This window comes from Lissotriton vulgaris, chromosome 12 (assembly GCF_964263255.1).
Source record: "Lissotriton vulgaris chromosome 12, aLisVul1.2, whole genome shotgun sequence".
In the NCBI taxonomy this organism is placed as follows: Eukaryota; Metazoa; Chordata; class Amphibia; order Caudata; family Salamandridae; genus Lissotriton; species Lissotriton vulgaris.
In genome coordinates this window covers 379,058,957-379,203,135 of record NC_141700.1, presented here as the reverse complement: position 1 = coordinate 379,203,135, position 144,179 = coordinate 379,058,957, and positions in this window count along the sequence as shown.

Genomic DNA, 144,179 nt, shown 5'->3' with positions numbered 1-144,179 from the left:
AGAATTGCTCCTATCAATCCTTGGTACTTGCGAAACCCCAAGACACGCTCTGAGCTGATCAAGGCCATTGATTGCTATTTTGATGAAAATGTGGGGTCTGTTTCCCTATGGGAGGCTTTCAAAACTGTCATTCGGGGTTATTCATTGTCGTTGATTGCAGCTACTAAGAAGGCTAAGCATGAAGAATTATTGCGTCTCGAGGATGAAATAACTGTACTTGAAAGTGAATTGGGTGGAAATGATACTCCTGTGATTTTACACTCCCTAGCTTTGAAACAGGCTGACTACAGAGCCCTGGTGACAGACGCGGCCAAAGTTATGAATCGAGACCAGCTGGGTAGACTCTATGATGTGGGTGATAAGGCGAGTAAGCTTATTGTGTGGTTGGACAAGTCTGAGAGAGCAAATCGAGTTGTTCCGGTGATTGAAAAGTTGAATGGGGATTGTGTGTCTGACCCGATTGGGATTGTTGATTGTTTTGTGGACCACTTTCAGACGGTCTACGCCTCTGTGAGTGATAGAGATGAGTGCGATTCTCGTTTGCTCCTGCGTGATATCACGCTACCCAGCCTCTCTGATGCGGACAGGGCCTTGATGGATGTGCCCATAACAGTGGATGAGGTCGCTGAAGGCATTCGTGCTCTCCGATCCGGTAAGGCCATGGGGCCCAATGGATTGCCTATTGAGCTCTACAAGTTGCGGCCTGACAAAATGGCGCCATATTTGAGAAATATGTTTCTCGAGGCTTTCGAAACTGGCCTCCTTCCTCTTGGTCAGCGCCTGGCCACTATCGTTGTCATCCACAAGGAAGGTAAACCACGTGATCAATGTGCTTCCTACAGACCCATTTCACTGCTTAATGCTGAACCCAAGATACTGGCCAAATTACTGGCTACTCGTCTGATTAAGGTGATCGGCGACTTGATCCATCCGGATCAATCCGGTTTCATCCCGCATCGAAACACCGCCCTTAACCTTAGGAGACTTCATGGAGTTCTCGCGAGAGCTGGAAATCCGACTGAATCGGCCATTTTGGCCTCCCTTGATGCCACCATGGCTTTTGATACCATCGAATGGCCTTATCTCTGGGCAGCTCTCTCCAAGTTTGGTTTCGGCTCGAATTTTATTGCCTGGGTTAAGCTCCTTTACGAACGACCACTAGCCCAGGTGGTGGTGAATGGCAGGGTGTCTGGTTCTTTTGCACTTGGGCGTGGCACCCGACAGGGTTGTCAGCTGTCTCCGTTGCTTTTTGCCCTCGCTCTGGAGCTTTTAGCCGAGTGGCTTCGCTGGGAGCCCTCGATCAGGGGCATCCAGTGGGCCCCAGACTTTGAAGACCGAGTCTCGCTATATGCAGACGACATTCTTCTTTATCTCACCTCACCCCGGAAGTCTCTTAATGTGCTTTTCGATGTGCTCACCTCCTTCGGGAAGAACTCGGGACTTCTTATTAACTGGACCAAATCCTGTGTTTATGTTCTGGCTGGGGATCTCCCTCCGTTGCCCGCAGATTCCCGATTCAGGTGGCCGAGACTGGTTTTAAGTACCTGGGGATTCATGTCTCCTTGGATTCCACCGTCCGTTACGACCGTAATCTTCATGCTCCTCTCCAGCGGCTTAAACTTGATGTCTCACGGTGGCGTCGCTTGCCCCTCTCCCCATTGGGGCGTGCGACTCCCTTTAAGATGATGTCGCTCCCTATGTTACTGTATACCCTTCAAACTTTTTTTGATCCCATACCTTCCGGGTATTTTCGTGAGGTGGAGAGCCTTCAGAGACAATTGATTTGGGACGGGCGTGCTTGTATCTCCTTACCCAAACTCACCTTGCCATGGTACGACGGTGGCATCGCCCTCCCTGACATCAGACGCTACTACTGGGCCTCGCAGCTGTGTGCGGTTAATCACGTAACCTACGCCCCTGGTCCTGCTCCCGCCTTTGCGATTGATAAACATCTCCTGCCAGGTGGGAGTTTTAACAGGGCACTTTATTCTAAGGAGCCATTTAGCGCCCTGACTGGTCCTACGAAAAGTGCTGTGCGAGTGTGACGAGACGCGAATGCTGCTATGGGATGGAGCGATAGGTTAACCCGAGTGACACCGTTGTATGATTCTGATAGACTGAGCAATTTGTGGAGAACGAAAGGATTTGATAAATGGGACATGATTGGTATTAGCAAGTCGGAGGATCTCTGGTCCAAAGGTAGTGTTAAGACTTTTGAGGCGCTCAAAATAGAATATGAGCTTGACGACAAGGAACACTTCAGGTACCTTCAAGTGCGGCATGCCTTGACCTCCGTCTTCCCCCCGGGGACGGTGATTCCCCAGTCTTCGCCGCTGGAGGATCGCATTCTTGATGGCCACGTGCCTGACAGTACTATATCCCAGATTTACAAAAAACTCATCAATAACAGGGCTGATCTTCTTGCGTGACGTAGGGTTTCGTGGACCTCTGACGGCTTGGAACTCGATGACGAGGATTGGCAAACGGCCGTCTCCTCCCCTAAGGAGGTGGCCATACCTGCCCGCCTCCGCTTTGTACAGTTGAAGATCCTTCATCGAGTATATATGACTGGTACGCGTCTGGTGCGCATGGGTTACTCCCTTGATGGGTTATGCAAGCGCGGCTGCGGTATGAGTAGTACCTTCCTGCATATTATTTGGGAGTGTCCTGAGGTGTCTGCCTTCTGGTCTAGAGTGCATGCGATTATGGAAAGGGTCACTGGGGTCTCTCTACTGCCTGAGGCCCGACGATGCCTTCTTAATGTTTGGGAGCCGATGGACTATAATACGGCCCCGACTTTTTGGGCAACTCTTGGTAACATGGTTGCCAAGAGGGATATTGCACAACTCTGGCGTTCCCATAGACCACCCACGATAACGGCTTGGAAGGAGAACATGGACTGGTGTATGTTCAGGGAAAAGACGGTCTATGTGGCTCGGGGACGACCTAAGAAATGGGGCAGAATTTGGTCCCAATGGAATGCTTACCGTGGGAATATTTGCACCCCCCCACAGGACTACACCATTGATATTTCACTGTCCCCTTAGTTGACGTTCCGGACGTTTATCTGTAATAATATGTATTTATTGAACTGCTCGCCACCCTTCAACCCGAGCCATGCGGTTCATTATTGTATGATAATTGGATTCTTTGCCCTCTCCTTTTGAGTCCCTGCAATTGATTTTTGCCATGTGTTTGTGTGGTTTTTATGTTGTGCGTTTAATTCACCAAAAGTTTAAAAATGAAACGTACTATGCTTATCTTTGATTCTACGTTATGCACATGGAAACACTGCGGGTCGTTTAACCCGCATGCAAGATGAGAGCTCCAATGTAAAATGTTATATTGCTGAATGTCATAGCGGCCGGCCCGATGGGTTGTAGGCAGATAGCTGTGTATTGTGCATAAAAGAAATAAAGGTTTTTCAAAAAAAAAAAATTGCTTGGAGAACCAATGGGAGTCTGGGACCTAACGGCTCCCCAATCCGTCCAAGGTCTTATCACAGGTCAGCCGGATTTTGCCTTTGCTCCCACTACTTTCTTCTCCGCAGCAACAAATCCTGTTCAGCGGGTTCTCTTTGGTAGGGTATCCGTCCTCTTTAAGCTGTCATTGGTTACGCCCTGCAGCTTTGCCCTGCTGGAGATTTTTGACCTCCGAAAAAGAGACAGTCAGAAAGTGGAACTCTTTACTGGAACTACATCCAACGGCTCCCCGATGATGATGAATCCTCCTCAGGCACAGATAGCTGCCTTGCCCCACTGAACTTTACTTTCTCAGGAACTTTTTCTTAAAAATGTGTTCTAAGTCTGAAGGTCAACCAAGACTGGTCTCAATTTTCCTTGTACATCCAAAGTGCGCTCCATCACGGTGGACCATAAGTTTCGACTTTTTCCCGGGCTTGTGCGGCCAGATGTACACGGTTGGCTATTTGCTCTTTAGGCACCATTTTTCAATGAAAACTTTAAAAACTCAGAACTCCAGTTCTACTAATTGAAGTTTTGTTATTCTGGTGTCAAATTATTTATTAGATGTTCATGATGTTTCTAAAATGGTGTGGGATTTTTCTTGTTTTGTGTTTTCACTTGATTGCAGTTTGAAGGCTGCTTACATGTTGCAAATTTGTCCATATATTTAAGGTAATTTGAAAGTTTTTAGGAAGCATAAACTATCAACGCAAGACTGATACCGTTTGGGATCACTGTTCATTCGCAGATAACATACACACATACCATCCTCATACAAACCCCAAAATCCTGATTGAGTGAGATGTCTCAAACCTTCAGTTAATAATTCATATTACAATTTTAATAAAAAACCTTTCAGTCAATTTTCAGTGAAGGCTTATTAAAACAGACCTTAATAATTCAATAGCGTAAAACTAACTTCAAATATGTTAAAAATACATTTGAATACTTCAATAGAACAGAAAGAAAAACAGAGAGAAAACACCATAACAAGGCAGAAACATGTGTAATTAGTTTAGGCCAGTTTGTCTGAATCAGTAAAAAAACATAACACTCAATTTTGTCTTTCTTTGTTTCTTCTGACCCTCAAAACTTGACTCACTAGATTTGTTGACGCGTTTCAGTAGATCCACTAAATATCTACCACTTCTTCAGAACATACAAATAATTTTCTCTCATACACACAATAATAATAATTTGGATGTATGTCGTTACAACGCATACTTTTACAACGCCTACCTTTACAACACATTTTTTACACCGCAACATCCATTACAACGCATTCCATTACAACGCATGCCATTACAACGAATTCTTTGAAACTACCTTTACAACACATTCCACTACAATGCATACTACATTTACAACGCATACCATTACAACGCATACCATTACATTGCATGTATGGTAAGTATTGGATAGTGTAGGGGTAAAAATTACTATTCTAACTCCAAGGGGTGCAACAGTAGGGTAAGTGTTGGATAGTGTAGGGGTAAAAATTACTATTCTAACACCAGGGGGTGCAACAGTACGGTAAGTGTTGGATAGTGTAGGTATGCGTTGTAATGGTATACGTTGTAATGACTGCATTGTAAAGATAGGCGTTGTAGTGGTATGCATTGTAGTGACATGCATTGTAATGGTTGCGTTGTAATGGCATGCGTTGTAATGGATTTTGCGTTGTAAAAGGTTTGTTGTAAAGGTAGTGCGTTGTAAAAGTTGCGTTGTAAGTGTTGTTTCCCTAATAATTTGTTTGCAAGCCTGCATGAAACGTATAAATATTTAAGCAGGATCCCTTACCTAAAATAACATTGAAACAACTAGTGTACAAATTAGAACCCACTACCCATATTTGCGTTATAGCCACTAATATACAAAACATCGGAGTTTGATTCCCATACATGATATCTTTTTATCTTAAAAGAAAGAAAAGAAAACATCTCACTCCAATCAAGGATGAGGGGTCTCCTTCTATACAAATTTCTCATTCAAAGTCATCCATACATCTCATTCGGTAAAGGTCACTATTTCTTCCATTGGGGATACTGCTAAATTGGAATCTAGTATTGGAGGTCACTTTAGAGCCACCAAGGAAAAATAGCTTTTCTAAGTACCCCATCTTTAAACAGAATGCAGATGCACCATCATTCAATGATGGTCCATATCTATTCATTAGTGAAGCCACTAAATTAGAATCCCAATATTGAGAGTCATTCAATATTTAGACTTTCCAGGGAAATTGAATCCTCTATACACCCAGGCTTTAAAGTGAGTACAAATACACCGTCATTTATGGTGTATCATAGGTTATAAAAACCGACCCATACATCTACAATAGGTAAATATGTAGAAGAAAGCAGATGCACCATCATCCAGCAATGGTCCAAATCTGTTCATTAATGATACCATTAAATTGGAATCCTAATTTCGGGGTCATTCAATATTTAGACTCCCCAGGGAAATTGGATCTTCTATACCCCCGGACTTTAAAGTGAGAACAAATGAACCGTCATTTATGGTGTATCATAGGTTTTAAAAACGGATCCAGTGCACTTTTAAGCTGTAATTTGTGATTGCAAAGGAGCAGCTGCTTTATGTTTTATGACTTCGGATTGTTAATGACAAATCTTCTTTACTGGAAAAGTTGGATTTGACATTTTTAGTAAAGGAGTGGCACTTTTAGAAAGTGGGCATCCATCTACTGTTAGCTCTTTGTGTGCTGTCTTGAATGCACATTTGGGGTAAAGTAACAAGTTTCAAGTTTATTTATTTATGATATTGGAATTCCAAAGAAATCCACATAAAAATGAAATTTACAATTGCAAAGCATTAAAATATGATATACAAATACCCTAAGTGTTATAAAACATCAAATAAAACCAAATCTAGTAATCATAACCTTCATATAAATGTTTTAATACATATCTAGAAAACACTTAAAAAAGTTAAAAATCCTTTGACAAAACATTTCATTTGGCGGTTCATAAATGGAATCTGTTAGTGCAGAGGCTGAAAGAATAGATGATTGTAAACAGATTGGCCTCATCCATTTACGCCGATACAGTAATAGTGCGGGCAGATAAACAGCACATGATTAACATCTTGGATAGAATTATTGCACAGATAACAAACTGGGGAAGAACCATACCATTTAGATAGTATGTTGTTTAAAGGGAGTATACCCTGTCTGAATAATAACCAAAAGCGGCGCACTCCATGTGGCAGGTTCCAAGATATATAAGCCTGTACTTTATTTATCACACAGGAGTCAATGCCCGGGTGGGCGCCTCTCTTTAGAATATAGGCTTCCCTATCCCTGGTAAAACCTAATTTCCAGCTGGCCTGCTTCAAAGTAGCCTTTAATTGATATGGTGATATTGTGAAAAGTATGTATTCATCCAGTTGTAGCAAGTCAACTGCAGTTCTAAAATGTTTAACAATTAATGACTGCTCATTTAGGCGTCCTAATAATTCTTTCCGCATAAAAAAACCTTAGTGTACCAGGATCACCCTTTACCAGGCTTGTAACCCATCACACTATCCCTGCGAGACCCAGCTACTTCTTATGCCAAATTCCAACCTTAGTGCAGCCACTTGGCAAGCAGAGTTGGCTGCGGCTAGGCTCCTTAAAATGTTGCCTTCTGTTGTATTTAAAAAGCCTCCTTTTACTATGTCAAGTAGTTCAATATTCTACAACAGGAAAGCAGGAATTGTAGCACGAAATACCTCTAATAAAAGTGCAAAATATCTTCTTCCAGTTGATCTGTTAGAGGAACCCCAACCTTTTCCCCTGTGTAGTTGCTTTCTAAATATTATTTTCTATATGGACTTTGAGACAAAGCATGGGGGAGGGCGTTTAATATAGAGAGAATAGTAGAGGAGCCAATAAACATACTTGTTTTAGGCCATTTACAGTAGGGATAGTTTGGGAGAGATCTCTTTCCCCTCCCATTAAGACTCTACACCAAGTGTCTGTATGGAGAGCACAAACTAACTCCAAGACGATGGCTGGCATACCCAGGTCCGACAGTTTTCTCCACAGCAAGAGATGATCTACTTTATCAAATGCTGTGGAGTAGTCTATAAATGCTGTGTACACTCTCCCTCCTCTAACTTTAACATATTGTTCACTTATTACCTGTAGTGCCGTTAGGTTATCAATAGTTCCATGCTTTGTCCTAAACCCGGTTTGTTCAAAAGGTAAGATTTTATCCGATTCCACCCAGTCATTAATTTGGATCAAGAGGCATTTAGCAGAAACTTTACCCACTGCATCTAAAAGTGCAATTTGACGGTAGTTATGTGGGGCATCTCGTCTCCCTTCTTGAACATGGGGACTAATATATTCCCCCTCCAAGAAGGGTGGACCATTTTATTTGCATAGCAATAATTGAACACTGGATAAAGAATTTTACTCCACATTGTACTATTTTGTTTTAAAACTGTAATTGGTAACTCTTCTGGGCCCATCGCCCCAGAGGATTGCATCCCCTTGAGCGCCATTTCAATATCTTTTTCAGATGGCGAACCATTTGATGAGGGCTCTTCCTTTAGTGCGATACAGTCGCTTGCGGTTGTATTACTTGCATATAAGTCTTGAATAAAGCTAACCCATTTATGCTCCTCAATGGCAACTGGGTGTGGTTGTGATCTAGCTCCACATCCATCCCTGATAAGAGACCAATACGTTTTTACTTGGCCTTTAAACACTGCTTCTCTCAGTTTAATCCAGATGTTATCTTCCCTCTCTTTTCCTAGCTTAACCTTTACCCTAGTCCTCCTCCTCTTTAATAGTAATAGTCGATGATATCTATCAGAGGAGTAGTTCAAGTACTGTTCTCTAATTAATTTGTTTATTTCAAGAATAAACGGCTGGAGGGGTCTGGGGACTACTTTAGTACTTTTTCTTTGATTCGACTTCTTTGCAATATCTATCGCCTTAATCATAAATGCATTAAAACTGTCAATTTCTGTTCCATTCCAATTAGACAAGTTCTCTACAGTGACTTCTAAGACACGATCCAGGCCCAAGATGGCTTTCGTATCCCAATGACATCTCCCTGATTTCTTATCAAAATTAACAGATTCACCGTTTAATGCCCATGGATCTTTCAAGAGTAAATTTAGATTTACGGTAAGAGTTAGTACTTTGTGGTCACTGAAGAAAGAATTGGAGACCTTAAGATCTTTCAATAAGAAGATTTTGGTACTTCCCACTAGAAGGTAAGGTAACAGAAGTGTTGTGTCATTCCAGGCACTGATTAACCCCCTACAGATAGGCTGGCAGACATGACTGGGCTGAAATGGGATCTGTGCACTTCAGAGGCTTTGCTTTGAAGTCACCTCCGCTTCAAAGGCACTTGTAGGTGTAAGTACTGGATCTCTGACTCCCTAAAAAAGACACTTTCTGGATCTTGAACTGAACCTCTGTCAGAAGGTCTGCTGTGCTGCTTAAAGGACTCAACTGGGCTGCTTTTCTAGAAGGACTGCTTCGATGCTTGTTGCCCTACTGCTCCCTGAATCTGCTGTAAGGAGAGCTGGACACTGCCTTCCCTCTAAGTGATCTCCACAGGCATGTTAGTTTGAACCCTGTTCCCAAAGTCTCAGAGCCATCAAAGGCTTCCCTATTGCCATTGGTCTCTGGTATCTGGGAGTCCGGCAGTTGTCATTTTAACCCGCACTCTGCTTAGGGAAAGAGAAGCTCTTCTTGCTTCACCCAGGAGCAGCATGTGACTAATTCTCAGGGTGTTGGGTGAAATCCTGAGTACTATTGGTTTCCTCATGTGGCAGAGCTCAGTGAGCTCCCTGCGATGCTGATAGACGCAGCCGCACAGAAGGAAGTCACCGTCCAGCGGGGCTTCAGGTTGCCTTGCCAACGCGAAGGTCTCCGATAATGTCAGCTGTTCACCGCAATGCCAGATGGTGGGCCTTACTACTGTGTCTGTGTGCCAAGTGGGACCACTGAACCTGCCCGACTCCTCCAGGAGAGCCTGGCGTGGACCTTCAACTCACTGTCTCCCAACACCTCCACTATTCTGCCCAGTGAATGGTACTGTGAAATGTGAAATGTAATGTAATGTAATGTGAAATGTAATGTGAAATGTGAAATGTGAAATGTATAGGCATTTATATAGCGCACTACTTACCCGGAGGGTCCCAAGGCGCTTCGACCGCTGCGAAACCCTTCCTGGCTTCCCTGAGAGATGGTCCCTTAATGGGTATCTCCAGGGTGAGACCAGGCATCCCCGGCGGTCTGGTGGGGCCGTTAGTGAAGATGAGGCAAGCTAATGCCCAGAGTTGCCGAGTGTGATCGCTGATCAGAGTGGGCACCGAGGCGAGAGAATTATCGAGTCCGCTGACCCTGGTCCAGAAACCTGCCGCGCCGGGATTCGAACCCTGGTCCCGGGCCGTCCTCTGCTCTCGGGTCTGCCGCCTCTAACCAGTGAGCCACACTACTTCACTGTGTGATTTGCACACCAGACCAGTGAGGTGCTTAAAGACAACCTGCACGCTCATGGGTTGCTAAACATCCTGCACACCCTGGTCCTGAAGGACTCATGCAGATCCTTTCGACGAGTGCCCGTTAGGCACGAGATTTTGTGGGCGCTCTTTCCACAGCCCAGCTAGCCAGCTGGACCAGCTGCAGCCTCAGGTCCATCTCAGCCTGTCTGACTCTTTTGATTAGACTGCCAATTCTGTGCCAAGCTACCAGAGGGTAACCACAGGTTATCTAAGTTTTGTATCTAGCTTACCCTAACTAGAGTTGGGTGTATGCCGACCAGAAAACACATACCCAACAATATTGACATGTTACACCTAACATTGCAAAACATTTGAAACAACAGCATTATTGAAAATAATATTATGTATAGGATTTGGGTAAAACTTACAGAATTTGACTCAGCAAAATACAGCAGAGTTACAAAAAAACGGCGAGATTGGGTAGAGTTCCACCTAGTGGCAGAAATAGGCACATTGCACTGCTCGCGCTGTGATGTAGCGCTGGGAGCACATTCCATGCTGAAAAATCAGTTCGAACTGCACCATGCAGCATGCCAGAGGGCACAGCTGCTCGAGTTGACTTTGCTGCCACTCTGCAGCCTTCTGACCACGAATAAGCATTAGAAAAATCTCACTGAATGTCTAGCAACTGAAAAACATGCTAGGGGAGGCCAAATCGTGCTTTTGCTTGCCAACAAAAAAAGAGATCACACATCTTCCATCATTAAAAAATTCTCTTTATTCATGTATCAAAATAACTAATAAAATCATCTCAGTGCACCAGTCAGTGCTCTCCTTTCCTGTACAGAACTTCATCACGGCTGAAAAATAGTATACATACAATTACTCACTTAAAGTTGAATACACAATTTAAAAACCAAACAAAGTTTCATCTTATTACTATAATCCTCAAATACTCATTACTATTCTGGAAAATCTCTCCTGAAACATCTAATTCTTACAAGTTAAGTCTTACTTCATTTGCTCAAAATGTTATATACTGACTGAGAAAATGTATTCAAACCAAGATATAAATAAATGTGCAGAACATGCTATTGCCTAAAATTGATTGATATTTCAAACAAATATCGATGCATGATGATGCAATCAATTTTATCATATCATCATACATATATATAGGGTATTATTAATCATTATCTTCATTGTATTTGATAATCCTAATCATCATAAAAAGACGAAGTTTCAAATGACTTCAAATTTAGGAATCTACTCCTGACCTGTATTAGCAAAATGCTACTGCCAATTGCCATCAATAGCGTAATTGTTGAAGAAGAAAAGGGATGGGGAAACATTCATCACACACCTTTAAAAATTACCACACTCTCACAATTGCAATTAAAAATGTAATTCCTGTCAACCTGACCGGCTTACTTGCAAGAGCTTATATTTGTGACACATATGTTGCATCTTGGTATCCTACAGACCAATGGTCATGCAGAGTAAAAAGTTCACAGTCAGTCGAAAGACCTTCTGTACATGAACCTATTTTCAGAAGATCCACTTTCAGATCCTTTCTGAGCTCTTTTATCATTGTTAACTGAATTGAGTAAGTAACCGCCTTCACTCTCACCTGCTGGTCCTGCACTATATGCTCCTGCTTTTCCAAGGACGGGGCACCGGAGGACACCGACGAGAAACTAGAAAATAAGCATGGGCGAATTTTGCAAATCTGGCGTTCGCGAATTTAGCAAATTTGCGAACTCGCAATCCGCAAAATCCACGAATTCCCGCGAATTAGCGGATTTTTTTTTTGTGTTCGCAAGTGTTTCTGCCAGTTCGCGAGGATTTGGTACTAGTTCGCAATTGCGAACTTACTTGTCGGCTCGCAACGGTCGTGACTATGTTGTTTCTACGTCTGGTTCATCATCACAGCCTCCCAGCACCCTCTGTTTTACCACTGCCACCCTCTCTTTGACCCATGCCACCCTCTGTTACATCAATGCCACCCTCTGGTTCATCATCACTGTAGAAGATGGGGGGTAAAAGCAAGCACACCTGCCCTGCTGCAACTGACATGAATTAATTTGGGGTTATTTTATTAACAACACCTGCCCTGCCCCAACTGACAATAATGAAATAGGGGCTAATTAATGTGTCACTGAATTTGAAGTTCCAGCCTGGCACCTGCTTGTCTGCTCCCTTAGCTGTAAATCAGGACCTTTGTGGCATACAGTTAAGGTCAGAGCAGGGTCACACAATAGTTGCAAGCAGGCAACCAAATTCTGGAGGGCCCCCTCAGGAAGCACAACAGGGAATCGTTACAAATCATGAGATTGACCTTTTGCACCTGCTCATTTGTTTTGCTTTTGCAAAAATCATTTTTCGGTAATTTCCCGCTATTTGCGAGGCTCGGCGTCGTGCGAAACCGACCGCAAAAGCCGCCAATTCGTGCGAATGAGCTTTATATTTTTTTCCGGCGTGTTATTTCGTGAGTTTTTTTGCAGTATTCGCGAGCCGCTTGCAGCGCAACACGCAAATTTACCCCAAGGTCGAGTACGGGCACGGCCATTTTGTTTGCGTGATGTATTTCCGTTTCCGCCCGCTATGTATAATCTCGTGAAGTAGGCGCATTGCGAGTACAAGTTTGCACAAGATTGCGAGGAAAATCGCGTGCGAACTTACTTTTGCGCTCGTGAACGGGCGGCCATCTTGTTTTTCATTCATTTTTCTGTGTCTGGGCATGGTGTTTATTCTCTTGCTATCTTTGCCATCCTTTGCTTGTTTTCAGGTTTTTTTCGAACGATTTTGCTTCTTATCTATCCCTCTCTTTTGCTAGCTGTATATTTTTGTCTTTTCTGCTATTTTTGTTTACTTTTAAACTACTTTTTTAAACTCTTTTCTTTTCTTCTTCCCTATCCTATTCTTTCTTAATTTTCTACTTTCTACCTTACCTGCCCAGACCATGGTGAAGCCAGGCGCCGTGAAGCTGCCCAGGCACTTGAGGGCCGCAGCGGCGGCGGGGAGGAGGAGTCCTGGACCCCGTGCCAGGACAGCATGCGGGCGATTGAGGGGGGAGCAGGTGACGCGACGAGAGATCTTCAGCCCGGAGGAAGTGGGCGCGCTGGTCTACTTCGTCCAGCGCCGCCTGCCCAGGACCATCGCAGGAGGCGGCAGGATCGCGGCCGGCTACAACATCCGGGAGCGCCGGAAGCGGTGGCAGAAGGTGTGCTGGGCCATGTCCCAACTCTCCGGGGTCCAGCGCATCTACAGCCAGGCCACCCACCGCTGGACGGACCTCCTGGACCGGGAGCGCGACCTGCTGGACCAGCTCGGCTTGGAGATCCCCGGGCTTGGTGAGTAGTAGTAGCTATTTCATCACTCACTACTATGTTTTTTCCTGCTCTGTGTTGTTGTATTGCAAATATTTGTTTTTTACATGGAGCAAGCCAATAATGCTGCTGACGATTACATTGTAGTTAAATTATATTTCAAAATCTTCTGTGCATTTCAGGTGCACTGCTCTCCTTCTCAGTGGCGTTGCTACTATGCTTATTTGTTTTCTATTTTGTGGTCTCATTGGCCTGAGTAACTATTATGTATGAGTGTACTTTACAGAACTGCGTAATGCTAGACACTAGGGGGCAGATTACATTTACAAGCCCCTTGCGCCACGTTTACGTTGCCTTGCGTGACGCAACAGCGGCGTAAACGTGGTGCATCCCTGCGAGTCATTTACAACGTGACCCATCTAGGGAGATGCGTCACGTTATAAAGCCATGGGCCTGCGCCACAATGGGTGCGTTCCTAGTACGCAGGGTGGGCGGTCCGGCGGCTGTGCACCTCGCAAAAGTGCCTGCGTGAAATCTACAAGATTTAACGCAGGCACTTCTGCGACGCTGCTACGTCAATTTAATTCCTTATGCCTGCTTGAAGCAGGCGTAAGGACTGACACAGCATGTTAAGTATTGGGTGGCCCTGAGCATTACTGGAGTTGCATTGCGTTGGCGACGTGACTCCAGCGATGCGCGCTCTTACGTGACGAGATGCGTCACGCAAGTGCCTACCCTTGCGCCAGGGCGCGCCGCATTGTAAATGAGGCGCATCTGCCGTGTCGCAAGGGTAGTTTTGCGTGACGCATTTGATCTGGCGCATCTCTGGAGATGCGCCAGAACGTGTAAGTAAGTATGCCCCTAAGGGGCAGAATTGCAATTACCGTCGCATCCCTGCAAAGTAGCAGGGATGCGCCAGTAATTGTGCGGCCCGCTACCACCACCAAACATGGTGCGCTGTATTTGCAATGCGGCGCACCATGGGCCCAAAACGTCACCAAGGCTTTACTGCTGGAGTTGCGTCGCAACGATGGCGCAGCTCCAGCAATGCTCTGGGGTACCCTATCTCCCCAATGCTGGGTCAAGCCGTACGTCTGCTTCAAGCAGGTGCAGGGTTTGTGTGACGCATCATTGTCCTAAAGGTGACTGATTGAAATTTTGTAGATTTCCCTCAGCCACTTTTAGGATGTGTTCCAGCGCAGGAATGCCCTCCCTTGCGCCGGAACGCCCCCTGATGGCGCAGGGCTTTATAACGGGATGCATCTCCCAAATGCGTCACGTTGTTATAATATTATACGCCGCACCATGGCGCCTCTTTTGTTTAGCTGCTGCGCCACAAAAGTCACGCAAGAACGGAGCAAAAGAGCCGCAAGGGGCTTAAATCTGCCCCTTCCTTTGTACCCCTGACAATAAGAAAAATAGTGGCAGTGGATTGATAGTTTGACTATTTAAATGACTGGTTATGTAGCAGGCAACTGTTAGTGTTGTCACTGATCTGACTGAAATCACAATGGAGTTTGTCTGTCACTTTGCGTCTTCCCTGCGGACTGCTGCCTGCCAGTCCTAGGTGAACCTTTCAGTACTTTGTTTAGTGAGTTACGTGACTTTCGAAGTCGCAGGTCCGCAAATCAATGAAAACTAACCCTAATCAATATAATTTCGCGGAAATATTTTGTTATTGTTGTTTTGAAATGTTTGATTTGGTTGACATTGACAAGCAACAATCATCCATGTTTTCTGTTCTTTCTTTCATGTTGTCCGTCAGCTCCCCCCAGGGGCGAGGGGACACAGGAGCAGCAGGCGGCAGATGCTGTTGAACAGGGCCAGGATCGGGCAGGCGAGGGCTCCTTTGCTGGCCCCAGTAAGTTTTCATTTTAGACTAGTACCTATTTTTCCTAGCGTTCCTCATTTGATTTTTTCAAAATCGTCTTTGATCTTCTTGTAGACTGTATCTAAATTCTTATCCTGCCTCTACTATGACTCCCTGTGGTATTACTAGATTATTCTTATTAGTCTGTCTGTGTAGCTAACTAAGATTGCACGGTTGGCGAAACTCCCATTCTAGTCAGCAATAGCTCTATCAACTTAGTGCAGTCCTCTGGGATTGTCCATAATGTCTTTTGAAGTGTTCTATCTGCTTTGAAAATTCCCAACTATAAAATGTGAATGACCACCAAGAAAGAATAAGATACTACCTTTTGGTTTGGATAGGAGGACAATCCATACCACTACTGTTGCAGGGACAATTCTTCTGCAGAAACAGAACTATGGACAATAAATAGTGCATTGCTTATCAATTATAATAGGCGCTGTTAGAGTTTCCACATACCTCTGTGATAACAGACTTTGAACCCCCAATGTCCTTACTGACTGACTACATAGTGTGGCACAGTCATTTACCTCCCGAATTCATCGATGATTGATCCCCTATGATGATTATCCAACGTAGCTCAAGAGTACGGACTCGGAGTCAGAGTCAAGAAGTGTCAGAGGCACGGACTCATGCTTGCAAAAATTGCAAAACCTTTCGCTCAGTCACTCTAGTCTGGACCAAAAAACACAGAGTCTATTTAAGTTTAAAAGCTTTATTAAAAGTAAACACATTTATTAAAATGAAGTCATAATAAAAAAACTAAACGTTTAACTGAGAATGGAAAAGTGGTTAGTGCTGACGATTAATTGAAGACATTTCTTGTGGTCGAGCCGAGCTCTCACCTGGTTTCAACTTGATCTTGTTGTTAGAAGTCCATCTTCTGTCTGTGTGGAGAAAAATGGTGCGTGTTAAAAAGCCAGCCTTCATCAGTTGTGCCAAAAAGTGCAGCAAGACAACACCCTTCCCTGGAAAAAGGGACATTTTTTTTAACTTTAGAGTAGACAGTCACAAATTACATTGTTTTCACATGTCTTCATTCCTAGACCAAATACTAGTGAGTGGTTTATTCTAACAATCTTAAATGTACTTTGTAGGTGGAACATCTGGTGGCGGGGCCAGCGCGGAGGTGGTGGTGCTCGACACGGAGGCGGAGGGCAATTCTTCAGGGTAGGAGGCGGCGGCTCCAGTGCCGGCTGTGAGAGTTGAGACGGTGGTGGTGGCGGGCAGAGGTAAGCTCTTATATATTCCTTACTTATTGAGCTTGAAGACGTGGCTGGGAAGGAAAGAATATGAGATGCATGGCTGGGGGAATGATGAAGCAATGATTGGTGGAAGGACAACAGCCTGGGTGGGTGACACAGAAACTGTATGTGTCCATAATATACCTGGATCATGCTACTATCTGACTCTTAGATAGCATATGTGTATCTAGAGCAGGGGTACTCATAGTACGGCCCGCGGGCCGTTGGCGGCCCGGCAAGCCTTCCTTGGCGGTGCGCAGACCTTGCAGACAATCACTGCTCCCCCGGCCTCGACGGAGCAGAGGCTTTGTTGTATTTCACCTGTTAGCGCCCCTGCATCTCCACTCTGACAATCACTGCTCCCCCGGCCCCCACAGAGCAGAGTGGAGATGCAGGGCCACAAAGAGGTAAAATAGAACAAAGCCTCTGCTCTGTGGGGCCGGGCAAGCAGTGTTTGTCAGGGTGGAGATGCAGGGGCGCTACAACAAACAAAGCCTCAATAATATGTTAATGGTCTTTTAAAGACCTGTTAAGTACTTTGGTGTGGCTGTCTGTGTGTGCGCGTTGAGGAAGCTGTCTCAGCCCGGGCTGAAGGCTGACACTGACAGACACACACACAGTGAGATGACAGAGGGGGAGGGAGAGGGAGGGCAGGAGGGAGAGAGAGATGGAGAGGGAGGGCAGGAGGGAGAGCAGGAGGGAGAGAGATGTATGTAAATGCTGGGTCTGGTGGCTCAGTGGATGAAGGCATCTGCTGCAGGGACCTGTGTGCAACCTCATGGTCACAAGTTTTCGTTTTGCTTTAGCCCCGCCCCCTCTGACTCCGCCCCCACCAGTGCGGCCCTCGGCCACAAACTACACTGTAAATTTAGCCCCTGAGAGAAAGTTTGTGAGTACCCATGATCTAGAGAGAGTAGACGGTCAGTGGATGAACTAAGTGTAACTTTGAAGAGCATGTAACACTGCACCCACACGTCCGTTCCAGTGTAGGAAAGGCAAGGAAAAGAAGTTGTAATTTTGTCCAAATACTACCATCAATAGTAGCAGTAGTTTGTATTGCAAGCACAGCATAGATCCGGTTATTACGGTGGCCACTCCCTACCTCTCTTAATAAGTTTAGTAGTACTCAGTCATTCATGTGTGGATGTATCACTGGTCACTCAATAAAAAGCAAAGCACCTAAAGTCATCCCATATGTAAGCAAAAACATCCCATGTGAAGTGATAGATAATCAGATTATTTATCTTCTTCATTTTCCATTTCTAGTACTCATTTGCACTGTAGGGTGAAAGTTAAATTAATTAAGCAGTAGCCCTTGTAACAGAGTATTCTCAGAGCCACCCGTAATAGAAAAGTAAGAGCTTCACCACCTGCATGTACTGGACCGGTACAGTAACGCAAGTCTAGGTCACTCATCATGCGTGCGTCTCTTTTTCTCGGGTGCAAGTTCACTGCGCTGGCATTATGCCGGCTTGCAGAAGATAACGTACCAATTTTCCTAAACAAGAGATAAGAAGAAGAATAAGACTGGCGTACTTTCATAGTCGACTCCAATGGAAGTCCATAGTGCTCGTAGAATTTGTTCCTTAAACTCCCACTAATGTTAGAGCAAGGATGAAGAAGTGGGAGGTTAGATAGATACTGGCCTCAATAGTTATGTAATGCGCTTGCAAGTTGCTAGTTGTACTGCAATACAAATTTCTGCTGAATGATTGAGTTAATCTTAAAGAGCATTGGTTACAGACTATGTCTTTCTTTCTTCATATAGATGTTCCTTCCAAACCAACAAGGAGGAAGGAGCTGGCTAGAGCGGCCCGGCAACGGAGGATCGATGCCACTGTTGCAGAATATCGGCGGCTGGTGGCCCTGGAGGACGACGAAAGTGCGCAGTCGACCACGACAACAACGTCGGATGCATCGGCCTCCGTGCCCCCACGGGCTGCCACCCAGCACAGTGCTCCAGCCAGACTGAGCCAGGCTGCCAAAGCCAAACGCCGACGCCGAGCAGCAAGGACAACAGCTGCCTCTCACAGCCATTGCAACTGCAAGGCACGCCTGCGCCACAGTACCCTGAGGGTGTCCAGCCTTCAGCAGGAGCTCCACCACTTTAGCAACGTGTTGGAGGGGCTCCGCTTAGAGCACGCCTTGCTCCGCGAGGAGTATGATGCCCTGGCCCAAAAAGTAAACAGCATCCACCCATAGTGTCCCTTGCCCCTTTTTTAGAGACTTTTGGGGGGTGGGAATCGGGAGTTGGGTTTGGGACATTTAAAGGACAACCGTTGGGGTTAGGGAGGGTCTTGCGGGAGATTATTTTGTTAGGGCTATAAAAATATAATTTTTGAAACTTTATTTGACCATACCTGTTTTTACTGCTTGCCTGGTGGGTGGGGGTTTAACAGTAACTTTGTTTTCCTGAAAGTTTAGTTCCATTTTCTTCCTTTAAGTGTAAATGCCCAAACAAGAGTCCTAGGACTTTACTAGTACTACCGTCAGTCTCTTGTCTCTCCTAATACTCCATTATACTCCCTCCCACCAAACGCTTATCTTACATGTAATTTGTGTTTCAAAGTAGGGCTAGGCACAGGGCTGGCTCCACGGGAAATGGCGATTAAGGTTGGCAATCCTGGGCGGATGAAATTTCCTCATAGCGGTGGTACTAGTGGTGTGACACAGTGGCAGTTGCATGCCTATGAAAAAAAAGAAAATGAAATCTGGTTTGACCTCCTGAGCAATACAACGGTACAATAGAGAATATAGCAGGTGACAGTAGACTAAAACAGTGCTACATTGTAGCCTAACAAATGGTAAAGTATAACTACTAATTCGGTTGAAGTTCTTTGACATTAGCCATGGGTCTTTGTCAAGCAGAGTAAGAATATATCCTTGGATTTCTTCACCAGCCTGTCGCTATCACCTTATCCTCCCCAGCAAGTGTGTGGATTTATTGCTGTAATTTAGTCACACATCAATCAAAACCACACAGCCCGGGGGAAGAGGGTTAGGGTTTGAAAAATGGATGGGTACGGGGGTTTTTGGGAAAGGTTTTGGGAGACAAGAAAAAATAGCACAGCATGGACAAACAATTGTGAACATAAACAAATCTTTGGGTACAAACCTATCCATCAATCTTTGAAAGTGCATGCACTACTGCATGCATGTCAGTGAAAAGTAAGTAGTACTTTCGACAACTGTGGAAGAAAGAATGCGAAAGTACAGGGCGTGTGTGGAAATATTGATAACTATATTCAACATAAGGTCTCTGTTGCCAGGTACCTGAGAGCCTTGCTGGTCACTATAAATCCATTCACAACACTCAATGGGGTTGGTCTGGAAGGTATAGTAGATAGAAAATGTTAATGTTAATGTTAATATTAATTTATTAAGCGCTCGTACGCCCTAGGGCTTCATGGCGCTATAGGAAGGAACACAGCGCATCGGTTAAAAATAGAGATGAAGCAGCTCAGCAGTAAGCCTGGGAGAATAGCCAGGTTTTGAGGGAGTGTCTGAAACTCAGAATGTTATCGCTCAGTTTCAGTTGAAGAGGAAGGGAGTTCCAGAAGGTGGCTGCAAGATGGTCAAAGCAGCAACCTCCAAGACGCTTCCTCTTATAAGAGGGGACGATCAGAAGGAATTTGTGAGTGGACCGGAGATTGCGGGAAGGGTCATATCTGATGAATAGGTCACTGATAAACTGAGGGCCAGAGTCATGTAGGGACTTAAATAAAATGCACCCCGTTTTAAAAGCTACTCGCTGCTCGACAGGCAGCCAGTGTAGCTGTTTCAACCCTGATCTGACAGACTGCCTTTTAGAGAGGTTCAGAATAAGTCTGGCAGCCTGGTTTTGAACCAGCTGGAGGCGTTTTAACTCTCCAATTTGGGGCCCGAGGTAAAGGCTGTTGGAGAAGTCTAGTCTAGACAGGACCAGGGCAATGACGATCTGAGTAAGGGCAGCCGGAGAAAAAAAGCAGGCAATTTTCTTGATTTTCTTCAGTTGAAAGAAGCTGGATGACACCACTGCGCCTACCTGTCTTTTCAGGGACAGATCCTCGCTGATAAGAACTCCCAAACTCTTAACTGAAGATGCCTTAGAGGGAGGGGCCCCCATGCTAGATGGCCAGAAGCTAGGGTTCCAACTAAGTGCACTCTGCCCAGGCAAGACCAATTCAGTCTTGCCTGGGTGGAGTTTCAAATGATTGCAGCTCATCCAACTCTGGATATGAGACATGGTATTTTGAAATTCCTCCACTGAGTCCTTGGTGTTTAAAGGGAAGATGAGCTGCAAATCGAAAAAAAAGAAAAGGAGAAATTGCTCTTTTTCTAGGTGTCCCCTCACTCACCAGGGTTGCCCCTTGGTGACATGCTTCATCATTGGGGCCATCCCAGTCCTCTACGGGCTGGGGTGTGCTGCGACTTGCGAATTACGTAGGAGCACTTACAAATGACTATGTGTGGTGCAGATGTGATAGTGGAGTGGACTAAGTGATGTGTTAAGGGATCAATTTAGAAGCAGAGAGAGATCCAAGAAATGCAGTCACAGTCATAGAAAAAAACAATGGATACTGTATCTGTATGTTGTTGTAGTTGTCCTGTTGAAATTGGTAAGTAAGTTACATGCAGAAAAAAATTCCTCTTATTAGCGGCACTCCTCCATTGCAGCTGACGCTTCGTCCATCAATGTTGGTGACCAGAAGACACCCTGTAAAAAAAGCACAGCATGGACAAACAATTGAACATAAACAAATCTTTGGGTACAAACCTATCCATCAATCTTTGAAAGTGCATGCACTACTGCATGCATGTCAGTGAAAAGTAAGTAGTACTTTCGACAACTGTGGAAGAAAGAATGTGACAGTACAGGGCGTGTGTGGAATTATTGATAACTATATTCAACATAAGGCCTCTGTTGCCAGATACCTGAGAGCCTTGCTGGTCACTATAAATCCATTCACAACACTCAATGGGGTTGGTCTGGAAGGTATAGTAGATAGAAAAGGAGAAATTGCTCTTTTTCTAGGTGTCCCCTCACTCACCAGGGTTGCCCCTTGGTGACATGCTTCATCATTGGGCCATCCCAGTCCTCTACGGGCTGGGGCGTGCTGCGACTTGCGAATTACGTAGGAGCACTTACAAATGACTATGTGTGGTGCAGATGTGATAGTGGAGTGGACTAAGTGATGTGTTAAGGGATCAATTTAGAAGCAGAGAGAGATCCAAGAAATGCAGTCACAGTCATAGAAAAAAACAATGGATACTGTATCTGTATGTTGTTGTAGTTGTCCTGTTGAATTTGGTAAGTAAGTTGCATGCAGAAAGAAATTCCTCTTATTAGCGGCACTCCTCCATTCCATCTGACGCTTCGTCCATCAATGTTGGTGACCAGAAGACACCCTGTCCACTGCCTGCCTGGCGGATGCTGAATTGCGGCTCGCTAATGTGAAGCCTGACTCCATCCTTTTTTCCCCATTGCACAGACTGAAACCCGGCCTGTAATTATTCAACGAAAAACAGGAAGTGATATAATATTACAACACCACTGATAAATAAATATAAGGTATGTAGGCTGTGGAGTGCAAAAAGTCACACTTTGATTTTCCTAGTAGACAGTACAATATTTTTGAAAGTGCGTACTCTGTCTGAGTCACCTTTTGAAGGATAAATAAGTATGGGCAAATTAATGTAGCGGATCTTTCCCCTCAAGCTAGGTGTACTGTAAACTGTGTTTTAGAACAAAATTAGATCTTCCCAGCAGTGCTCCCACCCAGACCCTTACTAAAGCCAGTCGCAAAAATGTAGAAGACCCCCAATCAAATCTCAAAAAACGAGGCCTAGCAGAAAACTGGTGACAAAACGTACTTTGAAAGTAAAAGTAGGCCCAAATACCCCCTTACCCACCGTGGATTGTATTCAAACCACTTGCAAGCAACCAAGCAAAAGTATCCATAGCCAGCATCGCTCCAAGACTCGAAACCCCCCCCACCCAAACACATGCAATAGAAATACTGCTAACCCTAACAAACCCTGAGTTAAGAATAGTGGCAAAGGCTTTCTTTAACTATGCCAAATCCTCCCTTTCCCACCATGGATTTTCTTCAAATGACTTGCAACCAAAATTACACATTCTCACGAGTGCTCTAAGACCCCAGAACTCAGTTGCAAAAATCTAGAACACCCCGAAACACATGCAATCCTGCTGCTAGGGCTAACCCTAACGAACCCTAAGTTTCAAAAAGTGCCAAAAGGCTTTTCCGCGTGGATTTTGTCCCAACCACTTCTACCCGGTATTAGACCTTTCCAGGAATGCCCCAAGACCCGCCAACCCACCCGCCAAAAAGCATAACACCCCCAAACAGGCCAAAAGCAAAATCTCATACTTACAATATTTCTCGGCCATCGGTCCAAACGCACTGTGTAGCTAGGCCATAACTCCGGTTTACCACCACGGATTTCCTGAAAAGCAAATGCAATCAAGATTAGAGTGTCCCAGCAGTGCTCCCAGACCCCGAAACCCACCCACAAACACCAGGAAGCCCCCCAAACAGGCCCCCGAAAACGCTACATTGAGCAAAATGTCAGAAATAGCAACAAAGAAATCTGCGTGGATTTTGTCCCAACCACTTCTATCCGGTATTAGAACTTCCCAGGAATGCCCCAAGACCCGCCAACCCACCCGCCAAAAAGCATAACACCCCCAAACAGGCCAAAAGCAAAATCTCATACTTACAATATTTCTCGGCCTTCGGTCCAAGGGCGCTGTGTAGCTAGGCCATAAGTCCGGTTTACCACCACGGATTTCCTGAAAAGCAAATGCAATCAAGATTAGAGTGTCCCAGCAGTGCTCCCAGACCCCGAAACTCACCCACAAACAGCCGGAACCCCCCCAAAGAGCACCTCAAAGGCAAGCACGTCAGCAAAAACACCAAAAAATTTCCGCCTCGGATTTGGTCCAAACCACTTTTATCCGGTATTAGAGCTTCCCAGCAATGGCCCCAGAGCCATCAACCCAGGAGAAAACGAGTAGAAGACCCCCAAACAGCCAAAGAGCAAAAGTACAAAAATGGGGACTTAGTCATTTTTTTGCCAATTTCCCAAATCACTCCGCGCGCGCTCTGCAACTAGGCCCTAACTCCCCTCTGCCACCATTGATTTGCTTCAAACCTCTTGTAAAGTAAAGTATCCATAGCCAGCAGTGCTCCCAGACCCCGAAACCCACCCACAAACACTAGGAAGCCCCCCAAACAGGCCCCCGAAAATGCTACATTGAGCAAAATGTCAGAAATAGGAACAAAAAAAATCAGCGTGGATTTTGTCCCAACCACTTCTATCCGGTATTAGACCTTCCCAGGAATGCCCCAAGACCCGCCAACCCACCCGCCAAAAAGCATAACACCCCCAAACAGGCCAAAAGCAAAATCTCATACTTACAATATTTCTCGGCCTTCGGTCCAAACGCGCTGTGCAGCTAGGCCATAAGTCCGGTTTACCACCACGGATTTCATGAAAAGCAAATGCAATCAAGATTAGAGTGTCCCAGCAGTGCTCCCAGACCCCGAAACCCACCCACAAACACCAGGAAGCCCCCCAAACAGGCCCCCGAAAACGCTACATTGAGCAAAATGTCAGAAATAGCACAAAAGAAATCTGCGTGGATTTTGTCCCAACCACTTCTATCCGGTATTAGACCTTCCCAGGAATGCCCCAAGACCCGCCAACCCACCCGCCAAAAAGCATAACACCCCCAAACAGGCCAAAAGCAAAATCTCATACTTACAATATTTCTCGGCCTTCGGTCCAAACGCGCTGTGTAGCTAGGCCATAAGTCCGGTTTACCACCACGAATTTCCTGAAAAGCAAATGCAATCAAGATTAGAGTGTCCCAGCAGTGCTCCCAGACCCCGAAACTCACCCACAAACAGCCAGAACCCCCCCCAAAGAGCACCTCAAACGCAAGCAAGTCAGCAAAAACACCAAAAAATGTTCGCCTCGGATTTGGTCCAAACCACTTTTATCCGGTATTAGAGCTTCCCAGCAATGGCCCCAGAGCCGTCAACCCAGGAGAAAACGAGTAGAAGACCCCCAAACAGCCAAAGAGCAAAAGTACAAAAATGGGGACTTAGTCATTTTTTTGCCAATTTCCCAAATCACTCCACGCGCGCTCTGCAGCTAGGCCCTAACTCCCCTCTGCCACCATGGATTTGCTTCAAACCTCTTGCAAAGTAAAGTATCCATAGCCAGCAGTGCTCCCAGACCCCAAAATCCACCAACAAACACCAGGAAGCCCCCCAAACAAGCCCCCAAAACGCTACATTGAGCAAAATGTCAGAAATAGCAACAAAAAAAATCAGCGTGGATTTTGTCCCAACCACTTCTATCCGGTATTAGACCTTCCCAGGAATGCCCCAAGACCCGCCAACCCACCCGCCAAAAAGCATAACACCCCCAAACAGGCCAAAAGCAAAATCTCCTACTTACAATATTTCTCGGCCTTCGGTCCAAACGCGCTGTGTAGCTAGGCCATAAGTCCGGTTTACCACCACGGATTTCATGAAAAGCAAATGCAATGAAGATTAGAGTGTCCCAGCAGTGCTCCCAGACCCCGAAACCCACCCACAAACACCAGGAAGCCCCCCAAACAGGCCCCCGAAAACGCTACATTGAGCAAAATGTCAGAAATAGCAACAAAGAAATCTGCGTGGATTTTGTCCCAACCACTTCTATCCGGTATTAGAACTTCCCAGGAATGCCCCAAGACCCGCCAACCCACCCGTCAAAAAGCATAACACCCCCAAACAGGCCAAAAGCAAAATCTCATACTTACAATATTTCTCGGCCTTCGGTCCAAGGGCGCTGTGTAGCTAGGCCATAAGTCCGGTTTACCACCACGGATTTCCTGAAAAGCAAATGCAATCAAGATTAGAGTGTCCCAGCAGTGCTCCCAGACCCCGAAACTCACCCACAAACAGCCGGAACCCCCCCAAAGAGCACCTCAAAGGCAAGCAAGTCAGCAAAAACACCCAAAAATTTCCGCCTCGGATTTGGTCCAAACCACTTTAATCCGGTATTAGAGCTTCCCAGCAATGGCCCCAGAGCCGTCAACACACCCGCAAAGAGGTAGAACAACACCCCCACAAGTGCTAAGTCTTTCTTCATTGGGCGTAAACCAGCCCTCTGCTTTGATGGAAATAGGAGTCTGGAGGAGGAGGATAGAGGAGCATGTTCTTCTGAACTTGTGAACCTGAGGAATGCAGATTGCGGCACCTTCAAATCAATAAGCAAACAAGTGAAGACAGTTCTGCTGATGGGCTTGTTTTTGTGATTAGGTGATTAAAGTTTGAATTATATTAACTGTGCACAACAAAGAAAGACAGACACACAGGAATAAAAGTGAATAAGGACGAAAAAGAAAGTTATTGATTCATTGTCTCATTTTCAGGGCTCGGTGTCACGGTCCACGAATAAGAATAAGGCTTCGTCATCATACTCTGCGAATTCAGGCAGGGTGAGCTCAGTGTCACCTGACAGAGAAGAAATTCCCTCATCTATGTTGCTCTCCACCTCGTCTTCATCCGGCGTGCTTTCTCGTACTCTGTAATCTGATGGTATGAGGTGCTGATTCATCTTGATCATTGTTAACCTCTCCACATTTTTGGGCGAGAGGCGGCTCCGTTTGGAAGTTACAATGCCACCAGCAGCACTGAAAACACGTTCAGAAGACACGCTTGCGAGTGGGCAAGACAAGTAGTTTAAAGCCAGGTTGGAGAGCTGTGGCCACAATTCTTTTTTCCCATGCCAATACGCCAATGGGTCAGCATTAACATAGACCTCTGTTGAGTCATTCAGATAGTCCTTCACCATCGACTCAAGGTGCTCCTCCAAGGTTCCTCCACTTTGCTTAGCTGTTGCTGTGACCTTTTGAGAACCAAACCCAAGCCGAGCTAGCCAATCCTCTTCAGCCTCCAATGTTACTGTTGTGTCTGGTGGTGCAGATGATCCGGTTGCCGGTCTCTTTAACGGCTGAGAGGTTACTTGTGCCGCAGCCACAGGTGCAGAAGTGGATTGTTGTGACTGGGGATGGCCTGCTGATGCTGATGTACTGCCTTTTCCTTCAATGTTCTGCCGTTCTCTTTCAAACCTCTTGGCTGAGGAGGCTAGCCACTGTTTGTACTTTGTAACATCTTCATCAGCAAGAGGAAAGAATGCTTGGCCTGCCAGCGCCTTTTTGTAGTGTGGATCCAGAATAGTAGCACAAATGTAATGCTGGTTTGAGTGGATCATTTTAAGACGTTCATCACCTTGTAGGCGCTCTAATAATTTCTCCGCCAGAACAAAAGGGTCTTGTTTTTTTTCATCTTTTTCAAACACAGAACACACCTCCTTCAGTTGGTGCTCCAGCATGTACAACAATGGGATAGCTTTTCCCAAATTACAGTCCTCCTTGCTGACTGCACGCGTGAAGAACTCAAAAAGGACGAAGCATGCGTGTCAGGCTTTTAACTATGTCCCATTGCGCCGCACCCATCCTCAGGTCCTCCTTCTGAGCTGTACCCTGTGTTAAGAAATAGTGATCGAGTACCGTATACTGCTCATACAGACGCTCAAGCATGTAGAAGGTTGAGTTCCAACGTGTTGCCACCTCCTGGATGAGTGCTTTCACTGGCATTTGACGTTCATATAGCAGGCTCCTCAGATGCTTCCAGGCCTTAAAAGAATGGCTGAAATGTTTACACATTTTTCGGCAGGTGTCCACTACCCTGTACGCTGCACTGTCTTTATCACTCAAGAATTTTTTGACAACCAGGTTTATACAGTGCGCCAAACACGGCACTCTGAAATACTCACCCAGCTCCATGGCCTTAACTACATTGGCGCCATTATCCGTGGAAACATAACTAACCTGGCGTTTTTTTGGGGACAGCCAGTCAAGGACCTTTGTGTTAAACACATCCAAAATGTTTTCTGCTGTGTGACGTTTCTCTAAACCAAACATGGCTAGTGTTGCATGTTTCCGAGCAGCTTTAAAAACTTGGTCCGGGCCAACACCTGCGTTTAGCTTTGCTTTAACCCCTGAAAAAGAGACCCAGTGTGCAGTGATGCACATGTAATCAGCGCCTGCGCCACTGGTCCACATGTCTGTTGTCAGATGTATAGTGTGAACAGCACTCTTCTGCAAAGCTGCCCCAATCACCTCCAGAACATCTTCATGTAGTGCTGGACCCGCAACTCGGGCAAAATAGAACCGGCTAGGAACCTTCCATTTAGGGCAGAGCGCTGCCACTAATTCTAGAAAACCAACCCCTTCTACAAAAGAAAAAGGGAGAAGGTCCAGAGCTAGCATTTTAGCCAGCTTAGTGTTATACAGACGCGTCAGTGGGTGGTTGCGTTCATATTGCGCTTCTGTAAACAACATCTTTTTAATGTTGCCCTGGACCAAGGATTTACGGGATGATGATGATATCTTCGACCCAGTTACGCTCGCTGATGAACTTTTTCGCATTGGTGTATCACTCTCTCCCACACTCTTAGTGTGGCTCACATGGGGTGTGCTGCTGACAGGGGTACTGGGTGTAAGTGAAGTGTTTGACACGTCTTCTTCCTCCTCGTCATCATCAGATGAAACAGCATTACGTGCAATTCGGGCTTCCTTGATCGCCTGTAGGTGCGCAAACCATTTGACAGCGTGCTTTCTTTCAAGATGACCTCTCTGGCCTCCGGTACCATAGTTGGAACCAAACTTACCATGACTAACTCGAAGCTTACAAATGCTACAAATGGCTACGTTTTCCTTTTTTGGGCAAACACTAAAGAAGTCCCAAACTGCAGACTTGAAATGTCTTTGGGGGCCGGAGGAGGCGGCGATACTGGTGGTGGTGGTGGTCCTGCTGCTAATGCCAGATGAGATGAAGTGGAGGATGTTGTGGATTGCCGAACTTCAGTACGTTTTGCACTTTCACCACCACTAATTGAGGTCGAGGTGGATGGAGGTCCCTTCTGGCGACTTAGAAATATGGAAGCGGTAGGTGTTGGTGTATTAGTTAACTCCAATGATTGTGGTGTTTCTTCCATTGCCTCCTCGTCGACATCATCATCACGCTCAGCAGCTTCTCGGGATAGGGTCAAAATGTCTCTTTGCTGCATGCCCGCTGGGGCTGCAGTGACCTTTATGATGACTGGCTCGTCGTCGTGAGAGGCTTCATCAGCAGCAGTATCCGTCACTTCTTGTTGAGCCTAATCACACTTCATAGCTATGAGTTTTTCGACGACCTTCCTTTTACGCTTAGGTATCTTTTTCAGATCACGGTGTGCCTCACTCTCAGACTGCCGTGATGATGGTTCCCAATCTTCATCCAGATCATCAGAAGGAGGTGGGCTTGAAGAAGATGTAGACACCCCCCTTGATCTTTTCCTTGCTAGGGATGTGGAAGACAATGAATGATCATCAGGAGGAGTGGCTTCCTCAAATGATACCTCGGTTTGATTGTCAATTTCCTGATGTGCCCCTACTTCGGGAGGAACAACTATTGTGGGCACTTGTGACCCTCCATGCACCTCTGCTTGCGCATCTCATTGCGCTGCCTCTCCTTCCACATGTACTTGGGCTTGTACTTGCACATGTTGTTGTTGTTGCGGCTGTGGTTGTTCAACACTTGTCAGATGAGTTACAACAACCTGTGTTGATTCAGGGACATTGCTGCTACTTTCTTGCAATGAGCCAACATCACTGGTCGATGGTGATTGAAGAAGTACACTGACTGCCTCTGAAGCACTCAAGGGCTTTGACTTAAGTTGGCGTGGTGGTGGAGGCACTGAGCCCAATGGAGCGGGGGTGCTGCTCCCAGCTTGGTTCCCAGCAGATCCCGCTGCTGCTGCAGGCGTACTTTTTTTTTACTCCCAAAAAACGCGGCGGCCGGCACACCAGCCTCCTTGGTAACTTGCTTCTTCTGCTCCTTACCAGCAACTTTCTTGCTAGAGGAGCTAAGGAGACCTTTTTTTGGGGCCATCTTCTTCAGAGCAGGTCAGACAGCAGGCCGCAGTTGCACGAATTGCAGAGTTGTCTGAGGCCAGACGTGACGTCTCGTGACGTTATGCTGCACACACACACCGCTGCATGCCTTCTTCCTGGCACTGGTGGTTCTCTTGAGTCTTGTGCACCTAAAAGCAATGGAAGACAGAGGAACATCAGTTCAGTTATACACCCCAAAAAAATCGAAAAAAACAGAAAAATCAGTACAATCCCATGCCCTCCATGATGCTTAAATTCAAGACACCCCACAGAAAGACTAGGCACATGCAACACTCACTAGTCACTACCCCTGGTGAAAAGGCCACAACAACAGGACAAAAAAACGAAAATCACAGAAAAATCAGCACAATCTCAAGCCATCCAGCCCCTCCATGATGTTTAAATTCAAGACAACCCATAGAAAGACTAGGCCCATGCACCACTCACTACCCCTGGGCATAATGGATGAAAGCTAGGCAAAATGGGTGCAGGCCTGAGAACACTGCCTGCATTCAAAATGGCCCCCTCCCTCACAGCACATGGCCAGGGCCTGTAGCAGCACTCAAAATGGCCCCCAACCACATGGCCTGTCCACAACAGGCCAAAAAAACGAAAATCACAGAAAAATCAGCACAATCCCAAGCCATCCAGCCCCTCCATGATGTTTAAATTCAAGACAACCCACAGAAAGACTAGGCACATGCACCACTCACTACCCCCTGGTGAAAAAGCCACAACAGGCCAAAAAAACGAAAATCACAGAAAAATCAGCACAATCCCAAGCCATCCAGCCCCTCCATGATGTTTAAATTCAAGACAACCCACAGAAAGACTAGGCACATGCACCACTCACTACCCCTGGGCATAATGGATGAAAGCTAGGCAAAATGGGTGCAGGCCTGAGAACACTGCCTGCATTCAAAATAGCCCCCTCCCTCACAGCACATGGCCAGGGCCTGTAGCAGCTCTCAAAATGGCCCCCAACCACATGGCCTGTCCACAACAGGCCAAAAAAACGAAAATCACAGAACATTCAGCACAATCCCAAGCCATCCAGCCCCTCCATGATGTTTAAATTCAAGACAACCCACAGAAAGACTAGGCACATGCACCAATCACTACCCCTTGGTGAAAAGGCCACAACAGGCCAAAAAAAACGAAAATCACAGAAAAATCAGCACAATCCCAAGCCATCCAGCCCCTCCATGATGTTTAAATTCAAGACAACCCACAGAAAGACTAGGCACATGCACCACTCACTACCCCTGGGCATAATGGATGAAAGCTAGGCAAAATGGGTGCAGGCCTGAGAACACTGCCTGCATTCAAAATGGCCCCCTCCCTCACAGCACATGGCCAGGGCCTGTAGCAGCACTCAAAATGGCCCCCAACCACATGGCCTGTCCACAACAGGCCAAAAAAACGAAAATCACAGAAAAATCAGCACAATCCCAAGCCATCCAGCCCCTCCATGATGTTTAAATTCAAGACAACCCACAGAAAGACTAGGCACATGCACCACTCACTACCCCTGGGCATAATGGATGAAAGCTAGGCAAAATGGGTGCAGCCCTGAGAACACTGCCTTCATTCAAAATGGCCCCCTCCCTCACAGCACATGGCCAGGGCCTGTAGCAACACTTAAAATGGCCCCCAACCACATGGTCTGTCCACAACAGGCCAAAAAAACGAAAATCACAGAAAAATCAGCACAATCCCAAGCCATCCAGCCCCTCCATGATGTTTAAATTCAAGACAACCCACAGAAAGACTAGGCCCATGCACCACTCACTACCCCGGGTGAAAAGGCCACAACAGGCCAAAAAAACGAAAATCACAGAAAAATCAGCACAATCCCAAGCCATCCAGCCCCTCCATGATTTTTAAATTCAAAACACCCCACAGAAAGACTCAGTGCACCCACCACTGAGTACCCCTGGGCAAAAGGCCCCAAAACAGCCCAAAAATCGAAAATTCCAAAATTGTAGTTGCAGCAACTGTAATGCCCCAAACAAACTTACTTGTGAAATTTCTAATCCAAAAGTGATCCAAAGAAAGTCAAAAAGGCCTCAAATCCAAATATCCAGCAGCATCCACAAAAAGTAATCCTTCCAGCTCTAGATCCAAATGAAAAGTGACCAGGAGATGGACAAAGCACTGGGAGGAGCCTGCTGGACAGGAACAGGAAGTTGAAGACTGTGGGGCACCATCTCCCCCTCCCCTCCCCAAAATGGACTCCTCGCAAAAAAAGTGCAGTCAAATGTCAACCTGAGGAGTTATTCAGATAAAAATCATCATTTCCAGAAGGTTTATGCTGCTTGCTGGTGGATTTCTTGTGCAGAATTGCAAATTTTGTATTTTCGCGAGTGCGAGATTGTTGCTGCTCGCCGCATCTCCAAGCTCGCAATTGCGAAGTACCGCGATACGTGATCATGGCGTACTCGCGTTGACAAACTCTCGCTGTACAAGTTTGCAAGCCGCGATTACATAATCGCGCTTGCAAAATTCCAGCGGGATCCCGCAGCAAGATCCAAAATGGCGCAGCACTAGCAAAATATCAAGAAAAATAACTCGGCAAACGATGAATGACGGGAAGTAAACGCCGCGCGCCGCAAAATTGTATCACCAAGAAAAAAAAAATCCGCTGCGTGCGAATTTGCGGATTTTGCGGGAAATTCGCAAATATTGCGGATTGCGAATTTACCGAAAATCCGCGAGCGGAACGGATTTTACGCCCATGCTTACTAGAAAAGCTGCTGGGGGACTATAACCCCCAGCATCCTTAACGCTCCCAAACATGCTTAAATTGAAGACGCCGGCCTACGGCCCATAGTAACCACCTTCACTCTCACCCACTGGGCCCGCACTATACACTCCTACTTTTCCAAGGAAGGGGCAGCAGAGGACACCGAGGAGAACCCGAAAACGCTGGTGAGGGGGACTAAAACCCCCAGCATCATTAGAGCTCCCAAACACCCTCAAATAGAAGACGCCGGGCCGCAGCTCAGTGTAACTGACTTCACTCTCACCTGCTGGTCCCGCACTATACGCTCCTGCTTTTCCATGGAGGGGGCACCGAAGGACACCGAGGAGAACCCGAAAACCCTGCTGGTGGGACTACAACCATCAGCATCCTTAGCGCTCCCAAACGCGCTCAAATTGAAGATGATGGCCCGCGGTGCGGGACGTGCCCGGGCTAGGCCGGGGCCAAGGAGGGCCTGTCCACGCCCGTCAGAGCCCGGAAGAGGCTGGGCTGGGCAACCCCCTAAGCTTTTGCCTCTGAGATCTTCTGAGATCTGCTGCAGCCTCCACTATAGGATACTGTGCCCTTACTTTCTTTTGAGCTCCCCCGCATTTTTCCCGCTGTCAGCTGGGGAAACAAAATGGCCAAACGGAAGGGTTTCAGTGATGAATCTGGAGAGAAACTGCAGGGACATTGGATGCATTTTTTACTAGGGTGGAGTCTGTTCTCACCAGTGAGATTCAGTTAGCGGAACGGCAGCTCTCGCTGGGATCCTTATTTCTCAAAAGCGCTCCTCCTTAGGCAGCATTGTTGGGATGGGCGAAAGTTTAAACACCTCTCAAACATTGCCCACTGTTTCCCCATCTCCTGCACCTGCAGTCCCACTCTCCCCTTTAGTGGAAGTAATAACGGTCCTAATATCTTTACTAGGGGACAGGCTGCTAAATCCCATTCCGTTCACAACAGCGAGCCACCGGTTAAAAAAAGGAAACTGGAGGATCTCAAAAACAAAAATCTCTGAAACCTGCTCAGTCAGGCAAAACCAGAGGGATTGGATTCCCTGGCCCTGCTCAAACCCCAAAGAAGAGCACTACACCAACTACAATACAGTCCCCAGAGACCCTAGATGATGTCAATTGGAAAAGACTAGAGACTTTGGTTGCCACGCGCCTGGCACTTCTTTTACTTAAATTAACACAAATTGAGGATAGACTGAAAACTAGTGAGGATGCGGGGGAGGGACGGGGTCCCGCAACAATGACAGCCCCTGAGATGCGAGAGACAGAGAATTACCCAAGTATTTAAAGAACTAATCCAGGTTTTTCGGATCTTACACCCTCACAAATCCGCAACACATCTCGTAACGTTCATGTTATCCCTCATGGGTTAGCCAAGTCTTCACAGCCACTGCTTAGTAACGTCACGAATAGGCCAATGACCAACTCACTGGCAAATTTAAAAGGGGATAGAGGGAATAACAATCCCACATGACAGTATGAATCCAACAAGGAGACTAATGAGGGTCCCCTGGGTACCAAACACCAGATGCGCCACCTCCCTCCAGCGTCCTCCCCCCTTGTATTAGTTTTGGGGAATGTCCTGACTCTAATGGAGGGCCAGCAAGAGTCTACAGGTCAAATAATGGACAAATCACTACAGTGGCTGTCTCGCCATATTAAGGACAGAGGGGGCCTCCAGTGGGCAGCCAAATGATCATGGCGAGAAGAGTAGGTTGGCTGGGTCCATTTAGGAAAATGCTGGAGGGTGACTGTGTAGTGAACAATTTTAATAACCACCTTGCACTGAGATACATTTTGACCAACTACATAGACACCCACCGAGGGACACTCAGATCAAGGGTCAATCTTTGGCCTATTTTTATAACCCTCCCCAATCCGGCCTTCAAGATCCCAGAATGAATTCATTCGGTGGTCTAGTGAGGTCCATAACTGAGCGGAATACAGTTGCAGTTGGGACAGGAGTCTGTACTGCAAATAGGTATGCCCCACTTTCTGATTTATATCGTTGTGATCGACTATCCCGTCTTTATCCAAGGAGTCTGTCTCTGAGCACTTTCCGCCCACCCACCATTCCCATTCCCCTAAAACAGAATAAGCCCAAGGAAAGGCAAAGTAGCCTATTTAAAATAAGCTCTTGGAATGTGGCAGGAATTAGGAAGACATTGGATAATGCACACTGGCAAAACCTTTGGCAGACATGCGATATTACCTGCTTTCAGGAAATGTGAGCCTTGGAACCTGTTTTATTAATGGCTATTTTTCTTTTCAGACAACGGCCTCGCCAGGGATGCCGAAGGGGGGTCTTCAAACTTCAATACCAAATACATTCGCACCAAATATAAGGAAGTTCGATGATAGGAGCCCTTTCTTTCACCTCCTTGTTTTTGAATTTCCCAAAACAGACACTTGGATTCAGAAATCTTTTATAACAACCATTTCGGTCCAAAAATGCACATGGTCGTAGATGAGGTTAACATCTCATTTGAGGAGGCATTAAAAAGTAATAAGAGAAACGCAGTATAGACTATAATCTGGATGGGAGATTTTAATATACACCCATGTAGCCATAATCAAGACAAACCATGTGGGTTGGTTGATTTGATGGGCAAACCTCACCTCCTATTTGTCCTATAGTATATATGATAATAGCCTTAGCAGGACCTTGTTTACTAGAAACTTGGCCATTGTTAATATTTGGAATAACTCAGAGGATTCTCCCATGAAAACTTTTTCTTGCGAGGCACATGAGTCCACAATCGATTTTATATTAGTTTCTACTGCCTTGGAGGGTAGTTTCAGTAACACAGACGCTCAATTTAATAGATTTAGTGATCATGCTATTTTAACTGGTGTAATAACTTTGAATTCTAGAGAGAAGGCTACACATTTGATAATCGATAGCCCCATATTCGCCAGAAAATATGGCTATCAATTAAAAGGGGCTCAAATTGATAGGTTCAAATGTATTCCTGCTTTAATAAAAACATCCCAAACTAGTATTGGCAGGTGTTTGGGCCTAGTCTTAGCACCAAAAACCCTGGCCTTATCCTTTATGGACGTTCTAGAGCATATAAAAGCAGCACTTACCTGCAAAGGAAATGAAAAGAGCACCAAACAAAAAGGATGGTTTGACTCTCCCTGTGCTAAAACCAGGAAAGCCCTTACTACAGCTCTTAGAACTCGGCCACGAGATCAGACGCAGATTGCCCTACTGCGCACTTGGTTTAAACTGGCCAGGAGAAAAAGGGAGAGGAAACTGAGGAAGGAGACCTGACCTGGGAAAGGCTTGCTCAAGAAACTACGTCGTGCAACAGCAGAGAGTGTTGGGGCTTCATCAACTCACCCTATTTTAAGACCCAAAGGATCTTAAAATGTTGGATACCAATTTTGGTGAGGGGAGTGGGTGGAGCATTTCGTTAACATCTTCTTTCCCACCTTTACTCCTGCTGTTTTCCAGCTGTTCTTCCATCTCGAAGGAGGGCATATTTGTCATTCTCGCTCACTGAGGTTAGGAAGGCCCTATCTGCATGCCTTCCAGGAAGAGCCCCAGGCCCGGATGGGTTCCCAATAGACTTCTTCCAGGGCAATTACTACCTTTAGGCTCTTTCATTGACCAATGTTTTTAATAACATAGCAATGGCAAGCCCTCCCCCTCATAGATAATTGTTCCTATCCATAACAAAAGGGGGACAAGAGTAGCCCAAAACATTACAGGCCAACCACCCTTTTAGACACCACAGCGAAACTCATGGGTCATCTGCTTTTATCTAGACTGGAGGCTTGGGTTTCAACACGGCAGAGGAACTGTAGATCAGTGCCTGAACCTCTCACTGAGTATCGATAAATATACCAGGGCTAAGGGTGGGAAAATATATCCTGCCTTTATGGACTTTTCAGCAGTGTTTAACTGCATCTCCCACCCAAAGCTCTGGCATATTATGGAAGAGATGGGGATCAACCCTCCAATAATTAATTTTATCCGGCAACTACATATGGATGCTTCAGCATAGGTCAGATATGGAAAAACCAGGGACTGTACCCTCCCTTTTAGGATCCTAAGGGGGGTAAGTCAGGGCTGTGTCCTCCTGACATTCTGATTTTCCATCTATACAAAAGGCGTGGGGAAGACTCAATTGGGCGTTACTCCCAATATCCCCGCGTCTGACTCCATCCAGCTTCCAATTCTGGCATAAGCAGATGATGCAGTCCTTATTGCCCGAACAGGGATAGGGATGCAACGCATAATTACCACCTATGCTGCCTTCATGGACTCCCTTGACATGAAGGTTAATCAGTCAAAATATTTTGCAATTATAGACGGGGTGGTGTTTGAGATAAAACATCCCATCTCTACACTGAAACAGGGAAAATTGAGAGGTTGAGTGTTTCCCTATCTTGGGGTACTTTTTGATAAGAACCAAACTTGGTCATGTTTAGTTGACGCATGGGCCTTGGGCATTGAGAGGAGCTTGACAGCGCTAAAGGCATTCATGTCTAGGATGTCAAAAATATCTATAGTGCAAAAACGAAGTCTGCGGAAACTTATGGAGCGGGTGTTTGGGGCTGGGCACATACTGAACCACTACAAATCACTGAGGACAAGTGTTATAAATCCCTGGTTTCTCTCCTGCAGTCAACATCTAATTACGTACAGCATTTAGAGTTGAGTTTACCTTACATTATGAACTCAATTAGACTGGCCCTTCTGCTCTTGTGGTTTTCCATCTGGCGAAGCAACACGGATCCCCTAACTCAGATTATGATAAAAGACTGCCTCAGATTGGAATACCACAAGAGAATTAGATGGATGAACTAAGTTGAGCAAGAATTGACTGAGCTGGGGTTGCAAGATTGGCTTACGGATCCAATGTCTTGCAGGCTAATGTCAAACCAAAGTTTGGTGGACACTTTTATGCTGAAGGCCCACTACACTCGCAGGGAGAACAACTACAGGAAACAGTCAACCCTGGCCTACCAACCACTTTTATCTACTTTAGAAGGTGGATATCCCTACTTAGAGAATGTCTCAATACCGCAACACAAATGCATATTATTGCAGTTTCGGTTAAATTTGATAAAACTAATGCTAGGGTTTCCATCGAAAACATTTAAACACTCAGATTTGATTAATTGCCCCTGCGATATGAACTCTGCCCAAACAGATCTTCATTGGTTGTTTTTCTGTGGTTACTATCATGAGGAAAGGAAAAAGTATATTGTACCAATTTTAAAGAGCCACAATTTTGAACAATGCAGGGTCGCACTATTTTTCTTAGAATCATTACCCGACCATCTAGTGTGCTTCTCGCTAGCTCTATTGTTTTGGGCCTGCATAAAATAAAAAAAAAGTCTTTGGGGACATTAATCTCCCCGAAAATTCTTTTAATCATACATTGTATTTTAACCTACATTTGATCTGGTAGATTTTCGTACACATATGCTGAAACTTAGAATTAATTTTGTACACTTTTTTATACAACTTTTTTATAAATGATGAAATGAAATGATTATTGAGTGCCACCTATGAGAACAATTTTTTTAATTTACATTTCGTTTAACTGCATCTCCCACCCAAAGCTCTGGCATATTATGGAAGAGATGGGGATCAACCCTCCAATAATTAATTTTATCCGGCAACTATATATGGATGCTTCAGCATAGGTCAGATATGGAAAAACCAGGGACTGTACCCTCCCTTTTAGGATCCTAAGGGAGGTAAGTCAGGGCTGTGTCCTCCTGACATTCTGATTTTCCATCTATACAAAAGGCGTGGGGAAGACTCAATTGGGCGTTACTCCCAATATCCCCGCGTCTGACTCTATCCAGCTTCCAATTCTGGCATACGCAGATGATGCAGTCCTTATTGCTCGAACAGGGATAGGGATGCAACTTATAATTACCACCTATGCTGCCTTCATGGACTCCCTTGACATGAAGGTTAATCAGTCAAAATATTTTGCAATTATAGACGGGGTGGTGTTTGAGATAAAACATCCCATCTCTACACTGAAACAGGGAAAATGGAGGTGGTGGAGTGTTTCCCTATCTTGGGGTACTTTTTGATAAGAACCAAACTTGGTCATGTTTAGTTGACGCATGGGCCTTGGGCATTGAGAGGAGCTTGACAGCGCTAAAGGCATTTATGTCTAGGATGTCAAAAATATCTATAGTGCAAAAACGAAGTCTGCGGAAACTTATGGAGCGGGTGTTTGGGGCTGGGCACATACTGAACCACTACAAATCACTGAGGACAAGTGTTATAAATCCCTGGTTTCTCTTCTGCAGTCAACATCTAATTACGTACAGCATTTAGAGTTGAGTTTACCTTACATTATGAACTCAATTAGACTGGCCCTTCTGCTCTTGTGGTTTTCCTTCTGGCGAAGCAACACGGATCCCCTAACTCAGATTATGATAAAAGACTGCCTCAGATTGGAATACCACAAGAGAATTAGATGGATAAACTAAGTTGAGCAAGAATTGACTGAGCTGGGGTTGCAAGATTGGCTTACGGATCCAATGTCTTGCAGGCTAATGTCAAACCAAAGTTTGGTGGACACTTTTATGCTGAAGGCCCACTACACTCGCAGGGAGAACAACTACAGGAAACAGTCAACCCTGGCCTACCAACCACTTTTATCTACTTTAGAAGGTGGATATCCCTACTTAGAGAACGTCTCAATACCGCAACACAAATGCATATTATTGCAGTTTCGGTTAAATTTGATAAAACTAATGCTAGGGTTTCCATCGAAAACATTTAAACACTCAGATTTGATTAATTGCCCCTGCGATATGAACTCTGCCCAAACAGATCTTCATTGATTGTTTTTCTGTGGTTACTATCATAAGGAAAGGAAAAAGTATATTGTACCAATTTTAAAGAGCCACAATTTTGAACATTGCAGGGTCGCACTATTTTTCTTAGAATCATTACCCGACCATCTAGTGTGCTTCTCGCTAGCTCTATTGTTTTGGGCCTGCATAAAATAAAATAAAAGTCTTTGGGGACATTACTCTCTCCGAAAATTCTTAAATTCTTTTAATCATACATTGTATTTTAACCTACATTTGATCTGGTATATTTTCGTACACATATGCTGAAACTTAGAATTAATTTTGTACACTTTTTTATACAACTTTTTTATAAATGATGAAATGAAATGATTATTGAGTACCACCTATGAGAACAATTTTTTTAATTTACATTTGCCTATGTACTTTTATGATCTTATTTAATAATGAATGAAAGTTGAATTGATTGAAGAGTAAGTACACTTAATAATGCGTTATTAGGAAATCAGCAGGACGTACCCAGGCGTTTCTCCATCTAATATTCCATGTTGATGACTGCATCACCAACTATCAGTTCTATTATCCAGTTCATGAAACCAAAACCCACCAATCAGGATTACACTGGAATGCCATCAAAATTATTCAGCCTCTCCATCAAATTCACATATTCATCCAACACTAATACACAATACCAGTGCAATGCATTTATTTAGCTAATATGGATTCTGGCGAGAAGTTAGAATTGTCAGTGTTCATCAGAATAAAACTGGGCACAACAACAAAAAAAATCAATCAGTAAAAATCACACCTGTCATTCACTTATGTTGGACAGGTAATGCATTAATCGATCCAAAAGTGAAATGCAAAGTTAGCAGACTGGCATTCAAAATACACCTGGATTAATAGTGCTAACGCCACAGTACACGTGCTCATGGCATGGACACCATCAAATGCCCCATCTTAAAATGGTATTAAATGTACATATTTATAATTGCGGGAGTTCTGAATTGTCATTGTTCATCAGAATAAAATTGGACACAACAAGTAATCAATCAGTAAAAATAGATGTCATTCACTTATGTTGGACAGATAATGGGATAATCTATCTAACAGAAAAACTTAATGATAGCAAACCTGCATTACAAATATCTGCTGCTTAAGCCATTTATGGGAAACAACTTTGAGTGATGTTATAAGGATATGAATATCCTCACATATACCAAGTTATCCTTCCCCATTAAAATGAAATGGGACACACTAGGGGGGGTCAATCCATGAGAGTCACAGTAGTAATAAGTAATGCATCCAGAATACCTATATTCCATACAGAAGAGAAAAGCCATATTAGCAGATCTTCATGCAGGAAAAGTACCATATTTAAGGGGTCATTTTAAAACGTCAACAAACTTAGTAGAATTAACCAAAGTGTCTCATTCCAGACAAATATAACTCGCATTGTTGCTAGACAAGTAAGACACGAATGCAAGACAAATATCCACAATTTAATATTCATATTCATAAACGTGTTACAGTTCTAATCTGAGTTAGCCCAAAATAAAATATTGTGGTATCTACCTATGTACCAACTTAGGTAGAGCAGAGTGGTTACAAACACTATTCAATTTTATTAGGTGAAAACCTACAATTTGATTGATTGATTTTCAAATTGCTCATTATATTGTAATTTAAAATAGAGGATTAAACATGCGGAAAAGATGACTATTCCTCTGCCCTTATTCATCAATCGTAACCTTTTCTAAAGAGGCCAATTACTGATCCAAGTACAATTACGCAGAAGGTCATGTTAGAAAAGGAAATGCAACTCATTCTCAGCTTTAAAAGCATTTTATAGTGCCCACAAAACTGCATATCAATCTCTCCTCAGTCTATCCCAAAGCTAATTCTTTATACCGTCCTGTGGGTTTCCGTGGCATAACATGGAAAGTAACATTGCAATCTGCAGAGGGTGGGTCCCTAGCATGTACAGCTACTGAATAATGGGTGTCACATTTCTTTAGAGTTCTACAAAACTCTTGCACTCTCGTTTTCAACATCCTGATAGTGCTGCCCACCGATATTGAGCCACAGTTACAATTACCTAAACGTTCTAGGTACTATTACAGTTAATCAAATATTCTGTCCTGTAGGTCCTATGACAATTGTATTTGAATTCTGTCAATTTATTAACACCAAAGGTACACATATTACACCCTATACAAGTAAAAAAAACACCTAGGAGGGAATGTAGTCTAGATTCTGTCATATGTCAATACAGCCAAATAATTTTTAGAAACTTTGTCTCTGAAGGTATTCTCACTACGATATGTGATTGGAGGGGTAGTTGAAATCTATTCTGTCAATCCTGGAGCTCCTTATAACAGAGGACAGAGTTTTAATGGAATTCTGAAAATATCATTATGTGAAGTGTTTTATTTAGTAACAAAAGCCAAATTATGTCTCTTAACAATTTTTGAATGGACCATTAGGGTATCAGATCTGGATACCTTCTGTATATGAGATTCTGCCTAAAGGGATGCTGTCATGCCACCTAGTTTGTACACTAGTCCTAAATCCAATGAGACAGTTCAAAAATATACTAGCTTCACTACAATTTCTACAAACTTTGGTCATTTCTGCAAATGGTATTCTTTTTATTATTGACCTCGGTTGTGCATTATCTGCCCTTATGATACTATTTGATGCTGTTTTTCTAAAATCGCTTTCTATGTACCCGATAGTTTTTCCCATAAAACTCCAGATCAAGTAATGTGACATTCTGTTTGTCCACTGTCATGGTTATTGAGAAATTAAAAGAGTTCTAGGTAAGGTATATTTATACCTATGGGGGTATCAAATTGTTATTGCTCATCAGAATAAAATTGGCCACAACAAGTAATCAATCAATATAAATCACAACTTTTGTCATTCACTATGTTGGACAGATAATGCATTAATATATCCAAAAGAAAAATGAAATGTTAGCAAACCTGCATTAAAATATCAGCTATGTAAGCCCTGTCACAGGAAAAAACATAGAGTAATGAAATAAGGATATGAATATTCCCAATAATACCAAATTATCCCTCCTAATTAAAATGGAATAGGATGCACAAGGGGTCTATCAATCAGAGTGACAACAGTAATATGTAACACATCCAGAACGGTGGATATAATATTGCGTCTGGAAGTAAATTGCCATGTTAGCAGATCTACATGCAGGACAAGTACTACAAAACGAGTTTCCATATCCGGCGTCATCTTAAAACATGAAAAAACGTAGTAGTGTAAACTAAAGTATCCTATTAAATACAACCGTAACTCATATTGTTGCTATACAGGAGAAATAAGATTACAAGGCAAATATCTCTAATTTAATACTAATCTGAGATATCCCCATAAAACATATATTGCAGGATCTACCTACGTACCAACTTGTAACAGTTAAAAGGGTGAGCAGAGTGGTTACAAACACCGTTACTCATTAATATTCGCTAAGCTTCAATTTGATTGATTTTCAACTTTGCCCATTATATTGTAATTTAAAATAGAGGACAGAATATCTGTGGTACCATCTGAAAAGATAACTATTCCTGTACCCTTCTTAATCAGTCGTAACCTTTTGTCACAAGCTTCTTGCAGCAAGTATTAAAACAAGTATTACATGCTAATCACATCAGCATGTTTATACCAATAATGTTCTAATGCTTAAACAACAAGATATGTTGTATTACTGTAATGTCTTTCTTGTTTATTTATTGTGTGCTTTTACACTCATGCCAGTAAGGAGCTTCACTCTGTGACCCATTTGTTTGTGCCGACTCTGCTGACTCATTCGTTGTTTCCCTTTAGCAGCAGGTATATGTCTTGAACATGCTCAAAGTACCTGCTGACCCTGATGACTCATCTATATGTGCTGATTCGGATGACTTCATTGTTGTTTCCATTTGGTAGCAGGTGCAAGTTCTGTACAATACTTGGGGGCACCACCTTCTGAGATGGAACCTCTATTTACAGAGGTTATATATTTCAGTTGTGCGTGCTATTCATGTTTGGTTTTGGAAGGTGCTGCCACAATAAGGAGCCAAACAACCCAAGAGGTTTTTACAATTTCAGTTATCTATTTTGGTCTTGCTACAGATAAAGGCTGCATGGGTTTCCTGACACAGTGCTCTCTAATTGCATGCATTCTGTCCCCGCTTACCTTCTTCAGATGTTCAGATGCGGTATCACCTTCTGGCACTTGAGCAGAAATTCTTCTGGAGTATAGGTAAAAAACAGCACCCTGGGGTCAATCAACAATCAATCAATCAATCAATCAGAGGTTTATAGAGCCGCTACTCACCTGTGGGGGGCGGGGGAGAAAACAGCTCCGGGTTGGGTGAAGAGCCAGGTCTTGAGGTTCTTCCTGAACGTGTGGAGAGTTGGGAATTATCTGATGTTGACCGGGAGCTCGTTCCAGGTTCTGGCTACGATGTAGGAGAAAACTCTCCCACCCGCTCTGCGGATGCGGATGCGGGGGACCTATGCCAGGGCGAGGTCGGCAGAGCGGAGGTGTCTCTTCAACAATAGCATAAGAGACATATTGGGAACTAACTAGGCTTGCTTTGGGAGCTGTGCAATGTACCTTGTAAAGAACCGTAACAGCTCTTGATTAGAGTAATATCAAGAACTTTGTGTTACTTAACATAAGGAACTGTATTTCTGGACTTTGCTTTCTTAGTGGAAACAAACAACATTTTCTTGTGTGAAATGCAAAAATGACTCTTCGTGAAAGTAGAACTAAGAACTGTTGACTAACCTTTTTCTTCCTGGTCTCATTCCAAGCAGTACTCACATTAACTTTCCTTCCCCCCCATTTGGTCACATCGATACTCTGGTGAAATATAAAACCCAGAGGCAGTGCTGCCAGAAGAAGGGTATCTTGAGAACATCACGTCGTAGGAACCAGGCCTGACAGAATAGCAAGCCCAATGGGATTTCTTCCTCCTGAGCGGGCTTTTCAAGATGTCATCCCTAGAGGGTTTGTGTAAAAGGCTTGCAAACATGCAGAAAGATCTGGCTTTGGCCCGCACAGAACTTCAGCTCTTGCAGCTGAAATCCAGTGTAATTTGAGTATGGCTCGAGCCTCCCCGGTAACTCCTTTATCTGTAACTGCGGCATCAAGTCCCCAGACGGTCTCATTTACCCATCCCAGTGCAATACTTTTGAGTCCACCATAGAGGTTTTGGGGGTACCGATTCAAACCCAGAGCTTCCTTACCCAGGTACAACTCAATTTTATGGTTCAACCAACAGTCTTTACCGATGCACTGTCACGTATAGCCTTTAAGATCTTGTAAATGAGTGGGGTTGCAGTTGATTTGGCAGTTGTTTTGGCTATACCCTTGGTAAATTCTGGCGATCCTCTTCTTTCCAACTGGAGAGATTTTAAAAGGCAATTTGAGAAAATGTTTGCTTGACGTATTGCCACAGAATTGGCAGATAGAAAGTTGTTAGATTTAAGACCAAGAAGTAAAAAACTGATGATATATTGCACAGTTTAACCATCTGATTGTTGAAACCTACTAACTGGTAGGTAAAATATCTGCAATATTCCATTGCGGACATAGAGGTGAGCTAAAAGACATCAGAGCTCAGATTGATCCTCAACTTCGGAATTGTCGCAATTTGGTAGACCTTGCCCTATGCTTAGGCCATAAGATATCCATTCAGAAAAGTGAGAGGAAGCAGCCTGATAGTAGGGTCTTTCACTTTAGGCATCGGGTTGCCGATTCTTCCAATAAGAAAAATATGGAACCTATTGAAATAGAGGGTGTCTGTGGTTCATTGATCATTTTTCTTCTAAAGTCACCTCCATCGCTAAACTGTTTAAAAAGAGGGTACCATATGCTTGGATGCAAGAGCAAGACCAGGATTTTCAGGACTTGAAAAAGGACTCCACTAGCATCCCAAATCTGCATCATGCAGACTCATCCAACTCATTTATAGTTGAGGTGAGAGACTCTGATGGAGTTATTGGAGCGATTCTTTCTCAGCAGAATTCTTAGAATGGACAATTACATCCTGTTTGTTCAAAAATTATTACCAGCTGAAACAAATTACACCATAGCTGAAAAAGAATTGCTGCCTATTTCCACGAATGGAGGCATTATTTGCTTGTGGCCAAATTTCCTGTTACAGTGTTTACTGACCACTGTAACCTCCAGTTTCTCGGGTGTGCCCCATTACTGCAACCCAGACACCTAATGTGGACCTTGTTCTTTGCAGAGTTCGGTTTCATTATCACCTTTTGCCCTGAAATGAAAACCAATAAGGCCTTATCCCTTAGCTACCTTGAGGAGAAAGAAACTATCAATCAACCACCAATCATGATTGCCAAAGATCAGATTATTGGAGTAAATAACACAGATAATTTCCTTGATCAAATCAAAAAAGTGAATGTTGATAAAAACAAAATATTAATAATCTGAAAATCTCAAGATTCAGCTTGTAAGATTTGTATTGAGATACCCTTTCATGAGAATAAACTTTATATTCCAGATAGGACCTTTCTGTCAAAGGTACTTCACTGCTGTCATGACCATCCATTAGCTGGGCATCAAGGTCATACCAGAACCTCTGGAATTGTAAACCGCAATTTTTCATGGCCAGGCTGGAGACAAGATGTTGTCGCCTACGTTCAGCAATCTGACATCTGTAGTCAAGCCAAATGAGACCACTGAAAAAAAATACATATTTCTTACCCACTCCCAACCAGATTTGGGAGGATATTTTCATAGATTTCATCTATGTTATCCCTGAGGATCATGGTGAAACTACTATTCGGATAGTAGTCAACAGCCTGGCTAAGATTGCCCACTTTCTGGCCTGCAAATGTCTGCCTTCTGTTAGTGATATTGTGACCCTGGTATTATATCATGTGGTCCTTCTGCATCTGCTACCCAACACTTTAACACCAAACTGAGGCCCTCAATTTACTTCCTGTTTCTGAGAAAATTGGTGCATTTTCTTGAAAATCCCAAACTCCTCTTTCCATGGGTTACCATCCAGAAACAGATGGCCAAACTGATTGGGTTGGTCAGGAGTTGAAGAAATACCTTTGTTGCTTCACCATCACGTCTAATTCCTCATTGGTAGAGAGTTGTAGGAAGCCGAGTTCACTTACAGCAACTTGGATCATGCAGCCCTTTGCATGTCACCATTCTGCGCAAATTATGGATATCACCATAAGTATCTACCTTTATTACAGCCCTACATCAGAGTTCCATTCCTATTCTCACCCTGTGCCTCACACACATGGCACATCTTGCTCAGACAATGCATTGCAAAGTCATTAAGGCCAAGACTCAGTAGTCTGTTGTCGACAGCCTGGTTCTACTTACTCGCCTAGAGACAAAGTGCGGCTCTTTACAAAGGATGTAACCTTCAAGCACTGTCATCTTTTTTACCCACCTTTCATTGGGCCATTTAAAGTAAACTCAAAAATGTGTCCAGTTACCTTTAAGCTTAAACTGGGCTATCAATGAAGATTCATCCTGTTTTTAATACTTCTTTGTTAAAACCAACTGTGTCCACATCTCGCTCCTGACCATCCTGTGCTAGTAAATAAACAGTGGAAGTACGAACTTAGTTCTATCAAGGACATGAAAATGCCCCATTGTCACCTATGGTATCTTGTTACCAAGAAAGGCTATTGTCTCAAATAGGATTCCTGTGACCTTGCAACTGCCATCCATACTCCAATACTTTTACATTGCTTCCATGCTAACCACAACAAGTCTCTGTTTCCCTTTTGTTGATGGACTTTTGGGGGGATGATGTCAGGAACTCCTTGATACAAGTATTAAAACAATTATTAAAAGTTCATATCATCAGCGTCTTTGTACCAATCATGCTCCAATGCTTAAACAATAAAATATGAGGTATTACTGTATGGCTTTATGATATGTTTTTATTGTTATTGTTTTGTATGCTTTCACACTCATGCCAGTAAGGGGCTTCACTATGTGACTCATTTGCTTGTGCTGACTCTAATGATTTATTTATTGTTTCCCTTTGGCAGCAGTTGTCAGATCTGTAACATGCTAAAATAACCTACTGACCATGATGACACTAAAAGGGCAGTCACGCAGTTCCTCATCATCATAAGGATGGACTTTAGGAACTCACTCTACATAGGAATAACTGCACACCTCCTGAAGAGACGACAGACAATGCAAAACTCAGTGGCCTGATTCATCCTGGATCTCCCAATACGAACCAACATCACACCCTAACTAAACAAGCTGCACTGGCTCCCAAACCAGAAGAGATGCCCGTTCAAGATGTTGACCCTCGCATAGAAAGTCCTGCACAATGAGGGACCAGTATACATCAACAAACTCATGACCTTCTACCAACTGACCAGACACCTACAATTCACCTCCCTCTTCCTCGTAGACATCTCCCGGATCCACTGGGGAACAGTGGAGGATGCTCCTTCTCTCACCTGGTGGCAAAAGCTTGGAGCTACCTCCCCCTGCACCTCAGGACTGCCAGATCACTCCAGCAAATCAGGAAAGAACTCAAGACCTCACAGTTCAAATTAACAGACCACCAAGAAGCAGCTAGCAATTCCAGCAGCTTGGGACCCTCGCAGGTGGTTTTCAGCGCTTTACAAATCCTTGATTGATTGATGACTCATTTGTTTGTGCTGCCTCTGGTGACTTCATTCCCTTTGGCTGCAGGTGCAAGTTCAGGAACATACTTGAGGACACTACCTTCGAGACAGCACCTCTATTTAAAGACTTTGTGTCCTTTCAGCTGTGCATGTTATTCATGTTTCATTTTGAAAGGAGCTGCCAGATCAAGGAGTCAAACACTCAAGAGGTTTTCTCAATTTCCGAGAGCTGTTCCGATCTTTCTACAGATCAAGGCTGCACTTGTTTCCTGACATCGCGCTCTTTAACTGCATGCTTTCAGTTCCCACTCAACTTCTTCAGATGTTCGTACGAGGAACCACCTTCTGACGCTCCCACCCTAAGTTCCCTTTCCCCCGTTTGGAGACATCAATACTCTGATGACACATAAAACTCAGAGTCGGTGCTTCCGGAAGGAGGGTATCTTGAGAGCATCTCTTCTGAGGAACTGGACCTGACACCTTTTTCAAAAAGGCCAATTACAGATCCAACAAAAAAGGCAGTCGGTCTTGTTAGAGAAAGTAATGCAGCTCATTCTCAGCATTCAAAATCTTTTTGTACTGCCTGCAAACTGCAAATTCATATCGCCTCAGCCTGTCCCATAGCTATTTCCCTATCTCCTCCTCTGGGGTTCTGTAACATTCCATGACATTTAAAATCACAATTTTGATGGTGTATGTCCCTTCCATGTACAGTTAGAGGATACTGGGTGATAGAATTCTTTAAAGCTCTACAGTGCTCTTGCCCTCTTGGTTTCAAGATCCTGCCCACAGATATTGAGCCACAGTTACAAAGAATCACCTATATGGTATATGTACTAGTACAGTTAATAAGATGATCAGTCATGTAGGTCCAATGAGAATTGTATTTGAATTCTGTCAGTTTATTTACACCAAATGTACATGTTACACTTCATACAACTCAAAAAACCCTTAGGAGGAGATGTAATCCAAATTAGATCATGTGTCAATGTTGCCAAATAATGTTTTGAAACTTTGTCTCTGATGGGATTCCCTCTACAATAAGTGATTAGAGGTTTAGAAGAAATCTATTCTGCCGAACCTGGTACCCCTTGTAACAGAGGACAGTGTTTTAAAAGAATCCTGAAATATCATTATTTGAGGTGTTATATTTGGTAACAAGGGCCAAATTATGTTTTTTCCATCAAATTTCAGAAGGGTATCAGATATGGATACCTTCTATACATGAGATTCTGCCTTATCTACGAGAATGCTGTTATACCATCTAGTTTTAGGCCTATTCCTAAATCCAATGAGACAATTCAAAAACGTACTAGCTTCACTGCAATTTCTACAAACTCTAGTCATCTCTGAATTGTATTCTTTTTATTGGTGACCTCGGGTGTGCATTATTTACCCTTGAGATATTATTTGATGCTGTTGTTTTCCTCAATCATTTACTATGTCCCTTTTTGCCTTTCACATAAAACTCCTCATCAAGTAATGCAATCTTCAGCTTGTCCACTTTCTTGGTTAGTGAGATATTAAATACCTCTAGGTAAGGCATATTTAAACCTATGAGAGTACCAAATTGTCATTGCTCATCAGAATACAATTGGACACAACAGGTAATCAATCAGTAAAAATCACATTTGTCATTCACTATGTTGGACAGATAATGTGTTAATCTATCCAAAAGTAAAAATTCAATGTTAGCAGACCTGTGTTAGACACATTCACTATGTAAACCCTTTCACAGGAAAAAACTTTGAGTGACAATATAAGGATATGAATATCTATAAAAAATACCAAATTATCCCTCCTCATAAAAGTGGAATAGGATACACAAGGGGTAAATCTATGAGAGTGGTAACAGGAGTATGTTATTCAGCTAGAACTGTCAATACAATATTCATTCCAGAAGTAAAATACCATGTTAGCAGATCAACATGCAGGACCAGTACTACAAAACTAGCTTCCATATCCGATATTCCATATCATCTTAAAATATCAAAAACTTAGTAGTGTAAAGTATCCATTCAATACAAACATAACTCATATTGTTGTTTTAAAAGAGAGAAGATTACACAGCAAATATCCCCAATTTAATATCGATAGCTATAAAAGTGCTACATACTAATCTGAGTTATCCCAAAGTAAAATAGTGTAGTATCTATCTATGTACCAACTTATAACAGGTAAAAGGATGAATAGAGGGGTTACACACACCGTTAATCATTAATATGTGTTATACTACAATTTGATTAATTTTCAGCATTGCCCATTATATTGTAATTTATAATAGGGGACAGAATTTCTGTGGTGCCACCTGGAAAAGGTGACTATTCCTGTACCCTTATTCATGAATCATACCCTTTATTCAAAGAGTTAAATTACTGATCCAACAAAAAAAATGCAGGAGGTCTTGTTAGAGAATGTACTGCAGCTCATTTCCTTTCTGTACTGCCCACAAACTGCACATCCATAATGCCACTGCCAGTCCCAAAAGCTCATTCTCTAACCTCTCCTTTGGGATTCCGTGAAATACCATGAAACGTAAAATTATAATTTTCAGGGTGTATGTCTCTAGCATATACAGCTAGTAAATACTGCGTGTCACAATTCTTTTGAGCCCCAAAATGGTCTTACACTCTTGTTTTCAAGATCCTGAGACTTTTGCACAGATATATTGAACCACAGTTGCAAACAGTCACTTAAATGGCATAAGTACAATTACAATTAATAAACTGATCAATTGTGTAGGTCTTATTAGAATTTTATTTGAATTCTGTCATTTTATTAACATCATTTTTACTCATACAAGTGAAAACCCCTTAGGAGGATATGTAATCCAGTTTCTAACCCCGTAGGAAGAGATGTAATCCAGTTTCTGTCATGTCTTAATGACCCCAAAGAAATTCTATACATTTTATATGTCAATGTTCAATTATAATCTATAGATATGCATGATAATAACATTTATAGAATAAGTTTGCATATTTATTTGTTTGAAATGTCAATCAATATTATGCAATATCATACTCTGTACAACTATTGATATCTTGGGTTAAATAGATTTCCCTTGCCAGTATAGCCCATTTTGAGTGAATAATATAGCAGTTGAATTATAAGAACTGGACATGTCAGAAGATTCTTTTCAGAATATTCATGGACATTTGAGGCTCTAAAGAAATATATATTGTTTAGTTTTTAAATTCTGTATTCTATTTTAGGTGTGTAGTTGTTTGTATGTTTTTTTAGCCAGTAAAGTTCAATACAAGAACAACTCTGGTAGCTGCTGCTTTGAATCCATGGAAGAGCAATATAATTGATCATAATGAATTCACTTCGGATGAGTAAGATGGAGGATTGGAATAAATAATTTGGAGTTGGACGTAGAATATTTGATGACGCATCTTTGATACTTGTATCATCAATTGGTGGAGGGAGAGAGAGTAGAGATCCTTTCAATCTCCTTTCAATAATTATAAATCAATGTGGAAAGGATCACTGGTCCTGCATAACCAAGGTCTGCAGGTGGATCAGTAGGTGTCTCCCAAATAAAAGACCCTCATACACGTGTTTTTTCAGAGTCGTGTAGCGGTATATGATGTGTCCCCGCTTCTTGTAACACGTGTCCGTGCGTAATCCTTGGGTCAGTTTTTGTTTGCACCCTCCGCCAGGAGGTTGTACCATTGGTTAAAACAGTAGTGATGGTGAATAAGTGAAATAGTGCTATAAAGGGGTTCTAAAATACCCGGACAGCCAGAGGTTCAACTTTAATATTTCTGGATTCGGGTAAAAGGTTAAGGCGTGTTGCTATGGAATTATTTAGGAATTCTAGCGCACTAATCTTGTGAGGTTAAAAATGGTCGACATGTTTCAGCCTTATCTGCCTATTGGTCAGTCGGTTTTCCTCAGGACCATAAAGTGATTAAGTGAAAAAAGGGGAAAAGGTAAATTTGTAACCTGATTCGTTTTGTGGTAGTAGGTCACATTGTACCTGTAATGAAAGAAACGGGTGATAGTGCAACCACATTTTTAGCGAATAAGTGGGAAAAGGCACTTCAGCAATGTACAATGACATAGAGACACAGTTGAGAATTAAGAAGCATATTATTAAAAAACATATAATTAAAAACGAGTTGTGCAATACTAAACTCAGAGTCACATTCATATTAAGCGTGAGTGGGTCATCCTGGAAACCCTCGAAACTGTGGACAGGAATGCAGCTAAAATTGTATTTGAAAAAGAGCAACGTTGGGTACACAGACTTAAGACAGACCGTGAGGGCCTGAATGATGCCGTTCCGTGGTTAAGTCTTAACAAATAATTGATATTTTGCCTGAATTACGAATTTCCTAACGTTCTTTGATTACGAGAAAATTTCGAATGAGCGCTTATAGAGTACATTCTCATAAACTCCATGTGTCTCTTTTCAAGCTAGAAATTATTACAATTCTCATCTGAAAATTAGGTATAACAATTTAGCACAACTAATAAGTACAAACACTCGAGTAACTCTTCAGTTTCCATTACTTTGCAATAAAAGAAGACAAGTTACACACTGGCGATTGAATCCGGGTCACCAAGGGCAGAGACAGCACAAGCTGCTAGACGGTTGTTTGAAGGCTAGAGGTATCAAGGAGCATTGTCCTTTTCGTTATGGAGTAAACTGCAAGTATTAAAACCCCTTTACTAAACTTTTTTCCTCACTCCAAAACAGTGAAGCCTCTCCCTAACTGCCATGGTTCCCGAGGAGACAAGTCTTACATAATGTAGAGGTACATTCTATAAGGTCTAGTTACGCATAAGCGCATGTGAAAACCCCGCTCTGTATTGAGTTTTGCTTAGTTTTAGACTTTTGTTAGAAGTGCCTACTTTTTGAAGAGAATCTTTTTCTGAATAGGCGTTGTCCAGAGTGCGCATTTAAAGAGAATATAGCGGCAGTATGCACATGTTCAGTTTTCAGAATACATGTAGAACGAGTGCTTGGTACCGTCTAATAACGAATGCATGTACTTTTAAATAATTGTAAGAGTCTATACTCAAACAGGTATTACATAGTTATACCAACGTCTAAGATAATCGTGATGACACAGTAAAATTGATTAGCGCCTTGGACGTCATGGCAATGTAACAATAGAATTGCACATTAAATTAAATAGCGCTTTCAATATCAGGGCACTGTAAAGGAATAATCTCATGACGCCTAAATACAATTTTGGGATTTGTACATCACAATATTCCGCATAGAATTTTGAGAATGAGTAAGTTGACGCTTAATATGAATGTGACTCTGAGTTTAGTAATGCACAACTCGTTTTTAATTATATGTTTTTTAATAATATGCTTCTTAATTCTCAACTGTGTCTCTATGTCATTGTACATTGCTGAAGTGCCTTTTCCCACTTATTCGCTACAAATGTGGTTGCACTATCTCCCTTTTCTTTCATTACAGGTACAATGTGACCTACTACCACAAAACGAATCAGGTTACAAATTTACCTTTTCCCCTTTTTTCACTTAATCACTTTATGGTCCTGAGGAAAGCCGACTGACCAATAGGCAGATAAGGCTGAAACATGTCGACCACTTTTAACCTCACAAGATTAGTGCGCTAGAATTCCTAAATAATTCCATAGCGACACGCCTTAACCTTTTACCCAAATCCAGAAATATTGAAGTTGAACCTCTGGCTATCCGGGTATTTTAGAACCCCTTTATAGCACTATTTCACTTATTCACCATCACTACTGTTTTAACCAATGGTACAACCTCCTGGCGGAGGGTGCAAACAAAAACTGACCCAAGGATTACGCACGGACACGTATTACAAGAAGCGGGGACACATCATATACCGCTACACGACTCTGAAAAAACACGTGTATGAGGGTCTTTTATTTGGGAGACACCTACCGATCCACCTGCAGACCTTGGTTATGCAGGACCAGTATTCCTTTCCACATTGATTTATAAGCATCTTTGATACTATCATCTGGGATCCACTCAATTACAATGCAAAGTCCAACTAGGGATGATACACCTGGTTTGAGCATTTACTTGCAACCCTGATGAAGTCCGTTTAGGATAAAATGCGTTGGCTGGGCTGAATTTATGTTTACACCTATAAAAAGATTAGAAATAAATCACAATTTCTTCAGCAAGATTCTGTGAATCCTGTGTATTACTACTTTACACTCCCGTAATTAAGGGTTGGGTAATTTATATAGTTTGTCTATATTAATTATGATGTCTGGGAATCATCAATGATGGAAATGTGAAGTTTCTAAAAAAGATTAATGATATTATCAATGATAACACATGTGTAGATAATAGACACTCCTGTCCTGTATGTGCTAGGTAGTTTTGTGTAGTGATCATTGGCGGTAGAATCACAAACAGTTGAGTGTCTACGTCTAACTAATGAACAAATATGGATAAATGCTAGTGCAACTGTCCCATAGCCCTACTGCCTTTCTTTGTCTTATAAAACATGTGTTGGCTGTTTGGGTTTAGATGGTTTTATAATCTTTTTGATACATGAATGAAGAAAAGTTCTCCAAGACATGATGCCTGATCTACTTCATATGATCCTGAACACAACAAGCCATTTTGAATCTTTCCTGCATAAAATACATTAATATGAACTTTTGATGATCTGAAAAAATATAGTGGCAGGTGAAGTGCTGCATTCTTTAGCCTTGTGTTTAGACTTTATCAGTTGTTTTGTTTGAGTGGCTAAAGCCCTCTTGGGTTTATTCACTGTTGTGTTAAAGCCATAGCTGTACTAAGTGCAATGAAAGTATGCCATAGCTATTATGATTATTGAGATATCATTAAAGGAGCCCCTTTGTTGTTTGACTATACATTTGTACTTTGCGAAAGCCATGATTTTAATAGAGTTAAGATACAGAACATCTGCCTTTCTGGCTGCTTTGAGAACGTTGTCTTTGCCCACCATGTAGTTTTGGAATTTGATGAATGGTCTGGGTAGCGCTCTAGGTAGTGGCCTCTCCAAAGGTGTCCAATATGCTGTCTCAACCACAAAACAAGAGGATAGAATTTCTGAGAGGTGGATTTGATTTCAGCCTGAATTATATTGTATCAGGTATAGGAATTGGAATGTCAAGAGAATGTCTGAACATGAAGCACTGCGACATGTAGAACAATGTAAAACTCAACTGCTCCCTACACTTCTACAGAGCATAGAGGCTAATGCAGCATCTCAGTGACTTCACAATATCAATCATCACATATGCATTCAACTAGCATCAATTACCACCCTGCAGTGAAAATCAACCCCAAGGGCAGCAGTGAAAAAAGACCCTTCAGGGATAGCAATGATTCCAAGATTGTTTCTATGGGCTCTCCACTCTGCATCCTCCTCCTTCTAGTCCACCTCGGTTTCCTGGAAGGGTTTAGGACACTTGTCTTTCACCATGCGTGCTTGATAAAGGTTCTGCAGGGCCCCAGGCCTTGGTTCTCAGGATGGAGGTCAGGCCGCACTATATGGTGGTGTGATTGAGTGCATTTAGAAGTAATTTCACCTGTAGGGGCCAGCAAGGATGCAGAGCCACTGGGGCCCACACAGACTACCCCTGTGCTGGAACACAGTTATGTGGCTTCTTAAGGTTCTTAAATGTGGCTACAACAACATGTTTGGCTTGAGGTGTGGAGTATTTATGTAAGTGTGACCTCTCCAAATCAGTTGCCCGATGCAGACATGTGGGAAGCCCAAGAATGCCTGGTAGCTTGTGCTGACATTCTCCCCGCAAATGCACAAGCAAGCCATTGTGGCACCCCACACAGGCCTTGGCAACTTCACCACACTGGCTTCACTGGGGAGGAACATCCTGCAGCAGTCCAGTCACTGTTCGTGGAGGGGAAGATACCTCATCCACTGTACTCATAGAATCCATACTGCCCAGGCACATGTAGGCAGCAGGGCACTCCTGTTAGAGTCCCATGGGACTCAGCTCAGTCAACTGCCACCAGGCCCTAGTCACAGGCTGTGAGGTAGCCACCCCGCACCCAAAACCTGGGGGAAAGCATTATCATTCTTAGATCTCCTTCAGACCAATACAGCTCGGCCTCCTCCCTCTTAGCCCAGAACCCCCAGGGCCAGTTTATCCTCTAGGCCGCTCTCTGTTCTTGGCCGACTCTTGGCTACCAGTGCCAGGTCTGCATGCACTCTGATGGGGTTGGGCCAACCCCTCTTCACAGGTAGCCCTGTCTTAGGAAGTCCCAGTGGTCCCTTCACCACCAACTGTGCCCTAGTGGAAGAATGTGGGCGAGGCAGTCCTGAGGATCCACTTGGTGGTCATGCCCCCCGAAGCCAGTGGGGGTCAAAGTCTTTGGGCAGAAGGACTCTGCTGTCACTGCTGCCATTCCAGGGATAAGCCATCCCTGGCCTTAGGGTGTTTGTGGCCTCCAGAACCCCAGCAGCTCAATTCTCTTGGGGCGCCCATTTATCCCTCGCCAGGGCTAAGTTGACTTGCCCCAGTGTGAATTCCGGACTCTGTCTTTCAGTGTGACATTGTGAGTCGGAAAAAATGAAAAAGCCTCCTCCAGATGGTCGGTATGTTGGCTCAGCCCTATTGTGGCTAAGGTCATCGGAGCTTTGTTACTGACGGTGGTGCATTGTTGGGAGTTTAGCAGGAGCTCACCAAAGCATGTCCTCTTTGATGACTCACTGGCCAAGCCTGTTTAGCAAGATCTGCTCTTGAGTGGCAACCAGTGTTTCTGGTTATACCCATAAAACTACTACTGACTTATCTACTGGTTTCCACTGCTCAGGCATACTCCAGGTGTAGGTCTTACAATATTTTCTGGTTGCTTCATAATGCATCATGTTGTTGGGCTTTTGACACTTCTGATTAAACCATGACATCTGTTTAGATGGTGGTTTCTATTTTCTATACAGACCACCTAATGCATGCATGAGTATGGCTATACTTACATGCTCCACAACACCTTATGCTTAAGTGCAGACACTGTTCTATCAGGTTTAGATCATGTCTTCAAACCTGGCGAACCTCATGGAACATCTCCCCATATGCTAAACTACAATTAACATACTAATTTACCAAGTTCTACAAAATGGTGGAAAGGAACCAAATGGAAATCAAAGCTCTATGCAAATGCTACAATACAATACATGCAATACATGTAATTAACTGTTGAACAATGGGGGATATTACAGTGTATTATTAAAAAGCTTTCAGATTTAGCATTTTTTGCAGAGGTAGTCAGCAGGGGCAATTCTGCCTTAAGCCAAGCCATCCCATTGTTGAACTTGTTGCTTACTAAGTTTCATGAGGTGGAACAAACACTCCAAAAAAAAGAGTTTCTCTGAGCTGCTGGTTTTGATGTCAGCATGCTCTTTCATCAACAATCACATGGTGAAACAAGGTGCAATATCCTCCGAAGGATATATCAGTGCCACTGTTTTGGATCCATTGTACACACATGACTATATACATGTATCCCCTTTTCAGGGCAGGGTGTGTTTAGGTATATGAATTGGATTGTCAAGAGAATGTCTGAACATGAAGCACTGCGACATGTAGAACCAAGTAAAACTCAAGTGCTCCCTACACTTCTACAGAGCATAGAGGCTCATGCAGCATCTCAGTGACTTCACAATATCAACCATCACATATGCATTCAACTAGCATCAATTACCACCCTGCAGTGAAAATCAACCCCAAGGGCAGCAGTGAAAAAATCAGCTTTTCTTTGCTTTTTTGATGTTCCAGCAATCACATCATGCTCACAGAAGGGGTTTGAAATAGTTCCTCCCCCAAGATAGAGTTCAATGTGCTGATTTTGAGCTGAGTAGATGTCTTCTTTCGAGAAGAAGAACAGCTTTGAATAAGTGATGCCTCCGGGGCCCGCAAGCGCCTGGATACCCTATCGGGTGGTTAGCCATGCTTTATAAATCCTGATTGATTGATGCTTCCTTTGCATTTTTTCCTTTTCTTTTGAGACGGGTGAGAAAGTAATGCAATCTGTATTTTTTCCCCAGGGTTTTCAATCCGGTAGAAGGAAGGGAGGGGTAACCTATGGATGGAATTATGAAAGGCTCCATAGGTGAAAAGGTGAATGTGTGGAAGCACGAAGAATCAACAGAGAGAAAAGTGAAGGGTTCATTGGTGAAAAGATGGTTCACTAGAAACATGGATCGTTGCATGGGTGAAAGGATGGATGTATATATGAAAGGATGAAAAGGCTGGATGGATAAGTGAAGAGCTAGAGAGATGTATGAATAAATAGATAGAATAATGAAATGGTGGGTGAACAGATGGATGAAAGGAAGATGAGAGGGCGAAGGGAACTCTCCAGAGGAGCGTTATTTTTGCTCGCTTTCTGTACTAGGGGTGATTAGAGATATAGTTCAAGTCGGGGTGTTTACATTTTCTGACTATGCCTTTCAGGGATCGAGTCGGGGTACCACGCGGGTGGACGGCGTCCTCCCACTTATTTTACCGGGGGAGGCCATCCCCCCTGTGAAACAGCTGGACTTCACTCTTTGGCCTCTCTGGGACAAAGAGCTCGGCACCTTTTGCGACGTCACTTCCTGTCATGACGTCATTTCCGGTGACAGGGTCCCCCCACTTCTTATTTCAGGACTTGTGCCCTGATGCCCTTGATCACTAACGTGAGACAAAGGAGGCTCCGCACAATTTGCTGTAAATCTATCGGAACGGCACAGCTGTATTATAACACCAGGAATCAATCACGTAGAAATACTCTACCTCCAGGATGAAATTGCTAAACTGCACAAATCAATCATGACATTTGTATTCTTGAACAAGCAAAACATTGCCATCCACACCCTAATATCAAGGAGGACGCATTTGCGTAGGCATTACATGAGCTAAAAGCTCTTTCCAGCTAACAATACCAACGGGTTCACGATGTTTATTTCTGTCCTCTCTTATTGTTCAGTCTTCTGGGATCCAAAAGTAAGATCAAAGTTGAGCAATCCGTTCCACTTGTTCAGGGAAAGTCAATTCTTAACACAATCAGTAATTTATTCTATTCAGATTCTGAAACATTAGACTTGCGAATTGGACTTTAGAAGAAAGATAGGAAATTTGAATAAAAATGAATAGCGTTGCAAGAAAACTGCCTATTTGACTATTAAAAGACCGTAAAAAGAAAAATAATTTCATTAAAAATAGAATACGTTGGCATAAATTGTCCGATTTACATTAAAATGGCTTAAAAGATGCAGCATTAAACCTTAGCAGATGGAGTAGGTGATCTCAACATATTCAAACGCTGCCTGTTTTTTAGCCCGTAATGTACTTTTCTTTCAAACACTTACATTGTATTGTATGAGGTCATGCATCATTAGGCACTTGTCCTCGATGTGCAGGATGAACATAGAATTTTTTTTATTAAAAAAGAGGCACATATTAGACAAAATGCTTCATTAAATATTTGAAAACTTCGTGCATTTGCTCAAAGGTTTAATGCCGCCATTCTCATCTTGTAAAATGTACTCTCAAATGTATTTCCAAAGTGCTTTTTGTAGCACAATGGATGGGCTATTAAACATTTCAAAATAAACTATCTTATTTCAACCTCTTGATGATTTCTTCACATCTTTCTTGTGTGATATGCCTTTCTTCTGCTTCTGCATCAATGGGAGCAGCCCGTTGAAGCGCTACTCTATCACTGTTGTGGTGAGCACAGTCCAACAAACTACACAAAAAGATAGCAATTTTCCAGAACCTTGCAACATGTAAAAAATGTGGAACATAAGGGTCAAAAGACTAACAGAAGCACCTTGGTCCTCCAAATTCTTTATCATTCTATCACCCTTTTCCATCGCGCTCTACCAGCTCACTCAGATTCCCAGTTCTGTCCTCATTGAAAGACCTGCATTGCTTATCCGTCTGGCTGGTCATCCTGTCCCAATACTGTTCCATACTTCTGCTCATGGCTGCATACCTTCTTCTTTGTTTCTGTTCCAGGTACTATAGAAGACCTATAAAAAGGGTAAATAGCGATAATTAAAGCACCCTGGCCTTCTACCTGACCTCTTTTACCAGGCACTAAAACTCCTAATACCCCTTTAACTGATAATAAATAACAACAGGTAAGAAACCAATCGAATCAATCTTTCTTTCTTAGCACCTGAAAACGTGGTTGTTCACAGATCCTGTGATTGAGAATCCCTCAATGCCATCTCAAGGATTTTTGGTGCCTCATACAAAACATATTTTGGGTTCTCCTGTTTTGGACAACTTTCATTGTATTACCCATTGTCAACTAAATCTGGAGCTCATGATGTCAAACAATATTGAGTTATATAGCCCACTTTCAGAAGTGGGCCACCCCAAAACAACCAAAAGCTCAATCTGCCCAAAGGCCAGTAGTCAAATATTAGCAACAAAATACCTGATAAAACTATTTCTTTTGTCCTTGGAGCTACATGTTTTTCTTGTAACAGCAATTTTACGTGGTTTTCAATGTTTACCCATCGTGTGCCTCTCGTTGTAGGAATGACACACTGTACGGGTGATTAGGTGGAAAATTAGTTGGCTAGGGCCTAATAGTAAGTTAAGACATGCATAAAGCCCTTGGAATTGCAATTTTATTAGCTAGATATCTCTAATTAATCCCCATTCGCTACTGGCATTTTTATTGCACAAGTGAATTTCAAAGCACTGTATTGGGTCAAATCTGATATTTTGCTCTTTAATTCTCATCACATGCCTTATACACCTTCTCTTATTTCTATATGTGCACTTCTGCGACTAGACAGTTAAAGAAATGGAAGACATCAGGAGGCAGGAGCAGAAAAGAGAAGAAATGAGCATGGTATATAGAAAGTGAAGTGAAATAGAGGGAGAAGGGAAGTAGAGACGGAGATGAGATAGAGTGAGAGGTAAGGTAGGAAAAGACATAAGATGAAGAACAAAAATTATGTGACTAGAAGGAATGATGCAGAGAAGTAGCGAAAGAGCGATGTTTATGATTTTTAGAGAGAGAGAGGGAATGTGAGCTGCAGATATGGAAAAGGAAATACTGAGAGGGGAAAAAAGGTAGGGTGCAGTAAGGGCTGAGTCAAAGGAAGAAAAAGAGGTAGGTTAGAAACAGTGGTGGTGATGATGCAAGATTAAAAAAATCATGATACATGACATGTTTACTGATTAAGGACATGAAAAGTTGAAAGTGCACTTTGCACTCGTTAGACACGGGGACACATGAAACTGAGACAAGTGTACTAGAAGCACGGTAAAAGCATGCTTTAAAATGAAAGATGAAGAAATCATACATACAAAGCAATACTAAAGCAGATAAAGGAGTTGCACTAATGAGAGTTTTAACATCTTGTTTATTAACGTATAATAATGACATTGGGCTTTTAATAAAGTGGCCTGCTATTTCTAAAGCCTTCTGATTCTGTACACCATTTAGAAAAATTGGTGAAAAAATGTGTAGAAACTAGGTATGATCTTGCAATTGTGCATAACAATACTAGAGATTCTACAGTTTATGAAAAATGTAAAATGAATTTTGTAATATGAAGTTAGAAAATTATACATTTTTATAAATATTGAGAAAAATTGTGTTAGAAAGTTATTTCTAACGTTAGACATTTCCCTGTAATAATCTCCGGTAAAAGTTCAACATATTCCCTATTTAAAATGATCCATTGGATTATATTTAATATTGATCTAGAGTTTATTTCATTTAAAATATGTAATACCAATTTAAAGGCTTTTTTGAGAATGCATTTTCTCTAATGCTGACCTTTCCCATGACCTAATACAATGGTCCATTTATAGCTAGTGAAATGTTGCTTCACTTGTTCTGTACATGTATAATATTCACCAATCCTAAATGTTTCTTCAATGTTGATAGTGAAGTGTTCCTGAGGGAACAGGATTTTAGCTGTTGCTTTAGATGGCTACTTTGTATTTCTTTTTCACCAATGTAAGGCTCATGTGGACTTTCAAATCTTTTGTTTCTCATGACCAGCATGGGAAAGCATCTCACTGTTGCAAGTGTCCTAGGTGACATTATGTGAATCTGAGCATATGGCAGTCTTTCAATGGTGGTGTGATGCTACATCACTATAATTTTGCTAGAGATTTTATGAAAGAATAAACCACAAAGGAGGGGCAATGCTACTTGATTTTGCTTCTTGACACAATGCCATACTGTTTTCTTTTCCCCTTGCAAGAGGATACTATGCTGATCAATTTCTGATGATTACTAAGAACTATCTTTTTTTTACTTTTGGACTGCCTTGGTGATGCTACATTTGGTAGCTGATGGACTGAAACTTTCTTTGCTGGACCATTTCATGTTCTTTATCTCCTTTGTTCTATGCTAATGGAATAGCTCTTAGTGGACTTTAAATCGGAACTCTTTCCCCTTCTTCATAGGATTTGAGCTGTTAGACAAACAAACTATCTTTCTGCCTGAATGATAGTGGGGATCTTTAACTCTGTAAACTGATTTTTATAATAACCATCCGATAAAGTCTTGCCTAAATGATTAGTGCTTAAATGCAAGCTGTGATATTCTTAACCGTAATTCTCATAAGATTGCTGATAGCTATGAATTGTGAATCTTTAATACAATAACAAAATCAGTTTAATAACTGCCAGAGTCAATAATTGAGTATTGTTGGTTCTTCCATTCAAACTGTGCTATTTTACAAATGATTTATATGTGTTGTAAAGTGAATCAGCGAGCTCTGTCAAAACATCAAGTATTGATTTGTTTGTTCTGTTTTGCAGTTTCAGAGCTTTTGGTCTGCATAATTCTATCCCGACTTTATTTCTTCAGGAGGTTGGATCTTCCCATTGCTATTCTTTAGTTCTACAGCATGGTCTTCAGAGTGGTGTAGCTAAATCTGAACTCGAATTTGTGAGTTGGCTGTCAATTAATGGTCCTCATTGGACAGCTAACGTGATATTTTGGCTACCCTAATTTCCCACCCTCCTATCAACTGAGATATATTCATCAGGGGATCATTGTCAGTGTTGTAAATAGGAAAGCTGCAGTTGACTAATCGTTGAGAGACCAGTATGGTTAGAGTAGTTAGGATAATAAGTGTATAATAAAAATATTACCACGCGTGTGCAGCAATTGGAAACAGTGGTGGATCAGAGAGATGTAGAAGAAGAGTGAGGTAGAGGTAGACTGGCAGATATCTGAGGCAGTGAGACAGCTGCCAGGCAGAGAAACAATGGTGTGACAGAGAGAAGGACAAAATGAGAAGAAAGGTGTAGAAAGAAAAGTTAGGCACAGAGAGTAGTGAGATCGAGAAAAGGGGTAAAGAGTAAAAAGTGGAATAATGTGTGTTGAGAGAGATAGATGAAGTAGAGGGAAAGGGGTGAGATACAAAAGATAAGTGAGGTTGATGCACTGGTAAAGAGAGAAAGGAAAGTAGAGAGAATTGTGTGGTTGAGATAGTGGTGAGGTTGAGAGGGTGGTAGAGAGAGACAGGTGAGGTGAAGTACAGAGATCTATAAAGATATGGAGAGAGGTAAGGTAGCAAGGGGGCATTGCAATACAGCATGAACGAGAGAGAGGAGGTAATAAGAGAGCAAAGTTGGTAGAGGTAGAGAAAATGAGATTGTGAGAAAAGGGTTTGAAAGTAAAAGAGGTGGAAGGATAGGCAGCAACAAATGGTGAAGTAAATTGAGAGGTTAGATAGTGAGAGACAGAGGTGGAGTAGAAAGAGATGTGGTAGCGATAGAGGGGTAATGTATAGAGTATAACAATGTGCATAGAGTTGTGAGGTAGAGAAAGGGATGGGGGAGTGGTGATATTCAGTGAGGTGAAGGCGGAGAGAGAAGTGTGATAAAGAGCTTTCAGACTGAGAGAAAGGTGAAGGAGATAGAGGAGAGCTAGAGGAAGGTGAGAAGGAAACAGACCATTGATATGTATGGTAGATAGAGGTGCGGTAGAGAGAGAAAAGGTAGAGATGTAGAGGCAGGCACAGAAAGTAGTTGAGAGAGAGGTGAGGTATGAGAGACATGTACATTTGTGGTCCTCCTACGCAAGCCTTCAAATGCTCATAGGACCCATCCCCTAGGTTTAAAAACAAATAAACAGGGAAGTAGGGCATATAGCTCTCTCCAGAGCCTTGAAAAAGGCCATGGGGACCCCCATCTCCTGGGGCAAAATGCGTTAAAAAAGGGGTGGGGGCCACACACCCACCTTCCCCTAGCCTTCGTATGGACCAGGGTGCCCATCCCTGGGCCAAATATATTAGAAAAAGTCAAGGAGGGCCATGCATCCTCCCAGAGAGTTCTCAGGTCCCTGGGATCCAGCCTCGGGCTCCAATGCATTTAAAAAGCTAAGGGGTAGCGTGGCTCTCCTACTCGAACCTCATTAGTCCCTGGGGACCCCAGCCCCCGGGGTCATATCTATTTTAAAGGTGGAGGAGGTTCCATGGCCCCCTCTCTGTGCCTCATTAGGCCCTGGTCCCTCTCTATTTTAAAGGGCGCAGCCCTCCCCCTGAGGCTATTATAGCCTCTGGACACCACCTCCAGGACCTCAATTTTAAATGGGTGGATGGCCCAGTGCCCACCAAAGTCACACACCAAGCACATGATGGGGGCTGTGGGGGAGCCTCAGGGCCTCCACAGCCACAGCTAGGCTTCATGCATGGTGCTGGAGTTGACATTGCTTCCGTCCAGAGGGGTAGTTATTTATGCTCCCTCCAGGCAGGAGAAGTCTGTTAATTTGTTGCTCGAGTCTGCCCCCAGTCGGCAGAAGCATTTTAAAGTCCCCCGCTGGCTGGGGGAAGACTTTGTGTTTGCTCCCATTTGGCGGGAGATATGAAAATGCTTGCTCTAGATCAGAGCAAACACATGTTACCATTCCCACACTCGTGTGGACAGGGAAAGCACAGTGCCCCAAGGGTGGGCTCACTGGGAAATAGCAAATGATCTAGCCCCAGGAGATGGGGATTCTGGGGCCTTTAATTCTCAGGGAGGAGGGCCATGTTACCTCCTCCTCATAAAACTTAAGTTAAGGCCCTGGGATATGGGGTCCCCAGGGCCTTTTTAAGGCTTGGGTATTGGGCTGTGTGGCTCCCTTCCCCTAATTAAATGCATTGTGCCCTAGGGGATGGGGTCTGCGGACGGAATATGACTCAGGGAGAGAGGCTGTGTGCCCTCCTCCTCTAAATAGCAAGACTGGGCCCTGGGTGATGGAGTTCTAGGACCAAACCTGGGCCCATATAAGGCCTCCTTATGCACTACTGTTTGGGGGATGATGTCTACTCTACTCGTGAGGGTGCCTGGGGGCCAATTACCCCTCCAGTTACCTCTAGTAAGTCCCAAAGAGCTGGATTGCTAAGAGGTTGTTGGTGGCTATGCCTTCTTTCTCCACCACTTTGCAAACCTGCCTCCTGGTGCACTACTGGTTGGGGGATGAAGTCCACTTTAGTCCTGAGGCCCTACCAGCTCCAACCAGCAGTGTGCCAGGATGCACGTTTTTAGAGTGTTGGAGAAAGGGGGCTTGGCCTCCCAAGACCTCTCAGAAATCCCACTATGTTGGACTTACTGGAGGTAATAGGGGGGTTTGTTGGCCCTCAAGGACCCTCAGCATCCATGGGGACTTCATCCCGCAACCAGCAGAGCACCAGGTGGGGTGTTACAGAGTGGTGGAGAAGGGGGCCTCGGAAACTTGCCGTCTTCATTTTTCAAAACAGTAATTTATGTATTAAGGGGGGCTGCATGGCCCCCTTCCCTTGGCTGATTTGGGCCTCAGGGACCCATCCAGGGGGTCAGACTTTTGTTGAATGGGGAGGGGGCCATGCAGGTCCCTTTCCTGGGCCAATTTCAGTACTAGGGCACCATCCCCTGAGGCCCAGCCTTTATTTATATATTTTAAAGGAAAAGAGGAGGGGGCAGGGGACCTCCCACCAGGGCTGATTTCTGCCCCAGGACCCGGCCTTTATTTTTATATTTATGAAAAATAAGACTGTAGGGGGAGCCTCAAGGCCCTGTGTTCCCTGCCGGCTCACCACCTCCTGCGGGAGCCGGCATTGCTTTGAGTCCCAGGGAATTCCTAAACATGGAGCTCCCTAGCTTGCACTACAGCATGCAGGGAAATGGACACATGCGCCGATTTCAGCAAGCAAGAGCATTTTTTCTGCCCTCACTTGCTGAAAGCAGAGTATTTGCTGTAGCGCTCCTGATAAGTCATAGCAAACTGCAATGTTCCGAGATGGGCAGAACAGAACATTGCTTGAGCCTGCCGTGGGGGGAGACAGTACCCAGAACCATCTAGGGCTCCAGGAGGAGAGCTGCGCAGCCCCCATCCTTTCTTTCATGTGGTGATGGGCCCCCTTCATTATTGTGCTTTAGCCCTGTGGAGTTGGTGGTCCCCGGGGTTGCTGGGGAGGCTGTAGGGCCTCCCCCCATTTTAAGAATAAAATAATGTATGTGCTCTGGGTAAGTGGCTTTCCCCGGGCTGTGGGAGGGGGCCAAGTGGGCCCCCACATGTCTACTGTTCACTGTGCCGGGGAGGTGGTAGTCCCAGGGGCTGCAGGGGGGACAAGCGGGCCTCCGCATGTCTGTTGTTTACTGCCCCAGGTAGGTGGCGGTCCCCTTGGCCGCGTGGGGGCTGAGTGGGCTGCCTGATTGTTCACTGTTCATTGTCTCAGGAAGGTGGTGGTCCACAGGGCGGTAGGGGGCTGAGTGGGCCCCCTGCTTGTCAACTGTTCATTGTGCCATGGAGGTGATGGTCCTCAGGGCTGCGGGTGGCCGAGAGGGCCCCCGCATGTCTACTGTTCACTGTCCTGGGAAGATGGCAGCCCCAGTGGGGGGGGTCGAGCGGGGCCTCCCTGCATGACTATTGTTTACTGCCCCGGGGAGGTTGGAGTCCCAGGGCTTTGTGTAAACCTAGGAGGGGGGCCCCATGAGTCCCCCTCCTTCATTCCCCTCATTCCCCTGGGACTTGGCCTAGCCGGGGCCCAATAATAAACAAAGCACATTTTTCAGCTGGATCCGTGGATCCCTCCCAAAAATAAAAGAAATGCTGTTTTGGCTGGGGCAGTGTTTCTACCCTGCTTCCTTTTCTTTTTAAAAAGGTTTTTTTGTGGGACTCAGTTCAACCGAGTCCTAAAGTGGCTGCCAATATTTCCCGGTTTAAGTGTTTGCAACCAATCAAAATTCAGTAGGGTCTCCGTAGGCTGTTGAGCTCCCAGATATCTATATTTTTTACCTTAAAAATCCCTCAAACTACTGAATTAATTTACACCAAATCACAAAAAGTACTCTTTCTGGACCAACATCTAGTTTTCTGCCAAATTTGGTGTCATTCCATTCAGTAGTTCAGGCTGTAGTAATGTTCAAAAAATGAAAAATCCCCATAGGCATAACATATCATTTGAGATGTCATCAGTGATGTCACTGACCATGTCATGAGTGATGTAATATGTGAGGTCATAAGCAGTGCATTGCAGGGGCACAAGTTAGGTAACTATAATGGCTGAATTTCTCTGGTTTTGTGTAGGTCTGGGCAGTGAACTTAACTCCGTTCGCGGAGTTTGCGAAGTTTTCTGCACTCGCCACTCTGCGGAGCTCGCAAAGTGCAGAAAATTTCGCTTCACGATGTGCAGCAGAGTTTTTTCCCCACTCGCGATCGCAAACAGTAAATTACCTGTAACCTTTGTTTTTTTGTGTGAATTTCTACTTTTTAAAAAATTCTATTTGCCAACTCTATTGTCCCTGTAACTTTTGTTTTTTTAGTCAATTTCTAAGGTTTTTTAACTAGCAGTAACATTTGTAGAGTGGTGGAGAAAGGGGTCTGGGCCTCAGGAATTCTGATGTGTAGGACTTACAGGAGGTACCAGGAGGGCTTATTGGCCCACAAGGTCCTTTTGGAGCCAGGGGGACTTTATCCCCCAACTAGTAGTGAGTCCGGAGGCACATTTGCAGAGTGGTGGAGCAAGGGGGTATGGCCTCTGACAACTTACTGGAGTTAACAGGAATGGAAGTTGGCCCCCAAGGACATCATTGGGGGCCAACTACCCCTCCTGTAACCTCCAGTAAGTCCACTACAGCAGAATTGCTGAGTTCTGATAGCAGGCCATGCCCCCTTTCTCCACAACTCTGCAAACTGCCCCCTGGCATGCTCTTGGTTGGGGGATGAATTCCCCGTTGCTGCTGAGGGTCCTTATGGGTCAAGTAGCCCACCTGTTACCTCCAGTAAGCCCTACACAGTGGTATTGCTGAGAGGTGGTTGCAGGCCATCCCCCTTTCTCCACCACTTTACAAATGGACCTCCTGGCACACTACTATTTGGGGGTTGAAGTCCCTTTGCCTCCTGAGGGTCCCTGGGGTCCACTAGCCCTCTTGTTACCTCGAGTAAGCCCCACACTGCTGAAATGCTGAGAAGTGGTCAGAGGCAACTTCCCCTTTCGGCACCACACTTCAAACACGCCTCCTGACACACTGCTTCTTGGGGGATGAAGTCCACTTTAAACCTTAGGTCCTCAGGACCCACAGCAGTGTGCCAAGAGGTGGGTTTGCAGAATGGTAGAAAAAGGGGCATGTCCTCTGACCACCTCTCAGCAATCCCGCTGTGTGTGGAATATTGGAGATAACAAGTGGGCTAGTTGGCCCCCAAGAACCCTCAGGAGTGAAGGGGACTTCATTCGTCAACCAAGAGCGTGCCAGTAGGTGCATTTGCAGAGTAGTGGAGAAAGGAGAAGGGGCATCAGGCGAGTTGCTGTCTTCCTTTTTTTGAGGGGTAATTTTAGGAGGGGGCTGTGTGGCCCCACTTCTGAACATTTTGGGCCCCGGGGACCCGATCTCCTGGGCATTCACCTAATTTTTATTTAAAACTAAAATATAACAGGATTGAAGCCACGTAATCCCCGTTCCTCAGCCATTTCTTTTAGTTTTTTATTTATTTTGATGGCAGGGGGGCCGAGCGGCCCCTCTCGCCAGGCTAATTTCAGCCCCAGGGACCCCGTCCCCAGGGCCTGGACAGTTTTTTTTTAAAGTCAAAAAAAGGGAAGGGGTGAGTGTCCCTCCACACCTGGGTTTGGCCACATTGTTGGGGACCGCTGGGAGAGCCTTAAGGCCCCCACGGTCTCTGCTGGTTCTCTACCTCCAGCGAGAGCCTGCATTGCTTTTGGGCACAGGGGAAGCTCTAAAAATGCATCTTCCTCTGCCCAAAAGTAATTCTGTTCCGCTTCATGGAACCAAGAGCATTTTTCCTTTTCTCACTTCCATGAAGTGAACCAGGGTTTGCTATGGCTTAGCAGAAGCAGTGCTCCTGCCAAGCCATAGCAAAATACAATGTCCCGGGGGTGGGCACCCCAGGACATTGCTGGAGCCAGCCCAGAGGGGTGTCAGTCCTCAGAGCCATTTACGGTGTGCCCCCTCAAACAATATTGACGCCCCAGGAAGGTGGTGGTCCCTGGGGCTGTGTGGGGGGCTCGAGCCCCCCCCACACTTTAGTTTTAAATATAGCCCTAGGGAGGTAGCAGACCCCGGGGCTCCATGGAGGGGCTGGAGCCCCCCAACGTATATTTCTGAATTTAGCACCAGGGAGGTGGCAGTCCCCAGGGCTGTGGGGGGACTGTGAGGCCCCCACATTTAAGATAATTAGCCATGGGGAGGTGGTGGTCCCGGGGCTGCGTGGTGGGCAGGAGCCCTCCACACAATCATTTTTAAGAATAACGCCCCAGGAGAATGCAGTCTGCCCCATAGAATACAATACCTGCCATCAGGGTCTACTTCCCTCCCACCCTCCATGCACTAGACTCTGCGCTTGGATGGCTACTCCTCTAGCATAGCTGGAGTAGGACCCAAGGCAGCTGTGGGAAGCCCAGCGTGCTGCAAATTGGGGTGTGCTGCCCGATGAAAGGTGGGTCTCCTGTATCATAGCCACCTGAGCATGGTGACGCTCCAGATAGCGAAGCACCTGTCTACGCTTCCTGGGGTCATTCAGTCCCCTAACGTTCCAGGAGAAAATTTAAAGGTCAGTGCAGGCAATGTTTCCCTCAGTCATAGCTATCTTTCAACACGATCTGCATAGTCTTTCGGTCGTACTCACCATCCAGCATTCTTCCTCCATTGGGATCCTTCCTGCCCATCCCTCCCATCCCTCCCACACCGGCTACCCCAACTTGCCAGGAATAAACTCCCCACCCCCCACACCCTTCCATCCCAACAATCGCTACTTGTATTCTATGGTATTCGCTTTTTAAATGTGCAAGCCATGCCAACATAAAAAAGAGAATAGTTAGGGGGAATGCCCTCAATTAGGTAGTCGCTAGCGGCCTCTGTCTAACCGACTCAACCTCCTTTTCACACCCATCCATCAACCACCTGTATCACAGGGGTCGGTCTGACGAGATGGAGGTGAGTGTACGGGTGGCCAGGTATATACACAAGTTATAAGTTGTAGTTATACATCACCAATCTGCAAAGGGTCCACAAAGATTTTAGCTTCAATGCGGTCAGGCGCCGATTCCCATGCTGCACCCCAGCGTCAACCTGGCTCCGACAATGGTGAATGAGATCTCGAGCGCCGCCGTCTCTCTGCTTCCTCTCGCGAAGTCGACCGTCGGTCTCGTTTAAGGTACTCCTCCTTTTTCTGTGGTGTGCAAAAGATGTGCTGTTTCCCGCGATGATTAATCCGCAACCTTGCAGAATATAGCATGGCGTACTGGATGCCTTGTGTTTGCAATTTTTTCTTCACTAAAGTAAATTTGCGGCAGGCCTCTTGCACATTTTGGGTGAAGTCTGGATAAAAGGCCAGGGTGGTGTTTTCATATTTCACTTCGCCTTTTTTCCATGCCATGCGTAGCACTGTGTCCCTATCGCGGTAATTCAGGAACCGCATGATTACCGGGCGTGGCGGGGCTCCGGGAAGGGGACGTGCAGCCAGCGATCTATGCGCCCGGTCAATGACCATATGCGCCGAGAAGGAGTCTTTTCCAAATAGGTCCACCAGCAAGCGCTCCATGAAGTCTTCCAGCCTCCCTGTATTGGTGGATTCCGCCAGTCCCAGAAGTCGTACGTTGTTCTGGCTGGAGCGTGCCTCCAACTCTTTGTTTTCCTCTGCCATGATCTTTAGCAATTTATCCATTTGCTGCTCATGTTGTTGTCTGGTTCCCGCGCCGTCCTACAAATCCAACACCCTTTGTTCCACTTCCTTCGGGCGCCCTTTATGTTTATCTGTTTTGCCACTACAGCTTCCAGCCTGTTACTCATGGCACCATTTTAGAGTCAATGGAAGTAAGGCTCTGCTGCATTCCCATCAGTAGCGCTTTCCACCCTTCGTCTCTAGTCTCCGGTGGATCATCTTCTTTGCGCTCTTTGGAGTTGGAGCTGGGCGCCTTACATGTGTCGAAGGTCAGCTTCGCCTGTCTGGGTTCCGTCCTCCCCATAACAGCGACCGTCAGAATATTCCAGGCTTGGGGCCACTTCTCAGGGAAGCAAACAGGGTGTCTCCCCTCCCTTTTACCTTGAAAAGTCCCGCTCCACAGCAACCTCTCACTTCACTAAGTATATTCTTCAGGCTGGTCGGGACAAGTACAGAGACGCAGCTCAAGTGCAGCAGAAATAAAGCGTCATGTGCAGTTATCTCTCAGGGTGGTCTTATGGCTGAGCATATGCAAGTAGGGAAAGCATCTATCGCCACATATGACCGTTACAGCCTCCATTAGAAATGGCGTGCATCCGCACTCCCACAGAAAATGGCTGCCTGTGTCTCTGTAGTAGGCGCACCCTCCATTACCAGATGGGGGCGATTAGGATCCCGTTGTGCATTTACGGATGTGAGTTATGATGTTTTTTCCGCCCGGGTCGGTGGGAGCCTCACCAAAGCGTGACCATGACAGTCCGGCGCCACCTAGCGCCCCCTCTAAATGCACCAATGTTGTGCCAACTCAAAAGAAATCTTTAAAATAAAACCAGTTATTAATATACTTTCCGATAAACACATACCAAATCAAAAAATGAGTGGTATATAATATATAATATACAATTGTAGAAAAAATACGAAAATCTTGGAGGCTCATTTAAAAAAATGGATGTTACAGTTAAGAAATGGAATCTAAAAAACCCTTAAAAATTCACTGGAAAAAACAAAGGTTACAGGGACGTTATAGTTCGGAATTAGCATAAAACAACCTTAGCAATTCACTGAAAAAAACAAAGGGTACAGGGACATTATAGTTAGGAAATCGAATTTGAAAAAGCTTAGAAGTCCATTGAAAAAAAAAAAAGGTATATGGACGTTATAGTTAGACCGATATTTCACTTGTACAAAACCAGAGAAATTCAGCAGTAACTGGCGCCGTACCAGGCACTACTTATGACCTTACATATTACATAACACATGACATGGTCAGTGACATCTCAAATGACATCAGTGATGATAGCATCCACAGAAGCTCTGATGCACCCACTCACATCCCAATATAACCTTTCATACACCCACTCTAACTTCCACACTACCATTCTTAAAACCATTGACAACCCACGCTAGTAATTACACACCCACTCACTGATGTATAGGTCTTCACACATATCCACTCAGTCACTCATACAGCCACTCATACACCAACTCACTCACTAATACAGCCACTTATATATCCAGTCATACACCCATACAGACACTCATACACTGTCAATCACCCATAGAGCTACTTACACACCTACTCAGTCACCCATCATGTCAATCACACAGCCTCTTACTAACCTATACAGTTGTACACACACCCACGCACTCATTAATACTGATACTAACTCATAGTCACTCACCTATAAGGTCAGTGACACAAGCACACACTCACCCATACAACCACTCCCACAATGACGCATTCACATATACACCATCCACCATCAATGTTTACTACTGAATACCAGATCCCTACCTGGCCACGCTCTAGACATTTGGAATATGTTACAGGATTCGAAGGTATCCTGTTTATTCCTAACGGAAACTTGGTTGTCTGACTCTTCTTCCCCCGATTTGGCAAATGCCGTACCCTCCGCCTACAATATTTATAGGAAAGACAGGCCATCTGGTAGAGGGGGTGGAGTGGCTATCATAGTAAAAAAGAATATAGCATGTCGCACGTTCCCTGTAGATAATATACAGGGCAGTGAAGCCCTTGGTTTCACTCTTCAGCTCTCATCCTCCCAGGCTTGTACTGGTATTCTTGTTTACAGACCACCAGGCTCGGTGGGGCCGTTTTTAGAAGAACTGCAGGCAGCCCTATCGACCCCATGCCTTAGGTCTAATCATTGCCTTCTATTAGGTGACTTAAATATTCATATGGACAATAGTTCAGATCCGGACACTCAAAAACTGTTGGATATTACTTCCGTGCTAGGCCTATTTCCTTATGTGGCAGGACCGTCTCATAATAAAGGCCACACGTTGTACCAGATCTTTTCTACTCTTCCTATCTGTGTTGACCCTCCCATGCCAGTTTTGTGGTCAGATCATTTTCTCATTACTTTTTCCATCCCTGTCATGGCTTCATCACGGTCCAAACCTGCTGAGTCGTTAAAGCATCTCTCCAAACCTTTCCATCTTCTTACTAGGGAGATGCTTTCAAATGCTTTAACAAACATCCCTTGTCCCATCTCTGATAATGTAGAGGATTATATTGCTCTCTTTCACAACTGGCTCACAGATCGTCTAGAGAGCTTGGTTCCAGCCAAGAAACAAAATTCCGCCGATAAGAGGACATCTGCCCCTTGGTTTACCCCTTATTTAAAAAAAGCACGACAAGATCTTAAGAAAGCAGAAAGAGCATGGAGGCGATCTTATGATCATACTGAGAGGCTAAATTTTAAGACGCTGACTCGAGCCTACCACAAATCAATTTGGGAAGGTAAAAAATCCTATCTAGAATAAATGAAGCGGAGCATTCTTGCAAGGAAAATTTCAAGGTGGTAAAAGATTTCACCTCTCCTTCCGCTTATACTCCTACCCATGCTCATTCAGAAGCTTGTCTGAAGGAATTGGCTGTCTATTTTGTACACAAAATTACCACTATTCAAGAATCTCTCCAGGCCACTTTTCAGCAGCATACGATGAGTCTGGGGTGCCCCTTACCAGACCACGGTCCCCTTCTGTGTGACTTTCCCCCACTAGATCAGGAGAGCTCTCTTGACATCTTGGCAAGTCTTAAATCCGGATCTCCACAAGATCCTTGCCCGGCCAAGTGTCTAGCAAATATGGCACCAGTTCTAAATGACCTGGTAAACCCCATCCTGAATCTGTCACTCTCTTCCGGGGTAGTTCCCAAAGCTTGGAAGAGAGCCATGATCCTGCCACTCATTAAAAAACCAGCGCTCGACCCTTCAGTCCATGCCAATTACAGACCCATCTCCCTACTCCCTGCCCTGGCGAAAGTGACTGAGAGGTTTGTTCACAGATCTATCTCTAATTTCATCGAGGAAAAGGGTCTGTTGCATAGCACTCAATCTGGCTTCCGTGCAAATTTCAGCACGGAGACTGCGCTCCTTGAAGTCACAGATGCCATCAGGGAGGAGTTGGATGTTGGAAAAAAAGTGTTACTGATTATGCTAGACCTGTCGGCGGCTTTCGACACCGTTCCCCATGCACTTCTTCTTTCCAGACTCTGGGATTTTGGTCTGCGGGGAACGGTGTGGAATTGGCTTAAATCCTTCTTAGCCGACCGCCGGCAGACAATCTGGGCGCCTCCCTACTCCGCAGAAATGTCACCACTAGAAGTGGGGGTTCCCCAAGGTTCCATTCTGAGCCTCCTCCTCTTTAACATCTTTATGGCCCCCCTGGCGGTGACAGCGGAGTCTTTCGGTGCCCGGATTGCCACTTACGCTGACGACACCCAGCTCCTCTTTGTAAGCAACAAGGATGGCCTGTTTGACGATGTCCAGGTCAGGGGCTGTTTGAGCGCTGTTTTTGAGTGGTTTGGACGTCATGGGCTGAAGTGCAACTCCGACAAGTCGGAGTTGCTCTTCTTTGGTTGTACCTCTGAGCCTGATTGGAAACCCTGGTGGCCGCAAGATATGCTTCCTCCCACTAGTTCGTCTTTGAAAGCCAAAAACTTGGGAGTTTTGATTGACAACGAGCTATCTTTCGGACCGCATATCTCATCTCTTACTGGGAAATGTTTCGGCATCCTTCGGATGCTTCGTAAATTCCTCCCTCTAGTCTCCATCCAGCACAGAAAAATCATTGTCCAGGCACTGATTGGCTCTAGGCTTGATTATGCTAATGTTTTGTTCCTGGGACTTCCCAAATATTTGGTCAGGCGTCTGCAAATCGCCCAGAATTCTGCAGCCCGAGCCATCTTTGGTCTTCCAAGAAAAGCCAGAGCCACTGATCTTCTCTCAACACTACACTGGCTTCCTATTGCTAAAAGGATTCTGTTTAAAACTTTGACCACGACTTTCAAGGCCCTACATGGCATAGGCCCCAAATACATTTCTAAACGATTGTCCTGGTATAACCCCCCCCCAGATCTCTCAGATCTTCGTCCCTATCTAAAATGAGTGTTCCCATTATCAAGCGTGCTAGAGCAGGAGGACGGTCTTTTCGCTACTTAGCTCCTCATGCTTGGAACGACCTCCCAATCTCTTTGAGACAGACCTCTAGCCTTCTGTCCTTCCGAAAGGCCCTTAAGACATGGCTTTTCCCTTAATTTGATGCTGCTTCCTGTTGTCTTCACGTTCTCTCAGTGTTATGTTCTCCCTTCTTCGGTTGGGGTTTCCTTCAATAAAGCGCCGGGATACTCCGTGGAGTGGCCGTGCGCTATAGAAGTATAAAAATAACATAACATAACATAACATACAGTCACTCATATACTCCAACACTCACCTATTCTGCCTTCCACATATGCAATTAGTCACTCATAGCCCACTGACATATCAATTCACTTACAAAAACACAGCCATACACATACTCAGTCACCCATACAGCATCTCACAGATACGCTCACTAACGCATACAGACACTGACTTACCTACTCACTCATCTATGCATGCAGTCACACACCCCCTCACCTACCCCCACAGACAATCATACACCCATACCGGTACTTAAACAGCAAATCAATCACCCATACAGCCATTCACATACCCAGTCACCAACCCATACAGGCACTTAGACACTAACTGACAGACTGATACAGACATTTAAAGAACCTAGTCACACACCCATACATTCACTGAGACACCTAATAACTCACTTATACAATCAGTCATTCACCGACTGAATCATCCACACAGGGACTCATACACCCCATGATTCACCAACACACCTTGGTATATATGTTTAACATTCATAAACTTTTTTAAAACACTCTCACTTACTAGATGATGTCATCAGTGGTGTCATTTTAGATGTCATCAGTAATGTCATTGACCATGTCATGAGTGATGTAATATGAGAGGTCATAAGCAATGCATTGTGGGGGTACAAGTTATTATTAGCTCAGCTAACTAACTATAGCTGCTGAATTTCTCTGGTTCTGTACGAGGGAAATCTGAGCCTAACTATAAAGTCCCTGTAACCTTTATTTTTTTTCAGTACAATGTATATATATATTTGCGCACCAAAAGTACCAGCTTGCAGTGGGAAAGGGTCCCATCTGGGTGTCCATTAGAGGGCAAAAACTATTAAATGGAAGCATGAAACTGAAGGGTGTGTTTCCTCACAGATGCTGAGGCTTGCCTTCGAAAAAGGTCTTGTAGACCGAAACACGTCAGGAATACCCACATCGTTAATAACAAAAATTAAATGGAACTTCATCTTTGGGAGTGCCGCTATGTCCATTCCGTGAGGAGGAAGTGTGAGAGATATTCAGTGGCTTGGATCTGTCACAATGCTACGCACCACCAATAAAGAGCGCCGTGACTGTACCGCAACAGAACCCCTTTTGTAGACCGTGTAAAAGCGAACAGGGACATTGGTTGCCGCCAAATACTGCCTTTGGTATGGACTCTGTGATTTCTTTCAAATGGAAATGCGACGGAGCAACTGTGAGCAAAAAAAAAAATCATGAAATAATGAGGCATCACCCATTGGAGGGTTTGATTATGAGGGAGCGTACCACAAGTACCAGCATGCAGTGGGAAAGGGTCCCATCTGGGAGTCCACTAGAGGGCAAAAACTATTAAATGGAAGCATGAAATTGAAGGGTGTGTTTCCTCACAGATGCAGAGGCTTACCTTCGAATAAGGTCTTTTAGACTGAAACGGGTCAGGAATTCCTACATTGTAAATAATAAAAATGAAATGGAACTTCATCGTTGGGAGTGCGGCTGTGTCCTTTCCGTGAGGAGGGAGTGTGAGAGATATTCAGCGGTTTGGTTCTGCCGCAATGCTACGCACCACCAATAAAAAGCGCCATGACTGTCCAGCAACTGAACCACTTTTGTAGACCGTGTAAAAGCGAACAGGGACAGTGGTTGCCGCCAAAGACCGCCTTTGGTATGGACTCTGTGATTTCTTTAAAAAGGAAATGCGACAGAGCAACGGTGAGAGCAAAAACAAATAAATCATGAAGTAATGCGGCATCACCCACCTGAGGGTTTGATTACGAGGGAGCGCACCACAAGTACCTGCATGCAGTGGGAAAGGGTCCCATCTGGGCGTCCACTAGAGGGCAAAAACTTTTAAATGGAAGCATGAAACTGAAGGGTGTGTTTCCTCAACGATGCCTTCGAAAAAGGTCTTGTAGACCGAAAGGCGTCAGGAATGCCCACATTGTAAATATTAAAAATTAAATGGAATTTCATCGTTGGGAGTGCTGCTGTGTCCTTTCCGTGAGGAGGGAGTGTGAGAGATATTCAGCGGCTTTGTTCTGCCGCAATGCTATACACCACCAATGAAGAGCGCTGTGACTGTCCCGCAACTGAACGACTTTTGTAGACCACGTAAAAGCGAACAGGGATAGTAGTTGCTGTCAAAGACCGCCTTTGGTAAGAACTCATATAACAGGGATACAGGGATTTTACACATGTAGAAGCAGTAAAGCTTGCAAAAATAGCAAAAACAGAAAGGAATACAAACTATCAGCTGAGTGTAAACCGTGTGTGATCACAAAACATACATCATGTAATACAGAATACGCTGTGTATGCCCTTTTTTGTCCTTGTAAAAAGGCCTATATAGGCAGTACGATCAAGAAGGCAAACATGTGTATACTTGAGCATTTACGTGCAATTAAGAAAGGGGATAAACAATACCTGATTGCACGTCATTTCCAAAGTCATCGTGGTCAAAATAGTAACCTTCTGAGCTTTGTTGTGCTTGATACTATCAAGTTAAATGAAAGAGGAGGAAACAGGATGAAAGAACTGCGTAGACTAGAATCAAATTTAATTATCCAGTACAGGACTCTTACATCAACAGGCCACAACTGTGATGAAGAGCTTTCAGTCCATCTAGGTTAGATGATATAGTCACATTAGATATGTTCCGGACTTTTTATCGCTAGCTACAATTCTGTACCCGTTATAAGGTTTTTAATAATGAAATGAGAGGAACCAGCCCTTTGCTTACGGAGTTGTTTCTAGATATGATGGATCGACCCTATCCGACAATGAGCGTCGTTTAAATTTAAATCGAATGGTTTTTTTCTAGATGGGTTTAGGTTCATGTTTTAATCACAATGTTTTATATTTTGTTTGTTTCAGAGGAAGACGTCGGTGGATGGAGAACTTTTGAAGAGCAAAAGTATCTTTAGCCCACATGGGCATAATACCTGTGAGATCGTATAGTGCTGCCCACAGTGGCTTAATTGCTAATTGATTGTCAGCCTTTAAAATGTTGTCCTGTTTGGTAAAGAGTGTGAAAGTTTTATCTAAAGCGTACAATTTAGAATTTTTCGTGTGTTGGATACCTATGTTGTTGCACTTAGTGCCCACTGGGGCTACATGAGCTTCTACACTGCTAAACCGCAGTGTGAGCGGGTTGTGCAGATTGATAAAGTTTCATTGAAAAAGTGTTTTCACTACGCACTGAATTGTTGTGACAATTATGGCCTGCTTTGATATCTGACCTTGATTTAGTTACTTTGATTCAGGAGCCGAGCGCTCCATGTATTAGGGGTGACGCATACGCTTTATTTATTTAATTTTTGGATATAACATGACGCATTGTTATTGAGGCTATGAAATTTTGCACTATTTATCAGTTCGACTTATGCAATATTGTATGTTAATGCAAGGTACTTTAAAAGATTGTGTTGAATGTTTAGGAGCCTCCGTGCTCAACAGCTGTCCTTCTTTATTGTTTATGATTTGTGAAGAGTCAAATGTTTATTTATTTTGTGTTCAAACATAGCCTTGAACACTCGTGATCAAGGGAGAGAGTCCTGAAACGGGTAGAGTGGTTGGCACTGTGCCTGTCTTGTGCAAAATAAATGCTTGCTGCTGAAAAGTCTTTTTTGGTGTCCGTGGTTGCTGTGGTGAAAGGAGCGATAGCATATGATTGTATATTCAAGGCTTGCCTGCCTCGCTACGGACCGGTGTCGTAAGAGGAGGCATTGCTAGTGCAACTGCACTAGCGTCGGATTTGGATATATATATAATATATATATATATATATATATATATATATATATATATATATATATATATATATATATATATATATATATATATATATATATATATATATAAATTCGTTTGTGGGTTACCCAATTTGTACAGAGGCCACAGCAAGACTGTTCGGTTTCGCTTCTATTTATTTGGCAACAGGCATGCGTAGGACTTCACAGCTTTCTCCTTCCTTCTCAATCATTCACCTTTAGCCTGACGCGTTTCAGGAACACACTTCCTTTCTTCAGAGGCAAAGTTTTGGCTTTGATGACAGTTTCTTTCGCATGTGATTCATATAATCAAGCACCTGCCCAGTGGGCGTGGCCACTCGCGTGGCCTTCTGGGTGTCGAAGTTCACCTTGTGCATTATTCCCTTGTGGGTCTGTTCATCAATGTCCCAATTATTAATTATTGTTAACCCCAGTGGGTGGTAGGGAGGAAGCTGTAGTTGTCCGCTTCGCTTTGTGGCTGCCAAATAAATAGAAGCGAAACCGAACAGTCTTGCTGTGGCATCTGTACAAATTGGGTAACCCACAAACAAATTTATATTTCATCGGCTGGCCTCGGTCGAGTACGGGGGCCCATCGTGGTGAGCGGATCTCCTCAGAAAACCGAAAGGGGTCTGGAATCGGAGAAGCAAGCGGCAGGCGCCCCACGTGGGAGGATGTTTGCCTTCGCAATTTGGCAGCCACAAAGCGAAGCGGACGACTACAGCTTCTTCCCTACCACCCACTGGAGTTAACAATAATTAATAATTGGGACATTGATGAACAGACCCACAAGGGAATAATGCACAAGGTGAACTTCAACACCCAGAAGGCCACGCGAGTGGCCACGCCCACTGGGCAGGTGCTTGATTATATGAATCACATGCGAAAGAAACTGTCATCAAAGCCAAAACTTTGCCTCTGAAGAAAGGAAGTGTGTTCCTGAAACGCGTCAGGCTAAAGGTGAATGATTGAGAAGGAAGGAGAAAGCTGTGAAGTCCTACGCATGCCTGTTGCCAAATAAATAGAAGCGAAACCGAACAGTCTTGCTGTGGCCTCTGTACAAATTGGGTAACCCACAAACGAATTTATATATATATATATATGTATATATATATATATATATATATATATATATATATATATATATTTTTTTTTTTTTTTAGCCACTTTTCCTCGAAAACCCAACCCATTAAACTATCTAAAGCTAGGGGTTTCTTTCCATGCTTACGATGTAAGGCGTGTAAAAACAGCAAAAAGGTCCTTAGCTATCCTGGAAGAACTGGTGAAGATAGTCCACCTAGAATTATAAAAAAACTGCTAAATTGTAATTCTGAATATATTAATTATTGTCTCGAATGCCCCTGTAAGATGAGATACATAGGGAGTACCATCAACCCCACAAAATTGTGTATTCTTGAGCATTTACCTGCCATCACAAATAATGACAGGTCTTATCCTGTGGCACGCCATTTTGCGGAATCACATCAAAGCAAAAGGGATTTGCTCAGCTACTATTGTTTAGATCAAGTAGATCAAAATGAACGGGGAGGAGACAGAGTCAAGGCATTACGTATCTTGGAATCAAGATACATCATTGATCTTAAAACGATGACACCTTGGGGGCTAAATAACGATGAGGAGATGTGGGTGCACGTGTAGATCATACATGGAAGTAGCCGGACGATCGTTTTATTCATCTGACCATAGTACGAAATGAAATTAGAACATGATGCAATCTAAACTCCAGCCTTCCTCAAATTATGACAAGTTTGCTATCTTTTTAATGGAAAAAAGTCAATTCGGCCCATACAGGGCAACAAAACTGATATAGAATAAATAGTGACAGAATAGAATATGTATATGCCTAATATGCGAAGCACTTGTGAACTATAAGTGTTGAAATGTATAAAGAAATACACAAGGTGTCAAGAAAATGAATTATGGCAATTTAAGTCACTATGAAATATCTGTGTCAAAGCTTGCATGGATTTTAACAATTGAATGTTTGTGGTTACAATGCTTTTTTTAAAATGCACACGAACACTTTATAAATTTGTATCTTTTTACCCACAAAATGAATTGGCGGATAGACACTCAAAGATGGCCACTACAGAAATGTGTGTTTGCAGGATTGCACACCGTTCTCTATGTTGTTGATACCTTGGGGCCAAAGTGTGGGTTAAAATGGTGACACTGTCTTAGCACAAACTGACACTGACTAAGCTACTGTAAAATAAACCATTTTGCATCCGGATACCTGTGTGCTTGTCTTTTTTGGCTCAATGGAGCCGGAAGTTTTGGGATATATATATATATATATATATATATATATATATATATATATATATATATATATATATATAACTATATACAACCACGAACAAAAAACATATGGTGATAAACAAAATGAACCAGAGTTACTACACGTTAATAAAAAAACTGGAATCAGATAGTACCATTATAGTCCGCCAAGCGGACAAAGGCGGAAACGTGGTTCTCTGGCCGAGGCAAATGTATATAGAGGAAGCTGAATTACAACTAAATGATCAATCCTGTTATAAAAAGAGCAACTTGGGAGCAATAAAACTGGCATGGCAGGATCAGAATGCCAAATTGACTACATGGAGGAGTTCTAACCTGATCACCAAAGAGGAATTTGGATTTTTGAAAAAAGAGTTTCCAGTTATTTCTACGTTTTACTTACTTCCAAAAATACACAAACAGATTGCAAATCCACTAGGGCGTCCAATAATTTCTGCAATAAATAGTTCAACTGAAAGCATGTCGTCCTATATAGACTACTTTTTGCAGGACTATGTAAAAACTTTGAACTCCTATGTGCAGGACTCTTCAGATTTTATGAGGAAACTTAATGATGTGTCATGGAAATCAGGGTGCATATTAATGACGCTAGATGTTTCATCTTTATACACATCAATTCGACATCATGATGGTATAGCAGCGGTGAAATATTTTCTTAACAGACGCTCAATTAATTTTTCAGCACACAATAATATGCTTATTTCCATCATTAGAATTTGTTTGAAACAAAACTATTTCTTGTTCAACAATCAAGTCTACCAACAGGTTCGAGGAGTTGCGATGGGGGCCTGTTTCTCCCCCAGCCTAGCGTGCTTGCACATGGGTTGGTGGGAGGAACAGGTCCTCTGGGGTAAACATCGCATCATGATGGAAGAACATGTCCCCTTATACCTTCGCTATATTGATGACTTGTTTTTAATTTGGCAAGAGACTCAAACGGAGGCAGAATTGTTTGTTAATCAGTTGAACAGGAATGATTTAAATCTAGAATTTACATCAAACATAAGCACATCTTCGGTATATTTCCTAGATTTGGAGGTATATATAAAGTCTGATACAATAGCAACTAGATTATATAGAAAGCCGACTGCTGGCAATACTGTTCTTCATGCAGCAAGCCAACATCCCCCCCATCTAATACGCAGCATCCCTTTCGGGGAGATGCTTCGCATTAGAAGAATTTGTAGCACAGGTGATGAGTGTTGTGATGGCTCAGAAGGCTAGTAAATCTCGCTTCCTTGCCAGGGGTTATTCTTTGAAGACAGTGGAAAAGGCCATGGCTCGCTCCAACAATATGACGAGAGCACAGGCACTAGTTCCTAGAACAAAGACAGAAGTTTCCTGCACGAGGAACAAATCAGAGTCATCTAGAGTCATAGTTACCTATAATAGACAACACAAGGAAATTCGGAAGATTTTCAGCCGCAATTGGAACTTGGTAACCGGGGATCCGGTTATTGGGGAACTAGTTGGCAGAAAACCCGAATTTTCCTTCAGAAAATCTATTTCAATGGCCGACAGACTGGTTAAAAATCATCTAGATCAACCATCATCTAAAACCTTTATGGCACTGAGCAAAGGTTTTAAAAAATGTTCAGTCTGCAAGGCTTGTAAATATGGTTGTAGTAGAAAACAATATATGACTCCTTTTAAAACTGAACCTCAGTTAATCACTAAACAACTCACCTGCAAGACAGAGTTCGCTGTCTATGTGCTGCAGTGCCCCTGTGAGCTACGGTATGTGGGTAGCACCCGCCTGCCGGCTCACAGGCGGATATTGCAGCACATAAGAGCAATCAATACGAAGGACCAATCGTATCCCGTAGCTCGCCATTTTGAGAGCACCCACGACAGTGACCCAAAACATCTGACATATTATGTCATAGAAAGTGTCTTGCCCCTGAAAAGTGGTGGGAATAGAGATGCACTTCTTAGGGTCCTAGAAACGCGTTATATTCTTGAATTAGACAGTCGCACTCCAGGAGGGCTCAACGCTAGCGAGGATTTGTATACCTGTTTATGATAACATTCTTATAAGCAGAAATGGTAAATCACCAACACATGGTACTTATGGGACCATTGGGAGTTATTAATGAATTGTCTACATTATGTATGACAAATCACTCTCTATTGATTCAGGTCCTTTAGTACATCATTTTTGGGTGTATTTTTTACATGGCATACATTTCAATTTCAGGATTTAATTGCTTTAGTAGGGGCGCCTACTATAGTTTCTTTGTATTGAGTATTTTCTTGGGATTATCATGAATGTTTTTAACTACATGAATTCTGCACTAGAAATACAGCACTTTCACTTTTTCAAACTATTTGCACTATGCCATGGTTGCTGCTCTTTACCAACTGCATTGGATTTTAATGTTACAAAAATTCATAAATCCACAAATTGTGAATTAGCACTAAGCACTTTATCATAACCCCACAGGGGGTATATGTAGTTTTTTTGAGCTTCTCCCTTGGAAACAATTTGAGATTTTTTTCTATTAACTTTAATGATAAGTTTTTAGTAAATATAATACATATATTTATTTATTTATTGTAAATATGTAAATATGTATATATGTTGTGTACTTTAGGCATACTTTGCACAATTTTTTACCTTTGAGCAAATGTAAATACTCATTGTGAGTTCAGTTGTTTTTTGAATGTATAGACTTTGGCTATTTATTCATAGTCTTTTGTTTGTTTCCATGTGAAAAAGCCTAATGAATTCTTAGTAGGAGGCGGTAATGTTGAAGTCCGCCCGTTGTGTTGATTATTTAAATCCAATGTTGGTAATGTGACCTTACCATGTGATCAAGACTGTGGAGACAGTTGAAACGCGTAATGGCGGACTGGCTCAGCAACATGCATCAATAAAGCACCCTGTTGTTTGGCACTGAATTTGGGTTCAGCTCTTCGTTCTTTTGACCGATTGATTCTACTAATTGGTGGCGCAGGCTTGTGCCGGGACGAGTTTTGTCATATATATATATATATATATATATATATATATATATATATATATATATATATATATTCCTTACTGCTCGCTACTTCTCATACCACTGACTTGTGGAAGGTGGTGTGTGTGCTGGCGAAGCACACCAGCAAATGAATCAGAAGTGGTCCAAACCCCTCAGCGGGAATAATACACTCGCATGACTTGCCAAGACATTTAATGGCTCCCTGTAACGCATTTCAGCTGACCGGCAGTCTTGTTCACATGTAGAAAACCATACACTGTTAGTGACATAAGTACAGAGTTTCTAAATAAACTAAGGATTTCAAAACAATCCATATTCAGAACAAACAAGCTGGCCATCTTATAATGAATGGGCATGTAATTTCTTGATGCCTCAGATGCAACAATGATAGTTATAAAAGTATAATTGTTGGAGAGAAAACAGTTAAACGTAATAGATAAATACGTATGTACTACATGCAACACAATTTGATAATGTTAATAACAGAAATGACCAATCTACACATGATGCGTGTCAGCATAGTTCAAAACATTGGACCTCCTTCAATTGATGGCATCGTAACGTGTGTAGTTCTAATTGTGGGACAATAAATTTGGATTGAAAAAAGTTCTGTGGACCGAGTGTGCCATGAACATAAGATAACTAAGAAAGATCCTAGATATATACTTGAATTTGAGACACAAAAGTGATCTCTTTATGTATGCGTCATACCAGCATCTGTGACAAGTGTTAAAGACCAGTGTCCTCAGCTTCTATCCACAAGTATGATAGCAGCGGATTACTGTGCACCACGTAGGTCCTCAACGAAGGTAACAGAGCAAGGGAACACTCTAATGAGATTAGTAATACCGGGCAAGTGCCCACTAGCGTTACCCCGGGCTAAGAGGTGGTTCCCGTCAGGGTTGACAGGGCAGGATTCCCCAAGGTGGGCAGATGCCCATGTGTGCACCGTGTGTGCAGTGCACGTCGGTTATACCAGGGGTAATGGGAAATGAGGATAGGTCAAAACAATGCTGGGCAAGTGCCTAACCAGGCGGAACAGGATAAGGTTATCCAAACTCCCATGTGAATGCAAGTGACCAGATATATACATATGCACTCTAGTATATTATTGCTGTAAACGGTTCCACAACACCAAAAGGAAACTATGTAAAAAGTACATCATCTTATCTGTGATAACGTGCCACCTCATTGTGCCTCTGAAGAAAAGGGTAGGGAGCCAATGCAGGTGATCTGCCAATGCAGAGTGGGCTCCTTCTTTTCATCCTGTGGCAAACATAAACAGAAAAAAACAGCATAAATATCAATGTAAGTGTATCAAACAATAAAAACCAACATGCACATCCTTAACTGCCAGATTCAGGTTGAGCCGTCTTCAAGCCCAGGAATACTGGCGTTGATATTAAAAAGGGGGGTTACTAGAATGGGTCTCATTCATTTTTATAATTCCCTGGCATGCCCTTCAGGTGCCTGTAATATTACAGCCCTGGGTACATTTATAAGGCAGTCCTTTTGCTCTATTCCACATAACCTCCTGTTCTCGATGATTTTAACATCCACCCTTGTGGAGACCCAAGGACAAACTGCATTTCTGAGTTAGGCTGCCCTCGGATGAGGGGGATTCACTTTGAACATCTTGCTCCGGGGGAACTACTAAATAATCTAATAAATTAATTTGATATGATGTCCCTGATGTCCCTATCCGATCCATATAGTATATTTCCCGTCCCCACCTTTAAAGGGAGAGGTAGGGGGTATTTTATAGATTACATTTTAATTTTATCTTCTTTCTAAACTTTATTCTGTGGTTTCAACATTGTGGAGTGGGTATAGTGACCATAACCCACTCTGTGTCCAAATGTGTGGCCCGCTTTCAGCACCAGTTACCGGTCCAGCAATTAACGGGACGCTTAGACTAACTGATAGCACATTTCGGCTTAAATGGTCCCAGATTTCTCCAAAATACTTTTATTGTGCAGTAAGAGAATCCTCTGCTTCTGAGTTAGCGCTGTACCTCTGCAGGTACTTCCCCTGGTGAGGTTATCAGTGCCTCTAAATTCATCTCCACCAAAGTTGATGAACTTTTAAGCGCACCGGCCCGCAGAGTAGCGACCTCTACCCTCAGATGGTTTGATTCTTCTTGTTCCCAGACTGCGAAAAATCTGAGGGAAGCCCTGTCAGCTAAGCCGAGAAATCATTCTCAGGTTTGTGCGTGTCGCAAATAATATAAAACAACATTGGCCAAACGGATAGGTGTTCTGAAGGAGGAGGCTTGGAGGGAGTTGATTGAGTCAAGTACCCTCAGGAATAGCTCTAGGTTTTGGAGCATTGTTAACAGGCCACTTTTTGAATATGAAGCTGGGAGGGCTTCAGATTTGTACATTACTGAGGAGGAATGGGTGCTCCATTTTAAATCAATATTTGAAAGCCCTATGTAGCACTTTGGTCAGCCATGCCATGATATAAACGCCTCTGTAGTGATTTTTCTAACAGGGAGAGGTTGAGGTTGGCATTGAGGGTTAACCAATAATAAAGCTCCAGGACCAGGTGCTATTCCCCGGGATTTGTTCAAGTCTGATCGATCTTTTTGGGCACCGGTCCTCGTGGCTGTGTTTAATACAGCTGCTTTGAACAGTTGCCCTGAGTCCTGGGCCACCTCTACTATTGTCCCCATTTTCAAGAAGGCTGATCGGAATAGCAGATTATCCATCTGGGTGGAGGAGCACAAGATCATGTCTGATGTCCAGCTTGGATTTTGTCCTCCTGGGCGATCCACTGTGGCCCAATACCTTAATTTAACTATGTTATTAAGCAAATATACAGTTGCACACCAATGTACTGTCTACCTAGCCTTCTTGGACTTGTCTTCCGCATTTGATTGCGCGAATAGGGTTAAACTGTGGCAGTCCATGAGGGTAATGGGGGTAGAGAATAACATTGTTAGATTCTCCCAGGACCTCCATGCCTCAAGGGACTTTGAGATAAAGAGGGGAGAACGGCAAGGCTGTATACTGGCCCTATTTTTGTTTATTTTTTACATTAATAATTTGGACAGAGCTTTAAGAGCTACTGGGGTAGATTATCCGTATGTAAGGCGGTGTGGCCTTCCCGGTCCTACTTTATGCGGACGAAGCCGTCCTTTTATCGAGGACTGCCATAGGTTTGCAAACCTTGCAAGATGCATTTTCCAACTTCATGGCGGACCGGGACCTATCAATCAGCAACTCGAAAACTTATATAATGCAGGTGGGGTCTCAACCAAAGAAAAGTTTTCAATTCAGAGTTGGCCTAGCTAAAGTCCCCCGCGCTGATGTTTTTTCTTATCTTGGGGTACTTTTGGATGATCAAATAAAATGTGGGCCCTCTAATTTCTAGGAAAAGGGGTGATTTGGCCTGGGTGAATGCGGCTATTTTCAATTTTGTCTCAAAACTAGGGAAGAGACCAATTGCAGCTCTGCTGAAAGTGTACCAAGCAAAAAGTGTGGTTATAGCTATTTATGGAAGTGAAATATGAGGGCATATCGCTGTGGATTCTCTGCAGGTGACTGCAAATAATTTTTTGAAGAGCTTGTTGCTGTTCCGCGTGGTCTGTTGAATTTGGCAGCCCATGAGGAACTGGGGGTCCCCTTTTTAAATGATACCCTGGCACTCCGCCCACTTGTGCTTTGGTTGAAATGTTGGTTGAATCAGGCATTAACTCTTAATCATCTGATTTTAGGAGAGTGTATGTCTCTTGATAATGTATCCCAAAATACAGTGGCTTAATTATATTGAAAGTAGCCTCGAAGGGTTAGGGCATGCTGATTTATATTCTAAGCCTGACACCATTGTAAAAAAGGACATGGAGTTAATCAGGGAATCCTTTCTCACTCTAAGGAAACTGGAAAGGGATTAGCGGGAACTTGGGAAACCTAGTGCTCGCATCTTTTTAACGCTCAAAACAACTCCTTCTACCAAGCCTTATCTGCTGGGGTCTTCATCCACTGAAGAGTGGTTTTTATTGACTAGGTTTTATGTGAATCTTTTTCACCTCCTGCTAGCTAGGCCCAAATGGTGCATTAGAGGTCAAGTGTTAGCACTCTGTGGCTGCGACAGACAGTCTCCACATGATACATTTTATGCTTTTCTGTAAATTTTTCGCGGTCCCTCTGAGGTATTTTTTAGGCCTCATTTTAAAGAGGATGAATTTTATCCAGGCTCGTCCTGTCCTTCTGTATCTTCAACTGTTGAAGGAGGATTGTATATTTTTTATTGTGGGCTACCTAAAATTCACTGTGAAAACCTGGGTCTGCTTGGATATGTAGTCATTTGGTTGATGAATCACCGAGGTCTTAGAGGTCGAGGAGGACCAGCTCACTCTAGAAGGGAAAAACCAACCTAAGGGAGATGCTTTTATGCCACTATGCATTTTACTGTTATAGAATAAAATGGGAGGATATTTTATAAAGTGTACTGTATAATGAATTCATGTTTTAATTTATTATGGATTTTATGCAACTTTTATGGTTTTATCTATGTGAAACCGAATGAAGTTTATTTTATTTGATTTGAACTAATGAAGGTAACATATCACAGTACATTCTATCACTAGAAGCATAATATTAAGGGAGGATTCTAAGAAAGAATCAACCTAGTTAAACTTCATATTAATGTGCTCCGAGTTCCGAGTTACTCTTCCATATTAAGACCACCAGGGCTATATATATATGTGTGTATATATATATATATATATATATATATATATATATATATATATATATATATATATATATATATATATATATATATATATATATATATATATATATATATATATATATATATATATATATATATATACATATATATACATATATATATATACACACACACACACCCACACCCACACACACACACACACACACACACACAGACACGCACACACACATATATAGAGAGAAAGAGGTAAAGAGGGTGATGTGGTGAAATAAGAATAGAGACATGAGATGAAGACAGAGAAAGAGAGGTGGAAGTTGGTGGCAGAAGCAGTCAAAGAGCATAGAGAGGGGCAAATAGGGAAGTGGGGTGGGTATTTATTTGTTGTCAAGTATAGCGAGATGAGTTATAACATTGTAGGGCAAAGCAAAGAGACAAATGAGAGAAAGGTGAGGTAGAAACCGAGCAGTATAATGGTTGAAAGAGAAGGTATGGAGACAGGGAGCTAAGAGTAAGCTAGAGGGAGGTATGGAAACATGTAAAGAATGCTGAGCAATGTTGGAAGAGAGCAGATAGAGAGACATAAGTAAGGGTGAGAAAGAGAGAAAGTAGATGTTGTTGAAGTAGAGACAGGTGAAGAGAAACACAGACAGGCAGACAGAAAGACAGAGATAGAGAGCATGACATGGAAAGTGATGGAGGGGGAGAGAGAGCAGCACTTAATTTGTGGCAGTGATTTGAGACTTTGTTCATTATGCCTTAGCTCAGCCCAAAGGAGGATTCATTTTTTACTTAATGCTAATGACTTTTTGGATGTATCGTTCAACCTCAATATGTTACTCAGCATGCGTTATTTATTTATTTATTTATTGACATTTGTAGAGCGCGGCGAATACCCGTGGGCGTCTCGGCGCTAGTTAAGGGATGGATCAGCAACTGGGGTAAAGAAGATATACAAGGCTATTGGTCAAATAACCACGTCTTTAGCTGTTTGCGGAATGTGAACAGGGAGGGACTTGCTCGGATATGTGCAGGAAGGGTGTTCCAGAGTCTAGGGGCGGCAACCAGGAAACGCCTGTCGCCCCAGGTGACTGTTCTAGTGCAAGGCACAGCCAAGAAGTTCTGAATAGAGGAACGAAGAGATCGGGTTGGGACATGATGGAGAAGATTCTGTTTGAGAAAGTGGGGACCTTGATTATTGAGTGACTTGTAAACAATACACAGCGATTTGAATTTGATACGGCTGCGTATCGGGAGCCAATGGAGATCCCTAATGATGTTTGTAACTGGTGCGAACTTGGGGATCCCAGCCAGCATTCGTGCGGCTGCATTTTGGATTGACTGCATCTTATTTGTCACTCGGACTTGGGCATTTAAGAATAGAGCGTTACAATAGTCCAAGGAGGACAGGACTAGTGAGCTGACCAGTGTTTTCCCGGCCGTGTTCGGTAGGAAAGGTAGTATTTTCCTAATCATTCTCAATTTCATATGAGCTGAAGCCGCAGTTTTATTCGCATGTGCCATAAAATTGAGGCCAGCATCGAAGATGACGCCTAGATTTCTCACTTTGCTGGCTGGACTCGGCGGGGGACCGAAAGATGGTGGCCACCAGACAGGTGACCAGCCCGGGGAGAGGTGACCGAAGATGACCACTTCAGTTTTTTCTGAATTGAGTTTCAGACAATTCGTGGCCATCCAGTCACCTATTGCCATCATTCCTCTCGTGAATCGATTGGCCACTTCCTCCCCGTCCCCTTTGATAGCCAGTACCAATTGGGTGTCATCGGCGTAGGAGGTCAGGCTCATCCCAAATGCTTTGATGACATTTGCAAGGTCCGACACGTAGATATTAAATAGTGTCGGACTCAGGGATGAGCCTTGAGGGACCCCACACGGCAGAGACACCTTCGATGATTGGTAGGGTCCTAGAGATACTGCTTGTGATCTATTGGCCAGAAACGATACAAGCAGGTCCAGAGCAGTTTTCTGGACCCTCAGTCGTTCGACACGGTCGACTAAGATCTTGTGGTCGACCGTGTCGAAGGCCGCCGAAAGATCCAGCAGTACCAGGAGTGCTGTCTCCCCCTGGTCTCGTATGGCTCTGATGTCATTATCACTTTAAACCTGAACCTATTGCCTTTGCCCTTGCTTGTTTAGCACTGGGACTCCTTTTTCATTGTCAGACTTTGTAGAAGGAGAGGAAAAAGCAATGAAAATAGTGACACATGAAGAACGCCGCTGGACTGTTGCACATGCTGTGTCTGTTTCTGCTGTCACACAACATCCTCTGTAGCACCTCCTATCCACAACGAGGTTGGTTTCTGTTACTCCATCCCATGGACTTGTTGTCCAATGTACCTAATAACTGTCCTAATGTACATTTCTAATCGAAATATCACTCACAGTTCCAATAAATAAATAGACTTTTCTTTAGAAGGACCAGCTTTATACAAGAAAGGAAATGTCAATGTACGTTTCTTAAGGGTTTTGTAAGGGTCGCATGTCTTTTCTTTCCAATTGCAGGTAAAACATTTGCACCGGAGAGTCGCATAGCCTTAAACATACACTACATAAGGATATTGCTAAAATAATGTTTCTGAGAAAAACCCTGGCATATCACTATATGCAATTCTATAGCCGTTTAAGTTATACGAACATTAAGTAATGTAACATTATTTTATTACTTTTTAGAAAAAAACCATTTCGATATATGTTTGGAGAGGATGATTTTTCTTAAATGCCTTGTTTGGTTCTAGCCTTATTTAAACTCATGGCTTTATTAGTTCTGGTGTTTAAAAAATATGTTTCTTGAATATCAAACATATCAATATCTTCAGAATATTTTAGAGTGAATATGAACTGCAAATAATTCCAGAGGGACGCATCATTCAAAGTAAATGTCCGGAAACGTCTGAAGAACATTATTACATTTCATTCTGCTCTGAAGTTGAGCATCACAACAAAGCAAAACATCGAGAGCTAGGGATGAAAAGAAAAGTAATTTGTACTTTGTTCTAGCGTGAAGAATGGGAACAAAATAGTAACTGAAATTGGTTCAACGCAGTAATTGGATTGATATTGTAAACAGTAGCACACACAGTGAAGGTAACAGTGGCACTGGCATCGCAACAGTGTTGTTGAGACACCCGACGTCTCCTGAGGCTTTCCCCTCTGCGCTGAATACCAGTGAGCCCTGGAGATACTAGTAATTGTATGTCTGTGTCTGTTATTACCTGCATTATGCTGTCTCGATTCCTGCTCTGTTCCCTAGTCTGTGTCAACAATGTGTCTGTTTGTATCTGCACTGCCACTACTCTTGCCTTTCTCACAACATCATAGATTATTAAAGATCAGTGTGGACTAAACAGGGGCATAACGAAACTTGAAGGGGGGGCCCTGCAAAGTAGATGGACGGGGGTGGGGTGGGGGTGCTCCATGCTTCAGACCAAGTCAGGAGCTCTCAGGCCAATGGCCCGCTGCCCATACATAGTGACGGAGGGGGGCCCGGTAGCTCCCAGTCCCCCCTCCTCCCCGGAAACGCGGGGACTGCAAGGACTTTTGCTACGCAAGTGGGACTAAACAATAAAGCAGGTTTGAGGATATTCACCATCTAAAGAGCATTGGTATATTGGACTGACAAGACAGCTGTGGTGCTGAGCCACTGAGTCATCACAATGCAACAGCATCAAGGTGACTAGCTCTGTTCATTGAAATAATGTGTATGCACATACGTTTGTTGTTTAGCACATCACTATGTTAATGATGGCCTGAGTGTGCAAGACCCCACCACCACCTCCCACCTTTGCCAGCCAGAGAGGTATCTTGGTCATGTACTATGGTTAATCAAGCAAAAAAAAAAGAGAGACTCCTCTTTGCACCTGATGGTACAGTGGATCCCAAATGGGTTACTCACTGCGAGTTCTAAGTGTAGTGTCTCAAAGCTGACTGTAAAGCCTGTAATGATTAGTCGTGGGCTTGGGGGTAGAGCTGCTGTCCCCTTAGGACGAATCACAATTGAATGGGACTTCTGAGAAAATATTGCAGCCGTGAAATCAGTTGCTGTGAAGATCTTATCAGCTGGCAACAGTGTCACAGGTGGGCTGTGTAACGTGTTATGTATCTCCAATGAAGATGCTTAGAGACCCATTTTGAATTGGGCAGTAACGTGCATTTGCATTAAAAATACTGTTCCGTCTTCTCGCCTCTTCATTTTCCTCAGCTTATCTATGGAGACCCGTGACCATGTGGCAGAGGCAACAATAGCCCTAGTGTCTGGAAGACTATGTTTGCCAACTAAATGCTCTTGGAACACCTTGCTTTGCTCTTCTTGGGGCAGACATTAGGCCATGGCCTCCCTGCACTCTATACTACTCACAGGATAAACATCAATGCCTCCATGTGTGGGGAAAAGTCTCCAGGCAAAACAAAGACATTCATATTTAATTTTCCAAAAATAAAATAAACCCCTGCCTTGGTGCAAAAAACACAAAATGCTGGATAGCATACTGCCATAAAATCAATAGCATTGAGCAGTTAGTTGCAACTGCTCGCTCCAACTGTGTTAGTAAAATCACAATGGTCATTTGGCTGGGAACTATAACTTTGGCAGGTGGACCTGACACTGACTTGGCATAGGCCTCCACCGCCACAGTGGTTTATAAGCTAGACGGCCAGAATAAATGAGCTCCATAAACTGTGATTGCAAGGAAGAATGGCCTTTTTAACACTTGTTAATTGCTATTGGTGTACTGCTGCAATTACTGTGCAAGACAACCGTTGGCTGGAGCATTTTTTTCTCTCATTTCTCAAAAGAACCATCCATCTGCTCTTATACCTACAACCATCCACTTCACTCAAGGATCAACCCACAGGGGATTTCTGAATGTCAGTGTGACAGGTTCAGTTATTAAGCCCTCTCCGGGTTGCCTTGTCTTATAACAGTCCCAGATCTCTGCAACATAATGTAAAGAGCTGGATTGTGGGTTACAACTCAAACTGTGCACAGCCAGCCAGTTGGTTAGGTCATCCTCAGTCTTAAATTTCATTTAAGCTAATTTGAAACCGAGGGTGACCACACCGATCCTTAATGAAAAAGTGACAAGGAACCATCAAGTCTGCCATCTATCATACAAGCTGCTGGCCAACAACAATCAACCATAACCTCAAACATGAGGTACAAGGACCCTACACTTTTTATTAATTAACTAAACTGATGTGCTCGGCATAACCTCGAACAAGAGGGGGTTTATTTTAACCGTGGGTGCCAGCACAAATATTAAAGCACCAAATCCTGGTGAATTTAATGGATCCCCTGAAGCATTGATCAGACAAGCAAGTATTTCTACTGGATGTGTCCTTGAAACTTTCAGACTGTGACTTTGGGATCCGCTGATCCAATCCAGACTCTATATACTGAGGCCGACATCAAAGATTAAAATCGCAGTAGATAAGGTTTTTAATTTGTCTCTATGTATGTAGAGTTGGAAGATATTGTTTTGTACTGGGGAAGGTGCTCATATCTTCTGTTATCCACCTAAATACATCAACATATAGTACTAACCAAGTCTGATGAACTGTGGGACGCATTCGAGAAAAAATAGGAAAAATCCCCTGTCGTAAACAATGATTCAAGCAGATTAGTAGCAAGAAAATACATATGTGGTTGTCTTATTTTATACTCTCCCTTGTTATGGTTTAATCTATTTGTGTGTTTATTTAAAACCAACTTGTATGATTTTTATAAACAAATATTTTTAAGTATCTGCGTTGTAACTTACTGCTGTTTTTAAGCTGTGTTAGATAGCATTGTTAAAAACCAACCATTATAGAGATGAGTTATGCAATGTAACTATACGGTCATTCAGAAATATACATATTTTTATATGTGATATTAAAGCTCTTTGTAATCTGATACTTCTGTGGTACCTTAATATATATGACTAGTGACGATAACAGTGTGCTGTATGTAAGTAGTGTATGATTGTAGGTTTGCTTTATTGTATCCAGTACTGTGTAATATCAAGTCTCAAAATGGAAATTGTTTGACTTTATTATCTAGATTGTAAACCATTTTCTAAGTAATATCAGCTCTTTGAATTGGCAGGCTATATTGTGTCATTTCAGCTTCATAATGCTGCTATTTAGGGCATTTGCAGCCCTCTACAGCAGGAACAATAACATATCAAACTATCTGGAATCTGGAGATTTCTTGATTGCAGATTGCTTCTGAATGGCTGATACGTTTAGAATCACTTATTTATCAGGAAAGGTAATTAAAGTTGCTGCCTAAAGAACAACATGACTCAATGCTCTGCACTGTAGTGAAATCCTTTAACACAGCAACTCTTACTTGACATACCACATGTAAAAGGTTGAAAGTGAGTTGAGTTAATGCTCATTGATTTTTCGGCATCTCAACTTTGACTGTGAAATAGTGTTGGACCCACCCCCTACATCAACTCCTCGCACACCAGACTGTTACATCCCACAGAGGTCCATTATATCCCCTCGGATGTATGACGGTACGACGCGTACCGTCACAACGCGTGCTTTTACAACACGTCCCTTACAACGCAAGTCGTTACCACGACTTGCGTTGGGGGCGCGGATTGAGAATAGTATAATTTACTATTCTTACACCAGTCCCCGTGGACACTAGGGAAGGTGTTGGAATAGTAAATATACTATTCTTAATCCTCTAGCGCCCTCCAGCGCAAGTCGTGTTTACGACTTGCGTTGTAATGGACGCTACGTAAAAGCACTGCGGAGTAAAATTTGCGTCATAAAGGATGTTCCCCTATCCCCTCTATTGTTCAACATCTACCTAACTCCCTTACAAACCTGATTAAATCATTCAACCTCATCTGTTACTAGCTGTCGCCCAAATCATTTTAAAATGGGTTGCCTGGAAGACCGCTACAATTTAGAACATGATGATGAATTACCATCTAAAGTTCAACACCGCAAAGACAGAGATTATGGACCTGTTGACAATGGCAAAAATATCTAGAGAAGTCATTAACCTAGGGATAATCATGGATTTAGACTAAGGGGCCCATTAGGATGTCAGGCGGATCGCCACCGCCATGCGGGCAGTGGCAATCCGCCCGACATCCTTGCCTGCCCGCCACCCATTTCCCCCCCGCCATATTACTATGGCGGGGGGACCGCGGCGGACGGAAACACCGTCCGCTGCTTTTCCGCCCCGATCGCCTTGACACCGCCAGCCATATTATGATGGCCTCTTGGAGATGCTTTTCCGTGGCGGCAATGCAGCCACGGAAAAGCATGCAGTCTTCACTTTGGGGGCCCATTGCAGGCCCCCATGGTGAAGGAGAGGGAGGGGGGTGCACATGGAGGGTACCAATGGTACCCCCCTGCATTTGCATACACAATGCGGCAGGCACCACGCCGTGCCTGCCACTTTGTGTATGCAAATGCATGCCATGCATTTATGGCATTGCGGCGGGTGCTGGTGTAAACACCGCCCACCGCAATGTTATAAATGCATGATGCGCCTGCCAGTGTGGTGGGCGCATCATAATTGGCATGCGAGACCGCCGCTCAGGTCATGGGCGGTCCTGTTTTCCACGGGCATGGTGGATGGGCAAAGTCCGCCCGCCATCCTAATGGGGGCCTTAGTCTTGATACCACATCTTATCAACACCACACAGAGTGCCTTCTACACAATGAAAATAATACTTTGCATCTTCACATAGCTTAGATGCCAACTTTATTTAGTAAATCTATATAGTTTATTTATTTTTAACTTCACTGTCAATCTTCTGTTAAGCGCGAGTCCAACCACCACTCCCGCTTTGACGGGTTAGCCACTGTCATGAAACCCAATCACATAATTGATAATGCACATATATAGGGCGCATGAGTAGTAGCGCATTATGGTCAACGGGTTGCCACCCACAAAACAATCCCTTCTGCATACAAGTGTGTGACACAGAGTGTTAGTGCTAAATTTACCACCACTGACACGGATACCCTAATTGAGGTCTGTCCTTAGTATACTACGAATCACTGACAGAATATTGACCTACAAAATATCAACCTAAAGAAATATCGATGCAGGAATATCGAAGGCAAGAATATCGACATCCTATCTACAACATGGTAGGGACAAAAATATCAAAACCAAAATATCGATGTTAAAAATATCATAATTGAAAATATCGTTTTTTTCTCTTAAAAAAAAGTGTAAAGTAAAGTAAATAATACTTATAAATAAAATAAACATATATAAAAATATTTATTAATGTTTAAAATTAATAAATAATACATATATAATAATAAAACATTAATTAAAATACATATAAAATATATAATATATTCTTACTTAATAATATGTTTTAATAATTATTTTAATAACTTATACATTATTAAAAAAGTATTATAAATTACAAATACATCTACACACATAACACAATAACATAAATAAAAAGCAAATAATTATGTTTAATAAATTAAAAAAATCAATATACTTTTTCAATCTTTTTAAAATTAATTATACACTACATTATCTAATATAATACAAAAAATATTAAATAGCTAAATAAATAAAACTACTATTCAAAGTCCAAAAAAACCACAGTAATGAAAACGTTGAATAGCGTAGGACTTAAAATTACTATTCCCACTCCAGAGAGTGCAACAGTAGGGAAAGCGTTGGATAACGTAGGGGTGAAAATTACTATTCCAACTCCAGAGAGTGAAACAGTAGAGAAAAAGTTGGATAGCGTAAGGGTAAAAATTACTGTTCCCACTCCAGAGAGTGCAACGGTAGGGAAAGCGTTGGATAGCGTAGGGGTAAACATTACTATTCCCACTCCAGAGAGGGCAACAGTAGGGAAAGTGTTGGATAGCGTAGGGGTACAAATTACTATTCCCACTCCAGAGAGTGCAACAGTAGGGAAAGCATTGTATAGCGTAGGGGAAAAATTACTATTCCCACTCCAGTGAGTGCAACAGTAGGGAAAGCATTGGATAGCGTAGGGGTAAAAATTACTATTCCAACTCCAGAGAGTGAAACAGTAGAGAAAAAGTTGGATAGAGTAGGGGTAAAAATTACTGTTCCCACTCCAGAGAGTGCAGTAGTAGGGAAAGTGTTGAATAGCGTAGGGGTAAAAATTACTATACCAACTCCTGAGAGTGAAACAGTAGGGAAAGCGTTGGATAGCGTAGGGGTAAAAATTACTATTCCCACTCCAAAGAGTGAAACAGTAGGGAAAACATTGGATAGTGTAGGGGTAAAAATTACTATTCCAACTCCAGAGAGTGCAACAGTAGGGAAAGCGCTGGATAGCGTAGAGGTAAAAATGATTATTCCTACTCCAGAGAGTGCAACAGTAGGGAAAACGTTGGATAGGGTAGGAGTAAAAATTACTATTCCAACGCCAGAGAGTGAAACAGTAGGGAAAACTTTGGATAGCGTAGGGGTAAAAATTACTATTCCCATTCCAGAGAGGGAAACAGTAGGGAAAACATTGGATAGTGTAGGGGTAAAAATTACTATTCCAACTCCAGAGAGTGCAACAGTAGGGAAAGTGGTGGATAGCATAGAGGTAAAAATTACTATTCCAACTACAGAGAGTGCAACAGTAGGGAAAGCGTTGGATAGCGTAGGGGTAGAAATTACTATTCCAACTCCAGAGAGTGGAACAGTAGAGAAAAGGTTGGATAGCGTAGGCGTAAAAATTACTGTTCCCACTCCAGAGAGTGCAACAGTAGGGAATGTATTGGATAGCGTAGGGGTAAAAATGACTATTCCAACTCCAGAGAGTGAAACAGTAGGGAAAGCGTTGGATAGCGTAGGGGTAAAAATTACTATTCCCATTCCAGAAAGTGCAACAATAGGGAAAGCGTTGGATAGCGTAGGGGTAAAAATTACTATTCCCACTCCAGAGAGTGAAACAGTAGGGAAAACATTGGATAGTGTAGGGGTAAAAATTACTATTCCAACTCCAGAGAGTGCAACAGTAGGGAAAGCGTTGGATAGCGTAGAGGTAAAAATTACTATTCCTACTCCAGAGACTGCAACAGTAGAGAAAAGGTTGGATAGGGTAGGAGTAAAAATTACTATTCCCACTCCAGAGAGTGCAACAGTAGGGAAAGCATTGGATAGCGTAGGGGTAAAAATTACTATTCCCACTCTAGAGAGTGCAACAGTCGGGAAAGCGTTGGATAGCGTAGAAGTTAAATATAACATACTCATAAATAATTTTTGTATTCAAAATAATCAATAGTTTATTTTTAAATACCCATTAATAATTAATAAAAACATAATTACAATTCAATAATTAATTAACAATACATTAAAAATAAATACCAATAAATATTAATTAATAAATATTAGTCACCAAATAATAATATTTGAACAATAAAATATTTTTAATAACAAAAACATATTAATTATTACAAATTAAAAATTAAAAATATTAAACAATACAATTATTTGTTATACCACAAAATACTTTTTTGAAACATTGATTACCAATTAACAAAACATAATTTCCAAATATTAAAAATTAAATACCAATTAGAAATATTATTTGCCAATTAAAACATTTATTGCCAATCAAAAATAATAATTAGCAATTAAAAAAATTAATTACCCATTACAAACATTAATTACCAATTAAAAACATTAATTACCAATTAAAAAATGTCATTGCCAATTTATAGTTAATTAAAAATAAAATAATTATCAATACCAATAAAGAAAAATAAATCATTACTTAATTACAAGTAAATTACTTCCCTCCCAATTCCCATATAAACCAACAACCCGCTACACAAAACTTAATTAAAATTAATTTATAATTTCTAAAAATTATTAATTAATTTAGTACAATTAAATTACTTCCCACCCTATTCCCCTATAAACCCACAACCCGCCCTGGGACTAAAACATAAAATTGACTTAAAAATAACATTATTAATATACAAAAATAGTACAGATATAATTTAAAACAAGTAAAATACTTTACAAAAAACATATAACACATACCTAATAAATACATAATAAAGTATATAAAAATAATACAAATATCGATATTAGTAACATCGAGCTTAGTAACATCTATATATTTGATATCGATATTACTAACTTTGATATTACTTACATCGATATAAAAAATCGATATTACTTACACTAGGGTCGATATTCTGTCCCACGATATTCATGAACTCGATATTCTGTACCTTCGATATTTACAACTCGATATTTCTGTAGTTCGATATTTAGGAATCGATATTTAGACTGTGCACCGTATACTACTAAGTGCAAAATAGTATCCAACAGCATGAGGTAATAAACACTCAAGATCTAAGAATACCAGAGCTACGGTATTCCAGATCTCAACAAATTGTTGTGTTTGTTTTTATATGTGTTTATTCCTTTCAGATTTCTACCGGCTTTTGGAAATTCTGAAGGCTACAACGGATAAATTGTGAGTTTGTTTGCTACATCCCCCACAGGTCAGGGTGTGCCTTAGCGTGCGCATACCGCCGTGGAGGGTTGACCTGACGAATGCTTCGCAAAATTGCACATCTGAAGCAGAAATATGTTGACCAATCTTTGCACTTAGTTTAAACATGATGTGTCTTGTCAATTTAGCCAGCTAATGAATATCTGAATGACTTGTTTTTAATCGATACCTGGTTTTCCACCATTAAAATTCTTCTGGGAATAAACCAAGGCATCTTTTAATCTGCACATCTTCACTGTTGCACTCACATCACATCACGAATACCTGCTCCGCTGTAATTCAGCCATCTTAGCACACCAGGGAGGCATTCGGCCTCTCTGGTGGGGAGCCAATTATGAAGCATGTCACCAACTAGGTTGGTGAGTGAGAGTTCTTTTTAAAAAGAGTGATTCCTCTTGCAGATACTTCTCCTTTTTTCTTCATTTGGCCTCACTCTTTCATTGTTTATTTATATTGATTAGGGGGACTATTCCCTGAGTTTCCCTTCCTATCTTGTTGTAGTTACATATTTAGGCAGTGCACAGCTTCAAGAGATTCCTTTATTTTGAGCAGTGAACTTCTGACTACCCGTTTGGCAACAGCATGGAAAACCTAGGGCTTTCTTATTCCAAAGAAGAGATGGATTCCCTTCTGGCAGACCCCTCTCTCTTCTCAAGTCAAGTCAAGTCAGCAAATTTATATAGCGCGCTACATACCCAGAGGGTCTCAAGGCGCTTGAGGAGGGGTGGGGAATTACTTGTCAAATATCCACGTTTTAAGTTGCTTTCTGAATGCTAGATGGTTCTGGGTAAGGCGAAGGTAAGTGGGAAGTGAGTTCCAGGTTTTAGCTGCCAGGTAGGAGAAGGATCTACCTCCCATGGTGGTTTTGTTGATGCGAGGTACAGTGGCAAGGGCTTGGTTGGATGATCGTAGCTGGCGGGAGGGGGTGTAGAAGGACAGTCGTGTGTTGAGGCATTCTGGTCCGATTTCGTAGAGTGCTTTGTGTGCGTGGGTTAGGAGCCGGAAAGTGATCCTCTTATTGACGGGAAGCCAGTGGAGGTTTTTCAGGTGACCAGAGATATGTTCTTTACGCGGGATGTCTAATATGAGCCTGGCTGAGGCGTTTTGGATTCGTTGGAGTTTTTTCTGGAGTTTAGCGGTAGTACCGGCATAGAGGGTGTTTCCATAGTCCAGTCTGCTCGTGACCAGAGCGTGGGTGACCGTTTTCCTAGTTTCGGTGGGGATCCAACGAAATGTTTTTTTGAGCATGCGAAGTATGTTGAAGCAGGATGAAGAGACGGCATTGACTTGTCTGTTCATCGAAAGTGAGGAATCCAGGATGACGCCCAGGTTCCGTGCGTGGTCTGTCGGGATGGGTGCTTTTCCAAGGGCTTCTGGCCACCAAGAGTCGTCCCAGGCGGAGGGAGAATTACCTAAGATGAGGACTTCTGTTTTGTCTGAGTTTAGTTTGAGACGGCTGAGCTTCATCCATTCGGCTACTTCTTTCATTCCTTTATGTAGGTTGGTTTTGGCGGTGTTTGGGTCTTTGGTGAGGGAGAGGATTAGTTGAGTGTCATCAGCGTAGGAGATGATGTTGAGGTTGTGTTGGCGTGCGATGGCCGCGAGGGGGCTCATGTATACGTTGAAAAGGGTGGGGCTGAGTGAAGATCCTTGTGGTACGCCGCAGATGACTTCAGTGGCCTCTGACTTGAATGGTGGAAGGCGGACTCTCTGTGTTCTTCCGGTGAGGAACGAGGTGATCCATTCTAGTGCTTTTCCTTGGATTCCGATGTTTCTGAGGCGCTGTAGAAGGGTGCTATGGCAGACTGTGTCGAAGGCTGCGGAGAGGTCGAGGAGGATGAGGGCGACTGTGTCTCCACTGTCCAGTAGAGTTCGAATGTCGTCTGTTGCTGCGATGAGGGCGGTCTCCGTGCTGTGTTTTGCTCGGAAGCCGGACTGTGAGGAGTCGAGGGATTTGTTGGCTTCGAGGAAGGCGGCGAGCTGGTTGTTGACAGCTTTCTCGATGACTTTGGCCGGGAATGGAAGGAGCGAGATGGGGCGGTAGTTTTTGAGTTCGGTGGGGTCCGCTGTGGGTTTTTTCAGAAGGGCGCTGAGTTCAGCGTGTTTCCAGCTTTCCGGGAAGGTGGCGGAGTTGAAGGAGCAGTTGATGACGTCTCAGAGGTGCGGTGCTATGATGGAGTCTGCTTTGTTGAAGATGTGGTGAGGGCATGGGTCTGTTGGGGATCCTGAGTGGATGGAGTTCATCAGGCGGATGGTGTCCTCAGTGGAGATTGGGTTCCAGTCATTAAGGATGTTCGAGGGGGGTGAAGGTCCAGCAGATGGTTGGGTGGGTTGGTCTCCGGGTTGGTTGTCAAAGCTGTTGTGGATGTCTGCAATTTTGTTGTGGAAGAATGAGGCTAGGGAGTTGCAAAGGGCTTGAGAGGGGGTGATGTTGTTAGAGTTGGCCGAGGGATTGGTAAATTCCTTGACGATGTTGAAAAGTTCCTTGCTGTTGTGGGCGTTGTTATCTAGTCGGTCCTTGAAGGCGGTTTTCTTGGCCTTTCGGATCAGTTGGTGGTGTATACGGGTGGCGTTTTTGAAGGCGTCCTTGGTGCTGGTGGTTGGGTCTTTTTTCCAGGCCTTCTCAAGGGAGCGGCAGAGTTTCTTGGATTTCTTAAGATCATCGTTGAACCAGGGGGCCTTCTTGCTGCCAAGTTTGCTTTGTCGTTTTTTCAGTGGTGCAAGGATGTCGGCGCTGTTGGATAACCATAGGGTGAGGTTGGTGGCGGCTTGGTCGGGGTTTGAGGAGTGGGCTGCGGGGTTTAGAAGAAGCGATGAGGAGATCTGGTCGATGGTGATTTTGTTCCAGTTTCTTTGCAGAGTTGGTTGGGGGTGGTTGTTGGGTTTGGGCTTGTTGTAGGTAAAGTGAACGCAGCTGTGGTCAGTCCAGAGGAGAGCCGTAGTGTGGCTGAAGGAGACATGATTGCTGGAGGTGAAGATAGGGTCGAGTGTGTGACCTGCGATGTGGGGGGAGGTGGTGACAAGTTGTTTAAGTCCGTGGTTGGCGAGGTTGTCCAAAAGGGTGGTGGAGTTGTGGTCGTTGTTCTTTTCAAGGTGAAAATTGAGGTCTCCCAGGAGGATGTAATCTTTGGAGGGGAGCGCGTGTGGAGTGATGAAGTCCGTGATGTCCTCACTAAATTGTGCGCGGGGTCCTGGTGGTCTGTAAAGGAGGGTGCCTCTGAGTGTGGTCTTGGGGTCGATGTGGATCTGGAAGTGAAGGTGTTCAGAGTTGGCGAGATTGACGTCAGAGCTGGTTGAGATGCGGATGGATTTCCTATGGACGATAGCGATTCCTCCTCCTGTGTGGCTGGTGCGGTCCTTGCGTATGATTTTATACTCTTCTGGGATGGCAATGGTGATGTCTGGGGCGGAGGAGGCGTTCATCCATGTTTCTGTTAGTAAGGCGACGTCCGGAGAGTTGGTGTCTAGTAGATTCCAGAGGTCGATGGCGTGCCTGTGGACCGATCGGGTGTTGAGCAAGATGCATTGTAGGTGGTTGGGGTCGGGAATCTGTGGTGTGATCGTAGAGGAGTTGTTGTCGGTGCCGATGAATTTGCAGGAGTGGCATGAGAAAGGTCCATGGGTGTGTCCAGGAGCGGCTTGGACGCAGTTGGGGAAGCGGCCGGGGTTAAGGGCTAGGAGGGTAGTGGCATCGTAGGTAATGCGGGAGGGCTGGGCAATGCGAGGGCCAGGGGGTCTGGCGCTGGGCGCGGTCCAGGCGCGGACGGGCGTAGACGGGCTTACCTTTGGCGCACCTTCGGCGTGGCCGTAGCGCGTTGGAGCATCAGGCATAAATGAAGTGTGGAGGGGGCGGAGCGTGGGAGGGGCAGCAGCTGGGAGGCGGTGGCGGGAGGAGGGGCTGACCAGGGGACAAACAACAACACAAAATGGAGGGTCAAAGGCGAGCACAGCCAGGGGCAGAAAATGCAAAGCGAGTAATAATAAAGAGCCTAAAGCGCACAAATCAATATCAGTGTAGCGGCAATCACTGTAACAGACTCGGCGAGGACGCGCTACAAATTAATAAATAATTATTTAACAGTGCAGCGCGAGTAAATTAATGGAGCGGCAGAGCAGCACTGTAGTTAAATAAATAAATAGATGCGTGCAGCGCTAGACGTTCAGAGGGCTTCACAGATGCAGGGCAGGAGATCAAAAACGATACCAGCGTGGTAGCAGACAGGAGCGTGGAGGAGCGACCGGACTGAAGGAGGGTCCAGGCGGTCACAGCGAGCTCAGGAGCGAGTACAGGAGTTAATCGTGGGTGGGAGGGGCAGCAGCTGGGAGGCGGTGGCGGGAGGAGGGGCTGACCAGGGGACAAACAACAACACAAAATGGAGGGTCAAAGGCGAGCACAGCCAGGGGCAGAAAATGTAAAGCGAGTAATAATAAAGAGCCTAAAGCGCACAAATCAATATCAGTGTAGCGGCAATCACTGTAACAGACTCGGCGAGGACGCGCTACAAATTAATAAATATTTATTCAATAGTGCAGCGCGCGTAAATTAATGGAGCGGCAGAGCAGCGCTGTAGTTAAATAAATAAATAGATGCGTGCAGCGCTAGGCGTTCAGAGGGCTTCACAGATGCAGGGCAGGAGATCAAAAACGATACCAGCGTGGTAGCAGACAGGAGCGTGGAGGAGCGACCGGACTGAAGGAGGGTCCAGGCGGTCACAGCGAGCTCAGGAGCTATAGGCCGATCTCCCTGTTGCCGGCCCTCGTTAAGATCTTGGAGAAACATGTTCAGTCGGTGCTCTCCAATTTTTTGGAGACCCATGAGATCTTACATGACTCCCAGTCGGGCTTCCGTTCTAATCGTAGCACCGAGACCGCGCTCCTTGAGGTTTCTGAAACTATCAAGGGGGTGTTGGATACCGGGGGCAAAGTCATGCTGGTGTTGTTGGACTTGTCGGCGGCTTTCGACACCGTCCCCCATGATGGCCTTCTCGCTAGACTCTATGAGATTGGGCTTAGGGGGACGGTGCTCAGCTGGTTTTCGTCCTTCCTAGCGGGCCGCCGGCAAACGATCTGGACGCCGCCTGACACCGCCGCCATGCCGCCTTTGGGAGTTGGGGTCCCTCAGGGCTCTATATTGAGCCCTACCCTTTTTAACATCTTCATGACCCCCTTGGCGGCGGTGGTGGAGTCGTTTGGCGCCCGGATCGTGTCGTATGCCGACGACACCCAGCTCCTCTTTTCTTGTGAGAGAGGGGCTGACTTTGACGGGGAGAGTATCCGGAATTGCCTTGGGGCGGTGTTCACATGGTTCCAACTGAACAGCCTCAAGTGCAATTCCGAGAAATCTGAGGTACTCTTTTTCGGGTGCGATACGGAGCCGAGCTGGCAGGCCTGGTGGCCCATCGATATGTTCCCTCCGTCCGGTTCTTCCCTCATGGCCAAAAACTTGGGGGTTAAGATGGACAAGGGGCTGACGATGAAAGCCCAGATCCTCGGAGTGACCGGCACCTGCTTCGGCCTAGTGAAGATGTTGCGGAGGTTTCTGCCTTTTTTGTCGCTGGAGCACAGGCAGCTGACTGTACAGGCCCTGATAGGTTCCAGGTTGGATTATGCCAACATTCTTTACCTGGGCCTACCAGAGTACCTGTTGCAGCGTCTTCAAGTTGCGCAGAACGCAGCTGCCAGGGCCATTTTTGGTCTCAATAGACGTGCCAGTGCATCGGGCTTGTTATCGACCCTGCATTGGCTACCCATCCGCAAACGGATCGCCTTCAAGGCCTTGACTCTGGCATACAAGGCTCTCCATGCGGTGGGAGCAAGGTATCTTCAAAAGAGACTGGCTTTTTATCATCCTGCTCGTTCTCTGAGATCCGAATCCTTGCTCTTGGCGGTTGTTCCTCGTGTTAAGAGAGCGCGCCTGGGAGGCCGCTCCTTCAGCCTGCTGGCCCCACAGATGTGGAATTCGCTCCCGCTCCCTCTTAGGGGGGCCTCAAGTCTGCTTGAGTTTAGGAGAGGTCTTAAGACCTGGTTGTTCTCTCAATAGTCCTGTTAGCAGTTCCCTCCGCTGTCTTATGTGCTTTCTGCTGTTTTTAATGTGTTATGTTATTGTGAATAAGTTCTCCTTACCCAAAGCGCCGGGACACTCTTCTTGAGTAGCCGTTGCGCTATACAAAAGTATAAATAACATAACATAACATAACAGTACAGGAGTTAATCGTGGGTGGGAGGGGCAGCAGCTGGGAGGCGGTGGCGGGAGGAGGGGCTGACCAGGGGACAAACAACAACACAAAATGGAGGGTCAAAGGCGAGCACAGCCAGGGGCAGAAAATGCAAAGCGAGTAATAATAAAGAGCCTAAAGCGCACAAATCAATATCAGTGTAGCGGCAATCACTGTAACAGACTCGGCGAGGACGCGCTACAAATTAATAAATAATTATTCAACAGTGCAGCGCGAGTAAATTAATGGAGCGGCAGAGCAGCGCTGTAGTTAAATAAATAAATAGATGCGTGCAGCGCTAGGCGTTCAGAGGGCTTCACAGATGCAGGGCAGGAGATCAAAAACGATACCAGCGTGGTAGCAGACAGGAGCGTGGAGGAGCGACCGGACTGAAGGAGGGCTGATCCCTCAATAGTACAGACAATCTTCCAAACTACTGAATGGGACAAACTCACAGAGCAAAAAACGCAACTGTATTCCGACCATTTTACGTGTTACCATACGTACAGAATACTTGCAAAACAATGTGGCACCCAAACGTTTATTGGTGACAAATGCCCCTCGTATTTTCTTGAGGGATGCAGTTTTTAGGAAAGAGTGAGCCCAGATCGTGTGGCATTGTACCCACGACTGGTTAGTGCTCATTATAAAGACAGCCTTATGACTATCTGAGGCTATGATGGTAGAAATGCAGCTTACCGAAACTCATTTCAGAACAACACTAACGGGGTATAAAAAGAAGCTGGATGAATTAAATAAAGAAGTCAATGAGTATAAAGACACCCTTACCCAGTCCAAAGCCCAGAAGTTTTAAAAGGACCTGAAACGTTTTTCCTACACGAAGACCTACCCTTATGCCAACCCTGACTACGTCCCCCCACCTAGGAGCACACATAGTACAGACGGGTCAGAGGATGACGCGTCCACCACAAGTGGGTCTAGTGGGGACAGTTTTAGACCAAGGCAACAAGGCAGGGGCAGGAACAGGCGTCAACATTATCAGCAGGCTTGGCAAGATTTCCAAACACCAGGGGGAAGGGGTTTCCATAATCCTTTCCAACCCCCACAATTCCCAATGATGGGCTGGAATCCCAACTATATGCCACACCCTCTACACTCACAAAACATGTACCGCCACCTTTTTTTAGAGAGAGGCCGGGGGAAAAGAAGAGGGGCCAATCAGGTCCACTGGGAACACTAGGAAGCAGTGGGGGACAACACACGGAGCACTTTGTGGGACCAGCAAGTGGGCCCCAGCAACAAGAGTGTTTAGTCACCAACCTCTCTTCATTCCTCCTCACTGAAACTGAGAACTCGGTCCTGGAGAAGGGACTGGGTTTTGTGCCCACAGCACGCCTGGACTGCTTTAGACTACATTGTGAATTGGCGGAATTTTCTGAAAATTTAATCTGAAGTCTTTTTTCAAGAAACAAACTAATGATGATACACCCTTTTCGACTAGTGACACAGGGCTACGAGTCAAATCTACTTTCACCCCTCCACCACATACTGTTCCACCAGAAATCACAGCTTTTGAACAGGCGGTGTTCAATGATGTCGAATCCTTCTAAGAGACAGGTGTCTTCAAAAATATGAGCAAAGATGAAGTTCAAGCACTTTAATCACTGCAATCCAACACCACCATTGTTATAAAATTAGCCGACAAAGGCGGTGGTGTTGTTATCCAGGACGTAGAAGCTTAGGATAAAGAATGCAGACGGTTACTAGGCGACCGAGTTAACTACACCCCGCTGCATACAGACCCCACCCTACAGATGAAAGCTATAATCAGGAACCTTGTGGATGATGCAGAAGCCAATGGGTACATCACTAAACACAAAACAGATTTCATGACAGCAGGCAATGGACTTATTCCTTATTTCTACACCCTGACCAAGACTCATAAGAACTAAACGTCCCCACTGGGCAGGCCGATCATTTCGATCATTGGTTCCCTCCTAGAACCATTGTCACGTTACCGTGACTTTTTTCTGAAAGCCCTTATTCAAAAGACTACTACTTACTTGAAGGACATCAAGAGTTTATTATCTCTGCTTCATGATCTCATCATTGAAAATTAGTCAATTTTCTTGGTTCTCCATGGACATTGAAAGCCTCTACACCTGCATTCAGCAGGACAAAACCATCTGGGTCCTCAACGAGGCTCTGAATGCAGCTCCGTGGGACTTCCAAACGCCCAAATAATTTGTGATAGAATGTGCCACGCTAGCCCTAAAGAGAAACTTCTTTGAGTACAGGCGGACCTGTACCTACAGTCTACGGGTTCTTCGATGGGCAGCACATTTGCCCCTAGCAGTTCCGGGCTGTATGTCTACGACTTCGAATGCAAGCATATACTTTCAGCTCACAATCCATACAGCCCTGTGTACGCTTCTGGAAGAGGTACATAGATGACGTGCTCATCATCTGGCAAGGACCTGAGAATATCCTATTGGAATTCTTTGATTGGATAAACACCTGCAATTCCAATCTGAGATTTACTCACATTTACCAGAGAGAAGAGATTACTTTCCTAGACGTGGTCATTACCAAATCTGGAGACCGTCTATTGAAAACAAATTTTATTGAAGTCACATATTGTGCACAGCCCTGTCACCATCAATGTCTCTGCAAAAATCTTCAGGTACATTTAAAACATAGGAGACAATTGAATCCCTTCCAGGAAAAATGTCCAACACAGAATGTAGTCAATATGTAAACCTCCTTCCCTTCCCCCTCCTGTGCCCTCCCTGCTTGCCTGCTCCCCACCTAATGCATAAGATAACAGTACAGTACTATGCCATGTACATTCCGAACCAGCTGCCATCGTTCATATAGCATGTCCTCATATCGTCGGGAGTGTAGCCTCCTCTGGTGGCGGGTCTAGGTCCAGGCCCCGGTAGTCCGCCCACCGTTTCTAAATTTTGAAATGCTTCCGGGGACAGCCCCTTGCTAGAAGCACAGGTTGGTCTATGCCCATACAAAAGTCCATGCCATTCTTTCACGCCGTGAGTGATGGGGCCTGGGGGGCTTTCCATGCTTTCGCTATATCTCGTTTCGCCAGAGTGAATCCTAACAGCATTAAATGCCGCTTGTACCTGTTTCCTCCAACCCCAGCCATGACATGTAGCAACGCAAGTTTAGGGTCCCTCCGTACCTCCCAGGCCAGAACCTCGGCCAGGCAACAATGAACCCCATCCCAAAACCTTTTCAGCGACGCACAGCCCCAAACCGTGTGTATCAGTGTGCCCACCTCCTGCCCTGCAACGGAGGCAGTCGGGTGATGCCACTAGTCCTGCCCTCCACATGGAGAACGTCTATTGACGAAATCACATTACAACCAACAGCCAAGAACAACTTGCTACATTTTTCCAGCTTTCATCCTAGACCGCTGTGAGAAAATCTTCCCTTTGACCAATATCTCCGGTTAAGGCGCAATTGCAGTGAGGTGGATAAATTTCGGTCCCAAGCGCCGGGGAACTGATGACTAAGCTCCGCAAGGGCGGCTACCCAGAAAGGATACTCAAGAGACGTTGCAAGAGGGCCAGGAACCAACCCAGGGAAGCCCTCCTGCAAGATAATCCCAAGAACCTTGAAGTGATACCACTCCGTGCGTCACTAGGTACAGTGTTGCTTCCAACGAAGTCAGTAGATTGATCCGGAAACACTGATGGATTTTGGGAAGTAACAACCACAAATGGGAGAAGCCTCATTTTTCTTTTAAAAGGGCAAGGGGCATTGAGAACCCCCTTGTTCAAACACGCCCAAGAAAAACGGACACGGATGAAAGCCCATCGGTACTTAATGCTTGGGGCCTCCCGAAAGTGACAGGTCACTTTCCCTGTGGGACTTGAAGCGTGGGCCACCTTACTTCTCCAACAAAAAGTCTGGATTTTGAGCCCAGTAAAACATGGACACAGCATGCCCACACAAACTGTAACTCCACAAATGTGGTTTACCTAATCACATGCCCTTGTGGCTCAAGATATGTGGGTACGACGACACGCAAGATAAAGCAGCGGGTGTGCAAACACCGTAGCAATATTCAGTGCCGGAAATCACTACAAAGCTAACGGAGCATTATATACAGCAGAACCATACCACCAATGATTTACATTGGACGATTATAGAACAAATCAAGCAGGGATATACAACATTGCAAGCCCTATTTGAGAAGGAGCAGCGCTGGATTTAACGTCTTTCCACACATATGGAAGGATTGAATGACAATATCCCTTGGGGTTCCGCAATGAGACGCTGAATCTGTGCAAATAGACCTTGTCCCCTCTGTGTACAGATGCTGGTCGACCTGTGACACGTGATTCTCCTTTGGCTACCATGCCTATCTCTGCATAACAAGACAAAGTACGATGTAAACAGCCTAACAAGAATAAGCACGATATATAGTTATTCCTTGTGCAAGCTATCCAATTACATTCTTTCAAGATCTAGATGAATCATTAATCTGCCATTCCCAAGGAATCTCAGTTTGCTGTATTGATTTTTGAACTAGTAGTGATCTTTGAGCCCTGAAAAATCCCAGTGTTTGAGACGAAACGCGTTGGCTAAGAAGGGAAATTCACATATGTTCTTGGATTTTTGCCTGTCTTGGATTACCACAATAAAGAATTTGAATCAGAAACTCTGCAACAGTCCGGATTTATTTATTACATGATCTTGCACTTTTATATATATTGAGAACAACAGAGACTGACATTTCATAGATGGGTGCTGATTCCATATTGTTCATTGTAATTTTTGGGCTTTACCCTTGAAGGAACAGACAGGGTTGTGTTCCTTGGAGTCACAAGCACCATCGCCATAACTCTTAAGTCACAGGTATAAGCAGGTGCTGTTTTGTTTTACCTCAACCCTTGCTCTTTGAAATACCCTCTGTGTACGGTTTATTAACCCCTTTCGTTCTCACACTGCTGTAGGGTCTTAGCTTATCCCAGTCCATACATTTCACGTCACCAGCCCACCCTGATCACCTAGTGGGGTGACACCAGCTGTACTATCTGTTTAGGCTGAGTGAGGTTAACACTGTGTGTATTCATCCCCTGGAGATTTGACATCAAGATACAGGGTAGAGCGCACATACCAGTATCAACAGAGTGGTGGTACTTTGTTCTAAATACACCTAGTAAAGGACAATCTGTACTTTTGCCAAACCTTTTTCCAATAAGGTCCAGTATCACAAGCTATTAATAAATTATTCCTGCAATTTTACACTCTGCCCGGTGGGCGGGTACAATAACGTTTTCTGACACATAATACAGTCATGTAAGCAGGTTAGCTTTCTAGCCTACTTCCTCCTTTGGACGTAGAACACCCCACGTGACACGCCCTGATCACATGATCGGTTTCAGTTCTGGTAATTGAACCTAGCAATCGAACACCGAGGTAACATTCGGGTAAGAGAATCGGAACTGATAGGTGGATTGCAGGCGCGCACACTTTAGAAGTAAGTTGGCTGGGGCCCTTTATCTTCTGGAAACCAAGGTCGGATTACCGTCTATTCTGACAATGTTTTCTTTGCCCCTAACAGATTCTGACTAGTGGCAATAGCCTCCACATGGACCCATGATGTGAAGTCAGTCTTTACTCCACGTAAGCCCTCCCTTTTCCATGCTTTTTAGTTTATTTGTTTTTAACTTCACTGTCAATCTTCTGTCCAACCACCACTTCCACTTTGACAGGTTAACCACTGTCATGAAACCCGATCGCATCATTGATAATGTATATATACAGCGCGCATGAGCAGTAGCGTATCACGGGCAGCAGGTTACCACCCACAAAACAAACCCTTCCGCATGAGAGTGTGTGACATGGAGTGTTAGTGCTAAATTTACTATCACTGACACAGGTACCCTAATTGAGGTTTGTCTTTGGTATACTACTAAGTGCAAAATAGTATCCGACAGCATGAGGTAATGAACACTCAAGATCTAAGAATACCAGAGCTACGGTATTCAGGACCTCACCAAATTGTTGTGTTTGTTTTTATATGTGTTTATTATTACAGATTTTTACTGGCTTTCGGAAATCCTGAAGGCCACAACGGATAAACCGTGAGTTTGTTCGCTACATCCCCCACGGGTCAGGGTGCACCTTAGCGTGCGCATACCGCCGGGGAGGGTCGGTCCTGAAGAATGGTTCCCGAAATTGCACATCTGAAGCAGAAACATGTTGACCAATCTTTGCACTTAGTTTAAACAGTATGTTTGGTCAATTTAGCGAGCTAACAAACATCCGAATCACTTGTTTTTAATCAATACCTGGTTTTCCACCATTAAAATTCTTCTGGGAATAAACCAAGGCTTCTTTTAATATGCGCATCTTCACTATTGCACGCACATCACACCACGAATACCTGCTTCGCTGTAATTCAGGCGTCTTAGCACACCAGGGAGGCATTCGGCCTCTCTGGTGGGGACCCAATGATGAAGCATGTCACCAACTAGGTTGGTGAGTGAAGGTTCTTTTAAACAAGAGTGATTCCTCTTGCTGATATTTCTCCTTTTTTCTTCATTTGGCTTCACTCTTTCATTGTTTTTTATATTGATTAGGGGGACTAAGAGTGATTCCCTGAGTATCCCCCCTCTCTTGTTGTTGTTACATATTTAGGCAGCGCACAGCTGCAAGAGATTCCTTTATTTTGAGCGACGAACTTCTGACTACCTGTTTGTCAGCAGCATCCAAAATCTAGGGTTTTCTTATTCCAAAGAAGAGGTAGATGCCCTTCTGGGGGACTCCTCTCTCTTCTCTGATCCCTCAATAGTACAGACAATCTTCCAAACTACTGAATGGGCAACCATATTCGGACCATTCTATGTGGTACCATACGTACAGAATACTTGCAAAACAATGTGGCACCCAAACGTTTATTGGTGACAAATGCCCCTCGTATTTTCTTGAGGGATGCAGTTTTTAGGAAGGAGTGAGCCCAGATCGTGTTGCTTTGTACCCGGGACTGGTTAGTGCTCATTATAAAGACGGCCTTATGATTATCTGAGGCTATGATGGTAGAAATGCAGCTTACCGAAACTCATTTCAGAACAACACTAACGGGGTATAAAAAGAGGCTGGATGAATTAAATAAAGAAGTCAATGAGTATAAAGACACCCTTACCCAGTCCAAAGCCCAGAAGTTTTAAAAGGACCTGAAACGTTTTTCCTACACGAAAATCTACGCTTATGCCAACCCTGACTACGTACCCCCACCTAGGAGCACACATAGTATAGACGGATCAGAGGATGATGCGTCCACCACAAGTGGGTCTAGGGGGGACAGTTTTAGACCAAGGCAACAAGGCAGGGGTAGGAACAGGCAGCAAAATTATCAGCAGGCTTGGCCAGATTTCCAAACACCAGGGGAAGGGGTTTCCATAATCCTTTCCAACCCCCACAATTCCCAATGATGGGCACCCTCTACACTCCAAAACATGTACTGCCCCTTTTTTCAGAGCGAGGCCGGGGAGGAAAGAAGAGGGGCCAATCAGGTCCACTGGGAACACTAGGAGGCAGTGGGGGACAACACACAGAGCAAGTTGTGGGACCAGCAAGCGGGCCCCAGCAACAAGAGAGTTTAGTCACCAACCTCTCTTAGTTAGTCCTCACTGAAACTGAGAACTTGGTCTCTTGTTGTTATTACATACCTTTAGAAATGTTCAAAGCACTTTGCAGTTCTGCAGAACCTCACAAGGAAAAGGACTTCTATACCTACAAGATAAATTCAAGCAATACAAACCAACTAGGACACTGATCTCCAGTCTTGCACCACTTATCATCATTCCATCTAACCATAAGGATTCCATAGGAGGCACTACTTTCTCTGTACAAGCCACCAAGCTCTGGAACTCATTACCAGCCAGCATTCAAAGCATCCAAGGAAATATCCACTTCAGAAGACAGTTAAAAATGGCTATTTGGCTATTTCCAAGACAACTGCACAATTGCACATCCCAATAGACCTGGAAACACAAGTGCACTCTCAAAGTCAATCTTCAGTTTACAATCCACAGATAGGATACCACCCAAACAGCAAACTACTTTCAATAGGCAGGTAAGTTAAGGAAGGCGGACTTATTGGTTGCCGGGGTAAATAGTTGTAGAATTTCCTAGAGAGCATTTCTGGCAAACAGTAATACTAACACAATAACACTCAGTGGTTGGCAGCCAACTGTAATTTGCTCCTCTTACATTCGCATAGGGCCAGCCACTGCAGGTAAGAGCGGTGGGGTGGTGGGTCCAGGTGAGGGAGGATTTCGAGAGAAGGCCACGAGGGAAAATTATTTAATTTTCCCTCTTGGTCATTTCTCGAAATCCTCCCCCACCTGGACTCACCGCTCTTACCTGCAGTGGCCACAGCTTTAAAGGCGTATCTTCTGCAAGGATTGTCTATCGCCAGTACTCTCCAGCCAATAAACCAGCCATCACCAAATCAGCAGGTATGTAATAATTTAAGAGATTTGGCACACTCTGCTGGTCAGGAGGAGACTTTAATCTAATCCACCACTGCAGGATCCAAAAAGCTGTACAGTATGGCGGATTCTCTACATCTCGCAATGACACTCAGATATGAGATTATAGTAACAATGCTCATCCCAGAAGATCTTTCCACTTCCATCTCCCTGCAACAATGCTTGTTCAGTCCCACAAATATCCCCAAAATGTGTGATTGGACAACCCATTGCAGTATCAATCTAGGGAGAAAATTCAAAGAAATCCCATAAAGGGACCCGCAGAGCTGTTCAAGGCTGCTAGTGTACTGCAAAACCATATACTGCATGTCTGTTTGTCTCACACCTCATCATCCGCTACACTGCTACGTGTGTTTTCGATACACACTGTGCCAACTGCCTTGGTCACTGGGGAGGGAGACAAAGAATATTATAAGTTGACACAATCCTAAATGCCCCCCCCCCCCCATGGCTATATCTCTGCAGAACTTGTGTGTGGTGGTGGCAGTCATCGTGTGGTTAGAGGGAGGTAAGTCACTGACTTGATATCTCCTGGATTCTTCATCCTCATTGCACATGCTGATTTTTGCCTATTGTAACTTCCTTCACTTCACCCAGCTACACCGAGCTGCAGTGCACCCAAACGCATGCATCTGAAACTCACAGTAATAAAACAACTCTTCCCACAACCATAAACTGCAAATTATCCTTGGACATTAAACATTATGAAGATCAAATCGATAACTCTAACTTGTGACTCTCATAAAGTCATCAAGAAGTAAAACGAACGAAGTGGGTCACACGTCTAATAAGACAATAACCCCCAAGAAATGGGAGCCTGAAGGCAAAGAAAAAATAGATCATGCTTCTTAACAGAGCACCAACAGACATCTTAACAATACAGAGCACCCTGTCTTGTAGTGCTACAAACGCGGAAGCATCTTTGCGAAATAACACAGTACTTGTAGCTGTTCAAATAAGTACAGCAGCGGGATCTCAGTCTCTGTCACTCCATGATATGGACTCAAACAAAGAATACACTGATGGAATTTAGGAACCCTACCTAAATTCCTCTAGTGCTACTAGGAATCGATCAGATCTAGGTAATTCACTAGGTGACCCTAACCTATTTAGATACATTAACCCACATGTTGCCTCAACAGGGACAGTTTCTGATTCAAATGGAATGGCCACAACTGACACCACATCCAGAGGCTGCACACTTAGCACTTAAATCACCGCAAAGACATATCCATTCAAAAGGATTTGTATTCCGAGAAAGACATCCACTCAGTTTAACCAGTTATAGGGATGGGTGCCGTTTCAAACACATTTACCATGACACCTTGATGACATAATCAGAACCTATGGACTGTCAGAACGAAATTCTATCCACTAATTAACAACGTAAAACCAGCTCAAATAATTCTCACTGGAGATGAATTCCTGACAGCAACACAGACAGGCATCGGGCAATGAAAACTCAGTCATTTTAAACTCATCGCAAAATGTTAATGTTGGGAAATATTGGGCGACTCAGGCGTACAGATTCCAAGTTTAAATTCTGATAGTCAAACGGTTGCCTTTCAACCATACATTAGGAAAAATGCTTATAGAAACAGAGCAAGTTAAGTACTCACGAAGTAGGGAGGAAAGGGCCAGATATATCAAAGGGTTTTATCCGTTCTGTGCCTACAGGAAAAGGTGTTCATAGATATGGCCCAAAGGAAATACTCAAATTTCGACTTTGATCCAAATTTTAAAAAATCCAGGACAATAATGCCACCTCCACACAGGATGCCCCATCTTTAGACTCTGGTCCTACCACAGTACACGACTAGGGGCTCTAAATCTGAACTATCTCTACAGCATACTACATGTATGTACAGAAACCGAGATCTATGCAACTCCTTCCACCGCTGAAGGAATAAAAGAAACATTCTCAATCTACCAATGCCAAACAAATAATACGAAGGTTAACTAACCGATTAGTAATACATGTGCTATTAAGATCGATAATTATTATCAAAGGGAGAGACAAAAGGGGAGGGCTTTTTTAAAAGGTCCAACATACGTGCCCAATTTAACAGTTTCTAAAAACGGAGTATGCAGTTCCTAAAGAAACCAAAAGTGACTAGGGAAGATTATGCAGGTCACTGTCTATCAGGAAGAAGGGTGGGGAATTCCTCCTTTCGGATTTAGGGCCCTCACACACCCAGCCAGCTTCATCATTTATCATTTAAGAAGTCTTTATTCGATTATTTCATCTTAAAAGACGTACATACAAATTATACATGATAAAATAACAAATTCACATAAAATCAGTTGTAACCGACATTCTTATAATGGGTACAAAACATTAATTCATTGTGGCATTAAAAAAGTATTAAATCAAATATAACAGACATTCTTATAATGGGTACATAGCAATAATTAGTAATAGAATATAAAAACCTGGAAGACCTAGATCTACAATTAAAAGTCACATTAAAATGTTCAAAGGCAAGCCTAGCACTGACTGTTTTTTAAATACCTAGTTCTAATCACCCACGACCATCCAAGGAATTTAGCCACACCAGTGACAATAAGAGGGGTTAGGTCGGTTCTTAAGAGTCTGCTAGCCTCAATAGCTGAGCGAGTACCCAGGGATCTGCAAACTGGGCCAAGCCATTTGGACCTTGGAGCAGCATACAGTGGGCAAACAAACAAAAAGTGATCAACACTTTCGCTCAAAACTTGACAATGAGGACAACATTCAGACCCACTTGAACACCATTTGTTGGTAAATACCCTTAAAGGCAACGTACCACATCTAAGCTGATGGAACAATTTGCGATCCATTGGTTTGGTGATTAGGTCCCAATATTTTTCAAGCTTGAGGGCATCTTTGAGATCAATGAACTTACTAGAAAGGTTATTGGCAGGCAATCTCTGATGACGGTTTGAGGTCACCCAGTCCGAATACAGTGCTTTTAATACTTTCTTTGTGGGGAAGACGGCCGAATCAGGGGCCACCCAAAGATTACTTAACCCCAAGGCATAAAGTGATGATTTAAGATCTCTAAACCAACTTATGTTCGATGAGCCAGAGGTATTTCTAACATCTAGACAGGCCCTGGCATACAGGTTAAGTTCCGGCGTCGTCCATAGGCGCCTCCAGAACGCCAATGGGCGAAATCTAGCCTGTTCCTCAACCGGAAGACACCCTAGATCATACATAAGTGGGATCCTTGGGATTGATTGCGGCAGACCTGAGGCAACCCTGAGAAATTTGTTTTGGGCTAATCTCAGCGGGTCCAAGTTGCTAAACCCCCAAAGTTCTGCCCCATAAAGAACAGAGGGAAGAACCTTGGATCCATAGATCTTAATAAGGGGCGAGATAGGCCTAGTAAAGGAGCGTTTGTGCTCTTTAATCATTGCACCTCCAATCTGCAGATGTTTCAAGGCCATAAGCTCAATCTGGGGGGTCCAGCTTAGGGAGTCGCTAAATGTAACTCCTAAATATGTAAACAACTTCAATTGTTCTAAGAGCAAACCCCCCATTGTGACCCTTGCGGAAATCTGATTATGGCATCTTAAGACCATAAATCTGGTCTTAGAAACGTTTACCTCCAACTCATGTTCGTGACAGAATAGCTCAAACCTAGAGAGGGCCTGCTGGAGACCCTGTCTGGTTTTAGATATTAAAAGGGTATCATCAGCGAACATGAGTAGAGGTATTTTCATTCCTGCTAATGAAGGGGCATCTGTAGGGTGATTAGCAAAGTAGTTGACAACCCTATTAATATATAAGGAAAAAAGGGTAGGGGCTAAAACACAGCCTTGCCTAACACCTTTAGCCACGGAAAACCTTTCAGTCACCTCCCCAGGTTTGCCCCAACGCACCTGGGCATAGGGATTCCTATGTAAGCTAATTAACAAATTGACAATAGGGTCTGGCATGCCCATATCTAAAAGGCTCTTCCATAAACCAGCCTTCGGTACAAGGTCAAAAGCAGACCTGAGATCTACAAATGCTACATATAGGTTGCCCTTGCCTAAAAAGACTGTCTTCCAGAAAAGTAACATAAAACGATAGGCCTGGTCTAAAGTGCTTACATGGGACCTGAATCCAGCCTGTAGTGGAGTCAGAATATTTTCTGAATCTATCCAATCATGAATCCTAACAAGAACAAGACTGGCTATAATTTTTTGTACTGCATCTATTAGGCTGATAGGCCGATCGTTGGAAGGAATCGACCTATCACCTTTCTTATATATAGGCAATATTTCAGCCCCAGCCCAGGAATCAGGAACTCTGGCACCAGAGGCCAGAGCGTTAACCAAGTGTACCAGATATGGAACCCATAGATCTTGATCCTGGAGGAATAGGTCGGCTGGGATGCAATCTGGTCCAGGAACCTTCCCTTTCGGGATAGAATTCAAGACAGATTTCACTTCTATAGAGGTAAACACTAGGGGGTCTGCTGATAAAGGCCAACAAATGGTTTTTAGAGAACAATCTGGACCCTTAAATTGGTTCCCAAAATAGCTAACCCACTGTTGTTCACCCACCGATGAAGGGCTCGGCCGATCATCCTGAGACAGGCCCCATCGAAGTAAATGCCAGAACTGCTGGAGATTCTTGGAGCTACATGCATCAGCCAGTGTGGACCACCTTTCTTCATCCCATTTCACCCTGGCTCTATGTTTCGCTGCGTTAAAAGCCTTCCTACAATCCCTTATGAGGCACAGATCCTTCAGTTTAAGGGCCTTGAACAATTCGGCATGGGTTCGACGACACTCATCATCTAACCAATTTAAACTTTTTGTACACCCCCTACCCCCCCTTTTAGTGAGGGATTTAATGAAAAGTTTCTTTAGAGACCCAAACATAAGAGTGTGAGTATCAGTGATCATAGAGTTAATTCCCTCCTGAGTTTCACATTTGGAAATGTTATCCAGGGAATCGGATACCACAGCTCTGATAGTTTTACAGGCTTCAGGATCTGCACTCATTTTTGGCCAGTGTACTCTTCTTGTGTCATTAGTGAGAGTGACATTATCCTGTATGACATTAAGAGTATGATTATCTTGGCCTGAGAAACTTGTGTCCCTTAATTCTACCACTAGGGGATCATGATCACTTTCAGGGCGTGATGTTACCTCCATGTCCACCAACAAGTGCCACAATTTAACATCCAGTAAAACATAGTCAATTCTACTACTATGTCTACCATTACTAAAAGTATCCTTTCCTAACCTATCAGAGGTTGTTCTACCGTTGAGGGCACGCAAGCCTTGGTCCAAGCACATACCTTTAATAAAAATAGCTACCTGAGACCACCTTTTAATCAGGGCTAGATCCAATTGAGGGATCCCCCAGGCCTGGTCTTCAGGCTCAGTAAAAGAGCCGTCATCCTGGCTCAGGGGGTTCAAAACAAGAGTTTAAATCACCCATTACCACCTTTAACCCGGAATTTGAAGCAATACTTAAATAGTCGTCCAGGGTAATAAGGGATGGAGATATCTTACCTCCCTGAATACCCCTGGCATAAATGTTAATCACCAAAATATCCAAGCCACTTGTGGAGTTTATGCTAACAAGTAGTATGTCCGGACTATCAATAAAGACTTCTTCAGCTATGATGCCCGTTTTATGCCTAACCCACACTGTCAGGCCCCCCATGGCACAACCTTTTTGTCCCTTAACAGCCAATTTGATAAAGGACAAATAGCCAGTAAGGAACAGTGGTTGGAGTGACCAGGTCTCTTGGAAGGACCAAACATCCCCTCTGCGTATAAAACTAACCCAATCCGGTATAGACAATCTAGACTCCAGACCTGCTATATTCCAGCTACCCAGAATAGTACCATGTCCTCCTGATAAAGCACTAGATATCCCCTTATCGAGAGAACACTCAGTATTTTCAATAGAGATAACAGCTGCCTGCAAACTAGCAACTCCCATTTTAGCAACACTGTCACCCATTTCATCAACTATACCAGAGCCAGAGAGCTCACCTAGAGTACTTAGTGCTAGGGTTCCAGACTCTATAGATGCAATTAATGGTTCTACGGGTTCTAGCACCACTAATGAGTCCCTGGACCCATACAATTCGACAGAAACAACAGTTACATTGTGAACAGGATGACCCCTGGGGTCTAAATCTTTACAGAAATCATTCCGTTTAGAAACTGCAACCCATGGGATTTCCAGACTGCCCACACCAGCCCTTGTAAGGGTAGTTTGTCAATCAATATGATTCAAGTCTGATAGGGGCTCATACAAATTCCTCAGCGGGATGTTCCAAAACTCGTTCTGCTGGATGAATTTGCCAGGGTTGCTGAAATTGGGGGGGGTGGCTATACTGTTGCCAAGGATTAGGGTAAACATGTGGTGCGGGATAACCCGAGAACTGGGGGTTTGCATTATGGTTAGTCCAGGACGGTGTATAAGTAGAACTGTTGTATGCTGATTGTGAATAGGCATGGTACATGGCTTCTGGGTTGATCTGGGGCCCATTGAATCTGTGGGTGAAATTGGTCCATTTGAGGGGGTAGGGGTTACTTATCGGACGTGATTGTCCTTGTAATTGACCTTGTGGTTTAACCAGTGACTCAGGGTAGAAATAACTTAGATTCCTCGTGGAAATACCACCATTGTAGTTTCCCACAAACCAGTCGGTGAGGTGGGAAACTACCCTGTGATCCCTGAAGTTAATAATCACTATATCTCCCTCAATATCTTTTGGGCGAGGACCCACCCACTGACATCTACAAACTGAAATAATATCACCATTAAGATGGGCCGGAAGAGGTCTGTTGGTCTTCAACCAAAAGATGACCTTGTTCTTTAGATTAACATTACTTTCCTTATTACCATTTAGGAGTGGAGGCACACCCGTCATAATAATAACATAATTAGCAGACTCAGGTGGAAGATCTACCATATTCCTGCGATTTAAATTGGGTCTAGAAGTGGAATTGACCGGCTTGGCTACACCTGTGTTGTGGGTTGCCTTACTTCCCACAGCCGATGGCTTGGTACTTGGTACGCTCGGCTTATCTTTAACAGTATTGGAAGCACTTTTTGGAGCGATTGGCACTTGCTGTGTTTCAGGTTTATTATGTGTTATACTGTTACTGGTACTGGTGGCTCCAGGTTGAGTATTCGAGGGAGCAGTAGTAACACTAGGCTTTGGTTGAGGGGCAAGCTGGCCAACCATGCTCGTGGGTAAAGGTGGAACCCCAGTGAGTAAAAGTTGGTCCATCTTTTTACCTAATAGCCTTACACGTTCCAGGATAGGTAACATGTAAGATTTCAGGAGTTTCTCAAAGATGTCATAACACTCCTTGTTAAACCCAGTTGTGGTATCCACCGAGGGCGTTGGTAGATGGGGAGACCCAACGAGAACCTCAATTACAGGAAGTACCGAAAAATCGGTTAACTGCGTGATTGGGGAGGAAGGACAGGTTTGTTGATCTACACCTTTCCTTTTAACACCACCCTTTTTCCTTTTCTTCCTGGGTGGGGGGCAGACAGCTCGTACTTTTCTAGAGGTTTTAGATTCAGAGACAATATTAGAATGGGTCAGCAAATTCCTTCCCTGAGCTTCACTTAAACATGAATGATTAGTAAGGGTTGAATGTAACTCTGGGGCAGCAATCTGCTCAACATGATCAGTAAAATCAATAAGGCAACTCTGGACAGGATTTGGACTATTATGTCGACCCTCGCTATTCATAAGAGAGCAAACAGGAGAACAATTGGGTACACGAAAAATACTCTGTATTTGGTCAGTGCTTGTTAGGTCCAAATCAATAATCGTTTTCCCTTGTACTGCCAAATCTTGGGAATTGTTTGGTGCAGGCTGAGTGGTCAACAATGTTTGTTTCAGGAGTTCAATAGAACGGCGACGATCAGCCCGCTTTTCAGCTAGAAGAAGTTCTTTATCAATCTCCTTAGTGACCTTGTCAAAATATTTATCAAGGGGCCCCTGAAAAGAGACACCCGCACTTGGTGGAAGGGAGCTAGTCATATTTGCAATAGGACAAAAAATAACCACAAGAGACTAGACCCTCTGACAGCATGCACAAGAGCTATGAACAGGGGAAAGGATAGCACACAGTTACTGGATAGGAGTTAGAGACCTGGCCCAGCCCGGCCTCCTTCAGCCCGGGACGGCCACAGACGGTCCCGCCCTTGTCCCGGGCTTCTCCCGGGCGCTCTCCTGCGCGCTTCCGCGCAGCGGGACATGGCTGCTACTGATGTACAATCCTAAAAGAAGGGGAGGAGCCTGCAGGGAGAGCGTCCCAGGTGGTGGCGGTTGGGGGTTGCTGGCGCTCCTGTGACTTTTAGTCCTGCGCCGCAACACGCTTGCAGCCCTGCAGAGTCAGCCTCCCACAAGGAGCCCCACACGAAGCGAGACCCGCGGAGCGGGTTCCGTGAGCAGTTTGGGTGAAGGCAAAGGTAAAAACAGCAGTCCAGGGTCCCAGGCGAGGCAAAAGCAATTCCAAAGTGATCCAACTTGCAGCTAGCGGAGACGCCTTTTAACTTTGTTGTTTGCAGGGAGGAGCTGCAGGGAGAGCGTCCCAGGTGGTGGCGGTTGGGGGTTGCTGGCGCTCCTGGGACTTGTAGTCCTGCGCCGCAACACGCTCGCAGCCCTGCAGAGTCAGCCTCCCACAAGGAGCCCCACACGAAGCGGGACCCACGGAGCGGGTTCCGTGAGCAGTTTGGGTGAAGGCAAAGGTAAAAACAGCAGTCCAGGGTCCCAGGCGAGGCAAAAGCAATTCCAAAGTGATCCAACTTGCAGCTAGCGGGGACGCCTTTTAACTTTGTTGTTTGCAGGGAGGAGCTGCAGGGAGAGCGTCCCAGGGGGTGGCGGTTGGGGGTTGCTGGCGCTCCTGGGACTTGTAGTCCTGCACCGCAACACGCTCGCAGCCCTGCAGAGTCAGCCTTCCACAAGGAGCCCCACACAAAGCGGGACCCGCGGAGCGGGTTCCGCAAGCAGTTTGGGTGAAGGCAAAGGTAAAAACAGCAGTCCAAGGTCCCAGGCGAGGCAAAAGCAATTTCAAAGTGATCCAACTTGCAGCTAGCGGAGACGCCTTTTAACTTTGTTGTTTGCAGGGAGGAGCTGCAGGGAGAGCGTCCCAGGTGGCGGCGGTTGGGGGTTGCTGGCGCTCCTGGGACTTGTAGTCCTGCGCCGCAACACGCTCGCAGCCCTGCAGAGTCAGCCTCCCACAAGGAGCTCCACACGAAGCGGGACCCGCGGAGCGGGTTCCGCGAGCAGTTTGGGTGAAGGCAAAGGTAAAAACAGCAGTCCAGGGTCCCAGGCGAGGCAAAAGCAATTTCAAAGTGATCCAACTTGCAGCTAGCGGGGACGCCTTTTAACTTTGTTGTTTGCAGGGAGGAGCTGCAGGGAGAGCGTCCCAAGTGGTGGCGGTTGGGGGTTGCTGGCGCTCCTGGGACTTGTAGTCCTGCGCCGCAACACGCTCGCAGCCCTGCAGAGTCAGCCTCCCACAAGGAGCCCCACACGAAGCGGGACCCGCGGAGCGGGTTCCGCGAGCAGTTTGGGTGAAGGCAAAGGTAAAAACAGCAGTCCAGGGTCCCAGGCGAGGCAAAAGCAATTTCAAAGTGATCCAACTTGCAGCTAGCGGAGACGCCTTTAAACTTTGTTGTTTGCAGGGAGGAGCTGCTGGGAGAGCGTCCCAGGTGGTGGCGGTTGGGGGTTGCTGGCGCTCCTGGGACTTGTAGTCCTGCACCGCAACACGCTCGCAGCCCTGCAGAGTCAGCCACCCACAAGGAGCCCCACACGAAGCGGGACCCGCGGAGCGGGTTCCGCAAGCAGTTTGGGTGAAGGCAAAGGTAAAAACAGCAGTCCAGGGTCCCAGGCGAGGCAAAAGCAATTTCAAAGTGATCCCAACATGCTCCTCGTCGGGTCGGTGCTGCAATACCCAATGAGCACCCTCAGTGGGGGCACTTTGGCAGAGATCTTTTAATCCTTGCCGTAAGGGTGTGTGCGTGTGAGGCGCCCTATAGTGTAGAAGTATAGTGAAGTGTTTGTGTATGAACCACATGAGTTTTTATGAGCAACTGACTATAACATTACTATAGACAGTCGCCACCACTTCTCTATTAACCAAGATGGGAGACAGGATTATTAAATTAAATGCCCTGATCCTCCCTCTCCATGTTTTAAACTTCCTTTTCACACACTAACACCTCACTACACTTCCACACTACAGGCCCCTTACACGCACTCACCCTTACGGTGTTTACAATTATAGGTACAAAAACTCCTTACAGCAGGTCCAGACTCACAGGTTCCTGCTTCAGCGTTCCCTGCATGGACTCTCTCCTTCTCTGCCACAGTGACAGCAAAGCACTTTTCAACAATTTTGTAACCATCGTCCTGATGATGACCTTGATTTAAATGGGTTGAAACGCCATTGAATCCACAATGCCATTCGCAGCAACCAAAGGGTCATTTTTTAAACCATGAAATTGTACCTATAATTGTAAATACACTTGTTTGACTCCCCAATTTATTGTTCTTCATTGTTTTCTTTGCCGCCTCATGTTCTTCCTTAATCACTTGTGTCACTGCACCATTCACTCTCCACAACACTTCCAGTGCACATTTGGTTGTTATGGTTACAGCAATCTAGTTGTATTATAGTGTTCTACATGCAAATAACAACCCTTCCACCTTACTTGGTCTCCCTCATCCTTTTGTCCCTTTGCTATGTGATTGAGGCACTCTCTATTTATAAAAGAGGCCAGAGAGAACCCCTCAAAGTTTTCAGCTGATCACATTACTGGATGCAGATGGGAATATTTTTTCCACACATGGGCTATTTCATCTGCAAAAATGGAAAGAAGAGTCTAAGAGAGTTACATTTCCTCAGATTGCTTTTTAGCACTATCCTTTCTGTAATGGCAGATGTTCTGCTTCCTTTCTATGGTGATGCCTACGAGGAGGATGTAGTTATTATGGTGGATGGTGCATTGAAGGGGGCTGTATAGTCCCTTGCTACAAAGTGCATCATACGTTATAAGGCCATCTCCTTTCTTTCCAACATCTTGGCTAGGCAGTTAAACACTGAGCTAATCAATGTATTACCTCAACCATCCACTGACTCAGGGTCAGTCAGTCAAGAAACCATGGTTTGGATCATGTGAAGGGTCTCAGTTGTGCTGTGTCTATGACCTCTGACCTGATGTATGTGCCCCAGCTGCTCTCTGAAGGTGTTTCTGATCTCAAGGAGGACAGGTATGCATTCATCATGTCTAATAAAGGAAGTTAGGAGAGAGTTGTCTGATCTTCCTGCAGGCTGTACAGGCACTGAATATGTTGTTGTACCTCACCAGGTAGCAGCTCTACCATCTGCTGCAAAGTGATGTGGACTCCACTTTTCCCAGGCATCTGATGGACCCATTTCCTCAACACTGATGTCCACCTCCTCCATCCCTCATTTAGAAATGGGATAGTAGAGCTATGAGAAATCTGAGGCCCAACCTCTCCAGATGTTTCAATAGGTGCTGCATTTGTTGTTGCAGGGAGGCCTGTACCAGCACCAGCAATGACAGTGCTCTGAACAATGACTTGGGCACACGTGGCAGGTGTGGTTCCTATTGGTACAACAGTTGTAGGTGCAGCTGAGGTGGATTTGGTGAACATCATAGAGGTTATTGTTCTGGTTGCCTTAGAGGAATGAGTGGTGTTAAGTACACAGACAACAATGGTGCTTTCCAAAGTGGTCTTACATTGGTGACTGACATTGATATCTATCAGACGAAGTCTTCCTCAGGATCTGATGCTATTAGGACCCACCTCTCGATACCTCCAATTCTTATTGTAGTAAATTCACAGAACATTGAAGTGATCAAGCGGAGGGGGGGAAAGGGGATTAGGAAGGGAACAGCTGGGAAGGAGATCTGAAAAGGAAAAGTTATTGTTGCACTTTTTTCTATAGCTTCTTTCTTTACCAAGAAGTAAAAGTATACCAGGATTGAGTTGTAATAATAATGGAATCTACTTAGCTTTCAGTAGATGAAGACTGACAACATATTTATGCATATGTATAACTATTCCACAGTCTTACTTTCTCATTGTCCTTTTTAAACAAAGACACTTGCAGAATGAGATTCCCAAAAAATCAGCTCACAAACTAAACGACTTTAAAATCTGTAAATATTCTCTTTACACTACTCGCAATACTGTGAGGATTAATCAAACAACACTCTCGATAATATCACTGGTAACTTCAAATGCACCACTGAATCTCAAAAAGGTCTTTGAATTGCAGCAATAAGTTCTTAGAAAATAACTTCACTGTATTTTAACATTTATACTCAATTTCCGGCGACCCAATCCAGTAGTCAATTCTAGACCAGCTGTTAAAGGCCGCTGTGGTGTGTGTGTAGCCTCTTGTTTGTTTGGATGTTTTATTCGCCACAGGTCCACCAGGTGCTTATCCAGCATTATGTCTTGTAGTGTGCGTAACGCCCTTTTGTGTGTCTCTGTTGATGTTTTGGACCTGTCAACATCATCATTCAGTGCCATGTTAAAGTCCCCACCCCACAATGTCGATACATCTGGTAGGTCGGATAATTTCGTCCAAATTGTTGTATAAAACTGTGGGTCGTCCATATTCGGGGCGTAAATGTTCAGGAGGTTAACTCTATGGCCCCTTAGTATGCCCGTGACCACTACATATCTCCCTTCACTATCTGTATGTGTGTGTTCCATTTTGAATTGCAACCCTCGGCATATCAATATAGTTACTCCTCTAGAGTAGGAAGAGTAGGCAGCATTGTATGAGGCTTCCGCCCATCTATGACCAATACGCGTGTTCGCGCGCGGGCCTATGTGTGTCTCTTGTAGATATGCCACGTCGACATGTAAATGTTTTAGATATGTCAGCACTTGTCTGATTTATTTGGGGTTGCTCAAGGCACGTACATTCCAGGTCAACAGTCTTAGTTGTTTTACATGTCTATCCACCATTATACCTTAACAGTAATATTATCAGTTTCAGGATGTGAAGCACAGTCTTGATCCTAATGTGTGACGTATTTAGCCCACATATTTTAGTGAACAGCTTATGGTTCCCATGGAGTTTGGCAGTGTTTCTCAAATACAGTCCTGTAAACCAACATTCCCCAACTCTCCCCAACCCTCCCCCACCCACTTCAGCACCCCAATCATGCCAAAGACATTCCCTGAGTGTAACCAAAACAAACAATTTGCCATCGTGGGGGGACACCCCGTGGGGGGGTCCGCTCGGGTCACACGTCTTCATCCAACATAGTGGATGTGGCCAGAGTGATGGGCATAGTGCAGGTGCATCAGTACATTCTATGCATGTTTTCCCCAATTCGTGGGTGTACACCGCAGCAGTGCCTTGTGTCCCCGCCTTTGTATCCCACGCGCGATGCACTGCAGTCTATCCAGAACTATCGCAGTATGCCCCCATTTTGTCACCCTGAACACACAAATATCATTTACAGTATGTTTACATTACACAAGTATTGTGCGGTCGCTTACTCTTCACAGCAACGGGCATTGTACATTACCATGCTACTCCAGTATTCTTTCCACAGTCTGTCGCTGTGTAATATTTCTCCATCTCCACATACATTTACTATATCTCATCCAACAACCGATAACTTAGTATTCACTTGCGCCATCTTAGGTTCATACAATGACAGTTATCTAGTGTTCAACTTATCTGCTGGTTGTTTGTTGTGCATTTGTCTATCCGTGAGCTCGGACTCTTCCTCTCATGTTCGCCCATTGCCTTCCTCCCAACATTATGAGGTTCTTCGGTGTTTTAGTTCGAATTTTTCAGGTTTTCATGTTTTAATCCGAATCCTGGTTTCTCTCTTGATGCCTTTGTTCCTTTCTCGGTTGTCCCAATCGTTTAACCACATCGCTGCTGCACATTTTCCCCTCCGGTGCTGAAGGCTTCAGATTTACATAGTTTCATGACGAGCTCAGCTCGTCATCAGCACAGCTCCACTGTGCCTCATGACGAGCTGAGCTCGTCATGAGCATGGAAGGGGTTAATATAGTCATTCACTTCTTTTGGAGTGTGACATATCACTGATTTACCGTCTCTTGTTATTTTTAACCTCGCTGGGTATAGCATTGCATATGTTATTTCCATTTCTCTCAGTTTCTGTTTCGCCGATGCAAATTCTTTTCGCGCCATTTGCACATTGACGGTGAAGTACGGATAAAATTGCAGCTTATTATCCTGGTGTTCAATCTCCTGCTTTTCCCTTGCCATCTTCAGTATTACGTCTCGGTCTCTGTAATTGAGGAGTCGTGCTACTATTGGACGTGGAGGGGCACCCGGCTTCGGTTTTGGTGCAAGGGTTCTGTGCGCTCGTTCAATGATGAATACTGTGGACAGCTGGTCGGCTCCAAACATCGATTTTAGCAGATCTTCCACGTAAGTCTCCATCCTCCCAGTGTTGGTAGACTCCGGAACCCCCGCTATGCATATATTATTTCTTCGGGACCTCGCTTCCAACTCCTCCGACTTGTTTTTAATGACCTCTAGCACTTTGTCCATCTCTGTGCATTTCTGAGTCTTTGCATGTGATTCGTCTTCCACTGCCGATAATCTTGTCTCTGCTTCTTCCAGCCGCTCTCCGTGTTTGTCAAGCTTCCAGCCATATTATCGACTCTCTGTGTGATGGAGTCTAGTTTACTATGCACGTCCTGTAAGCTTTTATGGATGGCTCGTAGTGTTATTTCCGTAGTTCTTTGCGCCTCTGCGTCTGCGTCCATATCCACATCTGATGGTGCTGTGGCCCCTTTCGTGGCTCTTTTATTGTCAAAGGGTAGTTTTGATTGTACCTTCTCCGGTTTACCCATTTCCTTTTTATCAATTATTTCCAGCCGCCACTTGATATCTTGCGCACAGACGTATGCAGGGGGTGTATTGATCACTGTTCTCCACTCGCAACTTCTAACTCTTACCACCAGTGCAGTAGTATGCCACAGACACGTTTCACTGTCTACCGCACACTGTGTTTACCGGTAGTCCAGCACGTTTTGAAGCGCACGATTGATCTGTGCGTTTCCCCAATGTACAATGAACCGCAATTGCGCCGCCTTAGTTTGTGTTTTACCAGTCCCTTGCTACTACACGCAGTTATAGATCTTGCTGCTTGATTGCGCCTTGCGTGGCCTTCACTTCTGTAATGGAGGCCGTTCAGTCACTGCCGCCTTTTGCTGCTGTGTGTATTTGTCCTGTCTCGATCGCGCCTTTTTTGAGCGTTCCTGTCTGCAGCACTTCTGTGCGCCTCGTGCTCGCTTTAACCCAGCTCTGATTTACTGGCCAACCGCCGTATCGTCACCCGTACCGTCGCTCTTTTGGGCTATATCTTCACAGTATGCTGTTATTTATCTTTTTGATGCTCTGTCTGCACCGCGTTTCACTTGCCTGTGGGCGCCGCCATCTTGTGCTTCCAAGCTATATTCCGTTGCTGTATGGTCTCACATCGATTTTCACACCATACGAGTTTTAGTACCTGGTATTGTTCTTATCTCGCTGTGTCATATATAATGTTGACAACCAGTTTAGCGCTACGGCGCCGACATTTCTATGATGATCATGTACCTTTAAGAGCTTTTCGTTGCGCTCACTGCTCACCGGAGCTCTCCAGTCTATTTTTGTGCCGTTTATATTTGTATCGCCTACCACACATCGGTCTCACTGATAGCCAAGGCTCCACTTAATGCTTTACTCCTCCTGTTGTAGTCGTTCGGCGCTTTACAGTACAACACAACGCTGGTGTTTAATACAAGAGTGCTCACCTCCACATCTCTTCACGGCGCTGCCATTTTAGCCGCAGTTGTTTACCAGCCACATCAGGTTTAAAATCCGTTTTCAAGATAGGTAGGTCATGTAACAGCACTCCACTTCTGTCAGCACATTCTTGTCACCTTCCAATTCCGATTCATGCCGTTTTCAGTACATTTAGCACAGTTTGTACGCTATTTATTCCCGTTGTTTGTCTCTGGCCGGCGGAGTTGTCTCAGGAGGCAGCCATTCCGCTGTGCGCCCCCCAACCCAAATAAACATTGTTTATTTGTCACTGTTAGAAATGGGGTCTCTAGTTGTCAGAGGTATGCACCCTGTCCTAGTACATACCACAGCTCTAGTCAGGGTAAGTCAGATACACAACCTAAATTAACCTATGCTCATCCTCTGGTATCTTGGCACAGAGCAGTCAGGCTAAAATTGAGATCCAATGTGTAAAGTATTTGTACAACATTTAAATTACACTAATGCGGTGAAAATATACCACAAAAGACTCCACAGCAGTTTAGAACAATAGAGAATATTTATCTGATTATAACAAGACCAAAACGACAAAAATCCAATAAGTAGAAGTCGAGATATGATTTTTAAACATTTTAAATGTGTAAACAGTGCTTAGAGGTCACTAGTGATCAAAAGGTTACTTGAGGTCGTGAGGGGCCAGTGCAAATACAAAGTTCAGGCCGACCGCCAGCGACATCAAGCCGGCTACAGGACCCAGACTGGTGCTGCTGAAGAAATACCTTGGATGGAGGTTTTGTCAACATCGAGTGTATACTGCCTCATCACAGAATTGTGCAAAGGGGGCCCAGCGTCGTTGTTGAGGTCCATCAAACTGCATGCTCTGGATCTTCATTGAGATGATCAGACCGGCATCATCAAGAGATTTATGCGTTGATCGATGATGTTGTCGAGCCGTGTCGATGGTGAAACTGCTGTAGTAGTGCAGCAGCTGCATCGGTGAAGAGTGATGAGTCGGCACCGATCAGCACAAAGTCGCAGCTATGCCAAGGCTTTAACTAGCTGCAAAACCCACTTTTAAGGCCCTGGACTGGAGGGGGCACCTCAGTCAAGAGTAGGACTTGCAGATGGCAGAGTCCAGCAGCACCAGGAGAATGGCAGGAAGTATTTTGTGTCCCTGAGAATTCTGAAAACAGGAGGCAAGCCAAATAGTCCTTGGAGTAACTTGGGTTCAAGGATGTAGAGGTGGTCCAGTCCCTCTCACTCCCAGGCAAGAAGCAGCAGGCAGCAGGTCCGCACAGCAGAGCAAGTTGCAAAGTGGCATTCCCTCCTGTAGCACAACAATTAGCAAACAGCAGGCCAACAGAACAGAGCAAGAAGCAAAGTGGCAGTTCCTCCTGCAGCCGAGCAGCTCTTCTTCCAAGCAGAATGTCCTTGATACCAGTAGAGCTCTGATTTGGTGGTGTCAGGGGTCCAGTATTTATACCCATATGTGGCTTTGAAGTGGGTAAGACATCAAAGAGGCTTTTGAAGATCACAAGGTCTCTGCTCTCCTACCTACCCTGGCTCCAAAATCACTATGGGGGGAGGTGTATGCAGCTCATTGTGTGGGGACAGGCACAACCCTATTCAGGCGCAAGGGTCAGCTCCTCCCTCCCAATCTACCACAGGAAGGCCCATCAGCCTGGTGATAGGCCTTCAGGACGCAAATGTCACACTCCGGCTCCATTTGTGTGACTATCTAGAGGGAATGCACAAAGCCCTTTGTGCCCAGCTGTTACCCTAACCCAGATGTGCATTGAGAGACAGACAGAGGCACAGAATCTTTAAAGTAAAAAAATGACAACCTACTAAACGTGGCATTTTTAGACTTGTAATTTAAAAAAAAAACTTTACTAAAAGGTGCATTTTCAAATTGTGTGTCCAGGTACACCAAACTCCAATTTTCTATTACACTTAAAAGATGTTTTAGGGCAATCCCCATGTTAACCTATGGGAGAGTAAGCCCTTGTATCAAACTCAAAAGTACATGTCTTACTTTTTAAATATACTGCACCCTGCCCACTGGGCTACCTAGGGGCTATTTTAGGGGTGACTTACATGTAATTGAGAGGAAGGTTGGGGCGTTGGGGCCTGACAAGTACTTTAATTTGCCAGGTCGAAATGGCAGTTTAAAACGGCACACACAGGCTCTTCAGTGGCAGGCCTGAGCCATTTCAAAGGGCTACTAAAGTGGGCGGCATAATCAGTGCTGCAGGCCCGCCAGTTGTATTTAATTTACAGGCCCTGGGCACATATAGTGCACTTTACTAGGGACTTATAAGTACATTAAACATGCCAATTGTGGATAAACCAACTTTATCATGTTTTGAGTGCAGAGCATATGCCCTTGAGCCCTGGTTAGTAGTGGGAGTGTGCCTACAATCCTAATGCAACAAAAAACGAATTCAGCAAAAAGGGGAGGAGGAAGGCAAACATTTTGGGGGAACCTACAAAAAGGGCCATCTCCACCATGTATCCAACATAAAAATGAACAAGACCTGACATTTTCCAGTTATGAAGCGTAACGTAAAAAAAATGCACACCATGCCCAGCTCAGTACACTCTCTAGCCAATGGAATGTAAAGGCAAGGCTAGCTGATGCTGCATGAAGCTTTAGTAGAGGGGTCTGTGGCCTGCCCACTTATTTAGATTCTTTCCTACCTGCTATGGAGACCAAGAATAATTCCAAAACTAAAAAATAACCCTCACCTCCGTCACACTTGGCTTGGCCTGGGCCGTACTTACAGGGATATATATATATATATATATATATGTTCACATCAACCTTGCCAGTAAGTGGTGCCAAAAAAAACCCTGGAGAAGGAATTTCTTGAACTCATCTCCTTCATTGATGTAAATCTACATCTTGCCCGAGAGCAATGGCATATGTTTAACCCTGAATGGTCTTGCCTAAAGGCCTAGGAGGAAGTACATCCAGGAAACACCAGTTCCTTTGGTCACAAGGCAAGGGGAATGTTAAAAGCACAGCACCCTCCAACGTGACTTGATATGAGCAGGATATGTTACATACCACCAAATTTTCTTTGGGCAAGGGTGGGCCAGCATGGGCAGTTCATATATATGCTGGCGCTGTTTATGAACCCCAGTACCCTTCCATCTTGTCTGAGTTTGTGAGGAGATGTATTTTTATACCTATGCCTTGCCCAAGGATGTGAGGCTGTATTTTAGACCCCTTCCGTTCCTTGCCCATTGGCAAGCTAAGGCTAAAAACCCAGGCTCAATGGGCAGCAGATGGCTAGCAGATGCCTTGTTCTTACTTATAAGTAGGACAGTTGCCGCTGTCCTAGGTTTTCCTTACCCTCACAACAATGAGGGCGAAGGAGAGCGGGGACTTCTAACAACTGTTCAGCTGCCCTTTCTGGAAACTAGAAAGATAGCAGTGAGACACCTGAGAGCTGTCCCAACCCTTCCTCACCTTTTGAAAAATGATGATAAAGACTGCTCGAGACAGCTTAATACTGTCTAGTGGCCCTCTTCACAATGAATACGGCAACAGGACAGCTGTTATGTCTCCTAGTTCTCCCTTATCCTCATTTTGGCAAAGAAGAGGGAGGTTGGAGATAGCTCAGAGCTGTCACACAGACGTCTTTGCACTTCGCAAACAGGACACCTGTCCAAACTCCCCTTCACTCTCATTTTGGCCTGGCTAAAGTAGTGTTAACACAGGAGAGCTAATAGCTGTCTGACAGTATGTTTTTGTATGTGAGCAGTGGGGTTCCTAGGGCCCTGTTAGATGCCTGTTAGCATGTCTTTAGCCCCCACCTGCCTTTGGGCACGGTGAGGGGCACAAAATGCATGCGTATCCAAATGATATGTCTGAGGGATTTAGGGGCACACATTTACAGCCCCCCCCTACCATTCCACAGGTCAGATTGGGTGGGAGGAGGGTTTGCAGATCCCAATGAGCCAACTGAATGGGGATATTTTATCCTCTGTTCTGCAGCCAGATGGAGTGATGATGTTTTTTTAAATGATTTAAGATCAGGCCAAAGTAAACGTCTTTCAATTATCTATAGATTTCTTGTGTCAAAAAATAATTTATCGGGAAATTACAGACGAATCCTTGATAAGAATAAATACAATGACAGACTTGTTGGACCAAATTATCGCTAGAGTTGCTGGGAGGGGTCAACATGTTTCTTGCCCTTAGTGGCCCTGTCGGGTCTGTTTAGGGGCAGTGGCTAGCATTTATTCATCATGGGGCACATTGAGCTTCATGTATGCAGGTTTAAATACCGGTCAGAGATGTTTTGGAAAAATGTTTCCTATGACAACTTGACCAGGTATGTGTTCCCTATGGGGCCTGATAACAAGATATGTTTTTTTGATAAAACAATGTTTTGCATGACCATCTAAGCATGAGAATAAACGCCACTATATAGGTATTTTTTTAAACTTAGTTTAGGGCTGTTACTGGTCCTGATGGATGCCACGGAATATTAAAGTCAAGAAACATTTGAGAAAGGGAACAAAAGTCCTACTTCATCTTTCTGTGTGGTTGTTTGAGAGAGTGTATGATGGACCATCCAACCTGTCTTCCTCCTCCCCCGTTTACGATAGATGTATACTGAGACACCTAGACACAGTATCACGCACAAACACACACATCATTACACATATGATCATACATTTGAAAAATCACTATTAGAGAACCTCACACAAACCAGCAGGTACCCACACTAATCATCACCCGCTTACACACTGTTAGAGACCCGTGCACAACATCAGATGCCCACACAGACCATTATGTAGCCATACACACACATACCATCAGACTCCCACATATGCCATCATACAGCCACACATGTCATCAGGAACATACACACGCCATGAGAAATCTAAACGCAATTATACACACGGTCAGATACCCATGCCCATCATTAGAACCCCCCACGCCATCAGGTACCTTACATATATGCATTCAGTTTCCCACACTGACAGCATCATAACCCCACACATCACATTAGATGCCCGCACACCACCGCAGACCCATGCATGACATCAGTCACCCATGCATAACATCAGACAATGATATTAACTCAGTTGCTCTCACACACAATTGTACACATGGTAGGTCACTGCTTCACATAGTCAGGATCCCATGTATACATCCAACCACTCAAACATTCCAATGAACACCCACAAACCATTAGGCAGCCACACATATCGTTAGACATCCATGCATACCATTAGGCCCTGACCCACACACAAAATTACACATTAACGGTAGCCTATGCACCATTTTCATAACACATGCGGATACCCATGAATGCCAGCAGACGCCACGACACAAGACCAGACATTACACAACCATCTATACAGACACCACACACGACATGAGATACTAATATTCTCCTTTTACCAAACCCAGGAAAATCATCAGGCACCAGGGATCAAATTCTGAAAGATATGTAAATCATTGGAACCCGACAAATGCTCGGACACCTATGCACACATAGGGACACACATATCTCTAAAAGAACCTGATTTACACATCAAACATGCACACGTACTCATATTCCAGTGACCATTGTCAAACACCTTTAGACACTCACGAACATGATCAGGCATTTAGATATTCACCCATTCCGTCAGTCACACACCACAGGCATCAATTCATCCATACATAAAAAAGCAACATGAACAAAACTTCAGCTCTTCATCCCTATTCGTGGTCACACATAGCATCATAAACCGGCACATACAGAGATACCTCCCTAGAGAAGGGCCTTGCCAACAAAACGAGGTGTAGAGTGATGTATATTGGTTCCCAATTCATGCTTTACTTTGCAGTTTTAGTTCTTCTGACTGACATTGCTGGCTGCTGTTCCTACCTTCCAGGTTCAATACAGATTAGTGATAGGAGGGCGGGAGCACAGCAGTAACTTGAGCCATAGGAATCAAAATGTAATAGTTTGGTTCAGTTTACAGAGCTAAATGCGTTTATGGAAAAGCTCCCACCTTAAAATACATCTACTATTGAGCATTGTACACTTTTCTGAATATATAATAGTGCAAACATATGTGGAGTAGCTATCTTGCTTGTCTTATCAGGACCTTGCATGAACGGTGAGATACTCAGACCAATGCCATTGGGCGGTATTGGTACGCTGGCACTTCCTGAAATTGGTATTGATTTGGTTGAATCTGCACCCACTTGCCAGCTTTCTCATTAACCCCGTAAGTGCAGCGTTGGGGCGTTGGCCGACGGCAGCACTACCTCCCCAGTGCTGCGCACGACCATTGGACGTCCATTCAGCACTAGTTCCAATGGACAGCGCAGCACTGGGGAGGGATATTTGTGCCGCATCTATGAGGTTAAGGCCCCACTGAGCGGTATAAGGCCTGGCAGCAGTCTACTTTTGTAATTGCACGCTACTGTCCACAAAGCCCCCTACCTTTAGGGTAACAGAGGTTTGTTTAGCCTCTGAGCGCAGGTGCATCTCGTTAGTATTTGTCCCCACGCTGAGTAATCAATGTAGCTCCGAAGACTGAAAAGAGCACAGCTGGTGAAACAAAAATAGGAAAGATGTGACAGAAATAAACAGAAAAGACAGAGTCATGCAGTACTGCAAATGCTGTTAAGCACACCATATGCAGTGGGTAGATAGAGAGGCTGAAAGACAGGCAAAGTAAAACGCAGAAAGGAAATTAATAGACAGAGTGAAACACCAACCAAGCTGGAGAAGAAAATGCCATTCTATATTTTATTTAATCTGATGATGTGCACAACTGGACTGGACTTTTTCTGTTTCTCTTTCTAATTCTTCAAAGTGTGCAGCAGACAGACAGGAAAAAGACATCAAAACTGGGGTAAAGATCGAGGAGCTCCGCAGCTAGGTGACAATTACCACCCAACACTAGCACCACTACCATGGAGGTAGAGTCTTCCTCTGCTGCAGGGAGGGCTTTGCCTCCTGGTTTGATACTCTAGATGTTCACCAAATATTTCTGGAAAGCGAAAACAGGCAAGGGTAAGGTGTAGTGATACAGGATACCACCACATGCCAGAAAAACCTGTGGAGCAGGTGGTTCTCCTGCCTGAGAAGAACTCATGGGGTCCAGGAATCAGATAATCACTACACTATAGCATGAACTTACCTCTCCCACCTCTCTGTCTGCCTTAAGCAAAGGCCACCTATATAAAGAGCAGCACTCAAGGGTACTTTTTTTGCCAGCCAACCCGATCCAGCTTGTGTCTCCCTGCCCCATCCCACCCTTCCCTCTCTCTGAAGCTATTCCAGGAGTTGTTGAGGTAGTTAGTGGCAAGACAAAATGGCAACATGCATGTGACTAAGAGGGCATACTGCCCTACACAGTGTGCAGACTGTCTAGCACAGAAAGATAACTTTCATCTTCTTTTCTGAACTGATGTCCTGTTGTCTTACAAACCCCTATTACCCTTCAACCAGATGTATTTGCAAGTCTCATACATTCTACAATTTTTTCCTAGCCACTTTATGTGATTTACCTCAGAAGGAATCTGGTGTAGCTGTTCCTGTTGAAAAGCACATGCCCACACAGGCGATCCTGGTAATAGCCTCCATGTGCAAAAAGATGGAAGCCCTCAAACTTCACTCCCCAAACCAGAACAGTCAGGAAACAAATAACCAGGATATGGGGTGACTTTACTTTGAGCCTGATTCCCTTTTTTTTTAATCAACTCTGAATTTGGAGTGACATGTGGCCACGATTTTGTGGGTTTGGCCTGACGCCTGAGGCCGTCTATTCCCATGGCTACACAGTTTAGGGCCAAGAGAGGACTAAGGATTTAGTTTGGTGCTAGACGTAGGTGGGCGGTTGGTGGCCCGAGATAGGTGTTGTCCATTAGATTTTCCACAGGCATAAGTATGAGTTGCTGGAGAGACAGGTGGGTTAGAGGACTGGGCCCAAATGAGCTGCAACAGCTAAATTGTGCCACTTGGTGTTCTTGTCCCTCGCTATTGAAATGTATTTCCAGTGCGCCTCCAATGTGTGCTGAAAGAGCTGGGAATGGTTTTGCTAGAGCTGGTTATAGCTCCCTATTGCATAGTAGTGGTTTTGCAAGGAGACACTCAGGGAGGTGGTCATGCAGCACATGGACTCGTCCATGTTGAAGATACATGTCACAGCGAGCACTGCTAGGAGAAGAGTTACTCCCACCCTTCCAAAGAAAAGCCCTTGCTTAAGCTAAGCTACCACACATGCAAGAGTATCTCACTCAGACATGTGTTTAGAAAGAAAACGGATGCCACTGGAGAGCTACATTAAGGGGGTATGGCATTGTGAATCTGGGACTGAAGAGGGCCATTGCTTGGAGGAATCCTTCTATGTGCACTGCAAGCAAGAATATTGACATTTTGCCTATGCAGGAGAGCTTTCCTGGAAATTCTACTGGGTTATTTTCAGGGCTCATTTTGAGGCTAGAAGAGTCTCACGTAACTGAGACAAGCATTTGTTGCTTCAGTCCATGTACCAGGGCACATGCAATCTGGTACAAGGTAATGTGGTCAACCTGCACAGGGCCGGGGGCACTAGAGAACCCATTGCGAGATGGACACATCCTAGTGCAGCTCTGCCAGATGGGTAACAAAATCCGGCAAATATTCTGCCATTTCTTATCCCTGACAATGGGTCGTACAGAAAATACACCAGGCATCTGAAAAACCTGTGGGTCACGTTTAGAGCACTGATGTGACAGTCCTGAACAGAGACTGGGGCCTGCGGCGGTCAGCTGTGTGGGCCACTTGAAGCCGGTGTGCTCCCTGGAAGGTGTGGCAGAGAACAGCAAGTGTCCGCGAGGGGTGCCAGTGGCCCTGTCGCAGTGGATGTCAAGGCACTGCTGCCAGAGCAAAGAGCTGTGGTGTTGTTGCAGCGAGTTGAGAGCAGAAGGCAGCAGCCGGTGAGCTGCAAGAAAGATCTGCCAGAAAGTGTAGGCTGCGGTGGTGCTGAGCGGGCATCGGCAGCATGCGGATCATTCAAGGAGTGCAGCTGCGGAGGTGGAGCCAGAGAGTGGCATGAACTAAAAAAAGGCCCGGGCCTGTGGTTGGTGGATAGAGTGGAGACCTTGTGGCGTGCTGCCCTGCCCTCTGGGGAGCGTAGAGCAGTGGTGGCTCCTCCACTAAGGCAGATGCGCATCACCCCACTGCTTTCAGCAGCGTAAATAAAGGTAAAATAAAATTATAATAACTCAATGTTATTATCATTTTTTTTTTCCTGCTGCAGCAACTTTGTGCGCAAGGTGGGGCTTATTTGCTGACAGAGGGGCAGGGGGAGGGTTGGTGGGCACGCTGCAAGTGCGGATGAAAGTTTGGCCGACTGTCTTCAGCTGGCCAAACAGCAATGGCCCTTTGCATGTTCTCCACCCAGGCTGCATTACAGCCTGGGTGGAGAACATGCCCAGGCTTCCAGTCCCCGTCTAAGCAAGGAACCATGGTGCTCAGACCAATCACAATGCTGCATTGCTTCCTGTTCTGGCCAGAGCGGATGGACAAGTGTAAATGTCTTTGTCTTTACCCTCAGTTCCTCCACCCCCAATGTATACCAGCAGCCACTGGCGTAGAGGGCATAATGCTGGAGGGATGAGGTGCACCAGCTGTGCTCTTTTCAGTCTTCGGAGCTACATTAATTACTCAGCGTGGGGACGAATACTAACGAGATGCACCTGTGCTCAGAGGCTAAACAAACATCTGTTACCCTCAAGGTAGGGGGCCTTGTGGACAGTAGCGTGCAATTGCTAAAGTAGACTGCTGCCAGGCCTTATACCGCTCAGTGGGGCCTTCATGAGAAAGCGGGCAAGTGGGTGCAGATTCAACCGCATCGAAAGTAAAAGAAAATGAACAGATATAACAGATTCAAGGTAGAAACAAAAACAGACGAGGAGAAAAGTTTCTTAAAATATAGCAGTCCAATATTCAGACAGAAAAAAACAAGAAACTTAAAAAGAATATTTTCAACACACTTAGATGCCGACCTTATTGAAGTCATTGCAGAAAATGAAATATAAGACTTCGGTACATCAACAGAAATAGAATGTTGAGAGCGAACCTCAGCGAAACCAAAGAAAAAAGTTAACATTTGAACAAAGAAATCTTTAAAGGAATTTGGAAGCACACCTCCATCACCGAAGCTTTTTCATGAGACATAATTTGAAGCAAGATGTAATTTTAACTGTAAACATAGATGGAGGCAGATGTCAACTGCAAAAAGTAAATCGATTTGAAAGCAGCATTTATTACCAAGGAAAGAAACAGAGCACATTCCTGAAAATATGGTAGGCGTGAGTCCCCCTCGACAAATACACCAAGGGAATTGTGGTATCTATCCTCTGTAACATCAAAAAAGAGCGTATAAACAAATTAAGACTCTGAATCCGTACTCTGTAGCGGCTTTGAAACAAAAATGTAAAATGTTCCCCAAAAAGTCAATAAAAAGTCTGTAAGCTGTCCTATTTGCAAACTTTCTTATTTGCAAATGTACTTTTTAGTTTGTCCACCACCGCAAGTATGTAACAGTACATTACACAATAGTGCGACGTTAGCCGTCGATCGTACACAAATGCCTAATCCAGGACAATAGCTGTGTTATGGAAAGAGCTCTCTTCTTGATGACAAGCAGTTGAATTCCAGTTTCTTATTGTGAACATTTTCAGAAATGATTATGGTGACTAATGACTTTGAATGCACATATTTTGAAAGAGAAGAGGAGGTAAAAATTCCAGTTATACGTTTGTTAACAAATCAGTTGATTTCAGAAACATGAAATACAAGTACAAAAAACATATAGTCTAACTTACTGCCAGTTCACAGAAATTTCCAACAGAGATTGTATAAGTGTCCAGTGGGCACAAGCCAAGAAAATAGAAATTAGCTTTCAAAGGGAAATTGCAAAGTTTCACAAGTGCCACTGTAGTTGGTGAAGGAATACCTTTATTCATATATTGTATAAAAACATTTATTCTAAGTACTGTGCTACAAAATAAGATGAGAAAGTGACATTAAGGACCATTCGTAACAATATACAGATATCTACATTCAGCAAAGAAATAACCGGATGTAATTCATATGAAAGTATTATCATCCAATCAGTATATCCTTTCCAGTCAATTCTGCCTCGTTGAAAACTACATCCAACAGAATTAGCTAAGCGTCTGAGAGGTAATGTTATGTACTTGCCGCTTATTTTAATACAAAATATTGAGAAAATAGGTGTAGGCTCCCAAGTAGGACAACCTCTAATTTTTTATGCGAAAGGTGTCCCGGTAAGAGAGGATAACATCTGATAAGGATCTTCGACCTACCTACTGCTGTGGCTAAACCCCACTGCACCTGGTTTTCAGCCTAGGGCGGGTCCGGCATAGGGCCTGATAAAGGCTTGGCCAGACTGATCCACCTCGGGTCACCGAAGGGGTTAGCTATAAGGCCTGGCCTAGGCCCAGGTGACACGCACAGCCAACACGGGTGGCCAAATGTGGCCCCATAATACATTATTCAGGACAAACATACTAAGAAATGCACATTTACACTTTTGTGACTACAGTGGAAAGTTCAAATTCAAGTTTGTTACCACAGTACAGCAACATTGAGATTAGAAACATTCTTTTTACTGTTTCATCGGTTTCATGTAACAATTACTTTAGACAGGAAAACAACTCATTTATTAGTCATGTGGTCTCTTTTGTTTTGATTGCACCACACTGCCCAAATTGTATTATTTGAATCATGGTTTCATTCGAGTTTCTATATTAATACATGTGCACATGAAAGAAATGACATGGCATAAACCATCTATGCAGATGGGCAGAGTATGATAATCTATTTATACCCATCGCGGAGGAGTGGAAGAGCATCATGACTCCTCGAGACTTTGCCTCTCTTGAATAATGGCCCATTCCCATAAAAATGGTAATAAATAGTGTAGAGTCCTACCCAGCTTAAGTATCCATCAATGACTATGCACCACATGAAGCTTAATATTACAAGTCTTTATTTGACTGCGTGTAACTGCCAAATCAACATTCTATGGCATGCTTTCATTGCATTACACTCTGAAATGTATATCACAACTCTACGGAGTCCCTAGGATCAAAAAGGGTTCCACCATAAAACTAACAAGACACTAGACAAGACACTACATCTCCCCCTCTGTGAAATAAAAACTTTAATTAATATATATATATATATATATATATATATATATATATATATATATATATATATATATATATATATATATATATATATATATATGTGTGTGTGTGTGTGTATATATATATATATATTCACAGAAAAAACCATAGGTTATAGTGGATATATAGTTAGGAATTTGCATTTACAAAACCTTATTTTACTCGCATAAAACCATTGAAATTCCATATATAGTTAGAAGCGCTAACTATATATCGCGCACCCGCAATCCACTGCTGATGATGTCACATATTACATCATTCATGACATGGTCAGTGACATCACTGATGACATCACTGATGACATCTCAAATGACATCACTGATGACATCACTGATCACAACATCCAGTGATTGTATGTGTCTGTAAAGTTTAAATATGTTTTACATATTGAAGAATGAGTGGATGTATAAGTGTCTGGATGAAGAATTTAGTAGGTGCATGACTGACTGTATGAAAGAGTGATTAAATGTGTCTCACTGAGTGCATGGGTTAGTGACTAAACTGTCTTAATTTGTGCATCAGTATGTTTGTTGTTGTGTAAGCTGCTGCATGTGTTGATCAGTAGCTATAAGAGTGGCCATATGGGTTATTGATTGGTTGCCCAAGTATTTGAATGGGAGGCTGAGTGTGTGTGTGGGTGGCTGGGAGGTGCGTGACTCTGTGCATAGATGTGTAAGCAGTTGATTCACTAGGAGTATGAGTTCAAGAGTGCATGTGGAAACAGCTATATGGGCGGTTGACTGTGCATGGGTGTGTTGGTGAGTGAATGGATTTCTCATTGCTACATGTGCAAGTAAGTACGTATGTAAAACACAATACATGTGAGAGTTGAGATATATAAATAACTGAACATAAGAGCCAGTGAATGTGTGAGTGGCTGTA